The sequence below is a fragment of the Watersipora subatra genome, chromosome 9 (assembly GCF_963576615.1).
Source record: "Watersipora subatra chromosome 9, tzWatSuba1.1, whole genome shotgun sequence".
NCBI lineage: Eukaryota > Metazoa > Bryozoa > Gymnolaemata > Cheilostomatida > Watersiporidae > Watersipora > Watersipora subatra.
In genome coordinates this window covers 35,404,818-35,548,996 of record NC_088716.1, presented here as the reverse complement: position 1 = coordinate 35,548,996, position 144,179 = coordinate 35,404,818, and the positions used below count along the sequence as shown (strand labels likewise).

Sequence of the window (144,179 nt, the reverse complement as noted above, 5' to 3'; positions counted from 1 at the left end):
AAAAACCAAGCAAACCTATGAGATTTTCACATTGTAAGTTTATCTCCGAGCTTAGTAGCCTCAGTAGCTTTATTCTTGCAACAGTTTTCAGTCACAAAATTCACACAAGCGGCCTTTTACTTCTTAGAATGAGCAATAAGCACATCAAGAATGGTATCAGCAAGTTGACGGAATGTTGAAGGGATGGTACTGGCAGGCAGGGCTTGGATAAGGGCCATGGCAGCCACAAGGATGGCTCCACATCCTCAATAGCTTGAAGTCACTGCATTTATGGTAGTTTGATCGGGTCTGCTATAGATATGAACTGGTCTTCTGAGAAGGTTTCTAACTCAGTTGCCCTCAGTTTGCATTTAGAGGCACAGCTCTCCGTGTGTCCCCTTACATAAAAAGTTCCAGAACACCATAGGTAAGTAGTGAACAATCTTAAAGGTTGATTTGCAACAAAATCCACATTACAGTTATTTGGCATCAAAAGATTCACTATGTCTTACTCTGCTGTGTGGTAGGTGCGAAATATGAGGAAATATGATTACAAGCTCTTAAAAGCTCAAAAACGAACAGTTAATCGCCCCTATCATGAGACTGCCGTAGATTAGAATCTCTTTCCAAAAAAATTCAAATGGGACATAGTTGAACGAGATGGCTTCTGTTTACACTTTCATGCAACCTCATTCGTCAAAATATTTTCACAAATATACTTCACGCATTCAATAAAACCCTGTCTATTGTTCTCACACGTCTATTTCATCGTCATTGTAATGCTGACACTTTCAGCACAGACATCTTATAACCTATACTGTGAAAATTTGTTTAATTTTTCAAACTTAGCTTGAAGGAATACATATCCCTGTCTGATAAACATGACAAGCCTGTTGGTCACCTGTGATAATCGAAAAATGCTGCAGAAATTATTCACAAAGTACGGGTCACATGATCAGATTATGACTAAACGATTAAACCAAGCCGGAACAAAACTGTCAAGTGGCGAGCATTTATATTTAATACGGGGTCTTCGGTAAAACCCAAAATGTTTAACTGGGATTAACTGTCCGTTTTGGAGCTTTAAAGAGCTTGTAATCACATTTCTACATATTTTGTACCTACAACACAACAGAGTAAGACATGGTGAATCTTTTCATATCAAATAACTGTAATGTGAATTTTGTTGCATGTAAACCTTTAAACATTTATAGTAATTATTATCACATCGTTTTATATGATGGCATTGTTTGTCCCATACAGAAATGATTAATAACTTGATTAATAACTAATTAGTAATTAAATATCAAAAGGAAAAAAACTATAAAATTTACCCTAAAATATTTATATTATATTATATAATCGAATAAATTATTTGGAAAATAAAAACAGGTGTATTGGTAAAATTAATCACTTTGTGTATGATACTAGCTCATAGGCAGATTAAGTTATTTACAGTAGGCTTCTCTATTTTGAACAATCCTGGAGTGCACTGAGTCAACCCCATTGATTGATTTATTTCAATTGACTTCTACAACAAAAGTAAACAAAAACAGAAATGACTATTAACAAAATACCTGGTTGTTAACCACCCATGGTGGTAAATGTAATGAAATCACATCGGTTAAATTGTGACCTTCAGGGGCATGGGCCTAGGACTATATATAAATTGCACTATTGCGTATCAAAGACCTGTGCTCCATTTGCCAGTAGAAAAAGTTATAACCTTTATTTTCCTTCTGAAGTGGCTATTCATTCATTTCTTTCTAATTATTTTCCAGACATTTCCATCAATCTAAATCAACTTAAATTTCTATCATTATCTTACTCACTATTACACTAAATTGTGACATAATTTGCGAGCCTATACCGTTGAACATTTCTGTGGTAGAGCTCTGGGGAAATCCTATAAACACCAACCAATGTCTGTCGCACCATGTCAAACAATGGCTCATTTGAAAGCCAAGATATTAAAAAACCTGAATAAGCTGAAGCAGTACTGATATAATTGATGAGCTTTAAGGCTTAATGCTTTATTTCAGGTGTGCAAAGATATCTTGTTTTCCAGTAAGTCTCCAGCTGGTGTGTGTGTGCGTGTGTGCGTGTGTGCGTGTGTGCGTGTGTGCGTGTGTGCGTGTGTGCGTGTGTGCGTGCGTGCGTGCGTGCGTGCGTGCGTGCGTGCGTGCGTGCGTGCGTGCGTGCGTGTGTGTGTGTGTGTGTGTGTGATGTAAACATGTAGATTAGAGCTCATAACTTACTTTGGGTATCTAGGTCATGTCTAGCAGAGGATGACAGATCTTTATATGTGTATTCATCTGATTCGTTTCCAATGTATCTTTGGTGATTTTCTGGCAGCCGATGACTCATTATCTATGACGTTTTTCTATCATTTTTCTACGAAGTTTTTAATTTCTTTTTTAATGTTGAATTTCTTGTCGATGTTTTCCAATAATTGGATCTTTGGGTGTTTTGCTGCTTGTATGTATTGTATGTATATAATGCTTCAGTCCTTGTTTGTATCTTGTTTTGGTGATATTTCCTTACAACAATCATATAACCTTGTGTCAACTAGTTGCTACTGCAAATCTAAAAGGAAACTGCATTCATTACACTTTAATTGGGCAACAAATGACACTGGCAACCAGAGTAGAAGAACAAACCAAGAACCAAAGATTTTGCTTCCATTTTATTTAGATTGTTTACTATTCAGGGTTCTGTTCATTACAAAAAATCATACCTGCTCATTGACGAGTACTCACCGACGCCTAAATGTAAAATGCATTACAGTTGCAGTAAATTTATGCTTGGATATCTATAAAATTGCATTAGTGTTGCAGTAGCAAGTATGTCACAGCCACGCAGTATAATTGTGTTATTTTAATACTGTGCAGTACACAGTAGGCTATACATTCATTACAACAATTGTTAATGGCTACTTAGCAGTATTGTTGCTGTGGCGGTATTACCAACTGAACAGTTTGCAGTGTTGGATGCTATGGAAGTGTTAGTAATGGGCATTTTGAAATGCTAGGTGCAATAGGAAATTTTGCACACATTTGCACAGGACCTTTTAGTACAAACTCACCACAGAATCAAATATTGAGTGGACTTTGACGCACCCATTACACAATTGCAAGATGTAATTGTTGCTCACGCTTTTCATACATATTGATAGGGTAAATCAGGTTTTATTGCTATAATAAGTCTGTCACTCACGGAAACAAATCAAGGAGTCATAGTAATAAAATTTCCAAAAGAATCTCCTGGTGAGAGCATCGAAAAGTTTGACAAACTTGAGTTAGGAGATTTTGACCAGAGCAGTTTGTATATTTTGCAGTTAATCACCGATGACTGTATAATAGTTTGCTGCAGAGTCTCCTGATCTAATGATTTTATTATCAAAAAATAAACAGGTAAAAGCGTATTCTGTATCCAAGGAGCTGAAATAGATTGCCACAAAGTTATAGCTTATTACTCAGATGACTATGTAGTCAGACATATTGAAAATTATAAAATAGAGGTTGTTGCATGGAATCATGGAATCACCAGGTTACCCTTGGCATAGATTCAGCAAAGTTGTCAACAACTTCAACAGAAGCATGACCTACTTACGCAACTCCACACCTGCGCAGTTATTTTGCGGGCGCACAGAGAAAAATCGTACACCTATTCAGCACCAACCAACTATCAACTATGCGAAGGGTAAAACTAAAGGGGCCTATGCATACGTCTCTCACTACGTTATGTTATTATGACGCAGCTAATAATAACATAAATGTGGGAATATTTGGTGGCTGCACAAAACAACACCCTTGTTTGAACAGAGTTGACACTGGCTGTGACAGAGTTGAACACTGAGTTGCGAGGCTGAGACACACTATCCTTACAGGTTCTACTTAGCATTTGATAATTCTTTACGTACAGAGTATATAACAGAGAAATTCTGGAAAACTTTGAAAATTAATGTAAGTTTAGTTCCCGCTGCTCTTGGAGGTTTATCAGTGCAAGAATATACTAACATCGCTCCTCCAGATTCTTTTATTCACATCTACAATTTCTCATCAGTGAAGGCTTTATTGAAGTATCTAGCATGTCTTGACAAACTGTTTATTTTGTGGAGTTGTCTTCCGGCAAGCGCGGCGAGCAAAACAACAGCGTGTCACAAGATGCACTGCACCTGGTGCATCAGCTGCATTGAAAGGGAATTCTTTTCTTCGTTCTATGCGGCGTGGCTGCAATGTTATGTTGGTCGCTCCATTGGTAATCCTAACGGATTTCGTGCTAAAATTTATGTAGCAAAAATTTATGTAGCAAAAATATAATACAACCGTTTAACCATGCAGCGACCAGTCTCCATGGTAAATTTTAGTAGAACTTAAGAACTTAGGCAACAACAGCAACTAAACATGTTGTTACTTGTGCGCTCAGTCAGTTTTATTTCTATTTTTGTATCAGTCAGTTTTATCTGTTCTTATGGATTTTATTTTCAATTTATTTTATTCTTAAGTTATACTAAAGTTTAGCGCAGAGACAGGTCTCTGGTTAAACAATTATATCTTATTTTTTCAACATAAATTTTTGCGCAAAATCCGTTATGAATTGTAATGGAGCGACCGACATTACATCGCAGCCAAGTTACATAGACAAAAGAGAACAACTCTTTTTCAGCGCAGCTGATGCATGAGGTGCAGTGCGTCTTGAGACAAGCTGTTGTTTTACTCGCCGTGCTCAACGGGGGACAACTCCGATAAACAACAGTTTGTCAAGACAGGCTAGAAAGTATTTCATCAAGGATCAAATCTATCACAATCTGCCCATTTTACCTGAAATGGGAGATGGTGATTGATCGGTGCAGGTTTTAGACTGTCAGTATGCCAGGCAGAAGCTTGCCCGATCTAATCGTGTTAAAAACAATCCTATATCTCAATTTGAACTGTGGCTTTCATTTGATGGACATGGCTTTTATTAAAGTAAAGTTTGCTGTTTGACCTGAAAAGGCAATCGCAACTTCAAATGTATGTGTTCATTTGTTGATATTGCAAATCCTTGTTGGTCCTTTATGTCATTTAGATTTACTGAAACGGGTAACTTTTGACAGCTGAGCAATACCCAGAATGCAATACTTGCCAGTATTTAAAAAGGCTGGCTTATTTAGACAGCGGACAGTTTAAGTTCTGTTTCGACTGATTTACTTTTTACATGTATCTACACCAGTATGCTAGCAGTCGTGTGTGTGGTGAGAGATCTTTACTTTACTGTTTGTGAAGAATCTTAGTGGGTAGTCAATTTGTTTCCACCAAGCGTTTTACGCCTTTACTAATATAAGGGGCTTACATGTAGCTTGATGTTTAGACTATTGATATATAATCTCATACTTGGAGAAATATATTTTCATGATGAAAGATACTAGATATAAACTGATTGCGATTACTGGCCAATCAGCCCATTTCCATTATCCATGTATAGATATGCATTTTAGCTCTTAGTCAGTTGCTAAAGAGTTGCTAGACTCAATTTTTTAAAACTCAAAGTTTTGCTAGTGTAAATTCTTCAAATACTATATAGTTGTTAAATTTAACCAGCTATATAACTGTTTGTTATTAAATGGCTGGCGAATTTCTCATGAAACTTGTAAGATGTGTTTTATAATTAGCAGATATCTGTCTTATTATTAATCTATTTTGTTTATATGGAGGTACTAATATGCTTTTCAGTTGAATGTCATCAAAGCATTTGAATGAAGTATAAAATAACTTAGCCTTAAAATACCAGGGCAGGCAGCAGCCTCCTAGACCAAAACATAGCATATAGAGAAGCTGAGAGATATGTCATTGTACTCTAACATAACAACAAGACTTTACGTCAGACAATGTATAGCCTTAATGATTTTACTCAGTGTATTATTCTCAGACAGGTAAGCTGTTCATAGTTACTACTGTGTAATCTCTCCTTCATAGAGCTGTAACAAGTTTATTATTTTGTTCGCAGACACGTATAGAGCTTTATAATTATTAATGGTTTCTGAGTATGATAAAATGATTTCAACATCTGTGAAACCTAAAATATAGTGGTGTTTTTAGCACATTTGAACTCATGAAAATAATAGACTATAATATAAATCTGTCACACATGGAGCTAATTCACAGATGATGACATATAAATTCTTAATGAATTTAGAGCGTATGATTGGCTAACATAGTTCAACAGTTAAAAACTTATTAAAGTTACTGACAGCAAGCCTTAGATCCCTAATATCTGATCATTCTATTGTTGATAGAGATTTTTAAACAGTAAAATTGGCTACATGTTCAACTAAATCCTACGATTCGTTCATATAACTTACCAGTTAAATGTACTTGAAATAAATGACTAGAGTCTGTTCTCCTTGATTCAGATGTCCTGACATAATCCACCAGTTTCAACAAAGTGCTTACAGAGTTATTATTTGCAAAGACTTTGTCAGCAAAGTTATCTTGACCAAAGCGATTGCCAAAGATTTCACCACGAAATCCTCAAAAAATCTTTAATGATGCAGAAGACTTCGGTGAGATTAAATTAGCCTTAATTCCATAGAGTTATTTTTAAATCATCAGGTGCATGAGTTGGTCTCTCTATTTGCTTAGGAATGCTTGAAGATCGTAACAGGAAATGGCATAAGAAAACAAACGGGTGACACTTTTAGTATAGAAAAACTACACATGTAACAGGGTTAGTAGAAACAGGCTGGGTGGGATGGAAGTATTTGTTGCTAGAAGATTTATCATTTACTGGGGAGTACAAATACAGAAAATAAATGTTGGCATAGTCATGATTATTATAGTTTTGATAGGATTAGTATTTGTGATGAATATTAAGTTATATTAAACAGAGTTCTTCAACAGCTTCAGGCAACCAATCAAAAATCGATCACAGACTAATTACTAGCAACACATTGCTTTAAAGTTTCCTGTTAACTAAGTGGATAGACAACTCTAAAACTTCAAAAATTTCTACTATAGCATTTGTTGACCATTCCACTTGGAAACAGATAGAATGAATATTGATAAATTATCTCATGAAGGAGAAACTTATGGTTAATGTGAAGCTGTCTGACCTCTAGATATGTTTTGTACACTGCACTGACTTTATCATGCTTAGACACTTGCTTTAATAACATCCGAGTCAAATTGGCATGCAGTACATATAAACAGGAGAAGATAACTCTTTAATATATTGAAGTTATGATATTTGCGCATATTCACGAAATGTAACAGGCATTTTAATATAAGTTTTGGGATAAATAAGCATTGTCATTTAAAGGAGCGCAAGTTTTTCATGTAATAGTAAACAATGCTGAGGAAGATTACATGTTGAATAGTTATATCAAGAGCAGCTCATATCTATAGTTAGTAACTTTTATTGTAACTTCTATTGACTATCATACAGGCAGCATAACTGAACAAGTTTTAAAATGGTAAATAAAGCTTATACAGTATGGGTCAGCAACCACTCTCACTCTTGCTACTGCCCCATCACGTATTTTAGGCAATTTGGAACTTCATAGCCAGTCAGCATGTTAAAATTGTGTCAAAGCTGAGTTTTTGAAGTAGTAGCCAAAATGAGATCGGATGGTACATGGATTATTTGAGAGCAAATATAACAAACCTAACTTGCTACTTCCAGTTAAATAAGGTAGACAGTTAGTCAAATTCCAACTACATGTATTTGAATCAATGTTTAGGTTGAGGAGTTTAAAGCTGTCATCTCAAGCTTAGTATGGGGATTTTCCAACATATACAGACATTCAGTGAGTTCCTTAGTTTCCTTTATTATAGTCTTGCTGTTAGTCACTTCTAGATGTCTATGCACTGACCTCTATGAAGTTTATATTTTTCAGCAATACTAAAACATACTGATGAAACTTGTTGTTCAAATAATATTTGAACAAGCAAGGGAAGAAGAAATAGAATTGTGGGTAAAATATAAGTTGAATAATAATAAAGACGAGCAGACAACTCTAAAACATAATCCAACATTATCTAAACTACTATGATATAATAATAATATTATTATATCATAGTAGTTTAGATAATGTTGGATTATGTTTTAAAACATTATCTAAACTACTATGATATAATAATAATATTATTATATCATAGTAGTTTAGATAATGTTGGATTATGTTTTAGAGTTGTCTGCTCGTCTTTATTATTATTCAACTTATATTTTACCCACAATTCTATTTCTTCTTCCCTTGCTTGATTGTATCCTGATAATGGTGGCTGTATAATAAAAGGACTCAACTATAAATCCCTTATAATCACGTACAAAACAATAGGTTATGGGCACAGGAAGACTCTAATATCAAGCAAGCACCATGGATGATAAACTGTCTGTGGATAAACTTACTACGTCCAACTATTCTACATGGAGATTCAAACTGAAACATTTGCTCATTGCAAAGGAACTTTATGAACATTGTGATGGTAGTATTGCAGAGCCAACGGAAGGTGCAGATGCTAAGAAAGCTTATATAAAACAATCACAGAGAGCTCTTAGTCATATTGTATTGGCGATCAGTGATGAATTCATATATTTGATCACGGAGTGTGAGACACCGAAAGCAGCGTGAGAGAAGCTACAGTCTCACTTCGAAAGAGACACACTAGCAAATCGGATATATCTAAAGAAACAATATTTCAGAGCTATCATGCGTGATGGTACATCTATAGAAAATCATCTAAAATATATGAAGGATATTGTAAACAAGCTCACGGCTATCAAAGCCCCGGTGAGCGAGGAAGATCAGGTAGTAACACTGTTGGGCAGTATGCCGAGTAGCTATGCAACTGTCGTGACAGCCTTAGAAGCGCAAAAGCCTGAAACCCTAACATTAGAATTTGTTCAAAACGCGTTACTCAATGAAGAGCAGAAACATGGCGTAAAAGCTGCCAAAATGGATTCTGGTGAAAGCGGCAAGTATGGAAAAACGACTTCAAATTCTGACACTGCCTTATATACCGTCGGAGATAACACGTATGAGAGAAGATGCTATAACTGCAATTCACCATATCACATGGTCAGAGATTGCACAGCGCAACAGAATAGTCGAGGTAACTACAATCGTGCTAATTACAATCGTGGAAACTATAGTCGCGGAAACTACAGTCGTGGTCAGGGCCGTGGTCAGGCGAATCAGCATGGAGCTAAATTTGTGACTGAATCCCAAGCAACTGAAATTCAAAGTGAGGAGAGTGCTTTTCTAGTAGGAGAAAATATAGCGGCAGCGAAAGAATGGCTTATTGACAGCGGGGCAACTCGTCACATGACTCCTGAAAACCGTGGTTTCAGTACACACACAAAGTTTGACCAGCCTGAGAAAGTTGCTAAAGCAGACGCAGCGTATTGGATGCCATAGGCTCAGGTAACATTATGATATCAGTGTCCGTTAGCCAGAAAGTGAAAAGAAAAGCCACTCTCCACGATGTACTTCATGTACCAGATTTGAAACAAAATCTATTCTCTGTACAGTCGGCCGCTAGTAAGGGTATGATAGTACAATTTGGCCACAGTAGATGTTGGGTTAAGAACAAACTCTACCAAATAAATGTTATGGGAACTTTCGTTGGGAAACTTTACTATTTAGATCTGGAGTCGTCTGATCATAAAGCTAATCTAGCGTCGTCGTGTAAAGGCATAAGAGACTCGCTCATATCAATCCTACCAGCATCGGACTTATGAACAGTGAACAGCTTGTTACAGGTGCCGATCTGTCTAACGTAAGTGTAGGTACCATATGTGACCCTTGTGTGAAAGGTAAAATGGCTCGAAAACCGTTTATAGCTAGAGATGGTATTAAATCTACTAGAGTGCTAGAACTAGTTCATAGCGATGTATGTGGTCCAGTGCAGAATAAATCAATTGGTGGCAGTAGATATTTTGTGAGTTTTATTGATGATTTTAGTAGATTTTCGTATGTGTATTTTATCAATGAGAAATCGGATGTATTTTCTGTATTTAAAGAGTTTGAAGCCTTAGTGACCAACCAAACCGGCCAGCCAATCGGAACCCTTCGAACTGACGGTGGAGGGGAATACGTATCAAGCGAATTTGAAGAATACCTGCGCTCTCAAGGTATTCAGCATCAACTAGCTGTTAGATATTCACAACAGCAAAACGGTGTAGCAGAACGGTATAATCGCACTGTATGTGAATTAGCCCGTGCGTTAGTAATCGACGCCGCATTACCGAAACATTTCTGGGCTGAGGCCATTTCAACAGCTGTTTATGTTAGGAATCGTGCCCCCACTACTGCTCACCATGAGCCCACAACTCCATACCAGCAATGGTACAACTGTAAACCAGATATTAGTAATCTAAGGGTGTTTGGTTCTTTAGCCCATGCTCATGTACCAAGTGAGCTCCGTCAGAAACTGGATGATAAAGCAGAGACGATGATGTTTGTTGGCTATAGCCTTAGATCGAAAGGCTATCGTTTATATAATCCTTCTACTAAGAAAGTCGTAGTACGCCGAGATGTCGTGATAGATGAAAATAGGTTAGGGCTACCAGAGTCCGAGACTAACCAATGTGAGGATGAAGACAACTCCGAAAAGCTGACAGTTGAATTACCAGAACTTGAAAATCACTCAGCAGTGACACGAAAATCACAGCGAAACCCCAATCCTATTGTAAGATTCGGGGTTGATGAGTATGTCAATCATGTGGCTTGCCTCACCAGCAATATAACCAAATCGCTAACAATGTCAGAGGCTATGTCTAGTTCCCAATCGAAGCAATGGATGAACGCTGCCTCCGAAGAATACACCGCATTAATCGATAATCAAACCTGCATGGACATTACTAAAACTACCGGCTGGTCGTAAGGCCATTGGTAGTAAGTGGGTGTTCAAAACCAAGAGCAAACCCGATGGAAGCGTGGACAGATTCAAAGCTAGATTAGTAGCCAAAGGGTATAGTCAAAAACAAGGAATAGATTACGATGAAACATTTGCACCAGTAGTGCATCGGTCATCACTTCGAGCGCTTCTATCATATGGCACGGATAGAGGCATGTTGATACATCAAATGGGCGTAGTAACAGCTTTTCTCAATGGTAAAGTTTCTGAGGAATTATTTATGACACAACCTGATGGATTTGTATCGCCTGGAAATGAAGAGTTGGTATGCAAATTGAATCGCTCTCTGTATGGCCTAAAGCAATCATCACGATGTTGGAATCTAGTCCTCGATGAGTATCTGCGGCAGCTTATCTTCTCTCCTTCGAGCGTTGAACAATGCCTCTATGTACGTAACGACCATGGCGATCAAACGATATTAGCGGTCTATGTAGATGATATCGTAATCCTAAGTGACACTGATCAATCGATGAAAATAATCAAAGAATCGTTAAGTTCAAAGTTTCAGATGAAAGACCTAAGGCAACTGCAATTTTGTCTAGGTATAAACACCGAATTCACAGACACCTCAGTGAAACTGCACCAGAAACATTATATTCAGCAGATTCTTGAGAAGTATGATATGTCCGACTGCAAAAGTGTAGCAACCCGGTTTGCTACAGATATACAACTAGTGAAGGATGACGGCAGTAAATCTGTGTATCACACTCTATATCAATCGATCGTAGGCAGCCTTCTCTACGCTACACGACCAGACATCGCACATTCTGTGGAAGTGTTGTCGAAATTCAATTCCATGCCGACCCAAACGCACCTCACTGCCGCAAAGTGCGTTCTCAGATACTTAAAAGGCACCATGAACTATGGGATTACATTCAACAAAGCTGACACACACCCGTTGGTTATTCAGATGCTAACTGGGCTGAGAACGATGAATCTAGACACTCGATATCCGGAAATGTTTTTATGTCTAGCAGTGGGCCAATCAGCTGGTTCAGTAAACGCCAATCGACAATCGCTCTGTCTTCAACAGAAGCCGAGTATATCGCAGCTTTCGAAGCTGCAAAAGAGGCAGCCTGGCTACGGCAATTATTCGTTGACATTACTCGAGAGACATTACCACCAATAGTACTCCGCATAGACAACCAATCGGCCATCAGCATAGCAAACAACACTAACGTTAGTAAGCGCAGCAAGCATATGGATATAAAATATCATTATATTCGACAAGAAGTCCAAAACCACAATATAGTCACAGAATATTGTCCAACTGATGATATGATAGCCAATATCTTCACCAAACCCCTACCTAAAAATCGTTTCGAGAAACTTTGTGTTATGTTAAATGTGGGATAAACGCCTGGCTGGCCGGTAACTAGGAACATTATTATTACAGGGTGTACGCTTCGTATTTGCATACATTATTTTGTTGTGAAATTATCAAAATTATGTGGGAGTGTTCAAATATTATTATATCATAGTAGTTTAGATAATGTTGGATTATGTTTTAGAGTTGTCTGCTCGTCTTCATTATTATTCAACTTATGTTTTACCCACAATTCTATTTCTTCTTCCCTTGCTTGATTGTATCCTGATAATGGTAGCTGTATAATAAAAGGACTCAACTATAAATCCCTTATAATCACGTACAAAACAATACTTGTGAGCTTTAGTAACTGTAAAATTATGGATTCTGATCCCTAGTGAAACAGCCACTGTGATATTTCAGTTACATACATGTAGCTGATGATTTGTAATGATGTTAGGGAGAGTATCACTGATGAACTGAACAATCCTTTTTAAAATCTGACCATTATTAATATTTTGGTCTATGAGTTCTATGACTTTTAGATTAATTCTTTAAAAACTACAGGAGTAAGTATGTTGAAAGTGCTGTGATGTTGCTATGACAACTATACTAACAAACAGGGTCGAGTCTACCGGTTTTAAATAAGTAGTACTTTCTTGTCATGGAAAGTTCACAAAAGACTATATATGAGACATGAACTATGCATCTTAGCACTGTATAGCTCTACTACAGTTCTAACCAGTAGGTTAGTTGAGTAGGTCATAGTATTGGTCTCTGAATAGTACATATAATAATAATGTTTATGTTTTACTAAACAGACAGTGAATGGGACCAAGGCTAAGTTGGAGAAAATAAAGCGGGAGGTAAGAAAGAACCATAATAATATTTTGCCTTATTATTTATTACATCATGAAGCAGAAGACAATAGTTTCAACGGGTTAATTAAAAACTCACAGGTCTTTAACATTGAGTCAGCATCATTCAATCAGCTCACTGAAGGGTCTAAAATATAATGTTTTGCGCTCGTCTTTCCCATTGAAAAATAGATTACGCTTAGTATCCTCGTTTCTCCTAGATAATAGGCTTGTATCATAACATTTGTAATAACTTGTCATTTAGGAGTCATCCATAAAGTTACGACATAGATGACCTTATCTGGGTCACACCACAAGGCCTGCACAGCCTAGAACCACCAGTATGATCTTTGCCAGCTTTTAGTGGTAGTAGAAGGAAGCTTTGGATTGACAGATGATATTTATAACATTTATTGTCAGGTACTTAAAATATAACTAGAAACTTACAATTTTAGATGGTTAAGGTGATGAAACCAGTTGCGAACATTGAGCCGATGTGGGCGGCCATGACACGCTGTAAGTTTGTTTGCCAACTTTAGTTCCTTGTTATCTTCTGATTTATTTGTTTCTAATGACTGCATGAAGTGAGCGTGTGTGAGAGAGGAGTAGATTAAACACAGCTCTAAGTTATTCTTGTTCCATTGCTGTTCAGTAGTTGATTTATTTATTATTTTTATTGGTTTATTGATTTGATTATTGATTATGGGTTTTAATATTGATTTGATTATTTTAACAACTGTTTATTAGTGTAGTTGTGTAGAAAGTGTTCTTTCCATGTCTTATAGCTCTCTTCTGTCATCGTTTAAAGTTGCTTTTTATACTTTTGTCAGCAAATCTTTCAAAAGCTTGTAGATAAGTTATTGAGCACATTTATATTTACATAGTGGTACCGCAGCAAGGACTTCCTTCGATTTTGGAAAAGAAACGTATGTTTGATATACAGTATTGATCTCCTGATTCACCTTGTTCAGCTGTTGGTTAATGTTCATTCAGTTGTTTGTTAATTGTTATTTGAGCTAGTATTAGAACCAACTGTATTCTAAATGAAACAGGTTTATTATGTTACAATTTAGCGACTCCAAAGAAAAGCCTCAATAGCCATGGAAGGCTTCAAACCGCAACAAAAAAGGTCCAGGAGGTTTCCAATAAGAAGTATGACAGGCGGAGTCAAAGGAAACAAAGATAAACCTTCTAATGTCAAGGTCAGTTGTACAAATTAATACTGCTGTAATAAAACTAATGATCGCAGATAAACTGTTGTTAAGTTTGATTGAAATTGCTATCAATAATAACAGTTGGCATCTTATAAATTTGTAATCTTTTATGGTTAGTATTTTTCATAATAAGGAGTTTTTTTTCGTTCCAAAATAAATAAACATTTTAAAGCTTTCATGTAACACCTGAATGTTTGTTGTTTAACAAACATTTCTCCTTTTGGAAGTTCCAAGTTTTTTTGTCAAAAGTTGTTGGACACAGAGCTTGTGTATTCCTTGTAAACTTAATACAGTATCATCTGTAACATGTTACGCTGAGCTTGTAATTGTTAGTTAACGTATAAATAGTAAAACTTATAAAAGTTGGACTGCTGAAATTATCTTTTTAATTGATGAATTTCTTAGTATATATTTTTAATGCGACTTACTTCAAAATACATACTCATGATGGAACATAACCAATAAGGAGTTGTGGTGTCAATGAAAAGACAATTTCTATACAATCATTAGCTTTAATTGCTACGGGTTAGCAAAAGAAACATAGAAATCTTTAAGAAACTTACTAAAATTGATGTTAGAGGTATGTTTCAACTGACATATCCTGCATAAATAAAAGTAGACAATTCCCAATTGTATAGTGCTCGACATTTAACAACATACCACTTCTTTGGAAGGCTGTTGAAACGTATATATGTAACGTCATAATTTTCGTTATTTTGTAAATAATTTCATTTAATTAATTGAATAACACAATTAAATATTCAAATTACTTAAACTTTATTGTAGGCCGAAATATATAAAGTTGTCATATCAAGTTTAGTTGGAGGTTTTCTTGACATGTACAATCATGTGGTGAGTCATTACGCTTATTTCCTTTTTCTAGCTGCTTTGAATCATACAGCAACTGATTACTTCTGTCACTGGTACTCATAACTTTACTGAATGGTGTCGGTATTTAAAATCCTCTACGACTGTAAGTAGATGAAGACATAAAATACATCGCTTTACTTACTAATTTACCTCCGCCTCCAGCACATTTGACTTATCACATAAATTCAGTATACGAGGTCTGATCCAAAAGTTCCCGGAACGGAGTTGTATACTCGTGCATATTCACACGATGGAAAAACCCATTGCAGGGTTGGCTGGGAAACACCTCTGGAGTGTTGTCACAAAATTTCAGGTTGCTATGACAATGCGTTCTCATGTGAGCTAACGATATGTCAAGGTCTGTCCGGTGCTTCCGTCTTTTTTTTTAACAAATTATCGTCATACCTAATCAATCGGAACAGCGTATTTGCATTAAATTTTGTGCGAAATTAGGGAAAACAAGTACTCAGACAGTTGAAATGTTAACTATTGCTTTTGAAAATGCTGGTCTATAAAAACACAAATTTTTGAGTGGTACAAACGTTTTTGTGAAGGTAGAGACAGCACCGAAGATGACGCGAGGTCTGGCAGACCAGCGTTGGCAAGAACCTGCTCGTAAATTGACAGTGTGAGGTCACTAGTCATGCCAGATCGACGTTTAACCATTACAGATATCTTGAGAGACTGGACTTATTTTTGAAACTGTTCAAAAAGTTTTAACTGACAATTTAAACAATTTTTTAACAAATTATACGAGTCGCAGCAAAGTTCGTGCCAAGCTTGCTGACTGATGACCAAAACGATTTGCAACGATTTTAAGGAAGCTTTCAAGAATGATCAAAACGTTATTTTAAAAGTCGTAATATCCTTGTTTTTCCTAATTTCACACAAAATTTAATGCAAATGCGCTGTTCTGGTTTATTAGACATGATGATAAATTTTTTTTTTTAAATACGGAAGCACCGGACAGACCTTGACATATCGTTAGCTCACATGAGAACGCATTGTCATAGCAACCTGAAATTTTGTGACAACACTCCAGAGGTGTTTCTCAGCCAACCCTGCAATGGGTTTTTCCATCGTGTGAATATGCACGAGTATACAACTCAATTCCGGGAACTTTTGGATCAGACCTCGTACTTATGAGTATCAGGTGACAGAGAGGATCACTTACTATCAGTATACAACTTTAGAGTAACTGAGCTGTGATGGTACAACTTTGAGTTCTACTGTTGTACTGAAGCTTTACTTTTCTAAGTCAAACTAGTAATCATTAGCTAAATTATGTTTGTGTAGATGTATCCTCAGTCTAATGGTTAAATAATCCATCACAAGTTACAGTTGTGATAAAGGTTTGCTGTGAGTTGGTATTAGTACAAACTGTTGTCATGGATGTTGTTGAGGGAGTGGCTGATGCTCGGTGGTTAGGGTGCTAGCTTATGATCAATAGGTCAGTGGTTTGAGTCACATTAGGACCATTGGTAGTAATAGGAATGGCATCTAACCACAATATACTATGTGCCAAGTTTGATCAGTCTGCTGGTGAGTAAACCAGCTCCCCCATTTGCCTAAAAACCTTGCATGCCTAAAAACAAAACTTGATGAAAGGCGGAGGAGCTGCTCTGCTGGCTAATGGCCAATTAGCTAAAGATGGTGTCTCAATAAAAACACTCAACAGAAGGCAATGGCAGACCACCGTTCAAACCTGCATGAAAAGGTCATGGTTGTAGGAAGTATAGGGGAACCATGATCGCCCATGTTCTAACAGAACATCGTACCGAGAGAGAGTTGTCATGATAATTGTACCAACCTTCTATGAATCCTCTGCTCTGGTAGTGCATGTTAATATACTGATCATATATTGGGTCTAGTGCTGTAGAATAGTTTTTATATGTCATTAATGTTAAAACTACTGGATAGCAAAGTATATGATAGCATACCTTCTGTTCATAACAACTCATGTTTCTAACAGACAGAAAATGGAAGCAGTGTGGAACTAGACAAGATTAAAAGAGAGGTGAGGAGAAAGTTATTAACATGTTACTCCCTTTATTACAAGATGGTAACTAATAGTTTCAGAGTGGTACACTGAGTCTGTACTTTAAATATTTGTCATATCTCTAAGGATACAATAGTTGACTACACTAGTACCGTACTTCATTACATGTCAGTCTGGTTAAACCTTTAGTAGTAACTTACACCATCTAATTGACTTGAGAATGGACTTACACGAAGTTTCACCAGATTTTATTAGAAAAGTATGATTTTTATCTATTATTTAAAAGTGTTTTTAGTGATCTGACTGTTGGGATGTTTTAAAATTAAAATCAGCAAAAATTCATCGCTATTAAACTCTTTAGAAGAAAAATACATACAAAATTATGTCACTAGTTGTTATCATTGTATTAGTTGATATTAGCTATTGCATTCGAGTGGCAGCGTTACACGTCTCTATTCTGTCGGACTATTTGTAACTATAAACATTCTAATCGTACATTCTTAAACTGAGTGTTTTAATTATGATTCAGATTCACCAGTTTTAATCTTGAGACATCCCGACAATCAAATCACTTCAAACATTAAAGAAAATTGGAAATGATAAGAAAAGACTTTCTGATGGAATTCATTAAAATTTGGTGCCAGTTCATCTTTAAGAAAAACATACATGCTAAGATAATTTCATATAACAAAGTTTTGATGTTTACCATAAGTAAAAGCTGGAGTTGGAGTAAACAAAGTTGGAGTTGCCTTTCCTCTATCAGCAGATCCACGCTAATGAATATAGCAAGCCTTGGCTCTCTGTCTTTAAACAAGTCAACTTATCAACAAGACAAATTAATCTGGTAGATGTACTATGTAATAATTAAATTAGGTGTAAATGTACTTTTGTAGGTAGTCAAGGCTCTGAAGGTAGTACCAGAGAGTGCAGCAATGTTGACAGCACTTGTAAGCTGTAAGTCTTCCTGCTAAACTTTCAACTTTAATCTCTTCTACTTGACTGTTTTTCAGGACTCGATTTTTTTGAATAAAAACTGTAACTTTTCTTATTTTAGCCGAAACAAAGAGTATATCCGTTAGGAAAATAAATTACATGCCAGCAGATAACCAAAGTACCTGTAATGTTTTCAACTCCGAATCCTGTGCAGAAGAACTCCCATCTATAAAGGATGCCAGAAAAGAAGATGGAATTTTATGTGACACAAATAATTGCTTGTCTATATATAAACAAACACTTCAAGCATTCGGTGACACCTCCAAATCATTGTGGGAAAATTATAGCAGACGTACATACAACACCCTCTCTCATGCGATGGCTGCGACGAAAGAGTTTCGTATAGTGCGAGCTAAAGCTTTGAAAATTTTGGGAAAGAAGTATCCAACCTTTGAGCGCAAAAGAGGTTGCAATGAAACTAGACCGCATAAGTACGTACATCAATCAGCAGAAGACAGAGGTAATATCAGTTTCAGAACTGGTATTTTTAATAAACTTTGTCTAAAATCGCTCAGTTGTGCGAACATGGCATCGCACGAAAATGTTCAAATACGCCAACCGTGTGCAGCTGGGCATGGACATCGTGTCACGATAGGAGGGAGAAAGTTAGGAAAGAAAGACAGTAGCACTGCTTATACTGCTTTTTTGGCTGCAATATTATTGTAATGAACTTTATTATTACCAAATTTCACTTCATCCTTCATACTTCTATTCCTTATATGGTTTGATTTCCTTCGCCTCTTCTTTCAATTTCCAGTTTTACCTTATGTTATTCCTTGTTCTTCTACTGACTCTGTTATTGTGTGTTAATTTTGTCTGCTTTTATTTTATAATTGAACTTTATTTTTCCTGTGAGATCCTATAAATTGTAAATTTAACTGTCTTGAAACAATTTTTTTCACCTCATTTCCGTGTTGGGAATGCTTCTTTTTGCGTATTTTACTGGCTTATTCCAATATTACTTAAATTTAACCTATTACTTGTCATGTAAATATTAAAATATATATTTTAGTTCAAATCAACCATTGAATACACCTGGCAGCTAACAACTAGGTCCTAGTGCTAAAGCTTTTGTAAGGTTGTCTCCACCTGACTCAACAGCCGTATCCCAGTGGTACATACACGTATGATTAGTCATATACCCTCTGGTTAAACATTAATGGAACCTTTGCTAATCATGACTAGTATAATGGTACAGCATAAAAATTACTATAATTATGTTTGTATAACTCTGTAGAATTCAAGCAATTTCTAGACCAATAGCGCACTAGGTTACATAAGATTCAACCAATAGTCAGAGTATGACACATAACTATGTATGAGTGTATATAGAGTGGCCAATAGCATTTTGTTACCAGCCGCTTGATAATATTATACTGGAAATTCCCCTGTCATACAGCCCATGACCAAAGTCATAATGGAAAAAAAGGATACTGCCCATTGAGAAATGCACTATTAGCAGTCAAATGGCACTGCAGTGCAATAGGAGAACTGCAATGGTAGCTGCAATGGTAGCTGCAATGGTAGCTGTAATGCACTAGGTGTTAATATGTACAACAAACAGCAATAATGAAAGAAAAATATTATATGTTTATATCTCTCCCCTGCAATAGGAGAAATGCAATATTAGAAGTAAAATGGCAAGCTTCTGTGTAATATACACAGGCCGGTGGGGGGGGGGGCTATATATCATTGGTCATAGCAACCAATAACAAGAAAGTTGTGATATTTATCTAGATTTTTAAATTTATATCTAAAAAATTGTGCTGAATTTAAAAATCTAAAAAGATTTTAGCTGGTTGTCATAGAAATAGATGTATATCTATAAGAAAATTTAGGCCTATTAATTAATTTTGCAAATATTAAAAACGTCTTGGCAGTACCGCGATATTGGGCACAGCCGCAGTATCATCTTTAGAAAAATAATAACAGTAACATATTGCACACCATCGGTCACTATATACTTTGATCTTGTAAATTCAAATGATTATTCTTATAATTATATATTATAATAATCTTATAAAATCGAATAATTGTTCTTACAATTAAATATTGTAATAATCTTATGAGAGTCGTTAAAAAAATATAATCACCATTTCTTTTACTTTCACTGCTTTGGACATCAGTTGGAATACCAAAGTACTCATTATAAGTGTCCAAAATGTCAGAGTCCGGTAGAATCGGCAGAAAAAAACGATTACTTTTCAGTACTTCTACGTTAATTACAGAAACCTTCGGCAATTGGACAATGTCATAGATTGGTGAAATGTGCACGTTTTTCTCGTGAAATGCGCACTACTTAATGGTTCTACTCTCTGTCGCACAGCCTTATCGGCGTTTCGATGGCCGGTCTTAATTTTGATTAAAAACGCTTGTCAAGTTTTTATTGCGATTTTAGGCCAAATTAATCTGTCTAGTTATGTATAATCCGATCAGATGGGTTAGTTTTAAGATATTGCGTCAACTTTTCAAAGACTTGGTAACATATTTAAATAGGTTTATATGTGTTTGTATCATCATTATATTTAAACGACTCTACACAAAAATGGTTAAATTTTTGGATGGGATTTTGGTACAAAGGCTTGTTCACTGCCGTTGACGGATAAATTTTCGGGAGTTGTGTGCGCACATGCATTTATCATGAAGCTCCTAAACAATCGCTTCACTCTTGTTTGGTCGTGGAATTACATAACATGTTGCGTACCTCTGCCTATTATTGGTGAATCGGCTGCTAGAAAACATCATATAGGGAAAAATTACTGTTGCTGACAATTGCCAATGAGTATACCGAGATGACTTTTTGATTAACATTTTCATGTCAGCTAAAGACCTCGGATGAATGTGTAGGTTAATTTTAAAAATGATCTTGCACAAAATCTTAATAGATTTTACCAAATTATGATGTCTATAGTTGCAGAAAGATCGACAGAATACATCACATTGAAGTATAGAAACAGTTTTGGTACACAAAACTTTTGGATAGCTTTTTCTCTTAGTTCCACAAGTAGCAATTAGAGCTCAATGAAAATTAAACATTTATTAAAAATTAAAAATTTGTTTAAACGCTTGCATTATTTAATTCGTACTTCAAAATTTTCCAAACAAAAGTTTTGATTTTACCTGAAGTTTACAGCTTCACTTCATATGATTTTGAGAAAACATTTTAGTATAAGACTCAGAAATATATTTAATAATCCAGGTGAGACTTTTGTAGAGATGTAGTTTATATATCAGGTTTATAACTAATAAATAGAATGTTCACTGAAGTAAGATAATGTTTTTATACATATTGTTAGGGTAAATCAGGTTTCATTGCTATAAAATATCTGTCACTCACGGGAATCGCCGCCTATTTGATTATTAAAATAGTTTATGAATGATTCAAATACCTCTAGCTTTGTGTATAATGCAATTAATTAATTCACATTAGTATCTATGTAGGCCGTGGCAGTTTGTCTTGCATTTTCATTGGCACCTTTTATCAGTGGCAATTTCTGCAGTGATTTAGACTAATTTTGGTATGGAGAATTCAAAACTGAAGAGTTGCCGCAGCTGCCATTCCCACTTCTATGAGAAATTTAATAAGAGTGATATTTTAGGACTTATTTCCCCTGTAAATAAGATTCTTTCCATAGAAGCATCAGATTTGCAACTTTTATCCTAAATATTTTGCAGTGATTTAGGATGTTAGTGTTGAAGTAAAAATTCATTTTCTTTCTATTTTCGAACATTCCATATCTTACAATTATTACACGCACATGTAAACTATATACATGTATATACAAATATGTACATGTGTATATAATTGTATGATTTAATAGCTTTATTTTAGCCTACAAAAAAATCTAAAACACTATAATTATGTTTTATAACCTGACACTGATGAATCATAGAAAATAATAAGAACACTGCAAGCACTGTGAACATGGTGATTATTATTAGCATTATTATTAGTAGTTGCCTATACATGTTGTTTCCATATACATGTAGGTAGCTGCTACATAATTCACACGATGTACATGTTTTTTCAGCGATTGAAAGGAGGGACTGACTGGCCTAGACTTAGTCACAGAAAGCCTGTGCCTTAGTCAGTTGAAGTTTGTGCCATTTTCTTGGGCGCTATGTTCTTGGCCATAGAGTCTGCATGTGTAAGTCTCACAGAGAGAATAAAGTTGCCCCGAAAATTAAATGATTCTCAGAGTCATTTTATTGCCAGCTGAAAGTCAACTTTTGCTTTGATGAGTTTCCTATGACTCTCTTTTCCCTTAGCCTGCAAAAGATGAAACTGCATCACAGCTAGAGAAACCAAGCAAACCTATGAGATTTTCACATTGTAAGTTTATCTCCGAGCTTAGTAGCCTCAGTAGCTTTATTCTTGCAACAGTTTTCAGTCACAAAATCCACACAAGCAGCCTTGTATTTCTTAGTATGAGCAATAAGCACATCAAGAATGGTATCAGCAAGTTGATGGAATGTTAAAGGGATGGTACTGGCAGGCAGGGCTTGGATAAGGGCCATGGCAGCCACAAGGATGGCTCCACATCCTCAATAGCTTGAAGTCACTGCATTTATAGTAGTTTGATCGTGTCTGCTATAGATATGAACTGGTCCTCTGAGAAGGTTTCTAATTCAGTTGCCCTCAGTTTGCATTTAGAGGCACAGCTCTCTGCTTGTCCCCTTACATCGAAAGTTCCAAAACACCATAGGTAAGTAGTGAACAATCCTAAAGGTTGATTTGCACCAAAATCCATATTACAGTTATTTGGTATCAAAACATTCACTATGTCTTACTCTGCTGTGTGGTAGGTGCGAAATATGTGGAAATGTGATTACAAGCTCTTAAAAGCTCAAAAACGAACATTTAATTGCCCCTATCATGAGACTGTCGTAGATTAGAATCTCTTTCCAAAACGGGTCAAATAGGACATAGTTGTAAAAGATGTTTACACTTTCACGCAACTTCATTCGTCAAAACATTTTCACAAATATACTTCACGCATTCAATAAAACCATGTCTATTGTTCTTACGCATCTATTTCATCGTCATTGTAATGCTGACACTTTCAGCACTGATATCTTATAACCTACTGTGAAAGTTTGTTTAAAATGTCTGATAAACATGCCGAGCCTGTTGGTCACCTGTGATAATCGAAACATGCTGCAGAAATTATTCGCAAAGTAGGGGTCACATGATCAGATTACAACTAAACGATTAGACCAAGCCGAAACAAAACTGTCAAGTGGCAAGCATTTATATTTGATACGGGGTCTTTAGAAAAAACCCGAAGTGTTTGTCATAAACTAGTGCTAAGAGAAGTTTTATATCGAGCCTTTTATTGGCCTTTCAATTCACGTGAGAACATCACGTGACAAAATAATAACCAAATGTAATGACTACGTCAAAGAAATAAACTGATTCCTATATCTACGGCGGTTTCGTAATGGCTGCGATTAACTATCCGTTTTTGAGCTTTTAAGAGCTTGTAATCACATTTCCACATATTTTGCACCTACAACACAGCAGAGTAAGACATGGTGAATCTTTTGATACCAAATAACTGTAATGTGAATTTTGTTGCAAGTCAACCTTTAAACATTTATAGTAATTATTATCACATCATTTTATATGATGGCATTGTTTGCCCCATACAGAAATGATTAATAACTTGATTAGTAACTAATTAGTAATTAAATATCAAAAGGAAAAAACTATAAAATTTACCCTAAAATATTTATATTATATTATATAATCGAATAAATTATTTGGAAAATAGAAAACAGGTGTATTGGTAAAATTAATCACTTTGTGTATGATACTAGCTTATAGGCAGATTAAGTTATTTACAGTAGGCTTTCTCTATTTTGAACAATTCCAGAGTGTAGTGAGTCAACCCCAACGATTGATATATTTCAACTGACTTCTCCAACAAAAGTAAACAAAAACAGAAATGACTATTAACAAAATACCTGGTTGTTAACCACCCATGGTGGTAAAGGTCATGAAATCACATCGGTTAAATTGTGACCTTCAGGGACATGGGCCTAGGACTATATATAAATTGCACTCTTGCGTATCAGAGACCTGTGCTCCATTTGCCAGTAGAAAAAGTTATAACCTTTATTTTCCTTCTGAAGTGGCTATTCATTCATTTCTTTCTAATTATTTTCCAGACATTTCCATCAATCTAAATCAACTTAAATTTCTATCATTATCTTACTCACTATTACACTGTAATTGTGACATAATTTGCGAGCCTATACCGTTGAACATTTCTGTGGTAGAGCTCTGGGGAAATCCTATAAACACCAACCAATGTCTGTCGCACCATGTCAAACAATGTCTCATTTGAAAGCCAAGATATTAAAGGACCTGAATAAGCTGAAGCAGTACTGATATAATTGATGTGCTTTAAGGCTTAATGCCCTATTTCAGGTGTGCAAAGATATCTTGTTTTCCAGTAAGTCTCCAGCTGGTGTGTGTGCGTGTGCGTGTGTGATGTAAACATGTAGATTAAAGCTCATAACTTACTTTGGGTATCTAGGTCATGTCTAGCAGAGGATGACAGATCTTTATATGTGTATTCATCTGATTCGTTTCCAATGTATCTTTGGTGATTTTCTGGCAGCCGATGACTCATTATCTATGACGTTTTTCTATCATTTTTCTATGAAGTTTTAATTTCTTTTTAACGTTTTCCAATTATTGGATCTTTGTGTGTTTTGCTGATTGTATGTATTGTATGCATATAATGCTTCAGTCCTTGTTTGTATCTTGTTTTGGTGATATTTCCTTACAACAATCATATAACCTTGTGTCAACTAGTTGCTACTGCAAATCTAAAAGGAAACTGCATTCATTACACTTTAATTGGGCAACAAATGACACTGGCAACCAGAGTCGAAGAACAAACCAAGAACCAAAAATTTTGCTTCCATTTTATTTAGATTGTTTAGTATTCAGGGTTCTGATCATTACAAAAAATCATACCTGAGCATTGACATAAAACTAGCATTGACATAACTGTACAATGCATTACACTTGCAGTACATTTATGCTTTGATATCTATAAAGTGGCATTAGTGGTGCAGTAGCAAGCATGTCACAGCCACGGAGTATAATTGGGTTATTTTGCTAATGTGCAGTACACAGTATACATTCAGCACATCAATTTTTTAATGCCTAATAAGCAGTATTGTTGCTGTGGCGGTATTACCTACTGCACAGTGTGCAGTGTTGGATATGCTATGAAAGTGTTAGTAATGCTCATTTTTAAGCGCTAGGCGCAATAGAAAATTTTGCAAACATTTCACACATTTGCACAGGACCTTTTAGTACAAACTCATCACAGAATCAAGTATTGAGTTGACTTTGTCACAACCACAACACAATTGCAAGGTGTTACTGCTGCTCAAATTTGACTATGAGTGAGCGAACAAATCAATCCAAATGAGCATGTTTCATGTGGTTAATATCGATTATATTTATTTAATATAAAAAGCCCATAATACCAACTGATCAGTGGAAAAATGTTCACAAATTCGTATTAATAGTGAATCATTTATAACAATAACAATTAATTCTCTCATTGTCCAATTCCAAAGCTTTTAGTTTTTTTTCATTAAAACTTTGAAAACAACACCATAGCAATAATCAATAATGGTTTCAGGCTAATAGTGGTTCCTTGTTTAACGCGGTCCTGATAGTTCGAAGAACATGCATATAAAAACTGGTTCGCAAGTTTTGGACCAAAAGTTACGTTTACCGAGCATACTTTTATTGTGCTAAATGCAGCGCTTAAAGGTTTTGCTCTGCCAAAAATGGTTTGGACACTAATATCTACTAGTTCAGCTGTGCAGAAGAAGAGTTGAGGCAAGAAGATATTGTGGAAGGTATTGGACAACCACAAGATGTTTGTTCCATCGAAAGCAACAATCAGAACGCAGCTATCCGAGCAAATCATGGAAATATTTTTGTTTTTAAAACGTTAATTTTTGTTTCTGTATGTAATATAAGTATGATTCATTTATGTCCCTTGTTCATGAATATATATATTTGTAGCATTTGATTAATTATTATTGTGCAGACATATATATAGATTTACAAATATGCAGATTTATAGCATGTTATTTAATAGCATCCTTGCGGCTATCTCAACACAGTTTACAATGGATCGATGCTCATAACTCCACTTCTATAGCACATAAAAAGCTAGTTTTTGATGTCAACTGTAGCAAACATGTCAGTGAGTGCAATGAGCCTTTATTCAACAATGTTAAATATAAATATAAAATAATAGTATGTTTTTAAATTTAGAATTAAAAAAAGTTGAAAAAGCCACAAATTGCAAAGAAGGACACAGGCTATAGTATCATCGCAGGTCAGTTGCAAGCAATAGGTATCAACTAGTAGAGATATTTCTCGGCTACTCAATGCACAATTATTAAGAGATCTTGGACAAGTTGGAGGTAAGTTAGCAGATTTATTGCATCCAAAAGGTTTAATATCACTCCACTGAATAAAGAGAGCAAAATACAGGCGACATTTGCTTCGCCCATATTGGGGCTAAGTTGATCTTCTGAAAATTCTGACGAGCCATTTGAAAAATAGACCGCCAGCCTCTATTTGAACGCCGCCTCCAATTGACCGCCACTATAGAGGAAAGGTTGAAAAATAGAGTGCCATGGCGTTCAATTAGGAGTTTTACGGTATGTACATCTGCAAGATATACCCCTGCCAATCACAGGCTAGTGAATTAAAGGTTGACTTGCAACAAAATTCACATTACAGTTATTTGGAATCAAAAGATTCACCATGTCTTACTCTGTTGTCTGGTAGGTGCCAAATATGTGGAAATGTGATTACAAGCTCTTAAAAGCTCAAAAACGAAAAGCCGCCGTAGATTGGAATCTGTTTATTTCTCTGACGTAGCCATGAAATTTGGTTATTGTTTTGTCACGTGATGTTCTTACGTGTGTTGAAAAGCCAATAAAAAGCTCAATATAAAACTTATCGTAGCACTAGTTTATGATTAACACTTTGGGTTTTACCGAAGACCCCGTATCAAATATAGATGCTCGCTACTTTACAGTTTTATTTTGGCTTGATCTAATCGTCAAGTCATAATCTGATCATGTGACCCAATGCTTCGAAAATAATTTTTGCAGCATTTTTTGATTATCACAGGTGACTAAAAGGCTCGTCTTGATTATCAGACAATGATATGTACTCCTTCGAGGTAAAGTTAAAAAATTAAATGAATCTTTACGGTAAGTTATAAGATATCAGTGCTAAAAGTGACAGCATTACAATGACGATAAAACAGATGCGTAAGAACAATAGACATAGTTTTATCGAATGCGTGAAGTATGTTTGTGAAAATATTTCGACGAATGAGGTTGCATGAAAATGTAAACAGAAACCATCTCCCACAACTAGGTCACATTTGAGCCATTTTGGAAAGAGAATCCAAACTACGGCGGTCTCGTGTGGCTGCGATTAACTGTTCGCTTTTTTTAGCTTTTAAGAGCTTGTAATCACATTCCCACATATTTTGCACCTACAACACAACAGAGTAAGACATGGTGAATCTTTTCATATCAAACAACTGTAATGTGAATTTTGTTGCAAGTCAACCCAAAAGAAGCCACTAGCCTGTGTTGATTGGCAGGGGTTGACAAGCCTTGAAACTAGTTAGCTGCAAACGCAAGAATAGCCTGGCAACCGATCGAGTGTTTGGCTTACTGTCAGACAGGCCTGTATTCACTAGTTGCAAGTTGGGGCAGCTAATGTTAGGCGACTAGTTATGAACACCTGGGGGTGTGGAGGGGGCGGTGTAAGCCCTCAACAGGTTTCTCTTATGTAGGGCCTCTCATGTGAAGTTTTAAAAAATTTTATCGGAAAGTATCAACATTTTCCTATTTTTTGAGATTTGTTTTGTTTTAGTTGATGTGACTGACGAGATGTTTTTAAATCAAAATAGGCAAAACTTGACCGCAGTTAAAACGCTCAGAAAAAATACATCTTTTTCTTTTGAGAGTTTTAACAAAGATCAGTTTTGTCGATTTTATTTTAAGTTCATACGGAGGTTTCCACGCTTTCGATGGGACATGGCCAAGCGGATGTTTGGTAAAACTTGATATTTTGCAAACCTTTATAATAGTCGTTAACGAGAATATTTTGCCGCTGATGATGATAATGACGCCTAAGAACTACTAAAAGTTGATGTTTGTCTCTATGGCTTGTACTAGAGTGATATTCTACAGCGATAAAAATCATCTCCATAGCCGTTGGGCAAATAACTTTTCGAATAAATGATGTTGAGGTCGAGTTAGCTGAAGCAATTTATCAATGCGTGGGAACAGACCAAACAAATCCGTTTGAGTTAACCTTGTGTTTGAGATGAAATGTTACATTTTATCCGAGGGCGAGTTATCCGAGTTTGACTGTACTTAGCCGTGGAAAGTTCCTAAAAAGTTGGGCCGGCTCAGCCGGCCAGCCACCCCAGGGAATACGGGCCTGCTGTCAGCAGGTATGCTACATGTACATGTATAGTGTTTGCTACCACGATGGCCTTATTGATCACTTTTACAAAGTGTCAATAATAAGTAATAATATATTATATTATAGTATATTATATTGGGCAATAATGATCCTAACTTGCAATGTAACTTCACCTAGTATATTATATTATAGTATATTATAGTATAGTATATTATATTGGGCAATAATGATCCTAACTTGCAATGTAACCTCACCTAGTATATTATATTATAGTAAATTATAGTATAGTATATTATATTGGGCAATAATGATCCTAACTTGTAATTCTTGTCATATTAACCTTTAGTTCTCAACGTATAGTTGCATAACATCAAAGATTTTTAATTAGCTTTTCGGTTTGTTGAGCTGCATCTTTTTGAGTCAGGGATCTCTACAAGTTCCAATATACTTCCAATGCTACTGTCATTGCTGTGCCATACCACTGCTGCTGCCATTACTGTGCTATACCACTGCTACTGTCATTGCTGTGCCATACCACTGCTACTGTCATTGCTGTGCCATACCACTACTGCTGCCATTACTGTGTCATACCACTGCTACTGTCATTGCTGTGCCATACCACTACTGCTGCCATTACTGTGTCATACCACTGCTACTGTCATTGCTGTGCCACTACCACTGCTACTGTCATTGCTGTGCCATACCACTGCTACTGTCATTGCTGTGTCATACCACTGCTACTGTCATTGCTGTGCCATACCACTACTGCTGCCATTACTGTGCCATACCACTGCTGCTGCCATTGCTGTGCCATACCACTTCTACTGTAATTGCTGTGCGACTATACCTTTCCATCACACTTCTCCTTTCTTATACCTTTCCGTGTCAGTGTACTTTTTTATTGTAATTTCATGAGTTGCTCATCTTTTTTGTCTAGTACTCTCTTTTCTTATTTGGGACTACTTGTCACCGACAGTTTGTTATCACTTGAATGAGCTCTCATAATAACACTCTACATACAAATCATAACTTGCTACCTTGTGTCAGATTGAAACCAAATGAGTGTAGGATTAAGAAGAGAGAAATATCTTTAGACAAGTATTATTTAAAATCATTGGGTGGTTGAGACCATCTTGCTATCCAGTGTACATAGGAGTGGTCTTTGTGAGGAATTTACCCAAATCTAAGTCATTTGAAGGTAATAGAACAAAACAAGTTTCTTTATGTACTGATCTGTAAAGTTAATCAAGCAAGAATGGCTGATTTACCTGCCAAAACAGGTGATAATCTTCAGTCAGCAAGTAGAAGATTGAAAAACCATGCGGTATAATGATAAAATGGGGGCACTCCACAATATAAAATAGGCTAGTGGTTAGGCTCTAGAGGTGTTGGGAAACTGTAAATTGCAAACAAAGCCTGTAAAATTCTATTGTGCTACATTTCACCATTGGAACTAGGCCAGGTTTCCGATCCAGATATATCAGTTTACAGGTTTAGAATTAAGCCCCTGCAAACAGGTCTAATGAACCTCATTTCCAGTTTGCACACCACATTTATCTAAATGTAAGTGTTACGATCTAAATGTGAATCTAAACGTGTAAACTTCTTGGTTCAGACTTGTAGAGTCACAAGACGTAGCTTGAGATTGGCATACGCTAACTTTCAGAGCTTCAATATGTAGAACCAGGTTACTGATTTGATCTGAACTGGCTAGTTCAGATCAAATCAAAATTATCTGCTTTCTGGCTAGTCAGAAATGATAAAAAAAAATTACTTGTAGTAAGATTGGTTTATCTCTTGACCTCTAATACTAGATTATTGTCAACGCTTCTCCATGTCTGCTGTATTATGTGTGAGTGTGGACTCATGACAACTGAATGTATTACTCTCATGTAACTTTGGCTCATATTAAATTCATGTTTCTTTGGCTTGTTAGTTATTCGTCTTAATTTGTGCAGTTGTTAAATAATGAAAGCCTACAGTATGCTTTTTTATAACAAGAATTCCTTATATTTATAATCAGGCCTTTCCTACTTAACATATCGCAATTTCCAAAACAAATTTCCAAACTGCGAACTTGACTCCAATAAAGAGTTTTGACATAGTGTAGTACATGTAGAGCTAATCTTTCATACACAAATATACAATAAGTAAAACTACCTGTCTGAATTTTGAGATTTGTAAGAAACTGTAAGCTGTCTTCATTTTGAATTTAGGTTTGATAAGTGTGTGTTTCCATGTATCATTAACTTTGTGAGGTGGTTCCAGAAAGGCCTGAAGTTACACGGATTGTCGATAAAAAAAAACCACAACACAAGCTTTGTATACAAAGCTTTAAAAGCCATAACAGCTAGTCAAACTGTAAAGCTGGCAAAACATTTTCAGATACTCATCCAACTGCTTTAATTAGTTGCACTGCATTGTCATCTGCAGTTTTCATTGATGGAGCAAGCAAAGATGTAAGGCAAATGATCAGTTAAAGATACAAACAATAATAATATATTTTCACCATTCAATACAATGTTGTCTGTTCTAAAACGAGAAACAGTTATTTTCGCAGATGAATCCCATTACGCAAGAAAGAAGCACCTGCACAAGAAGAGACCTAGCAGTAATAACTAGAATGGCAATTGTGGTCGTTTGACATAAGAGCTTGTAAAAAATAGGCCATTAGTGTTTGGAATAAACACATCAAACGCAAACAAACACCAAATCTCATATTCAGAGGTTAACACTTCAATGTGAGGCATGTTCACTACTGAGATTGCCACTAGAATGCTACTGAGAATCACCATGGAATGTTTGCTGACAAATCACATCTGTGGTATAGAAATTGTAACTACGAGTAAGTAGAATGTGTCTAAATTACTTTCAAATACTGCCTGAACAGATTAGGACGGAAATAAGCAAAACAAAATTAAATACATCTAGAACAGATTAAATGAAAACATCCCTAGTATATGAGCCAGAGATATAACCAGACATCAGTAAACATTTTGCAAGCCACTGGTGAGTTTGATGGAGGACGGAATAACATAACCACGATAAGCTAGTGTGACTGATAAAAATGGTCATAAGATATCAAACACATAATCAAGCGCAAACCAAAGCTGCTAGCGAGTATACACAGAAAAATGCCTATTAAAAGTAAATGTCCCAATGCCTACAAGTAGCCTTGTCCAGTTCTACGATTTGCACACCAGAATCAGGAGAAGCCACCCCAAATCTACAAAATCGCATAAGGATTCCAAGTTGAACAACCTTGTGGTCAACAGAATTAACTTCACTCAAAAGGCTATTAGTTATATAAACCAGAAATGCCACATAAACTGGTAGGGATGCCATATGAACTGGTAGGGATACCACATAAACTGGTAGGGAAGCCATATAAACTGGTACAGATACCATATGAACTGGTGAAGATACCATATGAACTGTTAAAGATACCATATGAACTGTTAAAGATACCATATGAACTGTTAAAGATACCATATGAACTGTTAAAGATACCATATGAACTGTTAAAGATACCATATGAACTGTTAAAGATACCATATGAACTGTTAAAGATACCATATGAACTGTTAAAGATACCATATAAACTAGCAAAGATACCATATAAACTAGTAAAGATACCATATAAACTAGTAAAGATACCATATAAACTGGTAAAGATACCATATAAACTGGTAAAGGTACCATATAAACTGGTGAAGGTACCATATGAACTGGTAAAGATACCATATAAACTGGTAAAGATACCATATAAACTGGTAAAGATACCATATAAACTGGTAAAGATACCATATAAACTGGTAAAGATACCATATAAACTGGTAAAGATACCATATAAACTGGTAAAGATGCCATATAAACTGGTAAAGATACCATATAAACTGGTAAAGATACCATATGAGCTGGTAAGGATACCATACGAGCTGGTAAAGATACCATATGAGCTGGTAGAGATACCATATGAACTGGTAGAGATACCATATGAACTGGTAGAGATACCATATGAACTGGTAAAGATACAATATGAACTGGTAAAGATACAATATGAACTGGTAGAGATACAATATGAACTGGTGAAGATACAATATGAACTGGTGAAGATACAATATGAACTGGTGAAGATACAATATGAACTGGTGAAGATACAATATGAACTGGTGAAGATACCATATGAACTGGTGAAGATACCATATGAACTGGTGAAGATACCATATGAACTGGTGAAGATACCATATGAGCTGGTGAAGATACCATATGAACTGGTAAAGATACCATATGAACTGGTAAAGATACCATATAAACTGGTAAAGATACCATATGAACTGGTAAAGATACCATATGAACTGGTGAAGATACCATATGAACTGGTGAAGATACCATATGAACTGGTGAAGATACCATATGAACTGGTGAAGATACCATATGAACTGGTAAAGATACCATATGAACTGGTAAAGATACTATATGAACTGGTGAAGATACCATATGAACTGGTAAAGATACCATATGAACTGGTAGAGATACCATATGAACTGGTAAAGATACCATATGAACTGGTGAAGATACCATATGAACTGGTGAAGATACCATACAAACTGGTAAAGATACCATATGAACTGGTAAAGATACTATATGAACTGGTAAAGATACCATATGAACTGGTAAAGATACCATATGAACTGGTGAAGATACCGTATGAACTGGTAAGGATGGGTACGATCTCAACTATAAAAATATATTTACTTGTGTTATCAAACAGCCGCGAAAAGATGCGCCGTTGAATAGTTACAAAAGTTGACTTATTTCCGATACAGGAAATAGCAACTTCCCTTATTTATAGTTTTTTCTCATGATCTTAAGAATAAGTATCTGGAGGTATATTTAGGAGCTAAAAAGGCACCAGAGATGCTATCTGGATATCTAAAAGAAAAAGTATATATTTCAACAATCGGTATCTGCTTAGTGGGAGAAATATACAGAGAGCGAGTAGTAGTGCCCGAATGTGTAAAATTACTGTTACCCAAAACAACTGTTTGAAATGTACGTAAATGCTGACAATATGTGACCACTATTTGTTTTTTACTCCAGAAATGTACCTATAAAGCTTTTGATTCAACGCCTAAAAATTTGACAAGAGATCTTTTTGACAGATTTTTGAGTCAGAATTGATAATTTAATCCTAACTAGCACACATAAAATAATACATATGCCCCTTGAAATCTTCAAAAACAATTATGTGCAACAAATGATAACATTGTTCACAATGCGCAGCAATACTAATTCCTATAAAAACAAACTTAGTTATGCATGCACATGTAATGCACCACAATATTAGCTTGAACATCTGTCGAAACCACTGTGTGTGGGAGAAAAGATCCTAATAAGAATACATTGTATTCTGTTTTATTCATGTCTAGTTGAACGCCCGGGTAATAAAAGTCTTTGCACAGAAAACTTATGTTTATTTAACATAAAACAACAGTTACCATTCTAACTTTCAAACTTCATATCATGAGAAAAGTATTTTGTGCAGTTTAAATAAATTAAGAAAAAAATAAAACAACTGTTGAGGTTTTCAAACTTTGTCAAACAACTGTAACTTTCAAACTTCATACTTTGAGGAAAATGTTTTTTACAGACCAAATAAATTAAAAAACAAAATAAAACAACTATAAAAGTGTTTAAATGTAAAATAATTAGCAAGTAATAGCTACCGGTAAATTAAGTCTGTTTTGCTACGATTACAATAAAAGATGATTTGGTAATGATACATTCAGTATGAACTGAGAAAACAAAATAAAAATCCTGAATAGGTTGAATTAACCGTAACAATTTGTTGCAAAAAGTGTGTGTGTGTGTGCGTGTATGTAAAAAAGGTTACTGTTTCAGCAGAGGATATCAATCAAAACTTTGAATACGACGATATTGGTAGGCTATCTCTCGATACTGGTACAAATGTAAAAATGAGGTTTCGGATTGTCTTTGTCTGACCGAGTCGAAAGAGAATGTAGAGGCTATACCTACTCAAAATAATAGAATTGCCTGCGTGAAAAGTATTGGCCTTTACCGACTTGGCAATTGAACCTTATGAAAAACTAGAAATAGAAGTTCACAAAAAATCATCGTGTTTCATGGAGTTAATAGAGTTTCAATTATTAACTCTATGAAACTCTATCATGTTTCATAGAGTTAACCAAGTTTTAATGATTAGGTCATTTAGCGTATGAAATCGGGGAAAAAGGTGTATAAAGTAGATAGTAAGGGCTTTGAATTGCAAAAGCCTCCGTTAGAGGTTAGACTTGAATCGGAGTGCAAACCTGCGGTTTCAGTGATCACGGGTTCAAATCCAGCAGGATGTGAGATGTTAATTCCAAGATTTTAATAGCTATGGACACATGACAAACTTTGAGAAATATATGGAGCTCAAAATTTATGATAAAGTCCCAAGTAGAGGTGATGATAGGCTGAGGATGACTGTACCAGTATTTGATAATGACAACATAGTCTTGTTGTTTGACCTTGTCTAACCAACCCACAGTATGTATGATGAGATACACCTCCAAATAGTGGCAGAGCTGAACTACCGGCATATCTAGACAATGATTGTAAAAAGATGGATTCACACTATGTAGAAATACACTGGAAACATACTTTCGGTAACTCTACCCCTTGTTACGAACCCAGAGTGAATGCATTACAATCATGAAGTTGGCTTTGCTATCAAGTTAACTTTCTACACGTGGTTACTATAAGGAAGAGAAATAGCGAATCACCTGAAACACTGAGAATCCTGATCTAAGAGAGTGAGGGACGTAACAGGACACGCTATATTGTAGACGGACTCTTGTGTTAGGGTTGTGCAGTTCCACAGCCTAATTGTCTGGTCTGCTGAGATGGATGCCTGCATACGAAATAGGTGTGTAATTTTACCAATTTATTAAAAGTTATAAAAAGGGGAGAATTAAGAGAAGGCATAAAAAGCCTAAACCAAGATCTCATGTGCAGACAATTTTAACAGCTAATGAAACTGCTATCAATGCAAATTCAGTTACATCAGCATTTGTGCTGCCAATACATATTATGATACAAACAAAAAATGATTTCTCTACAAGAAACAATCAACATCTGCTAGATAACTAGTTTGCAGCAATCTGCAACTTTAAAAAGTAATTATATTATCATTTGGAATATTTAACATAAGAAGATACATAAGATTTAACATAAGAAGCACACATAAACTGTAACATATACGGAGCACGCATAAGATTAAACATAAGAAGATGCATAAGATTCAACATATAAGAAGGTAAATAAAATTTAAAATATAAGAAACATGCATTAGATTAGTAAAATATGCATGTCCTTATCACGTTGTGGAGAATAGGGAGAAACCCATAGATATATAAACCTAGATTGGCCAATAGGGAAAAAGCCTGTCAGACTTAAATAGCGCGACGTAACGTCATTATATTGTACCTCATGCTTGACTGCCTGATTTGACTGACTGCATGGAGCTCATCAGGAGAAGATAACAAAATCACATTTATTTTCACATTAAAACCTTGGATACAAAATCCAGTAAACCAAAGCGATTCTGTGATAATATCTGATAACCACCATAGATTAAAAGTATAAAAGCTATGAAATGTTGCACACAAATCATGAGCCATCAGGGCTTTATTTGCCACCCTCTCCTATCCCCATTCTCTCTTTTTCCCTTCTCCAAAGAAGTGAGAGGGGGAAAAGAGAGAAAGGGGAAAGGAGAGGGGCCAAATAGCCCACCCACCCGAAGAGCCAGACCTTGGCTAGGTAAATAGACTAATATCATGCTGAACTAAACATGACTAAATATGATGAGCCTGTGAAGTTCTGATCTGATCAGGGAAATGGAATCAATGGCTTTCTTAAGCCGTGGTCACACGGGCACCGAACCGAACTAAATGACGCAAAACGACGTCGTTTTCAGCTCTAAAAAGTTCGGCTGAAGACATTTCTGGCCGAAGCGAACTATTTCGGTACTGCTCGAAATTTTGTGCCGAACCCTTGCTCTTAATGGCTGGTTAAAATTCTAGAATTCTAGCGAGCACGCGTCACATTTTTTCTTACGTGCGTGTGAGTAAAGTTAAAAAAGAAATGGGACGATACTTTTATTTCGTTAAATAAACAACATGAAGCAATTTACGACAAGGTTCACCCGGACTTGTGATTGGGTTGCATAAATGTAAGATGTTGCACTTGAGTTTTGCATAAATGTAGGGGAATGGTTGTGATTTTCTTTCGTGTAGAATACAAGTAATGTGTCATATTCATCCTGATGAACTATCGTTGACTGATTTATTTATGTAAAACCACAGTACTATGATAAAGACTGTTTTTGTTTGTTATGTACTCAGCATAGAAAAACATTCATATGTTAATAAAAAAAATATAATTATGTTGATGGGAAGGGTTAGCAAAATATTTGTATCGAGTGATTTATTTTGAGCAGCCGAACGATCTTCTGATAAATCTGCTGTGTAATTATAATTTATAATTGTTCCTCAAAGTTTTTTTGTTTACAATAGAAATATTTAACTCAAATACATAACAACTACTAATGAAACCGTGTCCTGTCTCTATACGTATGGTATCTAGGAAGCGAAGTTACTTCGGTGGCCGTGTGACATGTGCCACGAACCGAACCAGCCTCCGAACCGAACCGATCCTACGTCGGTTCGGTGCTCGTGTGACCACGCCTTTAGCTAGAGCTGCAACGAGACCAAGGAATGCAGGGTCGGACCAGACTCAGGGTCAGCAATGAGGGCCAAGATCGGGTCAGACCGGGTCAGCACGGCGCGCGATTTTTTATTCATTTAAGGTTAAGAGATAGTTCCATTACAGCCTAATGTTGTTATATCAATAAACTAAGATAAAAGAAACCATTATCACACCAATTATTATATTTTGTGGCTTGGTTTATAGATGCAATCTACAATTTACGGCTAGACATTGGTGGATCAATGCTATTCAATAGGTGATAGATTAATGGCATGATTTGGCTAGTGTTTTTATTACAGATTTTATTTTCAACTGCTATTATAATCAACAAGAGATTAGTTAAGAAATACTTTACAAATATAGAAATAGATAACCCAGCATAGTGGAAAGCAAAAATCCATCACTTCCCTAAAACTTCTGGTATTAGTGAAAGAAACTAAAAATAAAATAAATTTGCTGAATTGAAGGTTCTTAGACGCGCTTTTAAGTTCCTCAGGATGACCTCGTTGTAAATGCCTCAATAGTATTGAGGTGGACCCTTCTTTGTAGCTTAAAGGTTGACTTGCAACAAAATTCACATTACAGTTATTTGGTATCAAAAGATTCACCATGTCTTACTCTGTTGTGTTGTAGGTGCCAAATATGTGGAAATGTGATTACAGGCTCTTAAAAGCTCAAAAACGAAAAGCCGACGTAGATTGGAATCTATTTATCTGACGTAGTCATTACAGTTTGGTTATCGTCTTGTCACGTGAAGTTCTCACGCGAATTGCAAAGCCAATAAAAAGCTCAATATAAAACTTATCGTAGCACTAGTTTACGATAAACACTTCGGGTTTTACCGAAGACCCCGTATCAAATATAGATGCTCGCTACTTTACAGTTTTGTTTTGGCATTATTCAATCGTCAAGTCGTAATCTAATCACGTGACCCAATACTTCGAAAATAATATTTGCAGCACTTTTCGATTATCACAGGTGACCAACAGGCTCGTCAGAATTATTAGACAATGATATGTACTCCTTCGAGCTAAGGTTAAAAAGTTTAAGGATTTTTTACGGTAAGTTATAAGATATCAGTGCTAACAGTAACAGCATTACAATGACGATAAAACAGACGCGTAAGAACAATAGACATGATTTTATTGAATGTGTGAAGTATATTTATGAAAATATTTCGACAAATGAGGTTGCGTGAAAGTGTAAACAGAAACCATCCTGTAACAACTACAGCCCATTTGAGCCGTTTTGAAAAGTGAATCCAAACTACGGCGGTCTCGTGTGGCTGCGATTAACTGTTCGTTCTTTAGCTTTTAAGAGCTTGTAATCACATTCCCATATATTTCAACCCTACAACACAACAGAGTAAGACATTGTGAATCTGATGATACCAAATAACTGTAATGTGAATTTGGTTGCAAGTCAACTTTTAACTTGCTTTTGCATATTGTACAAATAACTTGGTATTTTCCTTTCGTGACTGGCTTCTTCATGAACTCCCAGACCACCTACATGTTGATTATTTCTTGCCGAAAAATATTGTGAAACCTATAGTCCAAAGACTATTGTCGCAGAAGTAAAAATATAGTCTTGAATCACCTTGTTTTATTTCGACTGGTCCTTCCGCGCTACGACTATATGCGACTCCATTTCAATCGCACTTAAAAAGCGATACACAACCGCTGTTGTTTAGCCATAAACCTACTCGTGTCTTTGTATAGGAAGACCCGATGGTTGGGTGACCTGACCCGGGCACCTCTGACCCGGTGGGTCAAGACCAGATGAGCTATACGTGCCAGCTCTATTCTCAGCTTCATAATGCGCCCTAATCGAAATATATCTCTTTGCTATCTCACGAGCTAGGCTACTAGCTTGATGATTACACTTAAACAATAGCATGATGTTGAATCTCAGCAACTTCTCCATGGTGGCAATTAGTGCTAGCCTGGGAAAGTTTTTCACCAATCCAGCACTGCCAAGCAATACTCTCGTCGCTTTCTCACTGTGGTTGCAAACCTCAATCACCACAGGCGAACACAAAGTCAAGCCACCACGATTCTTAACTGTGATTACGGAGTTCGTTGCTTGGTTTACATCATAGTTGGTAACATCTACGATGCTAGTGATACAATCATTACACTTCAGCTTTGGTGACCTAGCCAGCTACATAGCCAGCTGTAAAATAATCATTCTGTCTCATTTTTGACTTAAGACATACTTGCATACTCATCATATTTAGTCATGTTTAGTTCAGCAAGATATTAGTCTATTTACCTAGCCAAGGTCTGGCTCATCGGGTGGGTGGGCTATTTGCCCCCCTCTCCTTTCCCCCTTCTCACTTTTCCCCTTCTCACTTCTTTGGGGAAGGGGAAACCAGTCAATATGAATTTCAAAAGAATGTTCTTATTCTTACAAGTAGGAAACATATCGAAATATATTGCTCTAAATATATATACAATTGCTAATGGTATGACTGGCCTGCCAATTCGTCTTAGTATTTTTTCTCTTTGTAAATGTAATGGACTTACACTCTAGCTGGCTGAAAATCTCAGAAGTGCCACACATGACCGTCTAACGCATGACCGTCTAATGCATGAGCGTCTAACGCATGACCGTCTAACGCATGACCGTCTAACGCATGACCGTCTAACGCATGACCGTCTAACGCATGACCGTCTAACGCATGACCATCTAACGCATAACCATATAACGTCTAACCATTTAACGCATAACCATATAACGGCTAACCATTTAACGCATAACCATATAACGCCTAACCATTCAACGCATAACTGCCACGAACAGCTTACATTGTTGTTTCATATGTAAATAAGACACACTGATTCCGACTTTGTACTCGAAACAGAGATGTTTATTAGGCTGAATGCCGAGAAATATGAGCTCAAAAAAAAGCAATAATAACGCTAGCTTGTGATAAAATTGCACTTTTTTGAGCTCATTTTTCTCGGCATTCAGCCTATTGAACATCCTGTAACAAGTTACAAGCAATGCTAAATAGCTTATCAACCTTTCAGAAAAGACTGAGATTATTTTGAAAGCTGAATTTAAAGAATGATGGGTTTTAAGACACCCATCTCTATAATTTTAGATCAGATTAAACATCCCCAACTTCCACCCCTAAAAAGCTAGGCTATATCACATATTTATGGGAGGGGGGGGGGCTTGTTGTGTCGATTGTGTCATTTGCGACACCGCTATCGAACTGGTGTAAAAAGCCTTCAAAAACCAAAGTGACTTTGAAAGTTAGTGGACCAATTATTATTTTGAGTACAAAATCGGAATCAGCGCGCAATCTAATGGCAAGCACGAGCTCATTGGTATGTAGTGAATTTTTTTATTTTTTCAAATGTTAGCTGACAGCTCACACAACTAAAGCATTAAATCCAAAGTTAATTTTTGACAAAAAAATATAAAAAGTTGTTACCATAAAGCGTTTGCGAAATCCTCTTGTCATTTCTTGAAAAAATTTCCCAAAATGCCACAAGTGAGAACATGGAAAAGATAATGAGGATATCTATCTCATAAACTGTGTGTAGGTGTTACATGCATCCCAAATGACAGGCTGTGATCATACTTACCAGGTAACTGGTACCACCATCATAGCTAGAAACATAGCAGCACTTGTGCACCTTCTCTGTGTGACCTTTGAACACATGCAATGGCGCTGGCCCTTGCCTGCTGTCCCACAGCTGAAAGAAAAGCTAAATCATTAATGTAGCTAAATCGATAGATCTGTTGTTCTCTTTCCTCAGTAATTAATTCTAAGCTACTGAACTGACTGAAAATTAATTTCTATACTCAACTATACTTAGCTGTAACCAAGATTTCTATGTATGATGCCTAACACCAAACTTACGTGGTAAGCTACTCTAGAAAACATTGTTCCAGGCTGTGCTCATCGAGAGTAAGTTGTATGCGTTGCACTTGTTAATATTACCGCTATATATAAAAGTAATGTTACTTACACTCGCAGTAACTTATTATTTAACTGTGATGTCACAGGCTGGTGTACAAGAAGGAAATCATAGATAGAGTATAACATACTGTATCATCTGTGGCATCAGACACTTTATATACATGTACATTAGAAAAAACTCTGAAAAAAAACAATCCCTTAAAGATGTGGTTGCGTCAAAAAGGTCGATTGAATGAAATTAAGACCCAGAAAAGGCTAAAACATCAGCTACAATTTGATGCCATTTTTATCTTTGTAGACCAACCCTGTCCAGAGATATATGCGTTTGAATGAGGCCCTCTTTTAAAAAGCTCACTTTCCAGGGGTGCTTCTTTCGTGATGTCACTAGTGATACATCTGAAAAGAAACCACGATCGATAAATATAAGGTCGCTTCATTAGCCAATCATCAGCGCGAAATTTTTTATATAGGCCGTAATAAATGTTATCACTCGTAAAACGCGTTGTCTATGATCTTAAATTTAGAGATTTTACTCTATTATTAAATCGCATGGACATCGATATTTACTAAATTAATTAACATCGTTACTTTAATGAATCCCTTGATCGACACGTTTTATTGGCGAACAACAGAATTGTAAAAATTGCTGTAAAGTTACTGCCAAGGTGACTCTGAGTTTTCTGGGCATCAGGTGGTTAAAGTGCTATGGAGGAAGATCGGAGAATGGAGGTAAATTTATCTTTTACTTTGGGTCTCCTAGAGATATACTGTTGAGTTTACATTCAGATTATATTTCCCTGTTTGAGACTAAAGTGTAATTTCCTGCGCTTGCGAGATACGTATGTACGGTGAGTTCTTGACGGCTTCTTTTTAATCCATAGCATCTAGCAATACAATGGCTTAGATTGATGAATATACTAAAGGTAATATTTTTAGTACTCATTAATACATGTACTAATTAATAAAATTATAACTTTTTGCTATCACTAATCATTGTTTTATGATTTTTTATCGGTTCACCTAACTACATTTGCTTCAAATTTTCTGTGGCAGTTTTATCTAGTAAATTAGATTTATGATTTGACTTTAGATGTTCACTTCTCACTTGTAGAAAGTGAAGAAAATCGATTGATCAATGCAAATCTTTAACTTCCAGAACCAAAGCTTCGAGTCGTTGGCTTGGCGTACTTATGCCTTTGTTAAACATTTATTCGTTTTTAGAATTGCACTCGCAATCTATCTAACTCCCAACTTGAAAGCTTTCAGTAGATACGCGTTAGAATGACATATCTATGAATGACATATTTATTGCATTTGTTTTACTGATTACAGGATGTTTATGTGGTCAGACCAGCCGAAGCAGCTTTGTCAGTATGGAAACTGCCATAAATGGGAAAGAGAGACTTGAATGTGTGCTGTATAAACTATGATGTTTTGTTTGAGTTTGCTGCAGTAGATGAATTTGTCTTATTGTATCAGCTAAAACTATGTGAGTGGCCACGACGATGAATATTTTTAGTATAAGCTTTATGCCGAGATGGAAATTTTTTTGCTTGTAAAAATTATATAATAAAACTAGAAATTCCACTATCATACAGTCCACGACCAAAGTGATAATGGAAAAAAGAAAGGGTACTGTTGGTTGTTGAAAAAGTAGTTCTCAGCAGAAATTGACAGAGTATAGTGTAAATGAGACTTGTTCGAGATGATACAAAATAAATTTGAGGGAGCACGACTCTAAAAAGGTGCAACTAACAATTTATTTTGGAGGTAAAGTTGGGTTGAAACCAGGTATACGAGTAATTGGTTAATTTTTGATATTACAATATCTGTTATAAGTATACAGTATTTGTTAAAGGTCGCACAGTCTAGTGTCCTCTCTTTTGCGTTGTAAGATTTGGTCATTGATAGCTAATCGAGTGATGCGCTCCCTAGCGAAATTGTTAACTTCTAGATTAAATTGTTAATTAAAGCTGCAGGCCTAACCTACTGTAATTTAACAACAACAATAAGGAAATATGTTTATTATAACTCTGAAATGCAAAATTAGAAGTAAAATGGCAAGCTACTGTGTACTATACACAGTTTGAAAGTTGGTTGTGTTAAATGTAGAATGGTATTGATAGCGATCTTTAACAGAAAGCAAGTGTGAGCGTTCACGCGTCTGAAAGTTTTCTGCAAACTGCAGCAAAATAAAAGCTGTTATAAAAGTGTTATAAAGCTGTAGGCCTAATCTACTGTAATGTATGTAATTCAACAACAATAAGGAAACATGTTTATTATAACTCTGAAATGCAAAAGTAGAAGTAAAATGGCAAGCTACTGTGTACTATACACAGTTTGAAAGTTGGTTGTGTTGAATGTAGAATGGTTTTGATAGCGATCTTTAACAGAAAGCAAGTGTGAGCGTTCACGCGTCTGAAAGATTTCTGCAAACTGCAGCAAAATAAAAGCTGTTATAAAAGTGTTATAAAGCTGTAGGCCTAATCTACTGTAATGTATGTAATTTAACAACAACGATAAGGAAATATGTTTATTATAACTCTGAAATGCAAAATTAGAAGTAAAATGGCAAGCTACTGTGTACTATACTCAGTTTGAAAGTTGGTTGTGTTGAATGTAGAATGGTTTTGATAGCGATCTTTAACAGAAAGCAAGTATGAGCGTTCACGCGTCTGAAAGTTTTCTGCAAACTGCAGCAAAATACAAAAATGTTCTCGTCATAAAGGGGCATTATAGTTTGGCCCTAGCTTGTACATAAGGTGTACAGAATTTCGGCTAACGTTTTAAGTAATGAAACCTTCGGTGATTGGACAAAAAACATAGGCTGATAAAGTGTGTACCACAATTTCGTACCTGTAAATCGGTCTACGCCTCAAACGGTCAACGTTTATTACAGAAACCTTCGAATAAATTCGATTACAAGTAAACAATGCCATAGACTGGTGAAATGAGCACGGTTTTCTCGTGAAATGCGCACTGCTAAATAGTTCTACTATCTGTCGCACGGCTTTATTGGCGTATCGTAGGCCGGTCTTAACTTTTATTAAACCAAAGCTTTTCAAGCGTTTTGTGGCGATTTTCGGCCAAATTAATCTGTCTATTTGTGTATAATACGGTCAGATGGGTAAGTTTTAAGATACTGTCGACAATTTGCAAAGACTTGGTAAGATATTTAAATAGGCTTATTTGTGTTTTGTATCGTTATTATACTTTAACCACTCTACAAAACGATGGTTAAATTTGTTGATGAGATTTTGAAACAAGGGTTTGTGACGTTATTGATGAAAAATTTTCGTAAGTTGTGTACACATGCATTTATCATAAAAACCCTCAAACTTTGCTCCGCTCATTTGGTCGTGGGATAATATTGTTGAAGATAATGCAAAACATGATTTTCAGAATATTGTAGTGAATTGGATACGGTATATAGATGTCCGCAGAACTGGAGAATGGGAGTTCAAATCCAGTTTGCAGCAGATTTCTCATCCTTAAAACTCTATCCCTATGTATATTCTTTTCAAAGACGCAGCTTGCTTATTTTACTTACGGTAGTAAAAAACTAGTTTTCGGTGTGGGCAATGATATACAGCCCCAGCCCCAAAATAGGCGACGAGCATCATGTAGGCGGGGCTTTTGGGAGGCTATATATCGTTAGTGTGGGTAGCAGCGGAACTGTGCCGATACAAAGATCTTATTCTGCATAGTTTGCTTGGCAGAATTACCGTAGGCCGGTAAAATTGGTAATCGGTACTCAAATGTTTACACATCATTTGGAGAAAGTGAATAAGACAAATTTTCAATTTTCGTTATTTGAGGCCTTTAAAACATTCATAATAATGTATCTGCAGCTGGATTGAAAATTTTATTCTAGCCAACATGAGCAAATAAAAAATAAAATATATGCCAATAGAGCCGTGTAGGACTAGACTTTTATCGCAAATAGCCGATGTGAATACGAGATATATTGACAAATATATCACGTGTGACATCACTTTGGGCAAGTCCAGGCATGTTTTTTTGGCCTGAGCGTTTTTACCGCGATCAGATTTTTTCGATTTTAATCTTCAAATATCTTGGCAATGAGATCGCCTAACACAACAAACAACATATCAACTGATAGAGAAAAAAAATGCTTTCTTTTAAGATCAACTCAAATTTGACGCAACCACATCTTTAAGGCAATTGAATATGCTTAACATTGAGACAAAAATCAGCTACCTTTAATTGGGTTAGCTGAAACTGAGGTCAAATAAACTTTACCACTCTGAGTTACGACATAAACAAACTGAGTAGTTAATATACATGTATAACTACAAACGGAAAATGATCAAAGCTTATTCATGAAATGTAGTAAAAGATGTGTAAACCTTCCAAATTCCGACTGAATGTTGTAAACAGAAGCTAAAAGGGATAGAAAAGAACTAGAATACAGATTCAGATGCAGGAGGAGTCTAAATCGCTGGATGGTTTAAAAAAACTGTTGATGTTTTAAATTAAAAAACCGTTAACATTTCGGAGAGTAAAGGCCAGCATTACTTATGATTGATTAGTATTACTTATTATTAATTAGCCTTGAATAGGAGTGATAATACTTAGTAGTATTATTACATCCTGTATTAACTTACATTACTAGTAGTACATATTGTATTACTAGTAATGTAAGTTAATACAGGATGTAATAATACTGCCGTAAGTTAATACAGGATGTACTACTATTACTGTAAGTTAATACAGGATGTACTAATAGTACTGTAAGTTAATGCAGGATGTACTAATAGTACTGTAAGTTAATACAGGATGTACTACTAGCACTGTAAGTTAATACAGGATGTACTACTAGTACAGTAAGTTAATACAGGATGTACTAATAGTACTGTAAGTTAATACAGGATGTACTAATAGTACTGTGAGTTTAAACGGAAAAGCAAATGGACTCAAAATACTCACAGTAACCTCACATCCTGTGCCGTTAAATCCACCACTAGTCGTGGCTACTTGATGGCCATTAATATCACAACTGGTAAGGATTTGTTGCATCAGCGCAAATGTCTGTGCCACTTCCAGGCTCAGAAAGTCCCACAACCTGTATATATGGTGGATGACCGTGAAAAAGTGTTACTGATAAAATTGTGTTTGTAAGTGTATAAATGGAGAGCGCAGATACTCATACAATGCATTGATCTAAATGAATCAGAGACAAACAGGGCTATCCTTAAAATGTTATGAGAATAAACAGATGAAGCCTACATATTTTTTATCCTGGTGCAAGAAAAAGAAAAAGCAGTTGTGCAATTTTTGAACAGAACTAAATAAGCTGAAGATTACAAATGAATGAATTGTAGACTCTGAACAGAAGATATAAACAAATAACTATCATTACGCAAGCAATAAAACAAAAGTTTGAAGTTGTTTAATCTACACCAAACCTTACACTATTTGAGAAGAGTATAATCTAACAAGCTAATACAGGAAACACACCTACCGAAGAGTTTTATCTTCAGAAGTTTGAGCTAGTAACTCTCCCTTCCAACAAATATCTGTCACAAGGTTTCTAGCTATTTTAGAGCTTCTCATTACTTCACCAGTTTCTAAATCCCATAATGCAATGCTGTTATCTCTTGATCCGCTGCACATCAACTGTCCGTTCCCTAGGAAAAACACGAGTATGCACAAGCGTGACCCTCGTGTGTATGACACAGAGTCGCACCTTTGCACGCAAAACACTGACAAAGTTGATGAAAATATCCTTTACTGTGCAAGACTAATAATGACTGCAGTCACCAACACTCATGTCACACAAACAATAGAAAAAAACCGAATGTAAAAAATCTTGAACAAAAATTACATTGATCAAGTGATAAGCAGTAATATCTTGTTGTTAGGGTTGTTTAGAGGCACGCGATTAAAGACATGTGGTGGTAGAGAGACTGATAGAAACACTTGACATAACTCACGCTAACTTACACTAGATATAGTTTATATCAACCAAATTCATATATATTTTAATTATGTTTTAATTTTTAATTTCACAACTTAAAGTAATTGTACTTCAAATTTGTAATGCTTAAATAAATTTTGGACATAGTGCATTAAAAATTACTGTGTTGAATCAAAAATTAACTCAACCGGCATGTTATACCGAGGTTTGAGTGTAGATGAATAAAACTACTGTCGTGCAAAGATAAATGTTATTCTTTAATAATAATTTAAAACCTAATGTAACACAATGTTCCCACAATTTCTAACAAAATCAATTCTTGTAAGCAACTTGAGGATAATAATAATAATGTATTAGCTACCCTTGTACCACACTTACAGCATTGCTATTACATATCCTGGTAGTTTTTGAGCAACAGAATACGAAGATATAGAACATGAAGATACATGTATATGAATATGAAGGCATCACACATGTAACAACCATGAGTCAATGTATGGATACAATATAAAAATATTAGTTGTACTGTGGATGGTGTAAATATCAAGACTCACTTCTTTTCACTTGAAAGACATGCATTGACCTTGAACATTAATAATAATAATAATAACGGCATGCTTCTGTCATGTAGTGATAATGCTTGGTAGTGTTCTCTAGTAGAGAAACATACCACCATGACTAGGTTTTTTATAAGCTACCTTGGGTGGTCCTAACACTTATCAAGGGCTTCTTCTGGAACTGTCAGATTAACCTGAAGGGATACATTTTTACAACACGTCCAGTCTGACAGAGCCAGGTAGTCATTTCACTTGTCCAATGTGCGAAGGACAGAGGTGGATCTTTAACGTGCCCACGTAGTCAGTGTGGTACACGGGGCCTCCAAGTTAAGGTCTAGATCCAAAAGACCCAGCAATTTAGGGTTGAAAGCTTGCTGAGAGCTTTTTGTCAGATTGGCATTAAGCAGGGCTCGAACCACCAACCCCATGGTTAAAAGTCAAAGATGATACCACTAAGCCAGCCTGACACCCTTAAACATTAGAAAGATATAATGTAGATAAAGGAGCTATCTGTATGTGTGTGTATTGATCGAGATTCCACTAAGACTTGTTGAGTGTATTGGGTTTCGAATCCACGAGTGAGTTTAGTTTATCAAAAAATTTGAGAAAAGACTTTGTATCCGCCGAACATATGTTTTCGTGTGTTATATAGAGTTGATAAAATGATTAAGTGTGTTACACAGAGTTAATAAAGTCTATTACGTATGTTATATATGTAATAGTATCATATGTAATAGTATCACACATGAGTAGCACCATATGTTAATAGTACCACACATGAGTAGCACCATATGTAATAGTACCACAGACGAGGAGCACCATATGTAATAGTACCACACATGAGTAGCACTATATGTAATAGTACCACAGGCGAGGAGCACCATATGTAATAGTACCACACACGAGTAGCACTATATGTAATAGTATAACACATGAGTAGCACCATATGTTAATAGTACCACACATGAGTAGCACCATATGTTAATAGTACCACAGACGAGGAGCACTATATGTAATAGTACCACATATGAGTAGCACCATATGTAATAGTGCCACATATGAGTAGCACCGTATGCAATAGTACCACCGACGAGTAACACAATATGTAATAGTATCACACATGAGTAGCACCGTATGTAATAGTATCACAGATCAGTAACACCGTATGTAATAGTATCACACATGAGTAGCACTGTATGTAATAGTATCACAGATCAGTCGCACCGTATGTAATATTACCACACATGAGTAGCACCATATGTAATTGTGCCACATATGAGTAGCGCCGTATGTAATAGTACCACAGATGAGTAGCAGCATATGTTATTAGAATCAGAAATCGTTCATACTATAGACTAAAAGTATGGAAGACTCGCAGATAACTAGCGCGGCACAACTAGGCTATAATACCTGGCTGGAAAGCAGCAGCAGATACAACCAAATCATGGTGGCCAGTAAAGTCTTGCAAACACGAGTCTCCTCCCGCCACACTCCACAACTTGACTGACAGATCTCTAGAGGAAGTAAGCAGCTGGCCATCACCCGCAGAAGAATCCCTTTTACACACCTGTGCATGACAGTAACTTTAGAACAATATCAACAGCACTTTACGACTATTTGAAAATAAAATACTTGTAGTTTCAATATACAAAAGCTACACATGCAAAAACCCATCTACCAGAGACATATACCACTGCCCCAAGATAAGAGCTGCAGACAATCATAATATAGCAACAGAGAAGATTTAACCAAACAAAAGGCATAACCAGATGATCACACATTTATGATTTTGTATTGGTTAGGTCTTATTGCTCTAATCCGATTGGTTAGGTCTTATTGCTCTAATCCGATTGGTTTAGTCTTATTGCTCTAATCCAATTGGTTTAGTCTTATTGCTCTAATCCGATTAGTTAAGTCTTATTGCTCTAATCTGATTGGTTTAGTCTTATTGCTCTAATTCGATTGGTTTAGTCTTATTGCTCTAATCCAATTGGTTTAGTCTTATTGCTCTAACCCGATTGGTTTAGTCTTATTGCTCTAATCCGATTAGTTAAGTCTTATTGCTCTAATCCGATTAGTTAAGTCTTATTGCTCTAATCTGATTGGTTTAGTCTTATTGCTCTAATCTGCTGGAGTTCATGCCTACGTTTGCACCCAAGTGAGAAACCTTTTAGCAGCTGAAAAACTGGAAATCTGAAGATTTGAATGGAATAATAAGCTTTTGAATTCTACTAACCCTTTCATAACAGCTATAGCAACCTAATTTGTATAGCTAAATGTATAGCTAGTACAAGATGAATAGCAGCATATGCTAGTAAAGATTATATTAAACCCTCCCAAAGACTTCATGTAGTTGATGCACAAAGTGGAATCATGGGTGACATAAAAACATTTAACGGTGCTGTTTGTACATTTGCTGTGCAACAGTTATTTGCACAAGAGCCATGAAAATATCTAGTGTTTTTGACAAGCACACGCAATATTAACATGCCACAGCATTTTACATTGTCAGCAAAACGTGATGGCAGCTAATTATTCAAAATGGTTTGACCATAGATATATATACCTAGATTGGCCAATAATAGCTAGCCCCATTGGTGGCCTTGTCAGACTTAAATGCCATGACGCAACATAATCATATTGTACCTTACGCTTGACTGACCGCAAGATTCATCATTAGTTTACAATGGCTGAAGCTGAGAAGGGTGTGTCAGCTGCTACTAAGGTGAGTTTTTCACTACTTTTAATATCAAAGATAGGCTTGGAACTCCTAAATATCACCTGTAAGGCTTTATAGTAAAAACTAGAACAGTTTTCATACCAATAGTGGACATATTTTCCCCATATTTGACACTTTGAAAAAATTATTGAAGACAATCAAATCAACAGACATCATTGTTTGTCAAGTTACTATCAACTTCAACTTGTTTGATTCATTAACTGATTGACTCTCTCTTGGAAGGTTTCCTTAACTTTGCCCAAGGAGCTGCTTGTGTAATACTGCTACTTTGTGATGCTTGAGTCATTAATTTGGATGCCATCTTGCTATAAATCACTAAGTCAGAATGGAATTCATATTCATCGCTATTTTGGCAGCGATCTCACCATTATTCATCAAGCTCACAGTCATCTGAGAGGACTAGTAAGAATTGCTGCGTTGCTTTTGGATGTTCCAATTATCCAAGAAAATGCCCAGAGAAAAGCTTCCACAGGTAGGACAATATAACAAACATTCACCCTGCTAATCGTTGGGAGAATTCATGAACATACTACATGAGCATGGCTTGGAGCATGGTTATCTTTGGCTATAATCAGGCTTAAAAGTTTCCATCATTTGACAAGGTTAATGCTACACTTCTCAAAGGGAAAAAGTCAATAATCCAATGAGCAAAAAACACCACTAATTGTATGTATCTTTTATTACTTGTTAAGTTTTGCTACTGCTGCTGATCGCAAGGATGCTTGGATTAAAGCAGTGAGACGAGAACAGTGGACCCCAAGTAAATCTTCTTTACTTTGTTCAGACCACTTCACTAGTGAAAGCTACCAAGTATCACCTGGTATTGGGAAAAAAGCTAGATTGAAGGCCAATACCATACCAACATTAGAGTTTGTCTTTTAAGACATTGATAAAATTCAAATTTATCAAAGACAACTGTTGTAATGAAGGATAACTTATATCTTCCTCTCTCGCAAATGCTAGCATTAGCAGCTATTGTATGTATTTAATTTTACATTTTAAATAATCACATTTCCTTGTATTATTTTTTGATTGTTGCTTTTTGAAAGCATGTGGTAAATTATGACAATAACCAACATCTTCTTTCTGTTACAATATCTTGTTTTGAGTGTTTTATTTGCATTTTTAGAGTATGGAAACCAAGCAATATATATTTAATTGTTTGATATGTAAATAAATTGCACCAACATGCGAGTATATTAACATACGCGCTTAGTCTCGGAACGCATTAAGCTCGTAAGTTGAAGTATGACTGTATAAGTTTTTAGCTTTTAAGAGCTTGTAATCACCTTCTCATATATTTCACACCTACAACACAACAGAGTAAGGCATGGTGAATCTTATGATACCAAATAACTGCAATGTGAATTTTGTTGCAAGTCAACCTTTAACTTGCTTTTGCATACTGTACAAATAACTTGGTATTGCCCTTTCGTGACTGGCTTCTTAGTGGTGGCAATTAGTGCTAGCCTGGCAAAGTTTTTCACCAATCCAGCACTACTAAGCAACACTCTTGTCGCTTTCTCGCTGTGGTTGCAAACCTCAATCACCACAGGCGAAGACAAAGTCAAGCCACCCTGATTCTTAGCTGTAATTAGGGAATTCGTTGCTTGGTTTACATCAACGTTGGTAACATCCACGATGCTAGTGATACAATCATTACACTTCAGCTTTGGTGACCTAGCCAGCTGTAAAATAATCATTCTGTCTCATTTTTGACTTCAGACATACTTGCATACTCATCATATTTAGTCATGTTTAGTTCACCATATTAGTCTATTTACCTAGCCAAGGTCTGGCTCTTTGAGTAGGTGGGCTATTTCCCCTCCCCTCTCCATTCCCCTTCTCTCTTTTCCCCTTCTAACTTATTCTTTGGAGAAGGGGAAAAGAGAGAATGGGATAAGAGAGGGTTGCAAATAAAGCCATGATGGCTCATGATTTGTGTGCAACAATTCATAGCTTTTATAGTTTTAATCTATGGTGGTTATCAGATATTATCACAGAATTGCTTTAGTTTACTGGATTATGTATACAAGAAGGTTTTTATGTGAAAATAAATGTAATTTTGTTACCTTCTTCCCATTAGATTCATTGCAAACAGCAGTGCAGTCAAGCTTGAGGTACAATACAGTGACGCTGCGTCGTGCTATTTTGGTCTGACAGGCTTTTTCCCTATTGGCCAATCTAGGTATATATATCTATGGGTTTGACAAGCTTATGTGGCCAGTCATATTTATCAAAAAAAGGATGCAAATACGCGATAACGCATAATGATATATATAGTCATACATATATAGACATACAAGTGTTCCAACATACACTAAATTTGAGATACGAAGAAAATTCCAAGCAAACTATTGCCTTGAAATACGAGACAAATTTAAGTCACATACAAGACGGTTCTCGACGCAGCTACAAGGCAGCCAAGAAAAGCATGACTCGGTTTTTCTCGTCTGATCTGTTTGAAAATTTTAAAAAGGTCAGCTAATAGTTAATGTGAAAAAGCAAGTCAAAAAGGGCCAAGTCGGAACATAACAAAAAATTAAAACGAAACAAAATTAGAATTAAGTTAAGTGTTAGATTAAAACTTATTTTTAAGTGTGCTTACGAAGCTAAATTTCCGTAAGATAATTTAAAGTTTACGTCGTATTAGCATAACAAAAGTGTAGCATTCCGAATGTGTTGTTATCAAGTCTCTGATCAACAATCAACGATTATTCAACGTCACCTTAGTTGATTAAAAATAAACTTGTTGAACAAAAACTATTCTTTATTACCTGTGCACCGCTGGGCATTCACTTAGTAAATAATTAAACAGAGGTTTCAAGTAATGAAATATGAACACTGCATTTAGCATTTCTGAGAAAGAAAAACACATCCATGCAAATATTTACTGGCATAGGCCGTAGGAATAATTTCCTGCAAAGCATAATGCAACACAAATGAAAGAACATGTTTGTGTGTTAACGCAAGTCATCATAACTAGTATACAAACAAGAATAATAACTAGAATACAGTGTAATACGTATATAATACATGTATATATACATGTATATCGTAAAACCTCTAATTGAACGCCACCTCTAATTGAACACGACCTTTAATTAAACGCCACCTCAAATTGAATGCCATCTCTAAGTGAATGCCACCTCTATTTGAACAGCACCTTGAAAGAGTTGAAAAATAGAGCGCCATGGCATTCAATTAGAGGTTTTACGGTATATATGTGTTATATATATATAACACATATATATATATATATATACCTATATGTATATATATAACATATATATACCATAAAACCTCTAATTGAACGCCGTGGCGCTCTATTTTTCAATCGCTTGCAGTCCGATATACAAGCGTGTTGTTATATATATATACATGTATATTTATATATAACAACACGCTTGCACGTTATATATATATATAGCGTGGATATATATATATATCCACGCTATATATTTATAGCGTTATATATAAATATGTATTTATATATATAGCAGGGAGGAAATGAGTGAATAATGATGCAGAGGGCCTGACCTTTGTAATGCTCTTGCTGTATATTTATATATAACAACACGCTTGCACGTTATATATATATATATATATCCACGCTATATATTTATAGCGTTATATATAAATATATATTTATATATATAGCAGGGAGCAAATGAGTGAATAATGATGCAGAGGGCCTGACCTTTGTAATGCTCTTGCTGTGGCCTTCCCACCTTTTCTTGATCTCTGCACTTGTGTAATCATATGCAATGAGTGCTCCATTTGCATCACCTTTGAAGCAAATGAAAGATGATCACCTTAATATCCCCTTACTGATGATAACATTATATAAAATAAATTAAATAACTTAATGAATGCTAGCGGTCTGGTGCCAGTCTGAAGGCAGACACCAGCTATCTTGTATACCACTGTATCCACAATGATAGCTAATTATACTAAATAACTTAGTGTTTGATGCCGGCTATGAACCTTGGCAAGTATTGGCAGCCCCTGGCTTACAATGCAAGTTCACCAGCTAATGAGTTGTGAGCTGGTGACTCAACACAGTGTTGGAAAGAGAAGAAGCGCAGCTGTTTAACAAAAGCTAAAATGCAATAAGCTTGAGGCAACAAGGTCAGGCTGTTTTATCGATTGTCAACGAGAATGTCAAGATGAAACAATGGCTAGTCATAATGTAGCCTCAAATCGACTTATACATCTCTACCTTGAGTAACTTGATTAATCTCATAAACTCAGTTAAAGAATGCTATGAACATTCTTTAGATACATCATTCATGGAAGAATCTGGGTAGATTTTTCACTCAAATTGTATTCAGTCAATTCTTCTGTGAATACAGAAAAACATTACAACATGTGAATACAGCAGTCACCATTCTAATTTTTAAACTTCACACCATGAGAAAAGTGTTGTTGTGCAGTTCAAATGAAATAATAGAAAAAATAAGCCATCAGTACATGAAAATGTGTGTATAAACAAGTTTAATGTTGCAGCGGAAGCTCGATGTGTTTAAACTTTTACCTCTCGATACTGGTTCAGATGTAAAAATGAGAAGTCGGACCGAAAGGGGAGAATGTAGAGGCAATTCCTACTCCAGATAATACATTTGCCCAGGTGAAAAACAATTAGCTTTTACAGATTTACCGAAACCGAAAGTAGGAGTGCAACGGCACAATTGAAATGGCATTCGCAAATTACAAATTAAAAAAATAGGAAGTGATGGTAAAAAAATTAGTTAAAAAAACACAAACGCAAAAGATAATGTTCATTAATAATAAAAAGTGCATAATTACTGTGTGTAATCATGAAAAAGATATACAGTATATAGTCAGAGTGATTGGAATGATAAGAATGACTTAACCTTGTGGTTATGCAGGCTTGTTAGTAGACTTGCGATTTAAATGTCATGAATTGAAATCCAGTGCAAAGGTGATTTATCGTTGCCATAACTTTATCGCTATAACTGGACAAACGACTGACAGACAAACACTGAGATTTATATACATGTATAAATATTCTTGTTTATTTTTATTCACAACATGAAATGAGAAGACAACCTACCACAAGCAATGTTGTCATTAGCTGGAGCTATGCAAGTAACCTCTAACTCATCTGATGCTGGCAGCCCTTTTATAACTCGTTGGCTTGAAGGAGCAGTCGCTTGGGCAAGACTCGCATGCTGTTCCCTGGTAGATATAATCAGACTTCAATGGCTTTTTTACAGCAAACCAATGCAAATATGTATTTTATACATGAGTGTGTACACGCCTAATTTTCAGATCTGTTTAACATGTTCTAAAAACTACTGAAACCATGTAAACATGTCAGAACCCAACCGACGTAGTCAGCACCGTAAAAAACATTAAGTCAACACATCTCAAGGCTGGTCTTCAAGAAGTGATAAACAAATAAAAGCTCGGTGAAAAACAGAATGTTTCAAACTATGGAATCTTTCTTACCGACTTCTGGGCCTCAAGCAATCACAAAACATCTCCACTTGGAACATAGACATCTATCAGTAACCAAACATGTTCTTAGTCCATAGCACACATGCTGATGCTCATCTTTGTCTATGAGAACAAACAAACTTAAAACAGTAGTAAAATGGCAGACTAGGCTACAGTTTGAGTATACTAGTAAATATAAATGAAGTTTAATTGTAAAGTCTCAACGGGATGCAAAAACGCCTTTTAGAGCTTTTTTATGGTTAATGCTGATGTTATGTGTGGGAACAAGCATTAATATCACTGATGGTCTGGCATTCATTGCTGGCATTAGATCTTATGCATTGGCTTCTATTTTTATTGTATTAGGTCCCATTTTTATTGCATTAGTTCCCTTTTTTATTGCACTAGTTCCCATTTGTATTGCATTACTACCTATTTTTATTGCATTACTACCTATTTTCATTGCAATAATTCCTATTTTTATTGCATTAGTTCCTATATTTTTATTGCATTACTACCTATTTTTATTGCATTAGTTCCTATAATTTTATTGCATTTGGTCCTTTTTGTATTTGCAGAACTTGCTCTTCTACTTAGCATGTCAGTCATTATAGAACTTCTCGACGAACAGATATTAATACCAAGTTCTGACTAAGATGACTTACAACATTAAGTCAAGGAAGTAATCTAGAGAAAATACTAGTACTTAAAATATTGTGAAAGGCAATTACAAAAGATAAAGAGGCAGTCTACAGCTATCACATTCTTCTAAGTGTCAAGTGGATAACCATAATAGCTATCACTACACCAACACAACAAAAGGTATTGTTTGTTTACATTACTGAGATGATAATGTTGGCAGCAATAGCGGTTAGTCTAGACACCACTGATATGAAGAATTGCCCTTATGACAGATAAAATGAGATGGATGATATGAGACTGCATTTTTAAACCAAGGATTCTCAGGATGTTCACAGAAAACTGATTAATTGGAGCTACTTGCTGGTTCACTTCAAAATGGTTATGCTTTTGTAAAACCTTGTAAACTGAATTATTTACAGTGCATCAAAATTGAATGGTATTAACACTTTTGTAAAGTTGTAAGAGTCGCTAAAAGTCTAAATTAAGCTTCACCTTTGCCAGTGATTTGATTGAATAAAAACGATTTCTAACCTGCCATAATTGACCGAAATAACTTGATACTTCTACTGGCATTACTGTATTATTATTATGCTATTAAATTATTATGAATATAATGAAACATTAATATAGTAACCACTCATATTACAATGTAATTTCATAATAATCTGTGTTTCAATTAATAAACTTATACTTAATCAAATGTATGGAATCATAATTATTTAGAAGAGGGAATTGTACAGACTATGAGTCGTGTTACTCTGACAAATTACAGGTGTAAATGTCTGTTAGAAGAGCATGGTTTGAGATAACCAGAACAATGAGGTCTAGTTGCATTACATGTTAACATTTCTTCCTGACTCAGTATAAGCAAGCTAATCCAACTCAATCAGTCAAGAGTATAATGATCCTAATATATAACAGTCATAGCGAAGTTTATTCAAGCTGTGCCTACATTGGTCGGTATTGACAAACCAAACTGACTAAAAAGTGATAAAACATCTATGTGAATTGTTTCGTCAAAATAATATGAAGTGAACAAGGATGTTGAGATAGGTCAAACTAAACAAACCTATTTTCTGGACAATGCGAATAAAAACAGTGTCTCTGTGAATGGAGTTTAGTTCAAATAAACGCCAAGCAATCCGAGCGTTGTAAAACGGTTATTTTCATAACCAATTAACGATTTCTTAACAATATACGGTAAGTGTTTTTATATTTTATAGTTTATAAACACTCAACGCATCTTGCAAATAGTCTAAAGGCGGAGTATTATTAGTAAGGCTGTGTGTCTAAAAACTCAATATTCACCCAGATTTCGATGATAAATCTGAAAAAGCCTTCAAGTCATTTTAATACTATTTGCAAAGCTGTTTATACTACCTGTATAAACAGCTTTGTTTAAAGCTGTATATGTAGGTTCTATTATGAGTGAAAATCATCCATTTTGTAAAACATGAAATGCTGATCCTAACCGATACAAAGTTTTGTGCTAACATTGTGTTGTTTAGGGCAATGTGAAAATTAGCGTTAGGACTATGCAGTTGAATGAAGCCTCCATACATGTATATGTGAATATGAATTCGGAAAGACATAAGAAGCAACTGGATTAGGGCGGTGTCTAATATGAATTAGTCTTCAAGGGTTGTTGATACTGAAGGGCGTAACGTTGTTATTTGTTTGAGATAATTATTATGTAGGATAACAGGAGCTCAAGACATATTTCTGAAAAAAGCTAGCTAACTTTTAAGGCAATTGTTGATTGGATTGCTGATTTTGTAATACACGACACCTACTTTCCTTGTTCTCAGCAGCTAGCTGAAAGAGCTAAGACCTCAGTTTCAAAATTTAAGATGCTGACTCACATCTGGATTTAATAAACTGTTCCTACAATTAGTTACTTGGCATCTCACCAATGTTTTACCATTTTAGTTTTAGTCGAAATTGGAGTATCATCAAAGACCGTGCACCATGTACAGCTGAGAACTCGTAATGACTTCTGGACCTTTAGATAAATTGAAAGGGTGTATTGTATCTACGGTATGTTAAAAGCCGTACAACCTACTAAATACAGCAGAGATCAGCGGTACAGCCAAATAGCATTAATGAACTAAGACATCTTTTTCTTCATTACCATCGCAAATAATATATTCTAACATTTATTTTTATTCCTTTTGGTTCTATGCTTTAATATTTACATTTTTGGGCTGAGGTTTTCTTGTTAGTTGTAACACAGTAGAATGATAAGTCGAGCTAAATTATAAATTTTTATTAAACATAGAAGTCTTCAAAAAAATATGGAGTATAATAAACAAATAATTACATGTATATACTCTAATATTACCTTTTCTCCCTTTCCATAATGCATCTCTCTCACTTCCGACTCTCCCCTTTCCAAATGTAATAGTGTTATGGAATGTTAGTGTCAGCAAATCAACAAAAATGTTGTAATGCTACAACTTCAACATTGTTGAAAAAACTTGCCATTGTTGTAACTGCAACAATGGCACACCAACCTCCCCTCTGCCACCAGCCTTCACTGCCACAGCATTGAACACCCGTAGCCCAGAAGCTATAACCAACCTCTGCCGTAACAACTGCTATAATAACCCACTGCCGAACTGTGCACAAGCCAATCAGCAGTCTTACTGCTATACGATGGTCACTTATGCCCGAATGACCATACGCTGAAGATTTCTTGTCAGGAAAGGCACAGCAACTCAGTAGTTCGGTTCACTCACTCTGCTCTCTCCACTGAAGCTTTTCCCACCAATCACTGATTGATGTTTGTTTATACAGTAAGACCTATTAGCTAGCCCCCTGGCTTTCCATGAAAGTCCGCTTTTGTATTACTGGCTAATCAGGGAAAGTCTCCGACATTCACATAATATCTCAGTTAGTTTCAGCACAGACTGCAAAGCAGCCTTCAGTTTTCTGTTGACTATAACATGCAGTAACTTTGGAGTATTCACAACCGAAATGTCGAGCAAAAACAAAACACGCGAGAGTTATTGTCAACTTACAAAATTCACTAGACCAGATAAATAGTTGATAAATACTATTGGTAGAAGCTTGTTTCCTTTGAGAAATCTGCTTTGAGAAATTCTGTAAGAATAGTTTAGAACTGCCGAATTATAATGGATCGGAAAACTTATCATCAAAGTAAAAGTTGTAGTAAATCTAAAAATCACGTAAGATAAAAAAGGGCCCTATGGGAGCAACTCCAAAAAGTAGGCCAGACTGAAGGGAGGCATTTATTTTCGATGAACTAATAAAAAGACGAAGGGACCGAGCCGTGAAACTAAGGACTTCTTGTGACGATTTATGTTTTACAATGACTTTCTGAGCGAGTGTCTTTTGTGTTGTTGTTTAGCTTGAAGGGGATTCCCTTTTTTCCGTTGCGTATTGGCTTGCTTAGTAGTACCTGATTCGTAAGACTGATTTACTATTTTTGTACATTGCGTGGGCTCTGGCTAAGTAGATTGTTCTGGCTAGTGAATGAAGAGAGAACAGTAATTAACTTGTTGCATTTTAACTACAAGCTATTTCGGTGATACTACCATAAGACAGTGGCTAAGAGTGTAAGATTTTCAAACCTTATAAAAAGCTACGATGACTACAACACCAGTGGAGAATTTTCTGTGTGGATTGAGAAACTAGAACTTGTATTAGAACTGCAGCGTGTGACTGACAAACTGAAGTTTCTGTCATTGTTCTCGTCAGGACCAGCGTTTGCAGTGTATCAGCAGTTGAGCGATGAAGTAAAGGCTGATTATAATAAGCTGAAACATGAACTGAGGACTGCATTCAGCATTGCTGCCTTTTTCTCATATGAGCAGTTGAAAAGCAGGACACTGTCAGAAGGCGAGTCTGTGGATGTATATCTTGCTGACCTGAGGCGATTGATAAATTTAATGGGACAGACTAATCAGCATTCCTTGCTCAGATGTGTTTTTGTTGGTGGCGTACCTTCTGATATAGCTTTGCAACTAAATTCAACTGTAGATGTTGATCATATGGAATTGCCTGCCCTCATGAGTAGGGCTAGAGCTATGTTGGCTTCAAGGGGAGCAACTATCAGCTTTGTGTGTGCTGGTTTGAAACAAGGCAGAGCCATACTATGTTACAATTGTTCAAGAAATGAGCACATGGCCCGTTAGTGCCCTACAGGAAGAATTGCCAAATCTGCAGGTAATCGTAACCAGTCTGTTCATAAGTGCTGTCTGTGACTCGACCACTCATCTGGCCAACAGGTGTCCTAAGCGCTCCGAAAATGCGAAAGGGGAGCATCTGCATTGGATTATCGCCCCACACAACAGCAATAGATATGGCGCTCCCTTTAATGAATCTCCTATCCAATGGTGTAGAAATTCGATCATTAGTAGACACTAGTTGTCAACAATCTGTAGTGAGTGCCCAGGCTCTGCAGTTGCTGGGTGTCAGATACAGCGCACGTCGTGCAACTGTGATGGTAAATGGTAAAACCACAGAGTGCCTAGGGAAAGCAGATATGTACATTGGCACAGAGGAAAACACAGATAAGCTCCGCTGTTTGGTTTCCATATCTTTAGTGTGCAACTGTTTAGCGATTATTGGGATGAATGCAGTAAAAAGATTGGGCGGCGTAAGCACTGAAAGTGTACCATCTTTTGAGGTTTGCAAGAGTGCAGAGCCAACAGTAGCAGTATGCATATGCAATAAACTTGTCGGATTACAAGGTGAGGACACTGACTTCATAGCCACATTTGACGGGAAGAAGTGGACAGTAGAATGGCGATGGAAAGACGAAAAACCTGTTCTGAAAAATCAATGTGGCACTACAGCATCTCAGATGAGTGCAGAAAAGGCTGTGAGCAGGAAGTTGAAGCATGGACTGACAGTGGATGGTTGGAACAGCATGATGAAGCAGCACACGGCAAAGTGCAAGGCATTATACCTCTCATGGCAGCACTACAACCAAACAAGGTGAGAGAAATTCGGCCCGTGATGGACTACAGACAGGAGTTGAACCAGCATATAAACTGCAATCCAGGTGCAGGTGTAGCCATCTGTCAAGACAAGCTGCGAAATGACGAAAGTTTGGACCCAACTATTGTATGCTCGACCTGAAGAAAGCCTATCTGCAGCTGTATGCGAATGAGCTTTTAAAAATCCAGGTTGTAAGGTACAAAGAAAAGCTCTTTGTGATGACACGGATGGGCTTCGGGCTTAATGTGGCGCCTAAGATCATGTCAAAGGTGCTAGGCAAAGTACTTTCATTGGATAGCAAGATTGAAGCTGGTACTGATCATTACATAAATGATATAATTGTAAATAATGATGAGATTTCAGTCACACATGTAAGGGGGCATCTCACAAAGTATGGCTTAGTGACTAAGAAGCCCAATTGCAATGATGATACTAGAGTTCTGGAGCTCCCTGTTAAAAGGGATGAATCTGGTAGACTTCAGTGGTGCAGAAACAATGATGCTGGTGAAAAGACTGAGAGCATGACAAAAAGGGAATTGTTCTCTCTGTGTGGGAGGCTCACAAGCCACTATCCCGTTGGCGGTTGGTTGAAGGTGGTCTGTAGTTACATAAAGAGAGAAAATAATGATGTGGTTGGGATGGGACAGCTCCAAAGCCAGTTCAGGTAATGATACATGATACAATGGAGATGCTGAAGGAAAAATACCCAATAGGTAGACAGTGGTCAGTATCTGACGGGAGACGTGGAACAATACGGTGTGACACAAGCAACCTGGCAATGGGTGTGTCAGTGGAGATTTATGGGCAATGGGTGGAAGATGGCTGCTGGTTACGCGAAGATGATGGTAACCATATTAATATCGCAGAGCTGGTAATATGAGGTGTTAGTTGTGGAGTGAAATGGGGCCTCACGTCAGTATGTGGGATCCCCGGCTCAGCTACAGTGTATGGTTGGGTCAAATCTATTATCACTAACAATAAACGACCAAAGGTATGCGGACTGGGAGAGATGCTTACACGAAGAAAGCTCAGTATGATTGTCACGTTGGTAGAACTGTACAGCTTGGATGTAAAAATGAAATTAGTAAAGTCAGAAGAGAACTTTGCAGAAACGTTGACGAGAGTTCACAAGAAATGGCTTAAGGTCGAGTGTGTGCTACAGCGGTTGTCAGCAAGCACTCAGTCTAAGCAATCAAAAATCTTCTTGATACTAATCACCTAAGAGTCGACTGTACCTTTTATTTAGCCCGCCAAAAATGGGATGACTCAGTGTTAAAGAAAGTTGTCGAACAGGTGGTCAAAGAGTCTCATGTCTGTAGGCAAGTAGATCCCTCACCGATGAGATGGGATTGTGATGAACTGGCTGTTACTGCAGCCAAGTGATAAAAAAACTGGTAGAGAAGTTGCGTATTGACCACATATTCTATTGTGCCTACCAACATCTAGGGAATAGCATCGCAGAATGACAACACAGAACAGTGAAAAGGATGATGGCTCGAACAAAGGGCAGTGCCGAGGAGATACTATATTGGCATAACTTTTCTCAAAAGATTGATGGGCCATTCTTGCTGAAGAGGTGTACAAGTATGAAGAACACCATACACCAGATGTTTCTGGAAATTCCTTTCCGCCGAGGAGTACTGAATTGAATCCTTTTAAACCAAGAGATGTTGTGTATGTGAAGCCACCTCAGGCAAGGTGTACTACACAATGGCAAAAAGGCAAGGTGACATCATTAGTGTCAGAGACGGCGGTGAAAGTAGACTCAATGTCCAGACACATTAAGGGTTTGAGGCTTTGCCACCCACATTCTGCAGGTGAGAGGGGCGGCACATACCTAGAAGTGCATGAGTCAGACAGACACCAAATAACAAGTAGAAGACGATAGCCTAGAACATGACAATGATGAATTGCAATATGCCCAATATCAGTTTCAGATCCCAGGTGACTGATAATCTAGCTAACAATGTCATGGTTCCCAAGGACTATGCGCGACCAACACACACAAACTCTCTCATGGCTTGCTGACTCATAGGTATTAAGATCTGAACGGCAAAATATTAATTTTGTTTTTGTTGATTTAGAAATCAAGGGAAGGTGTGACGATTTATGTTTTACCATGATTTGCTAACCCAGTGTATCTTGTGTTGTTGTGTAGCTTGAAGAAGATTGATTCCCCTTTTTTCGTTGCGTATTGGCTTGCTTACTAGTACCTGATTGGTCAGACTGATCTACCATTTTTGTGCATTGCATGGGCTCTGGCTAAGTAAATTGTTCTGGCGAGTGAATGAAGGGACAACAGTAATTAACTTGTTGCATTCTAACCACACTTCTGAGACAGAGGTTGACCTAGAAAAGACGACAGATACCATCTACCGAAATTTATAAAAGTTTTTACGCAGTTGACAATCTTTAACAAAATTATTTATACTGTTCATTAATTTATGGTCATGAGTGACTGTCAGAATATTATAGGTATGTGTTCCAATTAATTACTAGCTGCTAAAGTTTCTTTAAGTACCATTTTTCTGGTTTTGTTTATACATTTTCTTGAGATAAGGCTTCGTATTTGTTATTATTTGTTTTTAGACTATGTGATAATGTTTCTCGAGAATACTGCTCCTTCCCTACTATATGCAACTTTTCATGGGCTTTTTGTTGGTGTCTAATTAATTGCACCGCAAGGGATAGTTGTCTCTCAACGATTGTTTTATTGTTGCGACTGCGAAAAACTGGCAGTCGACAGTCAGCAAAGCGATGCAACTGGTCAGTTTGACAAATAACAGTTGAGCTTTAGCTAGCTCGCTTATGCAATATATATACTGCCGCAATTTGTTGGGCAGGGCAGCTCACGTTTTTGCTCTTGAAAGAGACACATGATATTATTACTATACTAAAATTGTTTATTCGTTGGAGAAATATTACTTCTGATCGTTATTGAATGACTAGCAGCAACCTCAGACAAGATCTCAACAATAATTAGATTACTAAATAATTATTGTTTCTACAAAGAGTTGAGTGTTGGTTGCAATAAGTTGTATTTTAGGAAGCGTTGGATTCAGCACACTCTGTTGGTTTCAGCAGAGCACAAGTAAGTTGCTTTTAGCTCCTCCCTGTTGGTTTCAGTAGAATGTAAAAATTTTAGAAAGTGTTAGTTTCAGTGGACTCTGTTGGTTGCAGCAGAGCACAAGTGAGTTAGTTTCTGCTCCCTCCTGTCGGTTCTAGCTGGTTGTATTTTCGAAAGCGTTGGGTTCCACACACTCTGTTGGTTTCAGAAGAGCACAAGTGAGTTGGTTTCAGCTCTTTCCTGTCAGTTTCAGTGGATTGTATTTTAGAAAGGTTTGGGCTCAGCACACTCTGTTGATTTCAGCAGAGCACAAGTGAGTTGGTCTCAGGAGTGTATCACGAAACGCGAAAAGTTAAAGTTGTCTCCATGCAACTCCAACGAGTTTTCTTCAACGCGCTGTCATCTCCATCGCTCAACTTTCTAGCTAATCCAGAAACTAGCTTCAACCAGCATAAATGACAAACATTGTTTAAGAAATAACTTGACGGTAAGATATTTTTAACCTTTTTTCTAGAAAGCTAATGCTTTTTGGTTTGCAACTTTAAAACTGGAAAGAATTAATTTAAGAAATCGTTTAAAGATGGTTTTACGGAGACGCGTAACCTAGAACGTCGTTAGTTTATTTTATATTTAGTTTCTCGACAGCATTTATAATATCTGACCACTTTGCATCTCTTGATTAAAATGCACTTTGTTGGGCACGTAATCTTTGTGGTATTCGAGTGTATGAGACCTGTGAATTCATAAGTAAGTTCAGCATTACTAAAGAAAACTACCAGTTTCCCCATGCCTGAAAATGGTAATATGAACAAATCTGCACAAATTAAAATTAGCATGTTTCTCTGTTTAAGCTTTACTCGACTATTCGAGTAACTTCATGTACCCGCTCGAATATTCAGATTTCTTTTATATTTAGCTAACCTGAAAAGCGACAAACGTCCATGCAGGGCTCGTCATATAAAACTAAATCATTTACGCTTTGGTGTGTGGAGGTTAAACTATCATACACAAGAAGACATTTTGCTTGGCTCTTCTTCTTTGCTGTTGTGACAGATATCTTCGTGCAAAACTAAAATGTCTGTGAAGGCAGTGTGTGTTCTCAGAGGCGACGGTGCTGTAACTGGAGTGATCAATTTTGAGCAGGTGATTGCTCGTTTCACATTGTTTTAATAGTGTTCGGGTGTCAATTGCTAGTTGTAACCACGCGGCTACACCGTTCATTTACGTAACGATACACCATGTGTCAATTCCTAAAACACTAATGAAACAAATTAAACTTAGTGCAAGGTTGTGAAAACTGTGGGTTTTTGGCTATCGTTTTAGAATGGAGACTCCTGCAATATAACTGGTGAGATAACTGGATTGGCTCCTGGTGAACACGGCTTTCACGTTCATGAGTTTGGCGACAATACTAATGGTAAGATCAGCCTCATTTTTTGTTACTGATTCTTCCGTTTTTGTTAATTTTGGCTTTTTGTCAATTACTCGTCTGTCCTCTCATATATATCTCTTCCTAAAAGGTTGTTGATTACTAACTTTTTAGAGACGATTTTCTGAGCTGTAGATATGAATGAGTTAGTAGCCTAATAGCCTTCAAGTTATTTGAATTCGTATAATATAAATTGAAATATGATTCATATGTGGAATATTTTGCACTCTGTGACAATTCACTTATACAACATCCCTATTCGCAGTGCTGCCGGTTTACGTCCCAGGATTTGGTAAACTAGTTGTATGTAGGGCCTATTGATTTTTATAAAGCGTAGAGGATTCTTCAGGCTACGTGTGGGTTTTTAAAATGCAAAGTATCACATTTTGTTGCCAGTAGCAACAAAATGTGATACTATGCACCGTCGATGGTTTCACTGTTAGACTATTAGTTAAACTTATGCCTGGTTTCAAAACTAAAGAGAGAGAGTTAATGCATTCTTATAAGCGCCTTGTTATTATTTGACTAAAATAAAAACGTGTCAACATTATGGGTTATTGATAGTTTTGGTAGATTGGTGGTCATCCTGCTCAAAGGCATGGTATGGTAACTATTACAGGGTGCATCAGTGCTGGTCCTCACTATAATCCACATGGTAAGACGCATGGTGCACCTGCTGATTCTGAGAGGTAGGTTAAATAATGTTTATCTTCTTCACCAAGGTACTATTAAAGTTTAACATTGGTTAAAAGTTGGCTCACTTTCTACTGTTCCTAACTTGCAACATTCCAGGTTATTTGAGAGTATGCAATTCTTTCTTGTTCAACAATTCATATGCCTTGCAGTTTCGTGTAACTATCTGAAGTTATTAGATGTTGTACCCTCAAGATTAATTTGATGAGGCTGTTTTCGGAGCAATGTTCAGAGCCACATCATAGTTATCAAGAGATTATATATATCAAAATCCAACTGCTCTTGACTCATAGTAGAAAAATGTCTTGTTTTAGTTTTTTGTTATATTTTACAGTATTGGGTTCATTTTGGTTTGTCTGTTGTACAATCTGTATTATACACATCAAACAGTGAATGAGTTTTCATGGTGTTAAACAAAGTTTGTCAAGCATTGCAGGCTACACCAGGCTTCTGCTGTTGAGCTTGATCGGGAGTTCTAACTTTATGAGATAAATACTCGTGCATTAGGAAGACATTTATTTACATCTCAGACTTACTATCTCTGTACCAATAAATAGATACCCCTTTGCTCTCATTGTTGTATAACCTAACCTATATCTCACTCTCAGAGCTCTGGCCACACTGAACAATTTGGCTAACTGGCAATAGTGACAATCTAAATGCTAATCCTTGGTTTTAGACATGTTGGAGATCTGGGCAATGTTACCGCTGACGCCTCTGGAAAGGCAGCCATCGGCATCACTGATAACCAGGTGACTTTGGTGGGCCCCCTCTCAGCCATCGGTAGAACGGTGGTTATCCACGCTGATGTTGACGACCTTGGCAAGGGTGGCCATGAGCTGAGCTCGACCACAGGCAATGCAGGAGGTCGCCTTGCTTGTGGAGTTATTGGTATCTGCAAGTGACTAGAGCCTGCAAAGCTCTAAATCATGATTGGGGTACTCATTCCAAGCTGTAAAAACTGTTTATCATGTAATCGCCACTTATGATCACACGACGTTTTGCTAGATCTTTCATGATTATTTGTCATATCTTTTGTTTTTGTGATTATCCTTGTTCAAAATAAATGCTTTACTGTAAAGTTTTCAAGATATAATACAAGATGTTTATATTACAAAAGCCATCTTGCTAAAACCAACTTGCTCTTACAAAAGCTGGCTGTTTTGACTAAAAAATTACAGATGCACAATGCTACAGAAGATTATCGGTTATTTGTAGTGCACTGAAATTAATTTAGGTATTCTAGATTTAATGGGATGCACTAAGCCAATATAGGGAAAGCGTTCATTGGTATCTCATGATTTCTTACTTGCTACTTACTGAATAACTATACAAGTACGCTGTGTTTAACATTTATATTGCAACACATTATATACAGAAAAAAATGCTTATGAATTGAGGTGGTAAGTTAAGTCATTTTGATACAGCATACTTCGCAAATTAATCACAATCAAACAAAGAAAAAAGCTAGATGCTGCATACATAGGTAACATAACTGCTAATACACAGGGTACATACGTAAGCATAGAGTAGGTAAGTACCATGATCTATCGAAAATGTAATGCTTTGATACAGCCCAATGTGTTACTAGTGAAACTAGATTAATTGAATTAATAGTTATTTAGGAACAAAAAATCCATAACAAAGTGAAAGCATTATGACACCAAGATATAGCTACGAAATATAATGAGCTCTGCGAAGAAACCTCTAGGTTGTATTACACATACAAATATAAAGTATTTTGATATCGTCTCCTAATGCCAAATCCAAAAGGTAGTGACATTGCAATGTTAGCTGTTTCACCACGGCACCATCCATCCACACATCAAGTGATCTGTTCCCGTGTGAACATTTGTATCATGTTAACCACCAACCTTAGATCTTAGAATGAGGTTAATCCCGTTATTCAAGAACCCATTTATACTGACCCGAGTACAATAGCCTGGTCAATTTTAATAAACTGCTTCAAAATCTTTCCAAACACATGCATCTTACATCAATTGTCTATTAAATGAAATACAAGTTGCTCAGCGTCACATGTTAACCTAAAACGGGTTCATGTCTATAGCAGTCTATTATATTTACAAATAATGCAGACTATACACCTTGGTTATTTACATTACAGTGAAGTACCATTCTACAATGTTCATTATCAAAGGACAGCAATGGTAATTTTTAGCCCATCGACATCCTATGCAGTGTTATCAGGTAAATCGCTTTTTATAGCAGCTTTGGAATTATCAGTGCTAGCATTATCCATCTTCTTGTCACTACCAGTAGGTTCTATGTTTGTACTATGTAAGGTTCCATTCTTCAAGGCATTTTGTGTAGCCTCATCTGTCTTAGCAGTACTAGTTAATATTGTTTCTACAGATTTCTGAGGCTGATCAATGGACGGTGCGGCAGGAGGTGAGTCATCATCCTCCTCATCATCGTCATCATCATAAAGTTGACCAAGCACATTGCTCACCGTTTCCTCCGTATTAACCTTTGTTATGTCGACAACCGGTTTAACAGGTTCTTTGGGTTCTAGATCAGGTGTGGCACGATCAGGTTGGGGAAGATTCGCAAGACGTTGAGCTATCTCTAAAGCTGTATTTTTCGCAAGCTTGTGACTAGCATCATCTAGCCCAGTAGTTCCTTGAGGGTCAATGGACCATCGAGAGCGCTTAGCAGACTTGATATCATCATTTTCAGCTTTGCTGCTGCTATCACTCGTCGCTGCGTTCATAGACGTGTGATCTCTTATGCGAGTTCTGTCATTTTCCTTATCTCTAGTATGCTCCTCACTCTTGCGGTCCTCTCGTGGCTTGTCTCGACTTCTGTCATAGTCCCGATCATTCTTACTATTGTTTCGATCTCTGCTCCTATGGTCACCGGGTTCCTCACGGCTTCGGCCACGATCAAACTCTGTTTCCTCTCCTCGAAATGGAAAACGTGACCTTGGTCCTGCTCCCCGAGGGCTAAAACCTTGCCCTACAATCACATTATTAAAATATCAACTTGAGATTTCGAGATTTTTTTTGGAGTTGAATCGAATGGTGACAATCATATCGTCAAATTTTGTTTGACAATATAATTCTCACCACTTAATTGTGAGAATTATATCGTCAGATAAATGCACAGGAAAAGTTGTTTTTGTAACGAAAGTACAACATCAAATGTTTTAACGTCAAGTCTCGGGATGATATCTGCAAGTAGCAAAACATAATATTACATGGTCCCTTTTGCAAATACATAAACATTTTGAATGATAGAGAATAACACCCAACATCAAAATAGACACTCTAGTACAAGTGAAATACCTGAGAAGTCCAGACAGCAAATGCTGGTGGTAATGGAGTTGTCACCCTCATTTAATAAAACAAGATGGCTTATGCAAGGCTTTCAAGTTCTTAACACAAAAAAGCCCCCTTTCAAGACAATCTCAAGACATTTAATGATTTGAGATTGTTTTGAAAGGGGGCTTCGATAATAGCAAGACCATAACGCAAAATAAGCCCCCTTTCAAACCAGTCTCATGGGATAAAACAAGAAAACATGTTTCAGCTTTGAGACTGATCTGAAAGGGGGTTAATGTTGCACTTACCTTCACACAAATAGGGTGTATGCTGGCTGTATTCTTGAACAAATGTAACTAGCACACATAGTTTTGTGGTTGTGAATGTAAACGTGGTGCCAAGCAAGAAATATTTAAAATAAAAAGCTAAATGATGAAGACGGAAAAACTAACAATTGCTGCTAGTCAAACTTGCATTTCGATACTGTACCATTGCTCTCACAGCTATTTTCATATGTGGACGCAATGTGCGTTACAATTTGTTACGAATGTTACAACGTATACACATTTAAGCATGTCAAACGTCTCCTAACAAAATACCATCTATATTTTTATCGTTGCAAATGCTTGCCATGGAATTGACATGCACTAGTATAGAATTGAGTAAAAGAACAATATTCTATCATCATCTAAATGAGACACCATTGCAAGTGTTCAGTGTATTCCAAGTGCTGCAAGTGTAAGTGAAGGTATCGATACTTACGTGAGCCTTACTTATTGAAGATGACAACATTTATAGATTATAGGCAGCATGGACGATTGTACTTCCATACCTACCACTCCTTCATGACTTCCATTGAACACTTGACTTGAACATACAAATTATGTGACCAAAAAAAAATACTAACTCATGGGAGGGCCATCCTGGTGAGGCCAGCCTGGAGGTGGACCACCCCTGGGATTAAATGGCGGCCGATCACCTCGCCACATTCCAAATCCAGGCCCTGGTCCAAGGGGTCTCATGCCAAAGGGCCCACTCATATCTGGTGGAGGCCCACTCATATCATGAGGGGGTCCCCTCATTCCTGGAGGAGGCCCTCTGAAATCAGGCCCAGGATGCATTCCTCTCATTCCAGGTGCTCCGCGCATGTCACCTGGCGGTCGTCTCATATCCCCTAATGAACCTCGCATTCCAGAACCAGACATGTCAGGAGGTGAACCTCTGATATTTGGCCCCCTTCCATCATCAAAAGAAGACCTACGAGATAAAACGTGTCAAAAGTACACAGTCATATATAGTAGAGCGTACAGGCTACGTCCTTCCTGCGAATTACGGAGCAAATATATTTACATCAAGAGCCAAGAAAATGTAAAATAAGAATGATGACTACAAAACTGTGCAGATATAAAACAGCAATAGCAGATGAAGTTATCACTGTAAAATATTGCCAATAAAGTGATGCTTTATGCTCCAGAGAGATCGAGATATAGTATGTTTGCAAACCCACGCCTATCCCTAAGTTCAACAGTTTTTGATGACAACAGATTTGAATTACTTTGACATTTAACTAAATGTACACGAATTCAGGCAAATTAAAAGACTGACTAAAAAGTATATTTAAATAACTATTGCCCAAATGTCCTGTGACATTTTAATGGATTTTTATTTCACATAAAAAATAATGTCTTATATCCTTTATTATCAGGATATTAGGCGTGAGGTCATTCAAACACAACCAATATGTGACAGCAAAGCAAGAGTGTCTCCCACTAGGACAAGTTCAAAGAAGCATTACCAATAGACGAAGCTCAAAAAGGTTAATGATATATATATGGAAATAAGCTAAAAGAATAAGAATATTTATATGTATGCGCAACATTCAAAAGATCTTCAAATTACAAAAAGCTAGAAAGTTTACCGTGGCACAAATGCTGAGGAATGAGGCTTGATATTGGATATATAAACCAACTACAGATAATCATACCGACGGAGGCGCAAATAGCTGTTTTGTAATACCATTTTGTTAAATAATTTCAGCAGCAAGATGCAAATAGTCATAAGCTAACAAGTGTAACAACAGCCATATCCTTGCAATCTTAAGCAATGAAGATAGCGGTCTCACACTGACTTCATTTCATCTGAAGCCAGTATGAGGTGATCGCTAACATGAGCCACTAACACCAGCATGCTCACCATTAATGTCAGCTAAATCATTGGTAGTGTCAGCAAGATCATAACTGATACAACAAAAGACACAGTATAAACTGGTACAAACAGCAAACTATTCTTCTCCTACAGGTTGTAATGTGCACAAGAAGGTTTGAATAACAAAATAATGCAAAACAAAGATGAGAATCATTCTCAAAAGATATTCTTCATCCCGTCCGACAAGCTATCACTGATCTCATGCAATAGTAAATGAAGATACCTTCCAAAACATTTATCCAGAAAATGAGTGTATTTGATGTAACTACGTGCTCTTTAAAGAGCACACAGTGAATTTACCTTTGAATATAGCAATCAAAGGTAAATGATGACAAAACGAGTTTACTGGTTCTCTAGCAGACCAAGCTATAAAGCAAACATTGACATTTCGGAGTTACATCTATTCCTCTATCTAGTAAACATACATCTATCTAGTAAACATACATCTATCTATCTATGCTTACATTTATCATACGCATATCTATAGTATTCCATACTTATATTTAGCATAAACAAATCTACTCATGAATCCAAGACAAAGTGGCTAAATTTTGTAGCAATTACCCTTGTATCAAACAGAAATCCAAATTAATTCATGAGAAATCAACACTATTGAAATAACAGTCAAATCTTCCTTATATAATAGCCTTGAACAGCGATCTGTTTTAGAAGACTTTCCTCATCAATATACAACACAGATCAGCGGAGTTTGCTTCAAAAATCTTTAAGAAAAGATTTTACAACAACTTATCGTTAAATTAAACTTCAATCAAAAATATGCAGCTTATTGACACTTCCTATAAAAAGACAGTATACGCATTTGGTATATATTGACTTGTATATATTGATTATTACTAGAAACGCTAGTTTTGTAAGGAATAATAAAGAAAAAACACTCAATATACTATGTGCAGGGTATTTCCATATACATACTATATATATATATATATATACAAATTAGAGTTCTCCTTTTACCTTAATTTCTTTGAAACGACATATACCTATATGTAATACAATGAACAGCTCTGACCTCTCTCTTGGGGAACAACACGCAAAACAAACAATTCGCTGCAGTAATATCAGAAAGTGATGTCCAAAAGGAGCAATAGAAAAAGCTATTCGTATATCCAACTCATTCACCTCCCTTGATACAGTAATGACAGCAGGTATAAGGGTTGTTAGAATACCATTCACTACCAATGATGGTAGTGAATGCTTGATTTAGCAAAGCAATACACATAATATCATGTGTTGTCCATTGATAGACCCGGTGATACCAATATAGTATGTGGCAGACACGACCAGATCACATACCCAGATGTTATTTAGCTGGAACGCAACATTAATGAACAGTCGATTATGCTGACCACTGGAATGAAGTTTATGACTAAAACGACCGAATGCAAAGAAATAAAAACATTGAGCAGATTCCAGCTCATCCAACAAATGGGACATTGTTGGAAGGAATAATGTGCAAGTTATTTATCATATGCCAGCCCTATCCGTGTGAGCTATATAGATATGCAGATGCATATATATATGTGCGTGCAGAGCATGCACATCACACATCAAGACACTTTCTAGATACAACGCAAGCTATCTGTAGAGGCTGTCTTCAGCCACTGGAAGTCTAGCTATATAACTCAATGGTAGGGTGCGACTGACAGAAGTCAAAATATGAGGTAAAAGCGTTGATGTGATCCATAGTAAAATAGATAAATAGTTATCACTGATAGAATATGGCTATGGATCGACGATAAAAAGGCACTACCACAGGTTACTTAGGATAAAATAAAGAGTTTAGAAGGTTTAGAATTAAAGTAACTGCCGGTGCAAAAATAAACTTTATTACAACTCAAACAAACGAGTAAAAACAGAAGTAAAAAGTAGCTAGGAGGCATTTGACAAATTAACCCTACTGCTCAGCCTTCCTCTCTAAAAAGGAAAACGTCAAGATAAATACACGCGGATCAAGGAGAATACGAGCATCTGTTTTTCTTGTCGCTTGAGTCACCTCCAACCAGTCCGAAGAGTGTGGGCCTGAATAAACAAAAACTAGCAACAACAAACACACATTTACTTCTACAATAAGAGTCTTGCTGAATAGAAGGGTTACCTGTTTCTATGCGGACCTCCTCGGTCATTGATTCCAGACCTAGAATCACTATTCGGGCTGTCAGGTTGTTTTTTCTGCGGGCTCTCCTCCCGAGCTTTAGCGTCAAGCGCCTATATCACGGTAAAGAACTTGAGATAGCAGATCTACTTACATACACATACATAGGGTCGTATGAAAAGTAACCCTACAAAGGATTTACCCTACCCTGACAGCACAGCCTGACGTAACTGAAGGTCAAAAACAGTTCAACCAGTACTTACCACCCGAAATAAAGCAAATAAAAAAATTTTGCCAATGACTGCAATGCACATGTAAGACTACAAACAATGGAAGTGATGAACCAGGATTTGCCGCACTAGAAATATCATACTTGCTGGAGCAAAAAAGTCGATCTGATCTCTCAATATTATCATTACATCCCCTACATGTCATAGCTACACACAGACCAAATAGGCGGAGAAGAGAGGAACAGTCACATTAACTGCGAGCTTAATGTGTACTGCAATATATCATACCCGGTAGACTGTATGGGGAGGATATACAGGTGAATTCTGAAAGACAATTATGTGCATAAATCTTAACTGATAAATAGATTGATAATTTACAGAAATAGCTGCAGAATGACTGCCTTTGTTGATGTATTCTGAAATAGTACTGCTCAATGAACAGAGAGCAAATAACTCCAATTTCCCATGAACGAGGTTCAGGTCTATACATAATTATAATGGCAAAACAAGATTTTAAAATGAGAACCAATCAGTTGACTGGATTGCAAATAAATGCCTGAGAACATGTTTTAGCAGCAATACCAGACTGGAATTGAAAAATAAACACTTTTGTTAATTAAAACAATTTAAAACATGTATAAATGCAAAGTCAGCAGCAGAAATAACAGAAAGTATTGGTGAAGGAATCAGTCTAGATGCTTCCGAGTCATGCGAGTTGTTCATTCATAATTGCTCGCCTTACCAGCATGTCATAATAAAGAGACCTAGAGATTCTGTAGACTCAGCAATAGCCTTACAACAAATAAAAAGTACCAATTCTAACATGGAGCATATGTCCGGCATTGCATAAATTTGAATTGCTATATTCCAGAGAATATTTAAACAATCATTAAATCTGTGTAAGAGCTGCTGTAGCTACACAGGTTGCACTATGACCCTGACATTGCTGCAACTTTTAAGAATGTTCCAAATCTGTATAGAAGCTCTGTTATGAAACTAATCAGAACGAACAATTTAACACATTTCCGATCAGCTGTAACTTGTTTAAAATCGATTACATCAGAAATTAGCGAAAAAAATGCTCAGTATGACACAGCTGTATTTTTTGCTGATTTGCCTTATTGAATGCTCATCTGAGCCGCAGCTCTAACAATTTGATAGTGAACAGGTTGCAAACTGTCTGAAAAACAAGCCATTTAGAAGTCATGGCAATTGTGTAACGATTGTCATGTGGAAAGGATAAACATAGGAAAAACTTTGATAGATGTCAAATGTTGGCCTTACATTTAAATGAAGTATCGTGTAACACATTGAGTGTCACACATATTGTGTCACACTACACGCCCACACTCATACATATTCTAGCGAGATGCCCAGCGCGGTAACACACAAAAAATAGTTAAGGTGTCAGCCATGAAAAATGGTTAAAAGCTTTACACGTTTCAACATTTGCTTAATTCAATTGAAACTTCTTGTACCTTGTCATTTGATTGGTTTACTCCTTGAGTTGCAGTCATGCCAGGGGGTGGCATAGTCATGTTGGGCTGCCCCATCGAGATCTGAACTGCAGAGACATTGGACTGGGTCATTGGCTGTAAGAGCCTGGGCCCAGTTTGCGAAATGGCTGGTGCGCCTGCTTGCATGGGTGCCCCAGGTCGCATCTGTGACAAATTAGCCTGCATCTGTGCGACCTGAAAGAATATTCGAGCACAATGACCTCTTGATCTCAGAAAATTGTTCACACCAGCTGACAAATACATGTCTACCACACAACTCCAAATTCAAAAAACGCTCAATATAGGTATCTTATGTAAAAAACTACAATAAAGTTTTTATTGTACTAAAAAAACTTTTTTATTACAACTTTTTGGAATAAATTTTACATTTAAATTCAATTAAAGAATTCTAATAGAAGTCTAAGGACAATTTGTTGACTGCCTTATTTTCACTACTATATCTTACTGGGTATCTTACTGGGTATCTTACTGGGTATCTTACTGGGTTTGTGGCATCCTAAGGTTTACTACTATATCTTACTGGGTATGTGGCATCCTAAGGTTCACTACTATATCTTACTGGGTATGTGGCATCCTAAGGTTCACTACTATATCTTACTGGGTATGTGGCATCCTAAGGCTCACTACTATATCTTACTGGGTATGTGGCATCCTAAGGTTTACTACTATATCTTACTGGGTATGTGGCATCCTAAGGTTCACTACTATATCTTACTGGGTATGTGGCATCCTAAGGTTCACTACTATATCTTACTGGGTATGTGGCATCCTAAGGTTCACTACTATATCTTACTGGGTATGTGGCATCCTAAGGTTCACTACTATATCTTACTGGGTATCTTACTGGGTATGTGGCATCCTAAGGCTCACTACTATATCTTACTGGGTATGTGGCATCCTAAGGCTCACTACTATATCTTACTGGGTATGTGGCATCCTAAGGCTCACTACTATATCTTACTGGGTATGTGGCATCCTAAGGTTCACTACTATATCTTACTGGGTATGTGGCATCCTAAGGCTCACTACTATATCTTACTGGGTATGTGGCATCCTAAGGCTCACTACTATATCTTACTGGGTATGTGGCATCCTAAGGCTCACTACTATATCTTACTGGGTATGTGGCATCCTAAGGTTCACTACTATATCTTACTGGGTATGTGGCATCCTAAGGCTCACTACTATATCTTACTGGGTATGTGGCATCCTAAGGCTCACTACTATATCTTACTGGGTATGTGGCATCCTAAGGTTCACTACTATATCTTACTGGGTATGTGGCATCCTAAGGCTCACTACTATATCTTACTGGGTATGTGGCATCCTAAGGCTCACTACTATATCTTACTGGGTATGTGGCATCCTAAGGCTCACTACTATATCTTACTGGGTATGTGGCATCCTAAGGTTCACTACTATATCTTACTGGGTATGTGGCATCCTAAGGCTCACTACTATATCTTACTGGGTATGTGGCATCCTAAGGCTCACTACTATATCTTACTGGGTATGTGGCATCCTAAGGTTTACTACTATATCTTACTGGGTATGTGGCATCCTAAGGTTCACTACTATATCTTACTGGGTATGTGGCATCCTAAGGCTCACTACTATATCTTACTGGGTATGTGGCATCCTAAGGTTCACTACTATATCTTACTGGGTATGTGGCATCCTAAGGTTCACTACTATATCTTACTGGGTATGTGGCATCCTAAGGTTCACTACTATATCTTACTGGGTATGTGGCATCCTAAGGCTCACTACTATATCTTACTGGGTATGTGGCATCCTAAGGTTCACTACTATATCTTACTGGGTATGTGGCATCCTAAGGCTCACTACTATATCTTACTGGGTATGTGGCATCCTAAGGCTCACTACTATATCTTACTGGGTATGTGGCATCCTAAGGTTCACTACTATATCTTACTGGGTATGTGGCATCCTAAGGTTCACTACTATATCTTACTGGGTATGTGGCATCCTAAGGCTCACTACTATATCTTACTGGGTATGTGGCATCCTAAGGTTCACTACTATATCTTACTGGGTATGTGGCATCCTAAGGCTCACTACTATATCTTACTGGGTATGTGGCATCCTAAGGCTCACTACTATATCTTACTGGGTATGTGGCATCCTAAGGTTCACTACTATATCTTACTGGGTATGTGGCATCCTAAGGTTCACTACTATATCTTACTGGGTATGTGGCATCCTAAGGCTCACTACTATATCTTACTGGGTATGTGGCATCCTAAGGTTCACTACTATATCTTACTGGGTATGTGGCATCCTAAGGTTCACTACTATATTTTACTGGGTATGTGGCATCCTAAGGCTCACTACTATATCTTACTGGGTATGTGGCATCCTAAGGTTTACTACTATATCTTACTGGGTATGTGGCATCCTAAGGCTCACTACTATATCTTACTGGGTATGTGGCATCCTAAGGTTCACTACTATATCTTACTGGGTATGTGGCATCCTAAGGTTCACTACTATATCTTACTGGGTATGTGGCATCCTAAGGTTCACTACTATATCTTACTGGGTATGTGGCATCCTAAGGCTCACTACTATATCTTACTGGGTATGTGGCATCCTAAGGTTCACTACTATATCTTACTGGGTATGTGGCATCCTAAGGTTCACTACTATATCTTACTGGGTATGTGGCATCCTAAGGTTCACTACTATATCTTACTGGGTATGTGGCATCCTAAGGTTCACTACTATATCTTACTGGGTATGTGGCATCCTAAGGTTCACTGCTATATCTTACTGGGTATGTGGCATCCTAAGGTTCACTACTATATCTTACTGGGTATGTGGCATCCTAAGGTTCACATGTTGCAAGGAAGGACTGGTGTTAATGGATACGGATGAGATGGATACGGCCAAAGAACGATTTTGTCCAAAGAAAATTTTTTATATAGGGGAGTGCTGGGCTATAGGCTCTATAGGGGAGTGCTGGGCTATAGGCTCTATAGGGGAGTGCTGGGCTATAGGCTCTATAGGGGAGTGCTGGGCTATAGGCTCTATAGGGAGTGCTGGGCAGTGCAAAACAATAAAATAATTAGATAAACTTGCTAAAAACATCCAAAAACATTGTAGGAAACAGTCAACAAAATGCAAAGCATGACTCACTAAAATACATCAACTAAAGTTATCAGACCTTGCACATAAAAATTGGCAAAATCGCCCACCTCGGTCCAAACTGGCCTAGCGTAAACGAAAATGTCTGGCCAATAGCTCCCATAAAATCGTTCAGAGATCAGCCACAAAAACCCGGTTTGCAAATCTGCTGGTGTAAATGCAGCTTAAGGGAGATCTGTTGTCTCTTCATGCTTTTATGAATACAAGGGTTATGAGATGAATTATGTTATACAATGGACAATTATGGCAGAGCGTGATGCCTGTACAGTTTTTGGATGCTTTCTATCGTATTTAAGGGAAATCCTGGCCAAACTATTGACAGGAAAACATACAGCTAAATCGATCAAATGTTAGGGCATGATTATAATTTCGTCGTCTAATCTTGAATAGGCTGACCTGAGAAATGGATGTTGGTACCATGCCAGGAGGTGGATGACCAGGGAGCTGAGGAGCAGAGGGGAGGCCTGCGCTGAGCCGCTGTCCAGCCAGAGCCTGTATCGTAGCCTTGTTACTCATAAGGTCATGAAGAGCCTGCTCCAGCTGATTACCTCCTGGTTGAGTTACCTTCAGCAGAAAGTGTCATGTAATAACATATATATGTACAAGTGTAGTTAGCAATGATAGGGTTTATACAAATGTATCCCACAAAAATGGTCTCATACAATACTAGTTTATAACTCCAGAATTGTCCCCCAAAAACATAATGCTAATCCATGACTCCTTTAAAGCACCTGTGCATGAATGTTACCATTACAGCCATGCATCTGAGTGATTGTAACTATATCACTGAAAGGCGTAGCAAAAAGACTTAGTTGCAAAGATATTTAATCTGACATAAAAAGCAGAATGGGACATCCTACAACACTTTCTACTGCGGACATGCAGTAGTTAGTACCACAGAGTTGCATTTACAACCTTTTGAATTTGCAAACCTATTTAACAAAGGTCAGAAATTTTTAAATATTGGAAAATTTCCAAATCTTTTGCTTACTGAAAGTTAGCGTTCTGAATGTAGAGATATTTACACATAAAACATTAGAAACAGACAAATGTGTGGATGGGTTGTTCATAAACAGGTTGAAATATAAGCAACTGGCTCTTGAAGCAAATATAAGCAGTAATTTAATCAGTACATACATGCTTATTAAGCATCATCCAACCAGTCGCTGACATGGCATCCAAAACATAGCTAGCACTGATGTTGTGAGCAGTCAAGGAGCAGCCTTGCTGTTACATATAGGTGTATAGACAATCTAACAAGCTTCAATTGAAGAGATATGAAGACCTGATTGAGTACAATTTGGAATACACACCGGTGCTACGGGTCTGAGGGGAAGGAGACCGGCAGGCAGTTGGACTAACCCTTGCCCACCAGGAGCCATACCCGGTGGAAGCTGCTGCGCTGATGTCATAGGTGTTGGAAGGCCAGGGACCATGCCTGGCAGAAGACCAGGAGGAAGGGCACCGGCAGGTCTCACCAACCTAACCTGACCATCCGACATCTGAACGGGAACCAGGCCAGCTATACAAAAAGCAAATATTAATGCCTAATGGCTCAGCTTATAATAAGATGTCCATATTTATCAGACACCTTTGAGTATTGAGTATAAATTGTCAGTTTTATTTGGTAAAAAGGAATGATGTTAAAAGCTACTTTTGAAGTAAAAATACCTGCATGAATACAAAAACATCATGACACAAATTCAAAGTGACACAAAATAAAAAGATTGTAGGGAAATTAATACCGTACTTTTCGGACTATTCACCGCACCTCTATACAAGCCGCATCTGCTTAATTTGAAAAAAAAAGATAATAAAACAATACATTGGCCGCACGTTTTGTAGGCCTATAGGCGGCAGAAATTAAGACGGTGCTTTTTAATACGGCAGCAACTTTGCTGGTTAGGCACTGTTCCATATTAGGAGCGTGTTAGTGTGAAGACGACAAAAATGTGTCTGAACTCATTCAGCAACACATTTGGCCCCTATCTATGGCATCAGATGATGCTCACCAAATTTTATGCTAATTAATTTGGTCAAATGATTTGACAACTTATATGCGTCAATGTTGAATATTTGCTTTTACCGAATATGTAACTGTCTCAGTAAAAAATCGATTTGGTCGCGAAAGCGTGATAGTAGTAACCAATATTGTTATGCTACGCCTCTACTGCTTTTAGTTTAAAATAAGCAGTGTAAGACATTTGTTTCCTTTCATGGGTAGAATCAGAGATTATTCGGTAAAATCTTTTTAATTGTATCAGCAATACTATTAATGCAATTGCATGTAACGCGCATAAAATTCAATTATCAAACAAAAGCTGCTTCGCATGGGTGTGCACGCTCTTACCGTGAGAACAAAAGCTATACAACACCAGGCTAAATGTTTTGATTCCGTTGCATTTTTTTTCCATGAATCTTCGCATGCGACTTTTCAAGTGCAAACCATCGCTACTGTATAAAAAAACTGTGAAGAAAAGGCTACCAGCCACAGTGGTTCGAGTTGTAGTTGTTGAAATTAGGTTAGCATGTCATTTCATTTGATTTCAATCAAAGTTATGCGCATATAAACCGGCCTTTAATTTGGTAACTTTTTTGACATAGAATCAGCTTATATGCGGGACTATTCGGTAATTGGAGTTTATCGAACCATTAATGTTACAAATATTCTACCAAAAACATCTCTGCTGCACATGCACACACGTTTCAAGCCATAACTCAGAATGGCTCAAGCTTGGCAAGGATATAAAACTGAGCAATATTGGACCTTTTGTTTGATTTTCGGCTTTCCAAAAAGTACCGCTGCAACATCACGTTAACCCAAAATGCATCTTGATTTATTTTTTAGTCGCGTGATGCGTGTGATTTCATGAAAGAACAGATGTCAACCAACTGCGATATTATGATAACCAGTTTTGCTTAAAATGAAACGCAGTGAATTTCAATGTTTTGTAAAGTAACCCTCCACCTGTAATGACAATTACACTTCAATGTCAAGTTAGAGCAAAATGCTTACAATCATACATTGCAATTTGTTTAATTCGTTCCATATCTTAAAAGCTCAATGATAAATACTTCAATTACATATAGCGTTACCACAAATGCATTATATAAAACTATGTACTGTTACCACGTTTGAGAAACTTAATGTGAGAACAGAAATGTGCTCACATCCGGAGCCACATGTCCAACAAATCAATGTAGAAGCGAAAGGAAGCTGAGAATTGACTGGAGTTCTATACCTACAAGGGAGTGTACCAATTGGACTGACCTTGCATAGCGGCAGCCTGTTGGCCTTGCATTATAAGCTGCATGCCAGGTGGAAGACCACCAGCTAATTGCATGCTCGGATTGATAGATCCTCCACCAGCCGGGTCAACTAATGGCTGGCTGACTGCAGCGGTTGGTGTAACAACAGTAGGCTGGGAAACAAGATTGTTCAGGCCTGGCTCAGCAGATGGCATCACGCCTCCTGAGAACACCGCACTAGGCATACTATCCATACCTGGACAAAGATGCATATCTTTTTTACAACATGATAAACAGATTAAATTTTTCATTACAACGGAAAGTATAAGGAATGCAACCGCATTGTGAAACGTACAATACAAAGTACCTTGACTCATACGTACAATACACATGGCTAAATGCTGACGATTATTGTTAGAAAGCTGATGAAAGTTTCTTACAAGCTACAACTTACTACTTATTACTATAAACACATTTATGTTTATGTTTTGAACCTCAACAGAATAAGTTAGCGAGCTGTTGTAAGATGAACAACAATAATAAACTTTATGACTATATATATAAAAACAGACGCTCCTCAACTTACGAATGAGATATGTTCCGAATGGCCGTTTGTTAAGCCAAATTGTCCATAAGTTGTCGCAGACCGTTATTTTGCATGGAACAAAATGTTTAGGGACTATATTACCAGGTTTAAGGCATGTACAAGTAACCTATATTGGTTTGTACTGCATTTAAAGAAGACTTCTTCAAAAAAGTTTCTCTATCTCTATCCAAGACTTCCTCTTTGCTTGTTTATAATCATGGATTGCATCGGCACTGCACCTTTTACATGATCCATCATACGATCTTTCTGTTCGTAAATCATACTGACGATCAAATGATTCATGCTCTATGCGCGCTCAACACTCACCATCCTTTCAACAGCATCGAGCTTCTTTATTTTTGTCACTTTTGTTCCAAATGAAATGACTTGCTCCTTTTTTACACTTCACTATCACTAGAAGAAGCCTTTCGATTTTTACCGACCATAACGAATAATGAACGCAATCCAAAATCTAACCTATAGCATCTTTGTACCAACATCATATCTGCTGTTTTTCTTCACGAACAATCTTTCACACACGCACAACACCGTGCGTATTCACCATTGCTCGTAGCACGAATGTTTGTAAGTAATGTTTGCAATACCGGTGTTGCTCGGGTAATGAGAAGGTTTTTGCACAGAAAACTAATTTAGTTTAACACATACAACATTAAGTATTTTAACTTTTAAATGCGGCTGTTTCTTTATACAGTTTCTGTAGATTTGAATATTTGCAAACATATGCCATTGCCACACTGCCCAAGAGATGAATGATTGCAGGTTATTTTCTTTGGCAGCATTAGATTATGTGTAACTTTTCATAATACATGTATTTAACAGATCAATTTAAAAGGAAAGCTATAACTGAATATAGAAGTAATTTGTAGTTGAAATTTCCTTTCAAAATTGTCTGAAAAAAATGGTTCGATGATAATTTAATATTAATGATTAAGGAAGACCGGATACCAACTAAGTGATAACAGCAGTGATAGAAAAATTAACAATGTTTAAACTTAATTAAAACACTTTATTCAAAATATGTTAAAAAAACTCCACTCTGAAACAATAATAAAACAACCTTTACAAACTTATATTATAAACTTCTAATTTATAACTATGAATGTAATAATAATTTATTGAATAAAAGTGAGTGAGGAATAGCTGATACTTAAAATCTTACACAATAGTAAAGTAGAACTGTAACTATGTCTGTTCTAAAATGTGAAATCAATCACAAATTAGAAAGTCATGGATTCGCAGGAATGATGTGTAAGCTAATACACAAAGCGAGCACTGTAACGAACTTCTGTGAAATACGTGCGTAAAGAAATCAATATCCATCTGTTGAGGAAAGGAAATTGCGCATTTTAATATAATATATCCATTTTGAAATCAAAATTAATGTAAAAATAGGCAATATTTATACAAACAAAAATGGTTTAAACAAAACTGATCGTAAAATTTAATGTTAATTGAAAGAAATAACGTAAAAGCTGTGAATAAAGAAAAGCAGATTTTGTTTGTAATGATTGTGGAAGTATATATTTTACGAAACTAAACTTCAAATTTGTCATCAGCTAAATTTTGATCAACTACATGTATCCGTTTTCGTTTTAACTTACACCAATTAACGATGATCATTTCTTTCATGTGTTGTGGGAGAGCAATTTTGACGAATAGCCCATTGGCAAGTTCGTTGTAATCAGTACAACGGCTGCAAAATTTTAATTTCAAGATAAATTATGGTTGATCTCGTATGGCAGAAAACAAATTTGACCTAATACTGCGATGACGAAAAAGCAATGTGTTTGATAGTTGGGCAAAAAATATTTTATAACAGGGGCATCGTAACGGGTGGGCGCACTGTATTAATTAATATGTAATTTAGCGTGTTCAATCGAAGAAAAGTGTATTCAGTATATGGTAGGAGCGATGGAACGATAAGACTGCGTAGCCTGGTGGCTATATGCGCATTTCTGAACTTGCAGTTGCAATCATCACGAGTTCAAATCCAGCACGAAGCGAGGTTTTCGATCCTAGATTTTAAAAGCTATAGCTGGACAGAAAAGCAACAACATATGTCGATGACCAACTTTGAGATTAAACTAGTGAAATTGCAGGCATTGCACGGGTATTAAAAGCCGACCTATAAACAGTGACAAGTAATGTAGTTGCCTGCCACTTGTCGGTAATCTGGCACATTGCCAATGGCCAATTTAAGTAAGCTAGTATTGCCAAACTGACTAATAAGAACAGTCATAAAATGACGTTGCACCGTAATGCAGAGCGGTATGCGTTTTTCCACCCACATGGTGACATATATAGCCCAATGAATCCATCATCTCGGGTAGATCAATGGCTTAGCATACCATTTGGGAATAGAATGTTTCGAGATCAAATCTTCTGTGATATGGATTCATCATTTCAAGATTTTAATAGCTACAGCTGGACATACCGAATCACTCACAAACCTTGAGATTTTTATACATAGATTACCCTGTAGTGCATTTGTGCATGATAAAGGATTCACAGCCTGAAGATGTCTAGTATACAACATATCAGTTTAACTATCAGAACATATTAGAACTAAAAGGTTTCAGAGATAGGGAGAAGCCAATGAATGATAGCTAGTAGCGGGTTCATACATAGAAGCTACACCTACTAGTAAGTATTGCTTAAAGCAATGAACAAACAACAAACTTAACAATGACTTTGACTGCTGCTCAAAGAATTTAGTAAATAAACACTTTGAAAGCAAAACCAGTTCAAATCAAACCGACATTAAAAATAATAATTATTAAATTCTACCTAGTGAACTTTGACTCCATAAACAAGCTTATTTGTGAATAAGAATAACTCACCTAATGCTGGCTTCTGTTCCTCTTCAGGGGCTTTAGGTTTGGTAGTTAATGCACCAGGCAGCGATGACTCATCAAGAAAAGCCTCACCGCTCTCAGTTAACGGATTGAGATCAGAGGGCATCTGACCCCATGGTATGTAAGCGGCGCCATCCTTTGCCTCCCAGAACTCTTTCAACTTTTTGTCATCACTGATGGACTTGGGAGAAGCCCACGCAACCTGCCAGTCAGTAAGATACAGCTGCAGATCCAGTGAAAAATACATAACCAGCCCTAAATTACTTGACTTATCTGTTGGTGAAAAACCTAGAATCAAAATGCGTATCATAATTAAAGGTTTTTTTATTATTAAAGGCAACTTTTATTGACTGTCAACGACATGAAAAATTTACAATAGGCCTCAATTTAGCACAAATTACCTGGATTAAATCCAGCTAACCAAATGATGATAATCTTGGGAGTAACTCCTAGCAACCATGACAGTGAGTGCAAATGAATTATAATACAGTATTTGAGAAAAACCAATTAATCTGAAATATCTGTTCACAAATGTGTATATACAGATTATATATTATTATAAACATTATATATAATATATATATAATATAAACTATTAGATACAAATTCTTAACTAAGCAGTGAACCGGTAGAATATGAATGCACAGAATTTTTATAATAATACCAGATATTATTCGAGGATTTAAAAATTCATGATTTCGAGGAAGAGAATTCCGCAAATGGTTAAAAACCATGAATAACTAGAGTTGTTGGCTCTTCTCAACAAAACGGGAAGAGAATAACTGCTACATAAAATTAAAAACTAGTCCCCATGCGCAGTCAGTAAGCATAGTTCCAAACTTTTGTAACCATTATGGGAGATTAGGATGGCGCCCATTACCAACACATCCCAATTCTTTACAAAATTATTCGAGGTTGTCACATTTTCTTCAGAATTCAGCAAGTTGTTGCCAAGTCGCTTTTGCAGTTTTCACTGTGAAATCGCCTCCAACTAGTGCTGGGCACGGGTAGTAATACTCGTTGAACTCGCGGGTTTATCTTCTCTCGAGTATCGGGTAATAGAGATTTCGGGTATTCCGGTCCTTCGGGTTCGGGTTTTGACTTTCAAGTTCGGGTTTTGGTACACGGATCCGTCGGGTAGTGTTAACAAAAACTCGGTCTATTGTACTCTGCGCTCTTAGTCTGGGACCACAGGGCATTTCTGTGTCATTTTTGCTAAGGAGGCATGACAATGGGGTTTAACGAGTCTTTAATTTAATAGATAGAATAAAATATATCATACCTTATTTACTATGCCTACTAGAAATATTGCAGTCAAGCAGTGATTACTTGTCATTAAAAGGTGAGAAGAAATACTTACATCAAATTTTATTTGCGCAATTAGCCAAATCGGCTTCGTAAACAAATCTATGCCATTTTTAATACGGCGCGTGTTCGCTATCACCGATAACACATAGGTTCTTAGTCTGTTTCCGCTATCGCCTTGTTAAAAACAGCTATCAGCGTTGATAGTAGCAGTGAACATTTAATAACTCTGTTTAAATTGATTACCACAGCTAGCTATTATGGATTACATAATTCATTATAACCAAGTTTTATTAAGCCAACAAGCCTTACTAACAGAAAAAGCCGATAGTGTAAAGTTTTTTATGATATTTGGAGCACCATCTACAAAAAGTCAGAGAGGTACATAGAACATGCTTAAGTATTAAGCTACCATAGACCCTATCTTTTGCCACCTGTTGACACGAAAATGCCCTGTAGCCCCAGACTATCTTGACTGTTTAACAATCCACCTGTTAACGCTGCGAGTACGAATGTCAGTCAATAAAAACTGAAAAATGATAAATAAATTGAAAAGAAATATAATTGCTTTGTAAATTTGAAGATATATCTGTTTAGAAAATTTAAACATAAAATCCATATCAACCAACCCTATACCCGAAAAACCCGTAGGCAAAGAAATACCCGAGCCTAGCACTACTAGCTACCCGATACTCGAAAAACCCGAACAGAAGGGGGCGGGTCTAAACCCGTTGACCAAGAAGTACTCGTGCCCAGCACTACCTCCAACAACTTCTAATACCGAAGTTGACAAAATTGACCATTATGATTCTGATTGAGACATTGTGGTATGTATATGGTTTGATTTGCAGATACAATTATCTATAGAATAAAAACATCAAATAGCAAGTTAAACACGTGCTATACACATGTGAAGGTTTTGCGCTCCATTGCTATCTGGATTCACGGATGAATTTATTAGTGTTTGTGTTCCTCTGCAAATAAAACAGTCCACGAAAATGCAAGAAAAGACAACTTTCGTGAAATATTACTCCATGAATAATATTGTCCTGAATTGAAGAAGTTAACATCCAGTAAAATATTTCATACAAGAGATAATATAACAATTAATGACTTAACTCTTTCACTACCATCCATGTACAAATTTAGCTTTCAGCCTACTGCCAGCCGTTTTACTGAAAATTTCCAATATCGCTGCATGATTTATTTATATACATTTTTTCAATTTTAAACAGTATCTAGAACTGTTTAGTTAGATTTTCTATAATGCCAACATGTAAACAAACAGAGCTGTGCAACAAATTCAATGTATCCATATTATGTGCATTCCTAAAACTATGTTAAGCTATTACGATTCTCTACAATGCTCCTTACTCTTATAAAACTATTACTTTCACCACCATCAAAGTCAGTGATGTTACTTTTATTATTTGAGTATTTACTCAAATCTGAATTGGCTATAATATCATCAACAAAAGCTATTATTTTTCTAACACGGAAGGTGCTGGCAGAAGCCATATTACAACTAAAAGGTTCGATCGTCAGAGAAAAAAAACTGTTTTCGAGTTGCAATTTTCTGATCAATGATTATAATTTGATTCGTGAATATAAGACAATTTTTAGAGAATTATTTGAACATCACTGTAACGCCTTGGAAATACTAAAGATCATTGTTTAGGCTGTAACGAATCTATAACATTCAGCTATTACACAGCCACTGTAATTTTCGCAAAAATGCGTATACGCCAGTTGATCATAGATTTCGCATAAACTCGCGTACGGCAGTGAAAGAGTCAAATTCTCAATATGTAAATGCCTATGATACACAAATTTTCCAAATTTAAACAAAGAACAATTTTTTTATCTGAAGTAAACCGAAACTAGATCAGTGTCCATTCCTTTCTCTACCATTCACACGGTGATACATCAATGAGGTTTTGATCTGACTTATTCCTCAGTGCCTATGCTATGCGTGAATCTAGAAAAGTGATTGAAGTGTTGTTTGCCAGATTTCAAGTTTCCTGGTAATCTAAAAATTGAAAACTTTACAAAATATTTCAGTTGTTTTCATAAAATTGAAAAATACATACCGATGAGTTATAAGCCTTTCCAATATTATATTGAATTACCATTCAAAACAGTGCAGGAGAACATTGGAACCATGTTACAACAATAATCATAAAACTGCCATTCAGTTGGAAACAGTGATGTACTACTAAATAACCAGTTAGAATTAGCGAACGTTCAGTTACTTCAGGACAATATATATTTATTATATTCATATATTATATAATATATTATAAATATTGGATATATTTAATAATGGCTATGAAAAGGATTGCCGCTGCCGCTAGTGACCTACAATGGAAGACTAACCTTAATTCTATTACCCTGAAGTTTTGTTGATGGAAGCTCATCGCAGGCCCTGTTGGCATCAACTCTCTCTTCCAACGTGACATAGGCACAACCCCTTGGCTTGATCAACTGTCAAACACAAGGAAAGGATTTCCTAAAGGACTATATAAAAACTAAAACCATACGCTTATCACAACATGATAAAAGGAAGCAGCAAGTTTTAAGTACACAGCATAGAGTTACCAGACTGAATCAACATTGAGCAGTGACGGCCTTTGCGCCGCGGATGGGGAAGTGGAAGCCGGAGTACAAACAATATTATTCCGTCTATTTTAAAAAAGCGCCAAGTCATTAGAGCTCCATCATAATGACATTTGGTGAGAACAATAGCAAGCAGATATTCATCTAAGAATGAAGTAAAAACAGAAACACGTGTTGTGATCAACGACTCTCAATAACTGAGGTTCAATCGTCTTATCAAGTCCTAAATTAGGAGGAAATACCCGTTATGAATACACGTTTACTGATCTACTCAGAAAATTTAAAAATGCCAAATATTCTTTTGAAGCTTTGGCTATCTGAATAAATGAGAGAAACTTTTCCAGTATGCATTTACATTTGCAAGTATTAGGTATTAGCTGCCATACTGATTACTGACCATGATGTTTTAATAAAGTAAACAACCACGAGTATATAAACTATAAGTTACTATTCTACTATTACCTTAACCTAATACTGTATGTGATAAAAACCAAATACAATCGCGAGAAGAATGTGTTGAACCGTATGTAAAGCTTCATATTAGCTTTGCGCACTGAATTGCTATGATTGTTCCCGGCAATATGCAGTTTTGCATTGCAACCACTTTGAAAAACGCATTATGAATGCTGAATACATGTTCTGATCCCAGAGTTACCGTGCTATTTGTATTTAAAAGTAAACAAAATTGATTTACTGTTTATGAATATGTTTAAAGAATGTTTACAAACAAGCAGTTTTTACCATGATTAAATGACATGAAATAATATTAAAGTTTGTTACAATTGGCCGATGTGGCTCAATTGATTCAAAAACAATCTGGACAAGCACCGACGAAGGAATATTTGTACTTAGGCCTAAGGAAAAGATCGATGAAATCACAGTATTTGCAACATAAAACAAACTTAACTGAGGTGATCTATTACTGGTTCTATGTACTGATCGATCTCGACCAATTGTAGATCAATAAGCGAGCATATATAAATATTGGTCTGAATCTACTAGAAAAGGCCCTAAAAATGATCTTTTGCTACCCTTAACTGGCCAAACTACTGAATGGAATTTCACATCGAACCATATGGTTCAGCAACTCGACAGTGAATTCATTTGTGGTAGCTTATGATAGGAGCCACATAAGTTGTTGTAAAAACTTCTGATGACCTTCATGGCTGTGATGGATGATAAAACTAAAAAGTCCTTAGACTGGAATATTACAGAAGTGGTCAAGGAAATGACCTTTACCCCCCACAAAAATTATTAGAAATTTACATATATAGATAAATGTAATTCGTTAAAAATTCTGTTTTAGATGTCGAAGTCATCTAACGTTGAAGAGAACATTTTATAAGAACGCAGAGTAATTAATTTGATTTGTTCTATTAAATAAGCCAAAGATATCTCTTTCATGAATACTGTAGTCATTGTATGTTTAGGAGCAAAAGAAAGGCTCTATGTATGTTATAATCAACAACCAAAGGTTTGTTGATTACGTTCGATCTCAAAGATACACGAATGAAAATCTCCAGTCGGTGATACATAAATTCAGCAACAGAGGTGATAGAAATATGCAGCAGCACTTATTCTGACTCGGCCTACGTGAAGTTTACATTAACTTGCTTTGAACATTTTTTATTCCTTCCATATAACAGTAGGTTTTCCTTTTACGTTTCAAGAGCCTCTTTTAAAAAAATGTGACATGTTCTGGAATGTTGAACATCTTGACATACTCGGGTATATGTCATAATGACTGGAACTGGAGTACAACTATTATTTATATTGTAAAAGTGTTCTGCACAGCATATATAAGGTAGTCACATGAATATTTAGTAAGATAAAATATTCTGTCATACTGATCACAAATTGTTGAGCGCTATGTTGACTTTGACAGCCTAGTGCTTGGCACCTGGGCACTTTAGAGAACCGTGAACAGACCCGCTCTTCAACAAATCTGATTGAAATTGAAAAAATACAAAACCAACTTGAATCAAATCAACAGGAAGTAGTATTTAGAAGTTTTGCGTACTTGAGGAGCTATAACATGTAAAGTGTGTGTGAGAGAAAATTTGCCCGGAAAGTGAAAATGCAGTACTTAAATACTTACAAATATGTTGGAGACAGCTCCATATCTTTTGCAAAGTTCAGACAGATCTCTTTCTGTTGTTATTTTGGCCAAATGACCAATCCATAGAGTGCAGGAACAAACTGTATAAGTAGTTGTATCTTTATATACTTCATGTATCGATTGTGCACTTTAATGATCGCTTGAGAAGTATGCAATCCCTAGTAGTGAAGTAAGCTATGATAATATTATATTACCCCACTGCTGATATCAATGCCATGACTCAATAGAATGCGAGTTTCTATAAGGTGAAAATCACAGGTGTCCTCTAGCGGGCTATTGCCGAAGTCGAGGCCGGGCCGTAGTCTGCACACACAAAAAAAACAACAAAGGTCCACGTAGTTATGAGCAAAGACAAAAGTATCCAACCAAATATCTTACCAATCCGATGAGCAGCACACACAAAAACTAAACCAATCGACAGAGCCACCCATCATGTCAAAATATTCCAAGTTTCAAGTCATGTCGTGCAAAACTCACTTTATTGTTTCTAAAAACTTCTCATAAAGTCCCTTTTAATTTGAGACTGTCCGATTGCTGTTTTAGAAATGGTCGCCGCCAGCCTAGCCTAACGTCCTGATTCAACATCTTAGTAACTATCGGGGCATTGCTGAGTGCTCCCGAACTTTTTGATTCCCTCTTTTGGCAATGCCCCGATAGTTAGTGAGATGTTGAATCAGGACATTAGGCTAGGCTAGCGGCGACCATTTCTAAAATAGCAATCGGACAGTTTCAAACTAATAGGAACTTTGGGACAAGTTTTGAGAAACAATAAGGTGGGTTGTGCAAGATATGACTTAAAACTTGGAATATTTTGACATGATGGATGGCTCTGTCGATTGGTTTAGTTTTTGTGTGTGCTGCTCATCGGATTGGTGAGATATTTGAGTGGATACTTTTGTCTTTGCTCATAACTATGTGGACCTTTGTCGTTTTTTTTGTGTGTGTAGACTACGGCCCGACCTCGACAATATTCCGCTAAAGAACACCTATGGTGAGAATAGTGCATTAAAAACTAGGTCATGGGATAGTACGCTGATGCATAGAAAAATAGGCCATGGGATAGTACGCTGATGCATTGAAAAATAGGCCATGGGATAGTACGCTGATGCATTGAAAACTAGGTTATGGGATAGTACGCTGATACATTGAAAACTAGGTTATGGGATAGTATGATAATGAGTGCAATGAGTTTTCACATACAGGTTTTGGTTGAAGTGTAGTCAGTGTATAAGTCTATAACCAATGATTGGCGGTAAAACGATTTTACTGACAAATACATGCTATCGAGATCAGACAATAACATAAGAAAAAAACAAGTTATAAGCTATTTTTATCTTTTCTACATAAAACCATTGCAATTTTTATCCATGAAATGACTTAAGATATCAAGTGGGTTGCTTGTGAACAGAAAGGGCAGCAACAATTCATCAATGAAACCAGTTTTACGACACATCTCGATCAAGGAACTATAGCGCAATGCCAGCCTCTCCCTATATGAATTGATCCATAGTTTATTGAATCCAATTTTCGATGTGCCTTTGCTTATAAGAACTTAGTGATTGCAGGTATACAAAGCAAAATTGAAAAGGTTGAAATTTGTGGACCACTTGTGTTCACTGCAGAATTGAGAATACTCAAATACCTCATACAAATTATCTATTGATATTGATACATGGTCTGCTCAAAGTCACACGAAGCAACAAATCGGTGGAGATCAACAACTAGCAACAATTTATATAAGGTCCCCCCTACATGAATGACAGGAGTTGTCCAAACATTTAGTAACATAATTACGAACACTGAAAATGCAGTGTCGGTATGCTGCAAACTGACATTTTCAAATAAAAGGCAAGTAGCATTGAGTGGCATAAAAGCCTCCGAAACTAAAAAGGAGAGTTTTGCGGCGAGTTTGACACTAAAAAATGCATTCCAATTTGTTTAAAGTACAGTAGACACTCCTATAATGCATATTTCCTATAACATAAACCCCAGATAACATAAAAAAACATATGAGAAGTTTTTGCTTCGTACTACACAAAAAATTCTGTAAAACGTTAAGTGTCAAGTAGGTGCAAGTTCTCAAATTCGAGTAGATAGAAACATATCTCGCCGCACTTGAGAGAAAAACACCAACGTACGTGTAGCGTTGTATCGATTATAAATACAACTTCCATGAAGTTGTTTTCCATTTTAATTCGTCGTGATAGATCGTCAGATGTGTCGACAAAACAGCCAGTAGGTAGCTGCGCAATTATTCATAAATACTTGAAAGCAATGGATTGAGCAGGGGTTACAGCGCCGGTCTACTAATCTGAATGTCACGAATTGGAGTATCGTCGAAAATTATATTTCATCCTAACCTTGGCCCCTGAATACAAATAGATAGACGTCGCACAGGTAGACACCGCCCTTTTTATAGTAAAAATATATTTTTGTATTTTTATTGTAGACCTATAACATATATTTTATTAGTTTTAGAATAGACTTTGCTGTCTAGAAAAAATGAACAAATCGTTGTAAATGGATGTCGAAGATATGCATTTCCCATCAACTTATTGTAATATTACCGCAATCATAGCCTATAAAACCAGTGAAATTGATCAGAAAAAGGAAAAAAGTTGTGGATGCAAACTAATAATACTGTGGTTACGGTAGAGCCAACAACTGAAAAAATCAAAAGTCAAGTCTAGCTTTTTTTGCATGGCCAAAGGGGTGAGTTGGCAAATATATTTTGGAACGAATTGTTTACGTTGTAGGAGCGGCTACTGTACTCAACGACGGAAACAAATTTTTTAGTTAGTAAGTTTAGGCCGAGTTTCTTGCTTTGTTTTATTCCGGCCTGTGGTACTTCTCTGAGCTACATGAGAATCTTTATACTTGGCTCTACAATTGATTGAGATATTTAACACCTTGTACCTAGTTTGACAGTATTAATCACAATCGGTATTACAATAGGTATAACAATAGGTATTACAATAGGTATAACAATAGGTATAACAATAGGTATTACAATAGGTATAACAATAGGTATTCTAGGTTACACGAATGAATATCTGCTAAGTTAATTAAAACTTTCTTTTAGATTGTTACATGCCGATTTCTTTGTTTGGCTTTCAACGTTGCATGCCAAGTTTAAAAATAAGATGTATGTCAAGTTCTGTCTAAATATCCCAAATAGGGTGAGCTATGCGAGTAGGTTATACGAGTAGGTGATACGAGTAGGTTCAACGCGTAAGTTATGCGAGTGGGTTATTTATACGAGTAGGTTATACGAGTAGGTCACACGAGTAGGTTGTGCGAGTATGTTATACAAGTAGGTTATCCGAGTAGGTTATGCGAGTAGGTTATATAAGTAGGTTATATGAGCGGATTAATTTTGATTCCACCTTTAAGTCAGCAATAATATTGCAAGCACAATACTATCTCAGACCTAGTTTTAAGCGAAGTTAGGAATATTGGCATTGTCAATAACCTAAATAATCTTACATATAATAGCTGAATAAACAAAGAGGCACCTGCTCAGGGCTATTCTGCTGGAAGCTAGATCATGGAGTGTTTCTGAAAAGAAAATTTCCCACCCAGGACGCTATAATCTGGGTCACTCTCATGCAGTCCATGTAACAATAGTTCATGCATACAAAAGGCCTATGGCAAGGATGGATAGACTTAAACATTTAACAAAACAAGCCTGAGTATTGTGCTGCACGAGTATCCTTGTTAATATACAGACAGCTCATGTGTCTACCCAGTTGGCAGACTTACTAATGACATGTCCAGGCCTGGCTGGAGGGAGTCCTTGCTTTTTCCTCTGCCACTCCTTTTCTCGATTCTCTCGCTCCCTCTGCTCCCTCTCTCGCCGCTCTCTGCCACTCTTGTCATCACGCGTTCTTCTTTCCTCCCTCTCCTTTCTATCCCTACTCCTATCTCGTCTCAACCTGTCCCTGGAGCGTGACCGACTCCTTCTGCCATAATCACGATCCCTGACATCGCGTGACCTTCCCCTACCACGACCACCTTGTTCCCCGGAGTAGGGTTCATGCACAGCATGCTGAGCTGATAAGTGTTCTTGGTGATACTCAGTCTGGGGCAACGTATCATGAAACCGACTCGATGTCTCATGACTATGTCCTTGAGCGGCAGCACTCCTACAGGATTAGCAATACCGTTCACAGCTTAAAATGTGACCTTCAAATTAGATGCATGTATTCCAAATCATGTAGGTAAAATTTATATTTAAAATTATATATGTGTATGTTTATTCATAACTTTATAAGTACATGTACGCTCAGTACGCTCGGCAGTTCCGTGCACCGTGAGAGACCGTCATGAGTAATAAGTATGTGCATAATTAATTCTTTCGCCACCAAATTAGGTTCTTTAACCAGAACATAATTACGCATTTGATAAAACATAATATTTGAATTTTTGAACTGCACGGCCTATAAAAATATTTTTATACCAAATTAATCATCATAAAACTTTACACCAGCCGATGCTATGAAAATACTAAATTCATTGCAGAATGAGAATAAAAACTTTTCGGCCATTTCTGATAAGACCGTGAGCATGTCCGAGTCAGACGATGTATTAATACTATTAGTTTCCGGCATTACTATTACTGATAAAATATGCTTAACATCTCTCAATGGTACTAGTGTTAAATGAAAATCACCCAAAGTTCATAGATCTAAAATCAGTAAACATTTGTACTTGTAATGCGTCTAGCATGACCGGTCATTGCTAACAATCAACTGCAATAAAAAAACTTTTTGCTAAACGAAACTACAATCAAAATGGCTGGTTAACATATTTTTATTAGCTCAACGCATGCAGATAATTATTTGTTCTTTCGACACGGTGTACAGATACAATACAGTAATTTATTAACTATTCTCTAATCAGAAATGACCTGCACAAAGGCTACTAAAAGCGCATCACGCAGCTCTCGGCCATATGGAAACACTTTGCTGAGCCGTAGTACAGGGGTTGTACAGCTCTAACAAACGAATCTCATGCCACGAGTTTGATTCCCGTATGAGGCAATCTTTTTTTACCGTGCTTAAAGACAGACATTTTACCGCGCTTCAGACAGATATTGCTCAGATTATAGTAAAATATTGTTTCTTCACATGAGTTAAGCTTCCATAAAGAAGCAATGACAGACATAAATAAGTAGTATAATGAAATACAAATAGAACAAGTGGTATGACCTCATAATATAGTCAATAGCAGTAATAGCAATAGCAGTCTCCCAGTAAAATTTTTACTTAAAAGTAAACTATGTGGGAATAAGTAGTTTGCCAAGGCATGAAAATGCTGAGACAGATAAAATATGAAGACTTGCAAATGTTGTAACAAACCCTGACAAAACAGCAATCTCAGAAAGTGATAGCATTAATCAGACTTTAGAATGGTTAGCGCGTGTGACCTGGCAGTAGCCGAGTTACATTACTGTCAAATAAATATTCCTCCGACCCTCAAGTTATATCCACTAAAATTAACCGTGACAATAAAAGGTTTGAGCGAATGAAACACTAGCTGCACTTACCTGCAGCCCTTCACCCTCCTAGTAATAAGTTGACACACATAAAGCTAGGAAAAGCTGTATTCAGACGCTGAATAAGCTCTGATATCAGGAAATCAAAAGTATCCCAACTTAGAGAATTTATTGGGGGTAGCAATAGGCGAGAATAGGCTCCAATTACATTACGCTGGAGGAATACTAAAACTCACAATGAAGCTGATTGCTGGGAAGAGGAAGGAGGGTTTGGATCATAGAGCTCTCCTTGTGATAGCCTTTGGTTGAGACCCAACTTTGTTATAGGGGTTGGATTGTAAGCCCCATCCTTAACTACTTCTTCCTGTAGCAAACACAATGTTTGCGTCATGAAAAGCGATGTGAGATTACTAGTTGTAGGATACTTTGCTGTCATCAACTATCTCCACATGTAAAGTGAATCATTACTTATAGCTTGAAATCAAGAATAAACAGATTGCACCCAAAATATTTCTAGCTTGGTTGATAAACCCTTAATGAGAGGGGACCTGGTAATGTTGTACAGACACGTCATTATATATCTTGAATCTAATCTATTTTAAGCATCAGCAAGATGAGTACAAGAACCATAAATAATCCTCAATATACCGATGAGATGACGAAGAACATTTCAAAATTGAGCTGTATTCTTTGCAAATTATTGCAAAGAACTATCACATTTTACGATATTTATTTTGGTCTCATGCATAGTTGAATGAAGTATCTATATGTTTTTAATCTCTTTATGTATGTAAATAGTTTAAAGAATAGTTTGCACTTGGCTTTTAGCTACTGTCTGTTTCAAAGATGCGGTCTTTTCTCCCATCAGACTGGCAGTAGCTGTATATTAAGTACAAACTAATTTTCAAAATATTTATAGATTTACTTTCATACTTGATGTTGAGCACTCGTTATTAGCTTTGCTAATAGGCAATTACAGTAAAACCTCCATTTGAGCGGCACTGCACTGTATTTTTTAACCATTCACTTATAGTAGTATTCTATTAGAGTTGACGTTCAAATAGAGGGAGCAGCATGATTTTTCGACAGGCTAGTCGGAATTTTTATAAGATAAGTATAAGCCTTTTACTGGTGAAGCAATGCTACTGTTGCTCATATTTCGCACTCTCCTTGGAACAGAGCAACTATTTATGCCACCAGCCTAAGCATTTTGCTAGACTAATTCTCTTATATGTCGAAATATCAGACCGAGTTTAAAAAAGGTACCTTGAGTAAAACATATTAGACAGATACAGTTATTACTTATTTCAATAGTGTTGCTTTCAAAATACTTTGAAGAAAAACTACAAAACTTTGGAGTTGGAAAACGTACTTTGAGTGGCTGTAGCAATGGCGTCTATTACAAGTTTATAAAAATCAAATATAATGAATGTCAAAATGGCAGTTTAATATTCAATGAAATGTTGACGCTGTACCTTTTTACAATTCTATAGTGACATTCTATAAAAGGCGACGATCAAATGGGATGGCATTCGAATAGAGGTTTTACAGTATATTTTAGATAATTATTAACTTCAGCATTATATATATACATATAGTTATTTGCAAGTTCAAGAGTGCTCTTGATTTTCAAAAAAATAAGATTTTTGTAGGATTATGCTAATTTTCTATTCATTGCTCATGATATGATATAGATTAGAGAATGCTAGTCTGTACTATATAACGGTTACTCCATATGCTGCTAATGTCCATATTTTGTATGTCCTCCCTTGTTTTCTATTACAGCTTTGAGTCTTTTAGGCATGCTCTCGGTGAGTTTTTAATAAAAGTCATCCGTCACCTTAGTTACCCAAACTGTCTTGAATACTTCATTCACAGCTTTGGCATTGGAAGCCTGCTTTTCAGTTACTTAGTCCTCGAGTTTGCACCACATGTTCTCGATGGGGTTGTGATCTGGGCTGTTACCTGACCAAGCAAGGACATCGACTTTCAAGCGTTTCAGATAATCCGTCACCTTTTTCGGTCTGCGGCAGGGCTTTCCATTTTGCTTAAAGATGCATAAGTGCATTCATGTACCCCCATATGTGAAGCTAGCTTGTTTTCTAGAAGATTTTGTACTTTTCACCATTCATAGTGGTGTTTTTCTTTAACAAAAAACAAGCCTACAGTCCCATTGATGAACATCGCCTTCCCTCCCGTACCATCTGACTGGGTGGATGTTTCATTATGATGACAGTATAAATATTAGAGTGAGTTCCTTCAGGTCTACTAATGCAATTCTTGCGTTGAGTTGAGCAGCAACAAGGCGAATAGCTCTTTTGACTAGTCCTGACTGGTGTAGTCGCCATAAATTTTAGTGAATGCTTGTTTCTCAGTTTAAATAGAGTTTTCTAAATTTAGGTCCAGAGTCCATGCTTAATCCTCTGGAATTTGTTAGTCCTGATACTGCAGCTCCAGCTGGCCGCAATGCTGCTCACCTTCTCTTAATTGGACTTGTTGGAGAACGAATAGCTGTTCGTCTAAGAATAGATTCATCTTGACTTAGGTTGCCTTAGTCTCCTACCTGAACTTTTCCGGTCATTGTAGGGGCCTGTCTCAGTAGACCTAGTGATTGCTTGGTGTACTATTTCTTGCTACATCTAAACTTGCATGCCAATTCTCTTTTACTATACCCTTCTTGCCTTAAAACCAATATCTGGGCTCTAGTAGTCGGTGCCAATGCCTGTTTCCTAACCATTTTAACCAGATTGATCGAACTAAGATTTGCCACTAAACTCTTCCAAACGTTAAGCAAAACAATAATCTTTATGCTTGACAATACTGAACAAGCCTAAGGAGCAACTGACAAGGGTACAAGACCAACTGATGAGCGTAACTAAGGCCAAATGCTAGTACAATCTATCTATAGGAAATTTTTAATTTACGAAATGGTCTAAAACTTTTACGAATAACTTTGTAAATATATATACAACTTTCAGGGTTGGTATTTTTGTTAAACTCTGTTTCCAGTAATCTCAATTAAAATCTAACAATGAACTTAGTGAATTTCAGTGTATTTAGTGGTTATGATTTGCAATAAAATGTAACGTTACAATGTACTACATGCAGTATGCACCATAGAAAGTTCTTACCTTCAAGACATATGTGTAACATAAACTTTGACTTTAACTTGAATGAATTTAGCTTACTAAACACATACTTGAAGCTAGGTTTTAGTATGCATTTTACTAAACTTTGAATTTGGTCATCTAAAATATTTTTTATCGCCTATCTGTTTTCAGTTTTGTTTTTACTATAGCTTATAGCAAACAATGTTGAGTTGAGAGAGCGCGAGCCTCGTATCTCTTTCAGGAGTTGTGGGAGGAATTTTGGCAAATAGTATATCCACATCTTTGTTATTCCAATGTATTCAGCCCACTGACTGCCAAATTTTAATTTCGAGAATTTTTTTTGTTGATGACGTGTGGCAAAAAAAGGTCTTATGAAGGGAATGAAAAAATGTTGTGTGTGACATCATAAGGTAAAAAACCATATAACAGGAACATCGTAGCCTGGGGATGTATTGTGCTCGTAATATTAAAGTTAAAAAACCAATGTTAAAAACCAAGGTTAAAGAATCACAGTGATATTATCAAAGTGAAAGCATCGAAGTGGCAGTATCAGTGAGAAAGTATTATGGGTGATGGTAATATTTGTGGAAATGGTGGCATGAAACTTTGTCACTTCCTATGCATTGAAAATTGACAACAATTTATATATTAATTTATAGTTCTGTTTGGGCACTTGGTATACATATTTATTTCACACGAGACAAAAATGGCAGAAAAATTGAACTTTTATCCAATAAATAGTATACAATTGTAGGAATCCAATAAACCGTGTTACCCTAAAACACTACTGGGTATCTACAAAATATAAGATAAATGCATACATAATTAATCAATACTTCTATGGTGTTTAATAGATTTAGCATAAACAAAATTTTAACTTTAGGATAAATTTGATCAGTCCTACAATGGGGAAATATTTGTGCCAAATGTGAAGAAATGCTATGAACACATTGAAATGAAACACTGTAATTCATTACAAAATCCATAACAATTATTATGTCCATAATAATCTGCTTGCAATAATCATGCATCCTTAGGACATTCAAATAATTCATAAAAATAATTTCATAAATCGTCGGGCTAATATACATCCAGGTGATCTGGCCAGCTACATTTCGTAGCCCAAGAATCATTGATTGTATGTCTTGACATCCTAAAATCCTTACTAACCTAAACAAATACAGTTTCAATGTGAACCATGATGCCAACGTAAAACCAACTGTACCAGCTGTGCTCTAGCAGCTAGAGCTGACAGCCTTTTATTATAATGCAATATATTTGGCAAAATGGACCAAATGCAAGTCCAGTATTTACTCCTACAACATAAATAATCTGTTCCAAAAACTTTTAAATTATAGGGATTTTACATTATATGAACAGTAAAATATGTGTAAATTGCCAAATCCATTCTAAGATTTTCCATTTGATTCTTCATATAAAAATAACTCAACTTAACATTTCAATTTAATGGCTGTATCATAAGTTCGTAACTGTGGTATTATTGGTTTGAATCGACAACTTTTCTCTTGGTTTAGGTTTCATGATTATGGTAAACTTAGTTAAGGGGAGCACCCATTTTCAATGTCAATTTAAATTGATTTTTTCTACTTTTTTTAGACAGCAAGGTCTATGGTGGAAAAAGAAACAAAACATACTGTATATGTCTTAAACAAACTTTAAATTTTTTTTAATATCATAAGAGCGATGTCTGCCAATCTGTCCATTTGTCTGAAGCCAGGGTTAAAGGTCAGGATAAAAGAATGGTTTTAATGAGCCTGTAATTCATGGGATTCAGATTGTTAGACCGACACCAACACCTCACCAATCAACCACCCTCAAGTATTTCTGAATAATTGTGCAGCATCTTACTCTCTATGCTTTTTTGGCACACGTGACAAACACTGAAGGCACACCAGACTGTCAGGATACTAGTATTTTAATAGAGATAACCCCATGCGTCGTTTTCTCTCCCTTGTACAGCATTAGAAAAAGAGATATTTTCAAGGCTAACTATGAGACTGTCAGTCTTCAAATTGAACTTGAGAACTTGCAACTAAATCTTTTATATTATATGGAATTTCTTATGTATAAGATGCAAAAACTTCCCATAAATTATTTACGTTAAGTAGAATTTACGTTGTAGGAGGTTTACATTATAGGAGCCTCTACTGTATATGGCAGACAACAGCAAAGACTTCGCATGATGAACAAGACTCACTGTAGCAGCGGGTTGAGAAGCAGCAGCTGATGGCTCTTCTGGTGCTGCATTCTTCTGTTGTTGCTTCTGTAATACTTCATTCATCTGCTTGAGCTGTTGCATGAGCATGGCCTCCTGAAGAGCTCTCCTGCAGTAACAAGTGATGACAAGTGACAGAAGCGCTACACCGGTCTAACCATTACATGCATAGCTAAATGCCGTATTTGCTTTTCTTGGTCATAAAATGTAACCATAGAACATTAAGATATGATACAAATAAATTGAAAATACAACTATCAAATTCACACAGTGAATCTGCATCTTTTATTGTTAACCTATGACAAGACGCTGTAGATGCTGTTGGCTCGAGCAGAGATGCTTTGGATTCTATCAGTGATTTATATAGAAAATATATATACATAAATACAGTGAAACTCGGATAACTCGCCCTTGGATAGCTTGAACACATGTTTAAGTCCAACGGATTTGTTTGGTCTGTTCCCACGCAATAATAAATTGCTTTAGATAACTCGACGTCAACTTCGTTAACTCGAACAGTTTTTCACCCAACGGCTACCGAGACGGTTGTTATCGCTTTAGAATATCACTTTATTCCAAGCCGTAGAGATGAACATCAACTTTTAGTAGTTCTTAGGCGTCATTATTACCGCTATCGGCAAAGTATATTCGTTAACAAATTTTCCAAAGGTTTGCAAAAAATCAAATTTTACCAAACATCCGCTTGGGAATAGCCTTTCGAAAGCAAGGAGAAGCGTGGTAATCTTCAGATAAACTTAAAGAAAAATCGGCAAAATTGTTTTTTGTTAAAACGCTCAAAAGAAAGATAAGTCTTTTTTTCTGAGCGTTTCAACCGCGATCAAGTTTTGCCTATTTTAATCTGAAAACGTCCTGGCAGTCACATCACCTAAAACAAACAAACAAATCTCAAGTAATAGGAAAATAATTATACTTCCTGATAAAAATTGTTAAAACATTACATGAGAGGCCCATTAACTTGCAACGAGCAATCAATGCTTTTGATTTATATATAGTTTGTATATGTACTGATAAATACATGCACTTGTGACAGTGTTCTCATAGCTTGAACGCTCTGATAACTCGAACACTTTCCCTCGGTCCCGTGAACGTCGGAGTTTGCCGAGTTTCACTGTATATATTACTTTGCTATAAACCTGTTCATAAGTACAAAAATGCTTAACAAATCCATTTCACAATAGTTCCTTCAAGTTCAAGCAGCCTTAGAGTAGCATTTGTACAAACAAAAATGTGCAACTATTTCTCGTAATCATTTCATCAGCCGCGATTACCATTAAACTTAAAAAATTCACATTCGTCTTGAACCTGTCTGAGACTCAGTTTCAATATATTTTATAGAGTAGGTATAGAGCCAAGCTTGACAAAAATTTCTAATTATTTGAAAACTTGGAAAAAAATCCATTTTCACCCAAAACTTGACTTGAAGTAGAAGTGAAAAACAAATACCTTTGCAATGTTCAGAAGCTTAAATCTTTGAACAATACTCCAGATATGGCGCTTACAAGGCCTACAGCTAATATAAAATGGATTTATTAATTGCTTTTGTGCAAGTAAAACATGTTTGACACAAAAGCTATATGCATTAGTTAGCTAGCCATCAGAGCCTTAAAGTAGCCATTGAGAAGACCTGTGATAATATAGAAGTTGTCATAGCATCGTAGAACTAAACCGAGTTCATCAGAGAACAAATTAATTTGAGGGACAAAACAAAAAAGAATGCATGGCGAGTGTCATATCCTTCCACCCAGCCTTAGTTATCTAATGCAAACAACAAGCTGAATAGCAGCAAAATATAAAAAGGACGAAATGAATGGAGAAGAGCATAAGTGGAAGTTATCCCTTACACATTCTCTCCTGGTTGAGCTGGCTTTTCATCATCATCACTCTCACCATAATCATAATCGAGCAGCTTGTTGTCTATGACTGGCTTCTCTGATTCCTACAGATGAGTTGAACAGTTGAAATGGGACTAAAATCTTGATAACAATTGACCTAGCAAGAGTACAATTAGCTATTAATATTTGACGTAGGAGTAAGATGTAGGAGTGCGGTGAAACATGCTTTATTTACCGCTCTTGGCCAAATGGGTAAATTAAATTTTGTCAAATCTCTTGCGTCAGAATGCCAAATGCCTTTGTCAACCACTGCTTCAAGCCGTGATCCCACATATGTTACCAAGCTAACAAGGGATTCGTGTTAGATCTCTTTGTACAAACATAATAATGACTAGCTCTAGACTTGATACAATACAGAGACATAGCCTCACTTGAGACAAGCTTTGACTTAACAAAAGAGCGGGTGTCCAAACCTATAAATAAAAATTCCAACAGATAGAGGTGAAGGGAAAACAATTTACGATATCACACATTTTCTTAAGGCTGTGAAAATGCAGTTAAACGCAATACCATAGAAGCAGAAGAGAGGGAGATGTTGCGGTAAGCAATAATTACCAGTTTTCTAAGAAAACCTTTCCATAGAACTGCTTAGCCTACCTTAGAGTTGAGCAATTGCTTGGTGAGTTGTTCAAGACTGGAAAGAAGCTGTGTGTCTACGCCGGTCTTGTTCTCCCCTTGCACTTGTGACAGCATGGCCGTCTGCTTGAGTAGCTGCTGCTGAAGCTGTTGCAGCTGCTGCAGCTGCATCTGCTGGAGAGACACCTGACTCGCTTCTGATGTCGCCTGCATGATGCAAAAACAAAAAACAACCGTCTAATTATCGTAAATAGCTAACTGCTTTTTGACAGTGTCAAGGCTATGAATGGATCGATTTTTCTCATGTAGGTAGTTAACTTGTTGAGCGCTGACCCCAAGATTAACAGAACCGGCCTGGGTGCTAACTATGTTCCCAATTATTACAATAGAAAGTGTGACTAAGTAATGCATCACGTTTAACGAACATAGGAATGGCCACGTCGTACAGAATTCAATTGGAGTTCAACAACATTTCAACACATTCATAGATAATCATTGTTAACATTCCCTTCCGAATCTGAAAAAAGTATTTGCTCGGATAATGATTGGCTTGTGCTATAAAAATGTGATGTTAGACAAGAACTTTATTATGCATGGAGCATTTCAGCAATTGATAATCACAAACTTATGCGAAACAAACACAAATAAAAATGATTCTTGTAAATGCCTAATATATATTAACAGGTTTGAATTTACCCTCGATTCATTTGAAGAGAGTAAATTTTACACATTTATATAAATGTATAAGAATCTGGCTGGTTATTGCAAATGCATACAGTGTGAAGCCTAAACCTAACTTAAGTAATATTCATGGTACAATTACCCGCCATTATACCAAATAGGAGCTATCGAATTACCTTAGTGGCACATATAACGTCTAAATAATCATCAACCACTCTATAGAAGTTTATCAAGGTGGCATGAGCAAGGACTGACAATTGCTAATACAACACCGCATCCTTAAAAACGCATGACAAAGATATTGTAACTATGGCGCTATCTATCATAAAATCATTGTTTCTCCTCCAACACTGAACACTTTCCTTGAAGAGATGGTTTTATCTGAAAGTATTTCAGCCTAGTAGTGAGTGCATAATTATTGGTTGCAACAAATAAAGAAACTGTACAATGATTATGATCTTAGAGCAAATAAACTACATAATTCTTTTATTATATATTTCAATACATCAGAGTCTTGGCTTTCGAATGAGCCTATATTCAATACAAAAAGAATAACTATGAAAAACAGGGTGTCAAAAGTATGCCCTGCAAAAAAACAGCTGGTTCAGGTTCTCAAAATGTGATGTCACAATTATTATTTTGCCTTAGGTAGTCGATCCCTTTCGCTGCCATTGGGGCTACGCTTTTTTGTGACAATCGGTGCTGTTAAACCCAGAGAGCGCTAATAATTAACTAGGATTCTAGATAATCAACAATGCCCGGGATAGTGCTAGCGCCAGACCAATACAAACACATGTTCTGGGTTAATTAATTATGCTTCAATAAATGTACTGTCGTTGATAAAGGTAATGAAATCACATCGATTAAATTGTGACCTGCGGTTGCGTGGCCCTAGGACTATCACTATGTTTCCATGGTGCGCAGTACTGCGAAGCAGCCACCCTCCGAAGTCGAGGGGATTGTACGTTTCCATGCTGCGCAGTGGTTTTCAGAATTTCAGCAAATTAGCCAGAGAAGAGAAATTGTATAAATCGAATCGCCTGATGGAGAAATAGAATCGATCACGGATACCGAACGTCATAAACGGTCTTTTTATGATTCTGTCGTCATTATACTTTTATTTACAATACACATTCACAAGGTTTTACAAACCTTAACACACTTTTTACAAAGTAATATATTTTTAATAAGTATTTTTAAGTAATATATTATTTATACGTTAATTTAGGACTTGCCACCTATTTTTCGAAATGTGTTGGCATCGATAACAAAGTCCAGGAAAGTAATCACCTCATCATCCTCGTGAATGCAGACTATAATTAAATTTAAGTGAAAGAAGATCGGAAGAATAAAAAAAACAAAATTAGCAGGACAACCTTTGTACTAGTTTATGGCCTTCGAAGAATCCGTATCCACGGCATGAGAGCTATGCGCAGCCACTGCGCAGTCGCTGTTTCTTTGCTGCGAATTTGCACTGGCTTCGCACTGATCAGTGCGCAGTGATTTCAGTGCGAAGACGCCGTTTCCATGATTCGGAGATAGCGCAACTCCGAAGCACTGCGCATCATGGAAACATAGTGTATATGTCAATCGCACTTTCGCGAGATCACGCAATGCTTGAAGCTAATTAGTCTCAGTCGCGACCCTCAACATCACAATAAAATGAGAGGGCTAGTGCATAATATCATCGGGAAAACATAGTATGGTGCTTGGAATCTGAGTTATTTATCATAGAAATAATCTGTACATGGAGAACTAATGACACTGATTTCTTTGTCATCTTCATTGGTTCTCTGGAGTTGTCCTATCTTTGCCTGACACTAGCGTCATTATCGCAGTTGATAAATATAAGCGGTAAGCAAAAGAATAGGCGGTAAGAGCACACAACACCGCATATGACAATTGTGACGTCACAATTTCCGAGCCTACGCCAGTAAACATTTTTTGTGGTAGAGCTCTGGGGAAATCCTATAAACACCAACCAATGTCTGTCTAACCATGGCAAACAATAGCTCATTCGAAAGCCAAGACTCTGATGTATTGAAACATACAATAAAAAAATTATGTAATTTATGTGCTTTAAAACGCCACATACAAAAGGTTAAGCTAATTGATGTTTAGGAATTCAATATAATTCAGAGCGGTTCAGCCATGAGGAGAGAGCAGAACAGCGATGTATATGGGAACTTACGGCCTCCAGTTCCTTGGAAGAGTTGTCAGTAGACTTGCGTTTGGCTGTAGGTTTATATGCTGCGTTTTCATTATCGTTTGTGACACTGTGGTTTGATGCACTCTTGGTAGGCTTTTTGGCTATGTAGTCTACAGACGCCGTTTCGACTTTTTTGTGCACTTATAAATACAAATAAAAACTCAATGTAAAGATCATTATGAAGTTCAACCAATAAAGGTGCTGTCTACTAAAAACATAGACTATGTTGATAGTGGCCTGTTTAGAAATCTACACTGAATACAAAGTCTCATTAATTTCAATATGAATATAACCTAGTTTCTATAAAAATTTCTATTTAATGATTTTCATAATTTAAACTTTTATCAACCTGCTAGTTACCAATTACTTATTACGCAGTTGAAAAACGAATTTTGTTGTTTCTCAACTTAAATCCCCAAGTACCTACATATTTAATGCTTCTTAGTCAGAAAAATAACTTGACTACTCCTAGTAAGTTAGGAGTAGTGATGTTATTTTCACATGCATTTTACTGTTCTTATAATGTAAATTCCCTATAACGTAAACATTCCTGGAAAAGATTATTTACGTTATAGCAAGCATCTACTGTACTTGTACACTCATGAGGTCATAAATCATGGCCAATGTCATGTGACAGGTTTTCATTGAGGCCAAAAACTAGCAGCATGTAAAGGCAGTTTTAAAAGCTACATTCACGAGTTTCATTTAAAACATGGCATCGAATTTCGCCCTTCGAGGACATCGATTTTCGCCCTTCTTGATGACATCAAATTTCGCCCTTTTTGATGACACGGGTTGCAAAATGTGCTCGCTAGTCTGGTACTTGTTTCCTGCGGTTTGCTGAAAGTGTAACACTTCCTCCGCAGAGGCGAGAACACTCATTAGTCGATTGCTATCTGAGTGTGACGACAGGCAGAGAGAGTAGACTGCAAATGACTCACAAGATTTTACAAATGTGTTTAAAAATGTAAAAAAAAGGCTTACATATATTGGCAGCTTATACACAACGATTTAATGTAATAACAATCTATAAAATGTTAAAAAGAAATATACAAAAGCAAGTGATATATACAATCAATATTTATAGTAATTGCAGCAAAATAAAAACTATTTGAATAAATTTATTAAGCAACGTTAGCTCATGCGCCGCAGCTACACGTATCGATCTCACTGCCGTTTACACTCACTTGACATTCTTTTGGGTTGCCGAGTTCATCTTTACAGTCTTCTAACCTAAAGTCTTTTTAGAACCAGTCGAAATCAGCACCAAAATTAATTTGTTACCAGAGCATGTATTTATTTTGGCCATAACGAATAGTTTTCACGGGAAGGAAAATGAACTGCTTGCACATGTATAAACACAAAAAATAGCTTTATAATAGTAGACTATATTGTGCTAACCCAAATTAAACATTAGGTGCTATAATGAAAATTTTAAAACTATTTAATAAATTTTAACTATTTCGCTACCACAAGCAGCACAGTACAGCTGGGCAAAGCGTGTGTGTATGGACAAAAGTCGCATGGCGCGGCTTTACTAAGCTTCCTGCAAAAACATTTCTACGTGTAATTAGTGAGTAGCTGATTAATTAGTCTAAAGTATCTGTACTTAAACAAAAGGAAACATTTATCTGCATGGGTTGAGCCAATAGAAAACATGTTTACAAATCATCATGAGCGAAGTTTCACTTTGCAAAAACTTTATTTTTCATTGAAATTTCTTCTTTGGAATGACTAGTTGTCTCAGACGCCTTACAGCTACGAAGGTTTCACTAATTTTACACCAAAGCATTGTCAGTGATTTTGATTGAACACCAGTACTACTACTGAAAATGGTTATTCTATTTTTAGCAGTAATAATATTGATAAATCGTACACGCTCAGTCGTAACAAATAGGTATGAAAACTGAAAAAGTTTCGGAGTTCATTCTGCAAAACACGTGTTGCATTTATTATTACATTACCTGGTGCAAGATTTTACAGATTAATTTGGTATTAAAACATTTTTATAGACCGTGTGGTTCAAAGGTAATGGCAAGTTATACGTGCCCCTGTCAAATAATAGGTTTTACCAAATATGCGATCATGTCTTGGTAAAGAAATTAATTTAGAGGCAAATGAGTCTATTAATCCCAAATTGTTTGAGATTCATCTTGAGAGCACGAGCAAACAACCCCATATTTTTGTCCCAGCCTAACACCCTCCTTCCCTAGACCACCATTCCTGGGGAGAACCCTAATACATATATACTATGTATTGGAGGTCTGATCCAAAAGTTCACAGTATGGAGTTGTATACTCGTGCATATTCACACGATGGAAAAACCCATTGCAGGGTTGGCTGGGAAACACCTCTGGAGTGTTGTCACAAAATTTAAAGCTGCTGTGACAACGCATTCTCATGTGAGCCGACGATATGTCAAGGGCTGTCCGGTGCTTACATGGATTTAAAAAAAATTATTGTCATGTCTAATAAACCAGAATATCGCATTTGCATTAAATTTTGTGTGAAATTAGGGAAAACAAGGATATTACGACCTTTGAAATAAAGTTTTGATCATTCCTGAAAGCTTCCTTAAAATCGTTGCAAGTGTGCATCCTGAGCTCGTTTTGGTCATCAGTTAGCAAGCTTGGCACGAACTTTGCTGCGACTCGTTTAAATTGTTAAAAAATTGTTTAAAATGTTTAAATTGTCAGTTAAATTTTTTTGAACTGTTCTAAAACTAAGTCCAGTTTCTCAAGATATGTCTAATGGTTAAATGTCGATCTGGCATAACTAGTGACCTCACACTGTCAATTTACAAGCAGGTTCTTGCCGACACTAGTCTGCCAGACCTCGCGTCATCTTCAGTGTTGTCTCTACCTTCACAAGAACGTTTGTACCACTTAAAACTTTGTGTTTTCTTTAGACCAGCATCTCCAAAAGCAATAATTAACATTTCAACTGCCTGAGTAAAAACTTAATGCAAATACGTTGTTCCGATCGATTAGACATGACGATAAATTTGTTAAAAAATCGACGGAAGCACCGGACAGACCTTGACATATCGTCGGCTCACATGAGAACGCATTGTCATAGCAACCTGAAATTTTGTGACAACACTCCAGAGGTGTTTCCCAGCCAACCCTGCAATGGGGTTTTCCCATCGTGCGAATACGCACGAGTATACAACTCCATTCCGGGAACTTTTGGATCAGACCTCGTATATATATTCTAGATGAATGCCGTGTTGCACAGGTAATAAAAAACAGCTTATAAACATTACCGACATTGCCTTTACACTACATTACCTGCAACTGTTTACAAGCTGGTAATCATTACGTGTGACGCATCGTTGTTATGCATATTTTAACCGATGTAATGAATATTTTCACAATTATTGTTCGCTATGCTCAGCTGAACACCGTAGTCTAATGAATAAGCTTGATGCCTCCAGAACTGGAGGTTCCACGCTTAAACTCTCTGCCAAGCAGATTTTTGGTTGCTACAACTGGAAAGACAAACAGACACTGGTATTTATATAGATTATACAAACAGAAAATATTTTGCATTAAGACACCTGTTTGAAAGATGGTGGGATCCTGTGGGTCTACTGCTAGATCCATAAGGGGCTGTATAACTTCTGTGGGAAGTACACCATTCTTTTGCCATAAATTCAACACCCGAACAATTTTACTCTGAAACAAAGACAGCAGATTGACGTTATCAATTGACGTGAATCAATTAATAAGATTGGATTCTTACGATCCAATTGGTTATTTCACAAAGCTTTATCAAATTTAACATCTCTCAGTCTCCTCTTCGAGTCAAAAAATATGTCAAAGTTGTGCTGTTTTCGCCAACTTAAAATTTGTCTAGCCATGTTAGACTATAGAAAATCATTTCCTAGCTAACGATGAACACTCTTTTGTCAGGTCTACTTTATATCATTACATGCTGACAGAAGACTCATACACAACAACTTGTGGGCCACTGACACGTGTGTATCCAAATATGCATCACTGATGGCAACCTAAGTAGAAAGGAAACACAACTCCAAACACAATACAACGCACTCACAGTAAGAGTTGTAAAGTATACAAAACACTATTAAATACTATTGTATAATATATATAAATACTGCTTAAGCCATGAACTTAGGCTCAAATTGTCATTGCTGTTAGATCATTGACTAATGGAGAGAATAGTTGTTACAGAATTCTTACTATTTAGATGGGAATATGCTCTTAATCACCATGCCAACTACGAAATTTTGATTAAAATATGTTTTTGGGCATTAAAAAATGCCAGGTTATTCAACTAGTAGCCAATGCCAAACAGGGTTAGTTTTCTGTCTCTCACTTTGTTTACAGTTTTTTTGGCTCAGTTTGTTAACAGGTGAAGCAATATTATCTGAACTACTTGAAATAGTTTTGGAATAGCCACAAAAAGGCTGAAATGCATTTGATTTGGGTTATTTGAGCTTTTTCTAAATGATATTTTCGCAACTCCTTTGAAACCGAACATTACATCTTAAATATCCATTTCTTGTTTAGAGTCAGGAAAAATGAATTGCACAGAGTTATTCATAGCAAATGAGTAAGAAAACTACAATAATGCAAGTAACCTAACTGTGATTTAGTGGTTAAACATGATAAACTACACCAAAAAGGATTTAGAGATACGGCATCATGGAAGCTGTTGTATGAACCATAAGCATGAAAATAACATAAAATATGAAAGTTATATGTTATTATAAGTTTTATTAAATAACATAAAACCTATTTCCCTATGGGCGCATCATGTTGCGCCCAGTGAAATAGGCACAACATATCGCAATAAAACTAGCAATTTAGCATTAGCTACTAAAATTCTGTTTTTACTTTACAAAATACTGAACTCCTCCAGCTACTTCCACACACCGTCCACTTGGAGTTATAATGAAAGTTAAGAAATACTGATTAGTTGAGTAGACATATTTGCAGACATCATATTTGAGTGGACATATAGATTTTTCAAGTTACATATTGCAGAACTTCTGCTTGTTTTAGATTTATGACACTTTGATTTAAAGGAAAATGGCAGAAGAATTTTACAAACCTTACGCAGAAATACCATTTTCATATTCTGACTTTTGCGAAAACTGCACAAATTGGCCTCTCCTGTCTGCCTTTTGTTACATGTATTTCACCCTGTCTGTGCAATAGCTTGTGTATGGATGCATAGAACAAAAGATGAAAACTTCGGTCTTATTAATTCCAATGGGGTTCAAATGGGAGAGTTGCATTTTGTGTTTTCATAATATTTATAGAAGATCAAAACGAGATAAAAAACAAAAGTTGAAATTGAATAACAATAAATTTTGTTGACTTTCCGAAAACACTGCAAGATAATATACGATGAACTTAAATTCCGTTAACAAGCCATATATATGTGAAATTCAGTCAAACCCAAACAGGCAAAGTTAATTCGTTTGGAAAGTTTTTTTGTAGTACATACGATCTCTTAACAAAAGTCAAGTTAAAGCAAAATATGATTTTAGACATGCACAGTGATTTACACCATTTGACAATACAGTCAAACATTTGACAATCAAAAAATTACATTTTGGCAAGAAAAATTAAAAAGCTGGTCAAGCAAAAAATGATACCAAGAAAAATAAAAATATGTACATTAAGGTAAGTTAAACTGTTATTAAACTAAGTTAGAACCAAACTACGTGAAGGAAAATTGCCCACAGGTATTGCCTGACAATGTTTCGTGAAATTTCAGACATCGTATGTTGAAAATTGCTGCAAAGAAATTGCTTGAGAAAAATATTTGCGCAAGTTCCAAATCTTGATTAAACGAATAAGAATAATAGTAATAAGCCTATAATAGAAATTCCAGATAACGTAAAGCATTTATGTGAAAATTTTGCTTCGTACTACGTAAAAAATTCCATATAACAAAGTGTGAAGACGAGCAAACTTTTAAATTTGATTGGAATGGTAATCTATCTCGCCGCACTCGCCCGAGAAAAATTGATGTGCAAATAGCGTTATATCTATTATATACACAGCTTCCATGACAATCTAGTTTGTCGTGATAGATCGCCAGCTGTGTTAACAAAACAGAGAATAACTAGCTGCGTAATTGTTCATAAACACTGAAAGGTTGACTTGCAACCAAATTAACATTAGTTATTTAAAATCAAAAGATTCACCATGGTTTACTCTGCTGCGTTGTGCGTGCAAAATATTTGTATATGTGATTACAAGCTTTCAAAAACTCAAAAATGAAAAGATAATCGAGGCCATCACGAAAACACTGTAGATTGGAATCCCTTTCCAAAACGGCTCAAATGGGACGTAGTTGAACACGATGGCTTTTGTTAACACTTTCATGCAACCTCATTCGCCGAAATATTTTCACAAATATACTTCACGCATTCAATAAAACTATGTCTATTGTACTTACATCAACATATTGTAATGCTGTCACTTTGAACACCGATGTCTCAAAATCTAGCCTAAAAATTAGTTTAATTTTTTAGCCTTAGCTAAAGGGGGTGCATATTATTCTCTGATTATCATGAGGAGCCTGTTGGTGACCTGTGATGGTTGAAAAATGCTGCAGAAACTGTTCGCGCCATTTGGCCAGAATAATAGGTCACATGATCAGATTACGACTAGATGATTAGACAAGCTGAAACAAAACAGTAAAGTAGCGAACATCTATATTTGATAAGGGCTTTCCAGTAAAACCTGAAGTGCTTGTCATAAACTAGTACTACGAAACGTCTTACATTGAGCCTTTTATTTCACATGATAACATCACATGTCAAAATAACCACAGTGTATGAGTCCGTCATCGAAATAGAGATTCCAAACTATTTTCATGATGGCTTTCAAGAGATTCCAAAAGATTTACATGATGGCTGCAATTAACTGTTTGTTTTTGAGCTTTCAAGAGGTTGTAATCACATTTCCACCCATTTTGCACCTACAACACAGCCAAGTAGGACATGGTGAACCTTTAAAGGTAATCGATTGGTGCAGGTGTTACAGCGTCGATGTATCAATCTGCATGTCACGAGTTGAAGTATCATCGGAAGTTATCTTTCATCCTAACCTTGATCCTGGGATACAGACAGACGACGTGCACACAATTTGAAAAAAATTTTTTTTTGTTTTGCTTTATTACAAACGTATAAAATATTTGTTATTAGTTTTACCTTGCAGAATAGAATGTACTGTTTAGAAAAAATACGCAGACGAATGTTGTAGACTATGTTGTAGACGAATGTTTAAGATGTACGTTCCTCATAAACTTATTGTAAAATTACAGCCATCATAGTCTATAAAACCAGTGAAATTGATCAGAAAAAAAGGAGAAAATTTGTTAATGCAAACCAATAATACTGCAGTTAAGGTACAGCCAACAAATAAAAATTCAAGTCTAGTTTTTTTTTGGTATGGCCAAAGGGGTGAGTTTGGGAAGATCTTGGAACGGATTAAGCAATTTACAGTGTATTATACTGTTCGTATAATATAAATTCCCTACACCGTGAATGTTCCTGGAATGGATTATTTAGGTTGTACTGTACAGCTCATTGTAATAGGCATTTGCTGCAGCTTGTTAGCAGAAATGTTATACAATTAAAATGCAGTTTACAAAAAACTAATCTGAATAAAATGAAATTAAATATTCAATTGGTGCTATTGGAAAATACTGGATTTTTGCCACTATCATGACTTTACAGTTACTGTAAAACCTCTACTTGAACGCCATCTTTATTTGAACACCACCTCTAATAGAACGCCACCTCTAATAGAACGCCACCTCTAATAGAACGCCACCTCTAATAGAACGCCACCTCTAATAGAACGCCACCTCTAATAGAACGCCACTATAGAAGTGTCGAAAAATACAACGCTACCTTTAATTGAATGCAACCTAAATATATATGCTCGCCCCTTTGACATTTTTGGACCTTTACGAACCTATAATAGAAAGTTATCAGTAGGAACGTGTCCAGAAAATAGTTCTAATCATAACTCAGTTGCATCCATAACTATCAATTATCTCGTTGTTGCTGTAGTAGTTGCCATGATTTTAATGACGGAGTGCCTGAAAAAGTCGATAGTCACAATCATCAGAGCTACACTCTGATTCAAATTCACTAGGGCCTAAATCCTATCCACTGTTTTAAGATTTGTCTATAATGTGGGTTACAACCGTACCTGAAAACTTAAGCCTTTTGGTGAATGATGAGAATACTCTTTAGGAACACTGCGACGTAATAGCAGCCATTAAAATGGAATATTTTAAAATTAAAGACGTTATGTACATTTTTCAACTCCAGATATTTATGTTTTTTTAAAACTTTGAAAGCGATATCATCTAAATATTTAACAGCACCACGTTAATATTTTATAATTAAAGTAGTTATTAATTCGTTCTGATACTTCAATGTAGATAAAAAACAGTCTAGAAAAAATGCTGAAGCTGACGGTGCAAAGGTCGATTCCCTTGAAAGACTGTAAAATATAGGCAAAATTAACATCACTTCACCAATAAGAGGGTTAAATCTATCTTCAAGATAACGAGCTTTACGAAAAATTTAACAATACCCTTTATTTGAACACCATCTTTAAAGGTTGACTTGCAACAAAATTCACATTACAGTTATTTGGTATCAAAAGATTCACCATGTCTTACTCTGCTTTGTTGTAGGTGCAAAATATGTGGAAATGTTGGAAATTATGTGGAAATTATGTACAAAATATGTGGAAATTACAAGCTCTTAAAAGCTAAAAAACGAAAAGCCGCCGTAGATTGGAATCAGTGTATTTCGCTGACGCTGTCATTACATTTGATTATTGTTTTGTCACATGATGTTCTCTCGTGAATTAAAAGGCCAATAAAAGGCTCAATATAAAACTTCTCGTAGCACTAGTTTATGACTAACACTTCGGGTTTTACCGAAGACCCCATATCAAATATAGAGGCTCGCTACTTTACAGTTTTGTTTCGGCTTGATCTAATCGGCAAGTCGTAATCTGATCATGTGACCCAATACTTCGCAAATAATTTCTGCAGCACTTTTCGATTATCACAGGTGACCAACAGGCTCGTCATGATTATCAGACAATGATATGTACTCCTTCGAGCTAAACTTAAAAAATTAAACGAATTTTTACGGTAAGTTATAAGATATCAGTGCTAAAAGTGACAGCATTACATTGATGATAAAACAGACGCGTAAGAACAATAGACATGTTTGTATTGAATGCGTGAAGTATATTTGTGAAAATATTTTGACGAATGAGGTTGCATGAAAGTGTAAACAGAAACCATCTTGTACAACTACGTCCCATTTGAGCCGTTTTTGAAAGAGAATCCAAACTACGGCTGTCTCGTGTGACTGCGATTAACTGTTCGTTTTTTTAACTTTTAAGAGCTTGCAATCACATTCCCACAACACATCTGCTTTATTTTTCAATAAGCGATAATAAAACAATACATAGGCCGCAGAACTCAGAATGGCGCTTTTTATCACAGCAGCAACTTTGCTGTTTAAAACGGAACAGTGCCTAACGGCACTGTTTCGTATTAACTGATGCTTTTTAACCTAGTGTCTAATGGAGCATTACCGTAAGGCATTGTTTCGTTTTTTCTTTCACCGCTAAAGGCGCACTAATCAGAGATTCTGGTGAAAGAAAATGCCACAGAATAGCCGCACCCTTATATAAGCCGCATGGCTCAAATCATCAGAAAAAAAGTAGCGGCTAATAGTTCGAAAAGTACGGTAGGTTGCGCTATTGTGGGTTCTTTATCGTTCAAACACTACGGCTACGAATCGTTTCTTTTTTAATAATAACAATTTCATTTTTACCAGCTAAAGTTCCGTTGTAGAAAGAGTTGCCATCTTTATCCCAATCAAGTCAGTTGTATCGTATTTACTATGTCAAATCGCTTTAGTATTTTCTTGCGTGTTGCATGATGTGCCCCGGACTATATAAATTGCAAAAGCTGATAGAATCGTGCTCGCTGATAACTTGTTTAGCCAATTAAATGCGTTTTGTCGCCGATTTCAATGTAAATGCATGGCTCAGACAATTCTATGAATTTTAGCCAAATAATTCTTTGTTTTTCGTTCATTTCGTGATTTCAGTCAGAATCAACAAAAAAATCGTTATGTGTAGCCATACCTTTACAATAGATCTAGAATTTAAATTTATGCTTTTTATTCACACGATTCCCGTAAAACCTTTATTTAAATGCCATGGCACTCTATTTTTTAACCCTTGTTCTATAGGGGCGTTTAATTAAAGGTTGGCTTGCAACAAAATTCACATTACAGTTATTTAGTATCAAAAGATTCACCGTGTCTTACTATGTTGTGTGTTAGGTGCAAATATAAGGGGTGCGGTTTATAGTCCGAAAAGTACGGTAAGCAGTTACATCTTATGTGCTATGTCGAATTGAGCTGGTACTTGTACTGTGTGTCTTAGCATGTGTCTCGGAATACATACTGTAAAAGCTTGTATCGCTTTTATATAGCTGTATATTGTAAAGCTTGCTAAATAATTTGCTTAGCCAATTAAAAGCGTTTCATCAACGATTCCGGTGCGCATGCACAGCTTTGACAATTTTGTGAAATTCGGCCGAAAAATTCTGCATTTTCATTAATTTGGTAATTTTGGTCAGAATCAACGAAAAAATAATTATGTGTGGCCGTACCTTAAGACTCCATAAGATTTGGTGGGTATGATACAAGGACCTATTGATAGCAACAAACCTTATCTTCTTCAGGGCACTTATATAGACTTTGAAATGTTGTACATATATTTTTACAGAATCTGGATGCGAATAGATCTTTGTCAACACCATATTGGTGCCGAGATTGGCGTATAAGTGAATCCATAATATACAGTCCTGGAACTTTGGATTCTGGTTTACACTACAACACAAAAAGTCCAACAATCAAAACGTAATGAGTAAGAATGAAAATATTATGTCTGGTAGGTGCAAGGACTGGCCATGCGCACCGGCGAAATGAGTTGGAGAAGCAGAGTGTAAATATTTGCTACGACTATATACAGTCAAACATGGATAACTCGCCCACGGATAGCTCGAACACATGGTTAATTCGAACGGTTTCTTTGGTCCGTTCCCACGTAATGATAAATTGCTTTAGATAACTCGAACTCAACACTGTTCATTCGAACTGTTTTTTTGCCCAACGGCTACCGAAACGGTTGTTATCGCTTTAGAAAATCACTTTATTCAAAGCCATAGAGGTGAACCTCATCTTTTCGTAATTCATAAGCGTCGTTATTACCACCATCGGCAAAATATTTTTGTCAACGACTTTTCTAAAGGTTTGGTGAAATTTGATTTATACTGCTATACGATGAATAGCACGGGCTAGCCGGGTCACGCGCGCAAGGATTTTCGCCACGTACATACAAAACAAAAACAGCATGTTGTTTTTGTTTTGTATGTGCGTGGCGAAAATCCTTGAGTGCGTGACCCGGCTAGCCTGTGAACAGTTTTCAGACGTTGATTCCGTGTTGAATCAACGCCGGAATGTTGAATGTTTAAAACGTCTTAGAAATTGTTGTTATTAAACGTATACGTTGTATTAGCTAAAAAAAACTATTCATCGTTTGACCTAAACACAGAATACGTGTGTACATTCAATAAGTATCCATTCAAAAAGCGTGAGTGATATACAATGTACCGTAAAACCTCGTAAAACTTTTAATTGAACTGCCTCGGAGTGTTGCTCTTAACGAATCCCAGGTAAAGTAAGGTAATCTTTGCATAAACTTCAAGAAAAATCGGCAAAATTGATCGTGGGTAAAACGCTGAAAAGAAAAAGATGTATTTTCTTTTGAGCATTTCAACAACGATGAAGTTTTGCCAATGTCAATCTAAAAAACGTCCTGGCAATAACATCACCTCAAACAAAAAACCAATATCAAGTGATAGAAAAATCTCTATACTTTTTGATAAAAACGTTTTAAACTTTACATTAGAAACATTTAATTTGAAACAAGCCATTTGTGCTTTTGATTTATATTATAGTTTGTATATGTACATGTATCTACTAATAAATAAGTAAATAAATGGGACTTGTGCCAGTGCTCTGATAACTTGAACGCTCTGATAATTCGAACACTTTTACTCGGTCCCGTGAAGTTCGAGTTATCCATGTTTGACTGTATATACGCTTGCAAGAGAACATACACACACACCCGCGCATGAACACACACAAATGCGCGCATACCCGAGCCATTAAAGATTGCTAACACTACTGACAAAATGTATCGCCGACGCATAGTGTACATATAGGTTGCAGCTACACACCGACGCTACCAAGCGATGCGTAAAGTTAATAAATAAATTGACCAATGACGAGTGGCCATATTCGCATGAAGCCATGGCATCCTAAATAAATTTTCCAGTACAGCCATCATAGTATTGTAGACAAACGTGTTTGATATTGAAACTAGGCATCGACAACACATGGCCAATGCCTCGCCAAGACAATGTCAATGCAACGCCAACGTATTGGCTGACAAACGATGCATATCATGGGTCTCCAGGCCATGAACCAGCCTTATCATTCTTGGTTCAAAGGAAAATGTACGTATCTCAAATATCCAATCAAATAAGGTTTGAAGATGTCCCTCAAAACTAGAGCAAAATACAGTAAAGTAGCAAGCCACTCTTGCTACAAATGCAAGAAAGCTTTGGCGTTGTCAAAGATAAAGATTTTGCAATAATAAACCACTGATGACCCAGCAAATTTCGTTATTCAGCATAAGATTAAAGTGAAAGCTAGTCAAACAATACCTTAGCAATAAACTTTTCTACAATTTGCACAACGTGTTTGTACATCTTGATTGCTTTCATAGCTCCTTTGGTGATGGCTGACATCTTTGCTTTAGATATCGGCGCCTTAAGCTTCATCAAAGAATCCATCTAAAAATAAATTAATTGGCCAGCTTTGCATTATCTTACATTGACTAGCGGTAAACAAAGAACACTATCGGCAGTCATAGAGAGTTTTCTCTGCAATAATTATTTAGCAAGTAAAAATATTTACAAACGCTAAGGATAATTTACGTTCAATTTTAGCCAAAATTAGAGTTTGGTAAACTTCATAAAGTAAGTAGAATGAATTAAATCGGAATCAGTAACAGAGAAATCAATTTATCTATGGAATTATTAGGCAAACAACTGTATTTCAACCGCCTACCTCAGCTTGGAAAGCTTTCACGTGCTCCATTTTGAGCGTCTGTAGTTCAAATAATAAATTTCAAAATTATGTGTATAATTGGAGAAAAATTTGATGATTTCTAGCAAAAGCAATCATTTCAAAACAAAGTCATTTTCGTTAGCTATTATTTGCGTTAAAACAGCGGAAAACGCCATTCTAATTTAATCAACATGGCGCTGTCACACGCTTTTTGTTAGGGATTTTGCTATTGGTTAATTTGCAAAATACAAACAATTGGGCGGCAGTGGCGAAAAATTTATAAGATAATAATTGTACTCGCTGTTTGTTAAACAACTCCAGTAGATACAATAATGTATCCGACCTTCAAACGTTTCGAATTCAGGGAAGAAGTCCGAGTGTAGAAATGTCCACCAAACTTCATAGTACTTGCGTAGTAAATAGATGTGTTCTGTACCGATTAGACTAAAATACGCACCCGCCGATATTATCGTTGCAATATTAAGAAGGCGCTCTAGCTATGTAGAATAGCCATTCTTTTAATTTGTTGTCACCTCACATGTTTTGTTTTAGGATTATGGATTGTATTCACAGAAGTTTGTTTTATGAAAGTTACTTGCTTCATTTTTAGACTGTTTAGGGATCATGGTAGGTATTTTTCAGTAATATGATGTAGACTGTTGTAAACAATCAACTATACATATCCTTAATTATTCTTTTTATGTGCGTAATAATTATATTCGTATAATAGAACTAGACATTAAATTATCATGTGTTGAGGATGAGACCGGTTTACTGCTAATGGCAGATCATTGTAACTCTTGTATAGCTAGCTAGTCTCTTTACCCTCTTGAACTCGCTAAGGCGCGCCCTCTAGGATATAAATACTTCAGAATGGTAATGTATGGTTATATTCATTCTTGTGTTTAATACAAGACATACTACAACCTTCGCTGGATCGTTCTACCGCATCGACTAGTTAAAAATCGTTGCAAACAGCAAATGCATTCACAGCGCACTAGGAAGCATCATCACCATCAGTAAGTGACTAGGTTGGCATTCTCCTAAATTGCACCAGCATCACAGTGCACCAGCAGCACAGTTGTATCTCCTTGGCCATTTCATTTGTCAGAACCCAAAGAAAATGCTAGCATTCTTTCAAAAAACCAGCAGCAAATTCGAAGTTGCGATCCCTGCCAACCGAGGGTCGGGGATTAGACAACCTCCCTTGGCCTGCTAACCAAAATCCGCTTTAAGTAGCAATGGGTGAAGTTCAAAGTAGTTTTTTTTGTAATAGCTTGAAGGGAATTTATATATGGATTTAAGAAGAGGCAGATTTGTTTATTGTTGTTCAAATCAGAGATTATAGCAATCACTAAGCTAATGAGAGATTTGCGTTTAGCTCAGGAATTTGCCCTGGTGGCTTAAAGACCTAATGACCTCTAAGCCAGGGTAGACAGATTTGTCACTCCTGCTAGACAATTTCGTCTCAACATCAATAGTAAGAAAACAGTGTTTTCATTAGCTACCGAAGCTTCTAAGATAGGCCTTCTAACCATATTTATTCACCATCAATGGAGAATCGCTAAGATGATGCAAAATCTTTAAATATCTTCTAAGTACTAGAGCTGGCACTGCTAAGATAACAGTGAAATATTGCTGATGGTGGGAAATCTGAGTGCAGTGTACGGAACTTTTAGGACTAGGCTCTGGAGCACCCAATCTGCTTCAGTAAAAATAAGGTCTCAGATATTTATATATAGTAGTCAGAAATCACAGTATGTGCTGAAGCGTAGACTGTCTACAGCGTGTAAACTAACAAACTGCAAACATATCTCATGAAAGGACCAGATAACTGATAAAGTACTGGTATCTTAATAAAACAAGGATTACCGTTTTAAAAACCATCTACATGTATATTCCAATAAAATGGAGATGCCTTGGAAACTTTGAAAACTGGATCGTGATAGCTTATTGTAAGGCTTGCTGTACTGTCAATTGGAAGAAAGCTAATTTTGGGAAGGCATAGATTAAGGTTTAAAGACACTGGCAAAAGAAATAAAAAGGAGATCATTATGTTATTAAAATGTTCTTCATTGGCTGTAACAAAAATTAAAGATTGTCAAGAAATGAAACAGGCCAGAGATGTTAAATTAGCTACACTAAAATTAGTCATCGTCATGTTGACAGACCGTTATAATGATAATTAATAATGTCACAAATTGGTCGGTTTTAGTAGCACATTTTCGCTTGTCATATGACATAACATATCAGTCTTGCAAAACATGCATTCACAGGGAAGTTCAAGGTTGTATACTGTTAGATATTTTTGCTTTATATTGGTCACTATAAACTTAGCTAAAAAAAAGTTGCCTGATGCTATGTTGGAAATACTCGAAAGTTCAAAATGTCAAGAGTGTACATTTCAAGTGAGACAGACTCCACTGAGTACTAGACATGGTGATGCTAGTATACTCTCTACTTCCTACTCAACTTGAGGATATTTCTAAATAATGTGACTCTTAAAAGAACTTTGCCTTGGTCAATTGAGGCACCATTGCGCTGAGCTGAACTATTGCGACGAGTTGGCTTTTTCTCTGGTATTTACCTTAGATACTATAGTCCTGCCATAGCATCACTCAGTCAGTCATTCTATCATCGCAATCATTTCGAGGTCATGTATATTAAGGAGCAGGTGTTAGAGACAGAAAGCCTTAGGCCGGCATGCAATGAGAGCAGTGGGGATTACAACCAAAACAAAAAACTAAAACCAGTTGACACACAAAAAATCGAATGATTTTATTTAAATCATGATTTTTTTTATTGTTTAATAATTTTGCAAAAGCCAGAGTTTTTTTTGACAAACAATCTTGTTTTGATGTGTTTAACAAATCTGTAAACACTCCACTGTCATGAGTTTGCAAGTGTGATGGGATAACTGGCTGCGTGTGGTACAATGCTACAGAAGGCCCTTTGAAGTTGAAATCTATAAGTTTATTTCGTAAACCTGTAAGTAGGCCCAAGTAGCAACTGACTGATACAGTTTTCCACTAATCTGTCTAATAAATGACATGATGAACTGAACTCTACCCTGTAATTGGCTCAAGTGCAAGCATTGAAGAGTATTTTCCACCTTTGGTTTTGTTCATTAATATTAAAAAACCAGCAAGTACTAAAACAACTGGAGAACAGGTACTTATATTTATATTTTGCATAATCAATCACATTGATCACCCTAAGGAAGAATGTTTTTAAATATTCCATAGCCCTTTTATATCTTTGACTTTCTCTCGTACTTTGTGCGAAACTGCCAGCAGCTCTCCTCCACAAACTTACATGTAGTTTGAAAAAAGTATAAAAATTTGTCCAACTAATTTGTGTAAGTCACTATTTTTAAGAAGTGTTTTCACCAGCGTTCTGATTTGCAATACAATTCACAGGCAATTTGTATGAGCCAAAATGAGAGAAAAAATCAAGTTAATCATAAAAATCAATTTTAATCGAAAATATCTGATTTTTCAAAAAAAAATCATGATTTTCTCCAAGCCTGATTAGCATTCTATTAGCAATGAGCTGTACATGTATACAGTTGAAACCAGTGGCCAAAGACGAAATTGGCATTTTTTTCTGGCGACATTGTAGAGAAACCCATACAAACCCAAAACCTTCTCCCCATTACAAAGCTAGCCTTTCAAGCAGTCATGAAAAGGGTTCTAATCTTACTTACTACTCAGAATCCAGTTTAATATTGCATCTAAAATATATTACACTGCCAAACTGATGTTTTTTGCTTATATTTTTCATATTTTATGTTACCAACTTTCCATGATTGCCAGAGTACTCATTGTAGTGCCTGTTTAATGTTAACAATGATTCTCCCAAGATGCTAAAGTTCATTGCAAAACACAATGTGATTTCTGAACAGATAAGCAATGTTAACAACACAGCAAAAAATGCTTTCTGAATGAAGTTGTAAAATCATTTAGTTGTATAGACTCGAACGTCACTATATGCAAGAATGTACAACGTCACTATATGCAAGAATGTACAACGTCACTATATGCAAGAATGTACAACGTCACTATATGCAAGAATGTACAACGTCACTATATGCAAGAATGTACAACGTCACTATATGCAAGAATGTACAACGTCACTATATGCAAGAATGTACAACGTCACTATATGCAAGAATGTACAAAAACTTCGTTTGACAATAGTTTATTGATATACACTGTACATCCACGAAAAAAAATATTCAAAAGGGCAATAAGTTTCAGTTTTTTCAAGTAGCGATTTTGGCCATATAGCGTAAGTGCAATGACTCTGTAGTGAAGTTGGCGTATAGGCTGGTGACTTGCAAGTGTATCATAAAAGACTGTTACTAGCTACAAATTTAGAACTAAATGCTCTTTTAGCAAAATAAAGCTAGGTGTTAATATCAGTGGTGTAACTCTTAGGGTAGTTGTTAATATCAGCTGTATAACTTTTCTTTCTTTTACAGAGTTGTCTGCCTCGACGGATATCTTGGCGGAATTTGTTAGTCGCTGTTTGCATCGTTATTCTCATCATCGCCCTTTTTTCTCTTTCTTCATGGAAAGGCAAGATTGGCAGCGGTGAGCGCTCTGTTCATAAGATTAGTAGATGGCATTTACAAACAGATGTGATGGTGCACCTTTAAGTGATAGGAAATCACAGTATCACTTGTTACTAAAGCTTTTATGGCATGGATTTCTAAGATGTGAAGTAAGAAGAAGGCTTATTTATTTAACCATAAATGAATGTTTCTTTAGCGATTCATGGCAACCATTTTGTAAGCGGTCTGCAGTATGCCACAAAAAAATTGTCGTTATTTACGAATTAAAAAGGTTTTATAAGGTTTTATTTGAGTCAATTTGGTAAAAGAGCTGACAGCTTTAAATTACACAGTCATAATATGTTAAACTCTAGTGAAACAATTTCATGAAATTTCTGCTAATTTATGCTTGAGCAACATGTCATATGCTCTGAATGTAAACATGAGACACGACTGTCCGTAGTTAATATAATTTTGTATTGAGGCAACTAACGCATGAGCTTACTGCGACTTGTTATGTTTACAGAGTTTGACTTCCCTCAGAACAGGAAGCATCCTGTTGAACCAGCGACACAAGAAGCTGATCAGTCGGAGGGTAATGGTATAGTTGAAGGTAACCCAGACAGTGAGGAAAAACTCGTGTATGATCCGTCTACTTGGCCTTCTGCCAACTATGATGTTCATGTGTTTTATTACGCGTGGTATGGGAATCCCACACATGACAGGCAGTGGTTTCATTGGAATCACAGGTTGGTGCAAGTTTATAAATCGTTGCTGTCTTCAAAGTCTTTTGTATTTACCGGCATATGTATGTAGATCCTTATCGCCATCAAATTGTCTGCCATTGTTATTTGTCAGGCTATTTATCTGTGTCATCGGGTCTGTGTTGGTGTAGCTGATTTCTTCTCTTGAACTTGCTTCCTGGCTTAAGCTTTAGCCCTACTTCTCTGTATCACACACATAGATATTGATAGCAGGTTAACCATGTAGATAGCTTAAAGGTTGACTTGCAACAAAATTCACATTACAGTTATTTGGTATCATAAGATTCACCATGTCTTACTCTGTTGTGTTTTAGGTGCCAAATATGTGGAAATGTGATTACAAGCTCTTAAAAGCTCAAAAACGAACAGTTAATCGCAGCCACGCGAGACCGCCGTAGTTTGGATTCTCTTTCCAAAAGGGCTCAAATGTGACGCATTTGTGAGAGATGGTTTCTGTTTACACTTTCTTGCAACCTTATTCGTCGAAATATTTCACAAATATACTTTAAGCATTCAATAAAACCATGTCTATAGTTCTTACACGTCTGTTTTATCGTCATTGTAATGCTGTCACTTTTAGCAGTGATACCTTATAACTTACCGTAAGAATTCATTTAACTTTTTAACCTTACCTCAAAGGAGTACATATCATTGTCTGATAATCATGACGAGCCTGTTGGTCATCTGTGATATTTGAAAAGTGCTGCAAAAGTTATTTGCGAAGTATTGGGTCACATGATCAGATTACGACTTGCCGATTAGATCAGGCCGAAACAAAACTGTAAAATAGCGAGCATCTATATTTGATACGGGGTCTTCGGTAAAACCCGAAGTGTTTGTCATAAACTAGTACTACGATAAGTTTTATATTGAGCTTTGTATTGGCCTTTCAATTCACGTGAGAACATACGTGACAAGATGATAATCAAATTTTGTGGCTACGTCATCGAAATAAAGAGATTCCAATCTATGGCGGCTTTTCGTTTTTGAGCTTTTAAGAGCTTGTAATCACATTTTCACATATTTGGCACTTACAACACAACCGAGTAAGACAGGGTGAATCTTTTGATACCAAATAACTGTAATGTGAATTTTGTTGCAAGTCAACCTTTAAGTTTAAATAAATAATACATGCAGTTTAAGTAATAAATAATAATATATACATAATAATACATAATAATACATAATAATACATACATAATAATACATAAATAATAAAATATATACATAATAATACATACATAATAATACATGCATAATAATATATATACATAGCCATACATATATAATAATACATGCATAATAATACATCATAATACATACATAATAATAATCAACAATACATAAGTTTAAGTAAGTAATACCTACAAGAAGGTTTGATTGTCAAACATTCTTGTATGTACTATTTGCCTAAACATTTACTGGTCATGAAGTATACCAATGAAACCAGGATGCAATTATTATCACAACTGCCTTATAAAGTAAAGAGCAGCTGTTTTCACTATTTTTCCTCACTCAATTAAAACGGCTCACTATAAGTGCGCCCTTTCAGCCTCGAGACGAATGGGCAACTTGTTCTAGCGATGCTCCACCCGCACTAATCTGGTCTGCCCGCAAGCAGGTCGTCTGACACCAATATTACATAGATTCATTTATATGATCAGCGGTGCTTTTCATCCAATCTTTTTTATGCTGAGGGTTTATCGCTAATCAAGTGTTCGATGAGCCGGCATCGCAATAGTTGTTTATAGTAACAGCTACAGCCATCTTTGTTGCATTTTCTATACCAGTTACAACATTAAAAATACTGCTGCTAAATGTGTTTCAAAGTTAAACTCGTCTTTGTTCATAAGTAAATGAAACCGTTCTGACTAGCTGTTGAGATCCATTCTCATTGGATATTCTACCAAAATAGTATTAGAAAGGTTGAAAAATAAATAATCATTATTTTGAATGGTTATTTAGCTAATTTTTAATTGGCCGATAATCAGCAACGGTTTCGAATAGTTGGCAAATCTAGTGTTTTTGCTAAATCTGTTCAAATATTAACAAGAGTCCATGCAGTTTGATTCTATCATTGCGTATGCCGCAAGTGCATATTAGCAGTTTTTACTCATTTGAAACTGAATCATTTTCTCATTGGTTATTTGTTGCAGATATCTGTCTCATTGGTTATTTGTTGCAGATATCTGTCTCATTGATTATTTGTTGCAGATATCTGTCCCATTGGTTATTTGTTGCAGACATCTGTCTCATTGATTATTTGTTGCAGATATCTGTCCCATTGGTTATTTGTTGCAGATATCTGTCTCATTGATTATTTGTTGCAGATATCTGTCCCATTGGGATAAACAGACTGATTTACGGCACCCAAAGGGAAGACACAAGCCGCCAGATGATGTCGGTGCCAACTTCTATCCTCAGCTGGGCGCTTACAGTTCAAAGGATCCAGAGGTTTTGGACAGACACATGTACGAAATAAGAAAAGCTAGGATAGGTACCATGTAGACACTCTCTATATATAAATGCTTGCTCAAGTCTTTCCTAGTGTATGATATTTGTAAGTTCCAAAGAATAAATAATAACTTAGTCAATGTCAGTTAGAAGCACTCCTGATGGAAGCGATGAATTTGAGAGTAAAACTTTAAAGATTTGATAGTTATCTCTAGGTAATGTAACACTACCTATCAATAGGTTTGATAGTTATCTCTAGGTAATGTAACACTAGCTATCAATAGGTTTGATAGTTATCTCTAGGTAATGTTACACTAGCTATCAATAGGTTTGCCGCCTCGTGCTCACTGAAGCATGTCCTATGCAAGGCATTCAGATTTCAGTGAACAAAATCTGCCAGCTGATAAATAGAGGTTTTCAAGTCTAACTTTCTAAACACCGGTCTCGAAGAGTTTATATGTTAAGATAACATTTTTCGAAAAATTTTTTATATTTAATTGTCAAGAATCCTTAAAAAATTATAGGTTGTCAAATTATCTTGTTTTTTGTTCCCTGGTAGTTTTCTAGCCTTGATGAATAATCCTCTAGATGTGTGGTCTTTAAAGGATGGATGTAGTGAGCATCTAGGAGTTGTCTGTTCCTACACTGGATGATCTCTGTATGTTGAAGGAATTGTAGTCATCTCTTGTTATCTGTTCCTGCACTGGAATATCTCTGTATGTTGCAGGAGTTGTAGCCGTCTCTTGGTATCCACCGAGCACTGCTGATGATGAAGGTGAGCCTCCTGACAGACTAATACCTGCTATCCTCGATGCTGCAGATAAATATGATGTTAAGGTCGGTTTTGTTACGCATATCAACAACTTTAACTTTTATACTAGTCAGGTCATGTACACATCGTTGCCTTTCACATCTTTCCGTTTATAATAGTACATGACTTTTTTAATTTATATGTTTCTGGAAATTTTATAGACTGATATTGATTCATAGAAATTGTTGTCTCAAAATATGCAAACATTAATATATAAACAAAGTTATTTGTTTCCCACTCGTAAATACGGCAAAAAGTATCTTCTTTTTTGTGCGTCAAAATAGCAACTACCGTACTTTTCAGAATACTAGCCACTACTTTTTTCTGATGATTTGAGCCATGCGGCTTATATAAGGGTGTGGCTATTCTGTGGCTTTTTCTTTAACCGCTAGGGCGCATTAACTAGAATCTCCAGTTTGCGCCCATCTAGCGGTGAAAGAGCTTGAGGTTTTTGAGCTTTTAAGAGCTTGTAATCACATTTCCACATATTTGGCACTTACAACACAACAGAGTAAGACATGGTGAATCTTTTCATATCAAATAACTGTAATGTGAATTTTGTTGCAAGTCAACATTTAAAGCACATAAATAACATACTTTTTTTATTATATATTTCAATACATCAGAGTCTTGGCTTTCGAATGAGCCTATATTCAATACACAAAGAATAATAGAAGTATGAAAAACGGGGTGTCAAAAGTACGTCCTGCAAAAAAAAACGCTTGGTTCAGGTACTCAAAATGTGGCGTCATAATTCTCATTTAGCCTTAGGTCGTCGATCCCTTTTGCTGCCATTGAGGCTGCGTTTTTCTGTGACAATCGGTGCTGTTAAACCCAGAGACCGCTAATAATAAACTAAGATTCTATATAATCAACAATGTCGTGCTAACGCCCGACAAATACAAACACAAGTTCTGGGTTAATTAATTATGCTTCAATAAATGTACTGTCGTTGATAAAGGTAATGAAATCACATCCGATTAAATTATGACCTGCGGTTGCGTGGCCCTAGGACTAAATGTCAATCGCACTTTCGCGAGAGCACGCAATGCTTGAAATTAATTAGTCTCAGTCGTCACCCTTAAAGAATAGAGAAAGCATAATATTATTATGCTTTATTAGTTATCTTGAGGTGTTGACTGATGTTCTAAAAAAAGAATCAAGGAGATTGACCCACTAGAAGCTGAGATATAGCCAGCCAAACACAGGTCTACCTAATAAAGAATCAGAGGAAAACCCTTCAAAAATCCCGAAAACTGTGACGTATAAAATCGACTTAATGGTCATGTGCCGGAGTTGCGCACCCTTACCACCGTTAAGTATAATGATTGTTTTGGCTGCGAGATGTGAAACGCTTCTCGCGATAGTAAATAATTTACATACTAGCTCTGGTTTCTCAGGAAAACATTATGTGGTTAAGGCATTTGCCCACAACCCCTCGCCGTGATTTTTCTAAACAGAAGAGCAGATTTTGACTATTGTGCTTCAAATTTTAACTCGATCTCCACAGATATGCTCCGAAGATCCTCTGTTCAACGAACGGCGCGTGTATAGTCTATATGCGACATCCGCGATCGCAGTTCGTTTAGAATAAGAAATGAGAATGTGAATTTTTGTTCATTCATCATTTTTCTATTGTGTATCTACTGCAGCATTTAGTTGATTTTCATGATTATCGTCACTATTAACAGACTGTAAGATCACTACAGCCATAATCTTAAAAAGAATAAATTGACCGTGCTGCTATTGCTGTAAGAAAAGAAAACGATAACTTTTGATTTGATTTTTCTATTGATCTATTATCTTATCTATGATTATTTTTTATGATTAATATAATAATCATAATGCATATTATACAAAATAATAATATAACTGCGTATAGAATAAATGATGTAACTAATATAATTTGTAGAAAGTGATAGCAGAATGTTGCGAAATAATAGATGCGTGTAATTATTTTATTCTAAAACTAATCTACATGTCAGAGGGACTGGTTCGGAATTCTCAGAGCAATGATTGTTAGGCCCAATTTGATTGTTCTATACTTCCAGGGATTAAACCAATTAAAACGCCGTGATTGTTATAGGAGAGCGCATTAGTTGGCTTAATTGACCAATGGCACACAAGTCGATTTCATACGTCACATATTGATGACTACCAAAACACTTATGTTTTTTGGTAGACCTGTGTTTGGCTGGCTATATCTCAGCTTCTGGTTGGTCAATCTCTTTGATTCTTTTTTTAGAACATCAGTCAACACCTCAAGATAAATAATGAAGCATAAAAATATTATGCTTTCTCTATTCTTTAACATCACATCGCATTAAAAATAAAGAGCTAGTGCATAATATCATCGGGAAAATATAGTATGGTTCTTGGAGTCTGAGGTACTTATCATAGAAATAATATGTACATGGAGAACTAATGAAACTGATTCCTTTGTCATCTTCATTGGTTCTCTGGAGTTGTCCTACCTTCGCCTGCCACTAGCGTCATTATCGTCACTTTCGTAGTTGATAAATAAGTGTTAAGAGCACACAACAACGAATATGAGAATTGTGACGTCACAATTTTCGAGACTGCCAGTAAACTTTTTCGCTGTAAAGCTCTGGGGAAATCCTATAAACACCAACCAATGTCTGTCTCACCATGGCAAACAATAGCTCATTCGAAAGCCAAGACTCTGATGTATTGAAATATACAATAAAAAATTATGTAATTTATGTGCTTTAAGTAAATTATTTGTATTGAAAGAAAAAGATTTTTTTGCATAACGCTGTTCTAGAATGTAAGTTGGCAAGCTTGATAGGTTGAAATGAGTACGCCCCATTGGTTGATAGGTTGAAATGAGTACGCACCATTGGTTGATAGGTTGAAATGAGTACGCACCATTGGTTGATAGGTTGAAATGAGTACACCTCATTGGTCAGTTTACAGTTTCAAATGTAACTTCTATCTGAAATCAGCTTCAGAAAGATATCGTCTGGTATCAAAGTTAAATTGTCCAAAATGATAACTTTCACTATGGATGTCAAGCCCTTTCCATTTCGGTGTTACACTAGTAGTTGTCGTAAATGTGCCTACTTTCTCGCCATCACGATGTAATCCTGTACATGCAATTAATGAGACACCTAAATTGTTTCCCAATAGGGGCTATGTGACTGACACTCTAACCAACAGAGCTAATCTCCAAGCTTCTGAAGTGCCGATTATCGCATAAAAATTGCCGTTAGCCATTTAGTTCCAAAAGTGCTAACCTCCATTTGTACAGTGCATTTCAGGGATGTTTTGAGCACTGGTTCTTGCGAATAATGAACTGGGCTCAACTCTTTGGTACTCGGTGACTAGGTTCCCATTTCACCGCCAATAGCCCTGCGATCCTGCCACCGCTACTTGTGGCCTATATGGGAACCAGGCTTTAGCTGAAGCCAAAGTGCTAGTATATCTATATAAATCTCAAAGTTTGTGTGGGATTCGATTTGTCCAGCTATAACTGTGAAAATCTCGGAATGAAGAATCCTCCGACGTATGCTCAACTAATGAGCTACACAAGATTGATAGATTCTTTGGGCGATATATGTTGCTATTTGGGTGAAATACACATATCGCTCTGCATTACGTTGCAATGTCATTTTATGCTTCCTCTCGTAGCTGTTATTAGTAAGTCTGGCAATACTGGCTTACTAAAATTAGCCATTGGCAATGTGCCAGGCTGATGGCATGTGGCAGGCGACTACATTACCTGTCACTGTTTATAGGCTGATTTTTAATGCTGTACAACAAGGGAATTCCACTAGTATATAGAAATCTTAGTGCCCGTTGTTCGTCTGTCTAGTAAATGTGCCTCATATTGGATTTGAACTCGGCACCCCCAATTCTGGGGGCAGCGAGCTTACCCATTAAGCCACACAGCCTATTTATGGCACAGAGGATTACTCGCGATCATACTTATTACATCGGGTAAAATATTGAAGCTAAAGCACTTGGGAATTTCTATTAGTTATTACTAGCGCAGTACATAATGTGACAATTATTAAGCTGGCTCAAACACAGCTATTGTTATAGTGAAAATTTAGATGATTAGCTTACCTGGTAAGTTACTCAAATTCATTGGGTAATTATTTTATTCACTGTGAATGCCAGGCATTCAGTAGTATTAGTAATATAAATGTACATTATAATGTAATAAATTTTCCATTAGCAAACTTTTATTCCTTATCATACTATAAACCTGTATTAGGAAGGTATACTATGAAGGGATACTACGAAGAAGTACCATGAAGGGATACTGCGAAGGGATACTAAAGAGGGATACTGTGAAGGGGTACTACAAAGGGATACTATGAAGGGGTACTACGACGGAATACTATAAAGGGGTACTATGAAGGGATACTATGAAGGGGTACTACAAAAAAATACTACGAAGGGATACTATGAAGGGGGTACTAGGAAAAGGGTACTAGGAAGGGATACTATGAAGGGGTACTACGAAGGAATTATTAAGGGGTACTACGAAGGGATACTACGAAGTGGTACTATGAAGGGATACTATGAAAGGGGTACTAGGAAAGGATACTACGAAGGGATTATGAAGGGGTACTACGAAGGGATACTACGAAGGGGTACTACAAAGGAATACTACGAAGGGATACTATGAAGGGAGTACTAGGAAGAGGGTACTAGGAAGGGATACTATGAAGGGGTGCTACGAAGGGGTACTAGGAAGGGATACTACGAAGGGGTATTATGAAGGGGTAATATGAAGGGATACTATCAAGGGGTACTAGGAAAGGGTACTACGAAGGGATTACGAAGGGGTATTAAAAAATTATCTTGGAAGTTTCCAAAACTTTTGGTTTCAATAGAATTATTTCAAGTGTTTCATAGACAGACCCACTTTACACGAGCAGTCTTCATATACATGATATGCATAATTTAAAGTGAGAATATGTTCAATTGTTCACATAAGTATGTACAATATGTAAAAGTACGTAGTTTTTTTTGGGAAGTCCTGTTGTTATCGTCATTCCAAAATGAATTTTTGAATAACATAACTTGCATTAGAAATGATCAAAAGTTTGCATCGGAATTATATTTGCTAGAATAATCTATTTCAGCCAATCACAGTTGCGCCAGTCTTATTACTACCAAAGTAGACCAACATGATGGTTTCAACATAATGCATTCACCATGTGTTTCTGATGTGACACACCTACTCTAAAAAGGAATTCTGTCTTTGTTACCTGGTCTTTAATCTTATGAACTAGTAGGATAATATCAGCATTAAGAGCAGCTTGTTTGAGTCTTAGAAACACATGTAATACTCTTCATCTGATTGGTCAAGTGAGTTGAGGTAAATGTACTTTTCGGACTTGTACATGTGTATCACCAAAATTGGTAATCTCACTATTCCTGTGGTCTTCGACTTGTCTAAGTTAGCCATAAACCATTTTTAAAGAAACTCAGGAGGCTCCCCATCATTTTGTCTCTCATTTTCTGTATAGTCTGTCAGACAACCAGCTAAAGTTTGTCGGCGGCCGCGCATAATTATTAGTTCCCATTTTTTGTAGGTTTGTTTTCATATGGAACCCTTTGCCAATCGGAATGCTGAGACCATAAGGGATGCTATAATGCACATAATAAATAAATATGGTGATCACAATGCTTTCTATAGAAAGAAAAGAGGGGAAAAGCAACTTCCATTCTTCTATATGTATGATTCATATACAGTCAAAGACAATGAGTGGATGAAACTTCTAAGTAGGCTGGAGAGTTTGACTGTTAGAGACACTCAGTATGATGGCATCTTTGTTGGTGAGTGTTAGCTGGTTATATTACTATTGATGAATCAGTACAACCTAGCACTAGTAGTATTTATATTGCTATTGATGAATCATTACATTTTAGTACTAGTAGTAGTTATATTACTATTGATGAATCAGTACACCCTAGTACTAGTAGTAGTTATATTACTATTGGTGAATCAGTACACCCTAGTACTAGTAGTAGTTATATTACTACTGATGAATCAGTACAACCTAGTACTAGTAGTAGTTATATTACTATTGATGAATCAGTACAACCTAGTACTAGTAGTAGTTATATTACTACTGATGAATCAGTACAACCTAGTACTAGTAGTAGTTATATTACTATTGATCTATCAGTACAACCTAGTACTAGTAGTAGATGTATTACAATTGATGAATCAGTACAACCTAGTACTAGTAGTAGTTATATTACTATTGATGAATCAGTACAACCTAGTACTAGTAGTAGTTATATTACTACTGATGAATCAGTACAACCTAGTACTAGTAGTAGTTATATTACTATTGATGAATTGGTACAACCTAGTACTAGTAGTAGTTATATTACTACTGATGAATCAGTACAACCTAGTACTAGTAGTAGTTATATTACTATTGATGAATCAGTACAACCTAGTACTAGTAGTAGTTATATTACTATTGATCTATCAGTACAACCTAGTAGTAGTTATATTACTATTGATGAATCAGTACAACCTAGTACTAGTAGTAGTTATATTGCTATTGATGAATCAGTACAACCTAGTACTAGTAGTAGTTATATTGCTATTGATGAATCAGTACAACCTAGTACTAGTAGTAGTTATATTACTATTGATCTATCAGTACAACCTAGTACTAGTAGTAGTTATATTACTATTGATGAATCAGTACAACCTAGTACTAGTAGTAGTTATATTACTATTGATGAATCGGTACAACCTAGTACTAGTAGTAGTTATATTACTATTGAGGAATCAGTACAACCTAGTACTAGTAGTAGTTATATTACTATTGATGAATCAGTACAACCTAGTACTAGTAGTAGTTATATTACTATTGATGAATCGGTACAACCTAGTACTAGTAGTAGTTATATTACTATTGATGAATCAGTACAACCTAGTACTAGTAGTAGTTATATTACTATTGATGAATCAGTACAATCTAGTACTATTAGTAGTTATATTACTATTGATGAATCAGTATATTCAATCTGGATGTTTTATTAAGCTGCTCGTTTGTAGGTTTAGCCGTCGAGTCACAGCATCCCGAACAGATTTATAATGCAGGATTTGATGGCGTATACACCTATTTCGCATCAGACACATTCGTCTTTGGCTCAAAACCCTCCAACTGGCGCAAAATCTCCTCCTTTTGCAAAACTAGAGACATGATGTTTATACCGAGTGTCGGCCCAGGTTACATAGACACTGAGGTTAGTACATATTTTATTCCTATTAAGACATCTATGTTTATGAGTGCGGTGCTGCTCTTCTTGTCTTCCTTTACGCCTGTTCATCCTCCGCATTTCGGATACTCGTATCAGGAACTAATGTATGAGATTTTCATCCAGGTATTTATAATAAAAATTATTTGAATGTGATGCACTTATATGTAAGATAACTGATAAAAATACACACAAATTTATAGCAGTTGCTGGAAATGTGCATGAATGTTTGTAAATCGTCTATCTGAAATGAACTTAAATTGCTAGTTGCTGATTGCGCCCAGGATGGTAGAAAGACACGACTTAATTCTTAAGGTAACAGCTAAAATAAATCAAATGCCTATAGTAATAAAGGCAAAGTCTATTTACAGATGCAACAGTTGTGCGTGACGTTTAACCAGGCGTGAGTAACTTACAAAGCAAAATGGTTTGGATTTTGCCTGAGACATCTACAATCAAACGCTGTCACTATGAAAGGTTCTTGCCTCACCGCTGCCAACTCAAAGGCTCGTTGTCTAGGCGTAGAGGCATATGCGTGTATTACACAGCTCAGGACTCTGCAGAACGTGTCATACCGTAAAACCTCTAATTGAACGCCATGGCGCTCTATTTTTCAACCCTTCTTTCAGGGTGTCAGTCGATTGAAGGCGGCGTTCAAATAGAGGCGGCGTTTAAATAGAGGCGGCGTTCAATTATAGGTTTTACAGTAGTTTTAACATGCTCTTAGAATTAAACCAATATACAACTGGAGGCTATCTCAGAACGCGCATGTCACTCCAGAATATTGTATGCTGAGCCATTATTTCTAATATTGCGGTACTGTCAAAATAAAAAGGACTAAGGGAGTGTTTTATTTTAGGTTCGGCCTTGGAATAGCCAAAATACAAAAAGTCGCGAGAACGGTGCTTACTATAAAAAGAATTTCAAGATGGCCTTGATGACGCTGCCTGATATCATATCTATAACATCATTCAATGAATGGCACGAAGGAACCCAGATAGAGGCAGCTGTGCCCCATGCCAGGGGCTATGGCACGGAGAAGTACATGGACTACGGGGGAGTTGGGCAGGCATCTATGTATATGGAACTGACCAGGACACTCATAGAGTCTTGGTCAAAAACTAAGTATACCTGATTCTAGGACAGAATGTATAATGAAATTGTCTCCTCAAGAGAGCGAGAAACCTAGAATGGTAGTTTGTTCTTTTGTCATCGTCTTGCCATGAGTGATGTCTCTCGTTTACATTCAACTTTTCATTTATAATTCATGTATTATTTGACATGGTTTCCTGTCGCAGCTATGGACTTGCTATATCTTTTAATGACATGATAGCTGTTTCTAAATGATGAACTCACTGAAAGTCTTTGTCAATTTTATCAGAAAATGTCAGTATTTTTCTATCTTAGCGATTGTTTTTATGTTTGAGGTGATCTGAATGTCAGGATGTTTTAAGATTAAAATTGACACCTTGATCACTGTTGAAACTCTTAGAAGAAAATATGTGATGTCACTAGTTGCTATCATTACTATCGTTGATATCATCTATTGAATTCAAGTCGCAGCGTTATGCGTCTCTCTTTTGTTAGTTTATTTACGACTCCAGACGTAATAATCACACTTTTATTCGATCTGAACATTTTGGCCACAGTCAAGTTTTGTCACTTTTAATCTATAAACATCCTGGCAGTCAGATCATCTCAAACATCAAAAACAAGCGCAAATGATGGAAACATACCGATACTTTCTGATAGAATCTGCTAAAATTTGTACAAGTTTATCTCTAATTGGTAGTATAGATGATGCACTTAAGAATTGAGACTTGTCCGCCCTACTATAATGTAGGGCAGTGCTGTTTGGCAAGAGGCAGCATGTGTTTGTACATGAGTTAAACTTGCGAACTGATGTTTGCTTTAGAATGCTTTATGTTCAAAAAACCTGCTCCCTCGATTTGCTATCCGGTAGAGAGCCTTTTCAATGATCCTTCATTTTCGAGCCCCCAAAACAATCATCATCGAGACGCTTTTATCATTTTCAGTTTATTGTAAAAATGAAAAAAGTTGTTTCATCACTAACAAAATTAGCCTATGAGACGAATGACACAAAAGCATTTCCAACAATCACCAACACGCTGGTCTGGTTGCTGATTATATGCCAAGTAGGTGTCACATACATTGATGCCTTACATCTGCCTGTCTACCCCTGATGTTAACTAGTTCTTCCAACAAACAAGATTAGTTTTTGAAATCCAAAAGCAAGTTATGACAATATTTTCTCTTTCATGTTGCTCTACCCCTACACCACCAGTGATATAAATGTAGTGTGTGTAACCCCACTACTTCCAGTAATATAGTGTGTGTTACCCCACTACCACCCCAGTGTGTATGATGATTCAGTCTATATTTCTATCACCAATCAACCGGTTACCTACTATAATTTATTACATCATTCCAAACACATTCCTATGCAGGATAAAAAGACATCCAACCTTTTTATTAACGTAAGTTGTATGGTATAGAAAGAGACATCTAGCATATTCATTTTATGGCTTATTCTAGTCTCACTCGTAATTGCACAGAAATGTTCAATTACCTTAAATGTACATAAAAAATCCATTCCAATTTATAGTCTACATTTTGTACACACTTTTAAATGACTCAGACTTGTTTATGCTCTGTATTTTTATCAATTCTGTAAATTTCTGATTTTGTCTGCAGGGAGGGATCTCAATAAATCATTGTTTAGTTGAGTGTTTGTCTCTTTGATTTGACACGTAATAATAATACTTTAATAATAACACTGTGACAAATATACAAAGTATTCTTTAATTTGTAGCTAAATATAAAATAGCAATGAGAGAGCGTATCCGTTATGCTGAGGAATACGCCTTCGTTTTTTTTGCTAGAAATTTTTGCTCATAAGATTGCAGACATAATCCTTTAATTTGTTGATATAACAATTTATTGGCATGAACTGGCGCTATTGATGATTGAACGATAATTAATCCCATGGTCCAAACAATAACTTGTACTTTTTGCACATAAAGAGTAGTTATAATTTATAGTGTTAGCAGAATTCATTCCTTTACCGGGTCATGAACTGGTGCTATTAAGTTATGAATGATTATTAATCCAATGCAGGTGTTTCTTCTCTATTCCTTTGTGTGATTCACTCCCTTCAGCCATCACTTTAATCAGTTCATACCTTCATATAGTAATTTATAGCTGTTACCTCTATGTCTGTATTTAACTCTATGATTTTAAGCTGGCTATAAAATAGAGTAGAAGATAGGAGGTCTGCTGATTGATAAGATTGTAAGATACCCGTAAAACCTCTAGTTAAACACCACCTTTATTTGAATGTCATCTCTATTTGAATGCCACCTCTATTTGACCGCCACTATGAAAAAGGGTTGAGAAATATAGCGCCACCCTCTATTTGAACGCCACCTTCATTTGACCGCCAATTTGACAAACTTTGATCTTTTTGAACCCTTGATATCAAGGAATCCGTAGAAAAGTGTCCACAAAACCGTATTAATAATTAATTGTTTACATCAATGACCAATTCTCTCATTGTCCAACTCCAACGCTTTTTGCTTTTTTCATTAAAACATTGAAAGCAACACCATAGAACGAATTAATAACTTTCTCAGCCTAATAGTAGTTCATTGTTTATTGCGGTCGTGATACTTCAAAGTACATATATATAAAAACGGTTTGCATTTACGGTGGTAGATGAACGTTTAGAGGTTTAGAGGTTGATGAAAGGTTTAAAGAGCAAAACTTTTACGCGTTGCACTTGTGCTAAATGCAACGCTAAATGCAACGCTAAATTTGTGCTAAATGCAATGCTAAATTTGTGCTAAATGCAACGCTAAATTTGTGCTAAATGAAAGTTTTGCTTTGCCAAAAATTGTTTGGATGCTAATATCAACTTGTTCAGCAGTACGGAAGAAGAGTTGAGGTCAGAAGATATTGCGGAAGGTATTGAATAACCAGAAAATGGTAGTTCTCTAAAAACAACAATCATAACGCAGCTATCCAAGCAAACGATGCAAAGATTTTGGTTTAAAAAACGTTTATTTTTGTTTCTGCATGTAATGTAAGTATGGTTTCCTTGTATAGCATGTCACTTGTTCATGAATATATATTTACACCGTTTAATAAATCGTCATTATATAACTTATACATTTGCAGATTTATAACATATTATTTAATAGCATCCTTGCGGTAATCTGATCTTACAATGGATCGATGCTCGTAACTAATCTTCTATTGCACATACAAAGCTAGTTTTTGCTGCAAACTGTAGCAAACGTATCAATGATGCAATGAGCTTTTATGCAACATTGTTTAATATTAATATAAAATGAAAATATGTCTTTAAATTTAGAAAGAAATAAAAATTGAAAGCTCTACCAAATTGCAAAGCAGGACTTATGCTATTATATCATTGCAGATTAATTGCAAGCAATAGAGATCAACTGGTAGAGATATTTTTGTTTTTACTATGCATATTTATAGATCTTTGACAAGTTGGAGGTAAGTTAGCTGATTTATTGCATCCAAAAGATTTAATATCGCTCCACCGGAAAGCGAGGGCAAAATATAGGCCACATTCGCTTGTAAAAGGGCTAAATCTATCTTCTCCAACTTCTGACGAGTCAAACCCTTCCACTATAGAGGAAGGGTTAAAAAATAGAGCACCATGGCATTCAATTAGAGGTTTTACGGTAACTTGCTTAGGCTGTCTTGATACAACAGTGTTGTGCTAGAATATTTCTGTAACTTAGTAGAAAGTTGATCTTTTAGATGAAACATGTTGTTTCAAACTGTCAGGTTAGTAGATTTGGCTATGATATGTATGGTTCAAACATACATGTATGTATTCCATGCCATAGGCTAGCGACATGCTTCATTGGTTGATGCTTTGTGATTTTATTAGACGTTCAATTTTAAAGATTAATAACCTTATAGAAATACTAGTTAAGTGTCCGGCATTGCACGAGGAATAAAAAAGTTTTTGTACAGAAAATTTACTTTCAATCAACCATTACAACAATTATCATCCTAACTTAAAGGACGGTGTTTGTTTATTTTTGTGTACTGTACTATTTCTGTTTATTGTGTTTATTTCTCTGTACTTAATACCATACCAGCTGCAGGTATGACTACAAATAACGCCAACTGCATTGTTTAACATGAAGCCATGAAAGATTGGCATGTATTCCAAGTATGTTCCAAAATTATTTCTTGGTATAGCTAGTTGAACAGTTTAGTGTATTAGATATATGGATGTCAGCAGAACTGGAGGTTGTGCGTTCAAATCCAGCTCGCAGCGGATTTCTCATTCTTAAATCTTTATCGCTATTGCTGGACAGACAGACAGACAAACGCTGATATATATATATATTTTTATATAGATTGAATTGAAAGTCTTGCAAGTCAAAACTACTAAGCTAGTAAAATAAATAAAGAAACAGCTATTAAATTATACATAAAGTGACGACTCGGTTCTAATGACAGTCTGATTCAGCATCTCTTCGGAAAATTTAATGTCTGTTTCTCGATCTACTAAACCTGTTCCTAATATTCCGCAAAACTCTTGGCTTGTTGATTGATGAAATTATCAAGTTGTAGCAAATTAAGCACCTGTTAGTTACCTTCAAGGTGTTCAAAAACATAGGCACAAGGAACAGTATCAGTTTCTGTGATTAGAGCAAACAAATGTGTGTTTCATGTATGATCATAAGTGATTCCTTTTAATGCTCTTCTGGATGCGGAATAAATTCATAACTTTTATCAGAACGTAAGAATGCTTCTCGTTCTATTTATTTGCCTTAGGCTACTTCACTCCTATCTTTGGCTTCAGTTTTTCTGGTCCAGCAGACAGGTTCTGGAAGAAAAGCCTCACATCTTTCTGAAACATAAAAACTAGGTATGATATATTAAAGTCCTTATAAGCAAAGCTTCACACAGAGCTGACACTTGCAGGCATCATTACTGCCATTCATGTAAAGTGCTCCGTAATCTATGTGCCAAAGTTAGTTTGTAGCTGCATCAATAAAGGCCGAGTTGCACAGAAGACTGACAAGTACTGGAATTAGGTGTAAAACTGCAGCCAGCTTACACAGCTTTATAGTTCATGGAACCCGGATAATTAATATTCCTATCAGTTCATGTGGTGAAGTCAAACGGAGACAAAAAGATCAACAACTGCCAAGTTGATCAAATGAGGTTTGACAGTCCTACTCAGGTGCTTTCCAAACGTACTGATGAGGATAGTTAGAAGATTGAGTATTATTCCCAGAATTCCAAGGGATATGAAATACGTGCCCAATAAATAATCATCAACTTTAGTAAACAAACATAGACGAAGTCCATCACAGTCAACTTCTGTTTTATTACAAATGAAGCTGATACTGTTGAGTTGTGTAGTTTTTTTCAATATCTGTCAATGAACTGTTCCAATGATCCATATTTGTTTTCAAGGGTCTCCGCTCTTCTCAGACACTTCTATTCGTTTCAACTGAATAAGAGACAGTGAATATAGTGATAACAAATATTTAGTAAAAACTGGATTATTGGTCATTGGTTGGCATATCAATGAGATTGTAGTTGACGACATCTATACTGATGGATTATCTAGATAAGTACATTTATGAAATACTATTTATTGCACTATGTAATATATGCCTTGCCATAAGTATTCCATGGTTAGTTCCGGCTACACATTTACAAGTTACCATTTATAGATGTCTAAGTTGACTGTGTTTGGTTCTTAGCATAAT

The 144,179-nt window shown here is 36.3% G+C and overlaps 4 protein-coding genes across 4 annotated transcripts; 2 read left to right on the top strand and 2 right to left on the bottom strand.

The window, feature by feature from the left end:
- Positions 1–31,205: 31,205 nt before the first annotated feature.
- LOC137404587 (WD repeat-containing protein 31-like) lies at positions 31,206–65,660 on the bottom strand. Its single transcript, XM_068090809.1, has 10 exons — positions 65,623–65,660; positions 56,040–56,150; positions 55,642–55,766; positions 54,265–54,353; positions 49,235–49,391; positions 46,812–46,977; positions 46,277–46,412; positions 40,989–41,099; positions 35,406–35,533; positions 31,206–31,843 (listed from the first exon to the last, which is right to left on the bottom strand). Exons 2-10 carry the CDS (start codon positions 56,090–56,092, stop codon positions 31,759–31,761), a joined length of 1,050 nt encoding a protein of 349 aa, XP_067946910.1. The 5' UTR covers positions 56,093–56,150; positions 65,623–65,660; the 3' UTR covers positions 31,206–31,758.
- Positions 65,660–67,912, top strand: LOC137404588 (superoxide dismutase [Cu-Zn]-like). The gene is made up of 4 exons (XM_068090810.1): positions 65,660–65,844; positions 66,025–66,118; positions 66,750–66,819; positions 67,503–67,912. Exons 1-4 carry the CDS (start codon positions 65,776–65,778, stop codon positions 67,726–67,728), a joined length of 459 nt encoding a protein of 152 aa, XP_067946911.1. The 5' UTR covers positions 65,660–65,775; the 3' UTR covers positions 67,729–67,912.
- Positions 67,913–68,163: 251 nt separating this feature from the next.
- LOC137403623 (SR-related and CTD-associated factor 4-like) lies at positions 68,164–121,683 on the bottom strand. Its single transcript, XM_068089600.1, has 20 exons — positions 121,545–121,683; positions 121,139–121,267; positions 119,076–119,237; positions 111,870–111,987; positions 108,293–108,450; positions 105,442–105,627; positions 104,794–104,888; positions 102,914–103,040; positions 97,822–97,949; positions 95,851–96,233; positions 92,068–92,168; positions 89,730–89,837; positions 86,034–86,250; positions 82,609–82,842; positions 80,651–80,859; positions 79,734–79,901; positions 76,131–76,343; positions 74,426–74,535; positions 71,012–71,361; positions 68,164–69,799 (listed from the first exon to the last, which is right to left on the bottom strand). The coding sequence occupies exons 1-20, from the start codon at positions 121,572–121,574 to the stop codon at positions 69,015–69,017; spliced, it is 4,011 nt and encodes a 1,336-aa protein (XP_067945701.1). The 5' UTR covers positions 121,575–121,683; the 3' UTR covers positions 68,164–69,014.
- A 347-nt stretch (positions 121,684–122,030) lies between these two features.
- On the top strand, positions 122,031–140,128 carry LOC137403624 (glycoprotein endo-alpha-1,2-mannosidase-like). Its single transcript, XM_068089601.1, has 8 exons — positions 122,031–122,171; positions 126,028–126,139; positions 126,626–126,848; positions 129,194–129,360; positions 130,045–130,154; positions 135,699–135,942; positions 137,186–137,376; positions 138,248–140,128. Exons 1-8 carry the CDS (start codon positions 122,169–122,171, stop codon positions 138,521–138,523), a joined length of 1,326 nt encoding a protein of 441 aa, XP_067945702.1. The 5' UTR covers positions 122,031–122,168; the 3' UTR covers positions 138,524–140,128.
- The last annotated feature ends 4,051 nt before the right edge of the window (positions 140,129–144,179 follow it).

Excerpts from the sequence above, each read along its gene's own strand:
- LOC137404587 (XM_068090809.1), bottom strand. The coding sequence starts at position 56,092 with ATGTCTATGTTCCAAGTGGAGATGTTTTGTGATTGCTTGAGGCCCAGA. Across the intron at positions 46,413-46,811 it reads TCTGAAGATAAAACTCTTCG|GTTGTGGGACTTTCTGAGCC; the intron begins GTAGGTGTGTTT and ends CCATATATACAG. Across the intron at positions 35,534-40,988 it reads ATGGTGGTACCAGTTACCTG|GCATCCATCTCAGCAGACCA; the intron begins GTAAGTATGATC and ends TTTCGTATGCAG.
- LOC137404588 (XM_068090810.1), top strand. The coding sequence starts at position 65,776 with ATGTCTGTGAAGGCAGTGTGTGTTCTCAGAGGCGACGGTGCTGTAACT. Across the intron at positions 65,845-66,024 it reads GAGTGATCAATTTTGAGCAG|AATGGAGACTCCTGCAATAT; the intron begins GTGATTGCTCGT and ends CTATCGTTTTAG. Across the intron at positions 66,119-66,749 it reads GTTTGGCGACAATACTAATG|GGTGCATCAGTGCTGGTCCT; the intron begins GTAAGATCAGCC and ends TAACTATTACAG.
- LOC137403624 (XM_068089601.1), top strand. Across the intron at positions 126,849-129,193 it reads TGGTTTCATTGGAATCACAG|ATATCTGTCCCATTGGGATA; the intron begins GTTGGTGCAAGT and ends TATTTGTTGCAG. Across the intron at positions 130,155-135,698 it reads CAGATAAATATGATGTTAAG|GTTTGTTTTCATATGGAACC; the intron begins GTCGGTTTTGTT and ends CATTTTTTGTAG.
- LOC137403623 (XM_068089600.1), bottom strand. The coding sequence starts at position 121,574 with ATGGAGCACGTGAAAGCTTTCCAAGCTGAG. Across the intron at positions 119,238-121,138 it reads TAGAAAAGTTTATTGCTAAG|TGTAAACCAGAATCCAAAGT; the intron begins GTATTGTTTGAC and ends TTTGTGTTGTAG. Across the intron at positions 104,889-105,441 it reads AGCAATTGCTCAACTCTAAG|GAATCAGAGAAGCCAGTCAT; the intron begins GTAGGCTAAGCA and ends ACTCATCTGTAG.